Source organism: Theobroma cacao, chromosome 1 (assembly GCF_053813885.1).
Source record: "Theobroma cacao isolate CCN51 chromosome 1, ASM5381388v1, whole genome shotgun sequence".
NCBI classification, from domain to species: domain Eukaryota; kingdom Viridiplantae; phylum Streptophyta; class Magnoliopsida; order Malvales; family Malvaceae; genus Theobroma; species Theobroma cacao.
Window position 1 is genome coordinate 10,951,939 of NC_142639.1, and position 144,179 is coordinate 11,096,117.

Sequence of the window (144,179 nt, forward strand, 5' to 3'; positions counted from 1 at the left end):
AATCTAGGGGTTCGAAGCCTGAAAAAGTGTACTAGTGTTAAGGCAGAATGTGAAATTATTGATCATTGACTAAAGAGGGAGTGAGTCCCACTTTGCAGGTTCTAAGGGGAAGTTGGTCTTTTCCCTGGAAAAACGGACAACGTACAAAACACATGTTTGCTAGTAATAAAGATCTGGCTGTGGGGGCTTCTTGGTCTGTCTTGGGGGGTGCCGGACGCCCGCACCTATTGCCATCCGCCTGTTTTACGTGTTAGTTGATTGATTAAATCAAACACAACCCTCTCAATTTGCTGACGTGTTTGCTTAGCTGCAGCTGAGTGTAACAAAACGAGAAAATAATGAGTGCTATCGTTATTGTAATTCTTCGATTTTTTTTCCACATTTAAATCATATAATTTTTTAAAAAATTAAAATTAAAATTAATAATAATGACTGATTTAAATTTTTATATAAGTTTCAATATACATCCCTAAGATTAAAATTATTTTGATATCAATTGTAATCACTCGAATCCAAATACTACTAACTCAATAAATTTTCAATTCTAAATTGGAATAGAATTTTCGAATCTTAAACTCAAGTTATTAATGATGATCGATTTAGATTTTTAATAAATGTTAACAATTACATTTACATTTGATATAAATTGAGATACTGTATAAATGATGTTTAGTGTTTTACTAGAAATGTAATTGTTGAAAATATAATATTATAATATTTGATATAAATAAGAATATGTGAATTAAAATCTTGAGAAAATCGCATTACACTGTTTGGTTTGGAAGCATTTTATTGAAAATATAATATTAATTTACAAAATTATCTTTGTATATTAAAATATAAAGTTACATTCTTTTTAATGTAAGATTTTAGGTTTTCAAACTTTATCCCTTAAATTAGTAAATAATAACATAACAAAAGAAATAATATTTAAATATTAAAATATATGAAGTTATTATTTTTTTAATTTTTTAATTTTTTTATACTAATGTCGATAAATATTAAATATAATGATTTTTTTTGTAATAATGCCTAAAAATATTAAAAATAAAAAAAATTATCCAAAGAGTTTTCATTTCTTTTTGTCATTGAACTTCTTTGACTAATGAGTTTTTGTTTTTATTTTTCTAAAATAAATAGAAAATAATAATAATAATAATAATATTAGTAGTAGTAGCTGTAGTATTTTATTTTTTTTACAATCAATTTTCTAGTAGTCAATAAAAAAGAAAATATTTATAAGTATATATGAATGGTGGGAGCATCTCGTGTATTTTTAATACTTCCTTTTGTATACTTCACATTTCATGGTGTGTTTTTAGTGTATGCTAGTATTTAGCTCTCTATCTATCTGTTTGACATATTACAAAAAAGAATTTGTTATCCTATGATCTAAGACATAAATGCCCTAATTTGACCAATAAGGTCAGTAAATTAAGATAGCACTAGGAATAAAATCTAGACATATTGTTTCAAAAAATCTTTGAATTATTTTTAAAAAATCTAAATATATTTTTATTTTTCTATTATATTCAATCAAGCTTGTATAGTTTTATTTTCAATCAAATTACTTCTTGTAATTTATAGTTTATCATTAATTAAAATGTCATTATCATTTTATATTCATGAAATACAAACATGATATTTATGTGAAGGATGAAAATGTCCAACAATGATGTCTTTATATCATATCAATGTATCGTGATATCAACATGTTGTGTAATATAGAATAATAAGAAATATTTTGATTAATAATAATTAATTATAAAAATTTATTTAATTTAAAATAAAAATATAAAAATTTAATTAAACATAATAAAAAATTTTAAAAATAATTTAAATTTTTTATTTAATAAAACCTCTTGCCTTGGGAAAAAAAAAAAAAAAACTCTCTGCCTTGGGCATGACCAGACCAAATTACCCGGTCTAACCAATCGTCATTCACCTCTCAGCCAGTGGCCTAGGTTCCCAATTAACCCAAAAAAACCTTTAACGCTTTCGTTGGTTCAAAATCTCCCTCGAACCAACAAAGAGACTAATTTATCGTTGAAACCTCAAAAACCCAACAGGTAGCAGTAAAAACGGAAACCAATTGGGCTCAAGGCAACCGGTCCTCCTCTCCCAAACCGGTTCACTCGGTTCATTTGCTCAGATGAACCACCGAAACCAGAAAAACGAAGTAAGTTTGTGTAATTCTACCTAAATTTCATTGCTTTTTAAAGTAAAAAACAGGAGTTTGTTTTAATGGAGTTGAATTTGACGCCTATATCAATTACTAAGCAAAAGCAAGATCCTGCCTGGAACCATTGTGAAGCGTTTAAAAATGGGGAAAGATTACAAATTAAGTGTATGTATTGTGGCAAAATGTTTAAAGGGGGTGGGATTCATAGGTTTAAGGAACATCTTGCCGGTCGAAAAGGTCAGGGTCCAATTTGTGAACAAGTTCCACCTGGGGTTCGGGCTCTTATGCAAGAAAGCTTAAACGGGGTTTTACTGAAACAAGACAAGAAGCAAAATGCAATTCCCGAATTATTAGCCTGCGGTGGTAGTAGTCCACACGCCGGTGAGATAGACAAATCTGCCTACTCTGATGATGTGAACAATGGGGTCAAACCCATTCAAGTTTTGAACTCTTTGGAACCTGATTCTAGTTTAGTGTTGAATGGGAAAGGAGAAGTTAGTCAGGGAATTAGAGATAGTAGAAAAAGAGGAAGAGATAGAAGTTTGTTAGCAAATAGTCATTCTTGTGCCAAAAGTGATCTTGCATTGGTTTCAATAGGGGCAGAGAATCCGGTTCATATGGCCATAGGGCGATTTTTGTATGATATTGGAGTGAACTTGGATGCGGTTAACTCGGTTTATTTTCAACCAATGATTGATGCTATTGCTTCCACGGGATCAGGGATTGTACCACCCTCCTCTCAAGACCTTCGAGGGTGGATATTGAAGAATGTGATGGAAGAAGTGAAGGATGATATTGATCGATACAAAACAATGTGGGGGAAGACAGGGTGTTCTATTCTAGTTGAGCAATGGAGCCCAAAAAGTGGCCGAACTTTGTTAAGTTTTTTGGTTTATTGTCCTCAAGCAACTGTGTTTTTGAAATCAGTGGATGCATCCCGTGTTATTTTTTCTGCAGATCATCTGAATGAATTGCTTAAGCAGGTAGTTGAAGAAGTAGGAGTCGAGAATGTTGTGCAAGTAATCACTAATTGTGAAGAACAATATTTTTTAGCTGGGAAAAGGTTGATGGAGTCATTTCCTTCCCTTTATTGGGCTCCTTGCTTGGTTCATTGTGTGGATATGATGCTTGAGGATTTTGCTAACCTTGAGTGGATAAGTGAAACAATTGAACAAGCTAAATCTGTCACAAGATTTGTCTACAATCATAGTGTCGTTCTGAATATGATGAGAAGATTTACTTTTCACAATGACATTGTGGAACCAGCAGTTACTCGTTTTGCTTCAAACTTTGCAACGTTGAAAAGAATGGCTGATCTTAAGCTAAAATTGCAGGCCATGGTTAATTCTCAAGATTGGTCGGAATGCCCATATGCAAAGAAGCCAGGGGGTCTAGTGATGTTAGATGTTGTTAAAAATAGGTCATTTTGGAATTCATGCATCTTAATTGTGCGATTAATATATCCCCTCTTGCAAGTTCTAGAAATAGTTGGTAGCAAGAAGAGATCTACAATGGGATACGTTTATGCTGGAATTTACCGAGCAAAAGAAACAATTAAGAAAGAACTTGTCAAGAAAGACGATTATATGGTCTACTGGAATATTATAGATCATAGATGGGAACAACAGCGACATATTCCTCTTTATGCTGCAGCTTTCTTCCTTAACCCCAAGTTTTTCTACAGTATTGAGGGAAATATACACAATGATATCCTGTCATCAATGTTTGATTGCATAGAGAGATTGGTTCCTGATACAAACGTCCAGGACCAAATTGTCAGAGAAATACATTTATATAAAAATGCTACTGGAGATTTGGGAAGGCCGATGGCAGTTAGAGCCAGAGACAATTTGCTTCCTGGTAGGGATCCATATATAGAGTGGAATTCTGAAGTTACTATTTCTAGCTCTAGTTTCATTGCAACTATTATGGTGATTACCACCATTTCTGGAACTCTAGTTTCATTAAGTTGAAGTCAAGAAAATAAACTCCTGCACACCCCTATCACAAAGATGCCTTAGAACTTCAGGACCTACCACCAAGTTTTCCTTCAGGATCTTTTCATCCTGAAAAAGTAACACTGTGATTTTGTATAGATTTATGATGTGTATTAGAAAAAAAAAAACTCGTCTTTCTTTTTCTGAATTGAGACCACTATGATTTTTAACTTCAGAATTAATGATTAAAAGATAGGAGAGAGATACATATTTAAGTGTTTTTGACCCATGCCCCTACCTTCAAAAGAATATCATGTATTTGCAACTGTGATCTAATTGCATTTTCTGTCATATTCGTTGATATTATTAGGTGAATGGTGGTCTATGTATGGTGGAGGTTGCCCAAATTTGCAACATTTGGCCATCCGCATTCTTAGTCAAACTTGCAGCTCAATTGGGTCCAAGCCAAATAAGATTTCTATTGAAGAAATACATGACACAAGGAATTTTCTTGAGCATCAAAGACTTAGTGATCTTGTCTATGTTCGATACAACTTGTACCTGAGACAAATGTAAGTTGAAACACTAAACCCCGACTTTCATCTATCAGAAGTATTCAATAACTGGATGGTAAGGAAAATGCTGACTTTCCACTAAATTCTTTTTGTAGGGTTCTTAGAAGCCAAGACAAGGATTCTGCGGACCCCCTCTCATTCAACAGCAAAGAAATTGGTGATGACTGGATTGCTTATAATGCAGTATGTGAAGAAGATTATGGGAGTTCAGATTGGATGTCACTTGATCCCCCGGTTGGTAGCAGAATGCTTTCAGGAACCTCAGGTGATGAAACTGAAGACTTCTTGGGTACAGGTAACTGCACTTCCATGTGTTCTATTTCCTAGTTTATAGAAGTCTTTGGAAAGATAATAAACAAGTACTTCTGGCACGCGTGCAGGGTTTGCGGATTTAGAGATTTTTAATGGATTGAAGGGGGTGGAGGACATTTGAAAATACGGTGGTCCAGCAGAAACTGGTTAAATTGGAGAATCCATTTTCACATGAGGTAGGCAGTTTAAAACGATTTCTCCATTTGAAGAATTTATGATTGTGGCTGGTAATGCCATAGCATTCTGGGTAAGAAACATGTTAGACAAAGGAGGAGAAAGTGAAAAAAGTTGACTCTGGTGATGGGGGAATGAATTCATGGTGTAGGTTTAGGAAATTTTGCTCCCTGTAAGGTTGAAATTCCTATTGAGGCTCTGCTCTCGCCAACATACTGAGGGAGCAAAGCTGTACTGTGTTCAATGTTCATACTTGAGAAAAGGGAATTTACCTCATTATAAAAGGATCTTGATTATAATCTAATTTGCTCCAATGTAACCTCCAAAACTGGATCAGTTTCATTCAGCTTTCTTCAAGAATAGCTTCCTAGGCTTCTTCACAGAGAAGACGAAAGGTTAGGATCAGGATTAAATGGTGGGTGTTAACCTCCCGAAAGGCTTAAGTTTGCAAGGAGATAAACCAGAAACATGTCCAACCCAATCAATTTACGGAATACAAACTTGAATGATGATAACATAAACCAACTGTGCTTTGACAAACAGGGCAAGGGAAGGAATGAAAACAAGTTCCCCAACCAACCTCAAAATCTGAGCAAGAAAGCATACACAAAATAAAGCTTTCCTTTCTGCTGTGCATGACTTATATGAAGAAGGAAAAATACAAAAAGAAAAATCAACCAAGAACCACGACACCTAACCTAATAACGCTTTCCCAAGATAACACCAATGATCACTGACACAAGGGCTACTCCCAAAATGAACTTCAAGCTTGTCAAAGGAGAAGCCTCCTCAGTGTGGGTAACTGAGGAGGAGGAGGCAGCTTGCACAGAAGCTGCTTCCAACTTTTTCTTACTCTTACGTTTTGATGGTGCTGAAAAAGTTAATCCATCAATATCCCTGGATTTGACCTCTAATCCATCCTTGGATTCAGCCGCACTCCCATCACCCTGCAACATGATTTCTTGTAAGCAACTTTTAAATTTTCAAGAAATAAACCCTAATAAAGTTGGAAGATAAGCACATTTTAATTCTTTTCACCTGTTGTACCTTTTGAGCTTCTGTGAGCAGGCAAACCTCTTTTGATAGATTTTTAGGATCTAGATTTCAATTGTTGTGGCTTTTCTTTCATGGCTTCATCTTTCTTTCCCATACTTTTAAGGGTGTGATGTGAAGTGAATGTGAAAGGACTGGAAGAGGAGGAGATTAATATATGAACTCACCTTCACTTTGGCTTCAGCCAGTTGCAACTTCTCTCCCAACTTTTTGACCTGCTCCTCGAGAAGTAATGCTTCTTTATTTTTGGCTTCAAGCTCATCAAGGGAACGCTTTAAAGCTGCTTCTCGTTCCAACTCTTTCTGAGAATCTGCTTCTTTCTGTTCGTTTCAAAGTTTTAACAGTGTACAACAAATGATTACGCTCAATTGTTTACTACTTATAATTCAAATATGACAATGATGAGAACTCTTGATTCAAATTTAGCAGTTTAACTTGATGTAAAAATAGTTGCCAAACTTGTATTGATTGTCAATTTATCATACAAAAAAGCATAACAAAGCTGCCAAATCTTAATAGATTTAGTGTCTAACCTGTTCAGTAATAGTTATCTGAGCAAGTTGTAGATCTCTTTGCAGTTGAAGCACTTGTTCATTGATAGCATCTCTATCACTGATTTTTTGTGCATGATCCTCTAATTTTGAAGTTAATTCTGCCTCTCTGACAGAGGCAGCCGTCTTAACACTTTCAACCTACATGCAGCAAACAAAATAATCAGAACTATATAAAATCACATTAATTTCAAAACGTTAATAGTCAGTTTCCTTCTTTATTAACAGAGTATAACTACCTCTTCTTTCAATTGAGTTTCAACAGTCACCAACTGTCCTTCAAGATCTCTGACACGAGTTTGCAGCACAGAACTCTCGGCAATCTTAGCCTTGAGATTTTTAATCTCCAATTGTAAAGATTCTTTGTTTTCTTTTTCTTCTTTCAATTGCTCTTCAAGCTGTAATATTACAGATTGAAGTTCCTTCTTTGTATTTTGATGTGTTTCATTGAGCAGGTTACTCTCCTCCATCAGCGAAGAAATCTGTAACATTAAAAATGAATTTTAAAGTAACTGATATTACGAAAAGGAAAATCATCATACTGTTTTTTATTAAGCTACTAGTAAAATTTTCAACAAACCTGAGATTCTAATCTCTTCCCTTCAGAAGTAAGCTGTTGTGTTAAATCTTCTATAGCCTTCCTTGAACTGTGAAGTTGTTCAGCTGTTTCATCCTTCTCTATCACGACTGCAGACAGTTTGCCCTCCAAATCACTAAGTTTTGACTCATGCATGGCGAGTTCCTGAGTCAGCTTCAAATTTGCCACAGCTAGTCCTCCACTCTCCTTTTCAAAGTGAGCAGACTTGGTTTCCAGTTCCTCAACAAACCTTTCCAGTTGCTTTAATTTAACAAGAGTCTCTTCCACCTCAACTTTTCGAGATACAGCTAATGTGGATGCTTCATGAGCTTGTTCTTCATATGTTTTAATTTGGCCTTCAAGCAAATTTAGTTTTTCAATCAATTCATTGGCTTCTGATTCTTTCTTAGCGTATTTCTCAATAGCTTCATGTAACTGTGCTTCTGCTTCCACGATTTGGGCTTCAGCTTCAGCTCGAAGTTCTGAGGCTCTTGTATGCTGATCTGATAATTCTCTAATTGTGTACATATGAGAAGCAACTTCTTGAGCAGTTGCTTCCTTCTCAGAAACAGCTGAATTAAGCAATTCCTGAAGTTCATCAACTCTGCTCTTGAGCTGAATGTTTGTCTGAACTAAAAGTTCATTCTCTGAGGAAGACTGAACAGCTTTATTTTCTGCTTCCAATATCTCTTTTCTGAGCTGTTCATTATTGCTTTCTAAAGAAGCCAGCTTTATTAAACTCTGATCCAATTCTTCTTTTAGAGATGTGGACTTTCCAGCTGCTTCAGCAACCTGTTCTTCATAAACCTTTACCTGATCTTCAAAAATTTTAAGTTTCTCAAACAGAGATTTGGCCTCTGACTCCTTGTTGGTGAAGTTTTCCATTGCTTGTTGGAGCTTAAGTTCTGAATCCCTTGTTAAGGATTCATGTGATGATTCAAGCTCCAAGTTTCTTGCACTAGCTTGCTCTATTACTCTTACATGTTGCTCTAGTTGCTCTTCAGCAGATTTGAGCTTTTCCATTACCTCGCTTTCTCTGAAACCGGCAGCCTTAAGATCATTTTCAATGCTTTCCAACTTCTGCTGTGTCATATTTAAATCACTCCGCAATATTTCCACTAGATTTTCTGCTTCGGCAAGCTTCCCGGTGGAGTCATGGGATGCCTCTTCTAACTTTTTCTTCTCGTCTGTTGCTAAATTCAAGCACTCTGTCAATTCCCTTTCCTTCTCATTGGCCATTTGCAATGCAATTTCAAGGCTTGATGCCCTAGTTTGGAATGCCTCAAGTTCGGATGCAAGTTCAGATATCTGTCCTGAGTATCTCGTGGACTCATCTTCAGCATCCTCACATTTTTTTTCTAATTTGCTTATCTGTTCCTCAAGTTCCTGAATCCTGTACTTCTCTGCTTCAAGTAACAACTCCAACTCGTTCACCTTCTTATCGGCACCCTCTAATTTGGAATGAGATGTCTGGAACAGATCCTCTAGCTCAAGGCTTCGCTGATGACTCATATTAGCTCGGTCCTCATGTTCAGCACTTCTCTCCACAGCGATCTTCAACTCCTCTGCAAGCTCTGAGTTCCGAGCTGTTGACTGGTTTAGAGCTGACTCTAGCTCTGCTACCTTCTCCTGGTACTCCTGCATTTGATTGTTCAGCAGTTTCTTTTCTTCCTCAACCTCTCCCAACTTTGTGGTGAGTTCAGATATTTTCCCAGAGAATTCTTTCAGTTCTTTCTCAGCTTCAAACCCTTTCAATTCTAATAAATTTAACTGTTGTTCAAGCTCCACATTCCTCTGCTCAGCTGCTATAAAGCGTGCCTCAAGCTCCCTCAGTTTCAATGTTGCATCTTCTGCTGCTTCATTTGAAGCTCGAAGTATATCCTCCAGCTCAAGATTCTTTTGAGTAGCAGTTGCTGCAGCAGCTCCAGATTCATTATGGAGCTCTTCTAGAGATTTCAGTTTCTGCTCAAGCTCCTCATTATTAGACAGAGCCTGAGACAAAAGAGAATCAGTTTTGCAGAAATTCTCATTTGAAACCTTCAGTTTTTCTTCAAGTTCACTGCACAGCTCCTTCATCTGTGCTGCATTAGTGTTGAGATCTACTGCAGCTGTTTCTAGAGCTTCTTTTTCTTTTAGCACTTTACTTAATTCTTCCTGTACAATCGACACCTGTACTTCTTTGTCCTTCAGCCCAGCTTCAACCAATTCCCTTGCTTTCGCTACCTCCTCCAGTTTCAACTTGTTGTCTTCCAACTCGGAAACCTTTGCTTGCAGATCTTCTTTACTTGCAGCAAAAATGTTCTCAAGAGTTGAGATATCTTCCTTCACCTTGGATTCTGAAGCCTTTGTCAGGTCCAACTCTTGAGTCAGTTCACTGACAAGAGCTTCCTTTGATGCTAGTCTTTGCTCCAAGTCCAACACTAGTGACTTAGAAAGTGCCAACTCCTCCTGAGCAGCAGAAAGTTCTGCTGTAGTGCTTTGAAGTGCTGCGTTGACCTTCTGGTTTTCTGCAACCTTCTCATTCACGGCCTTGAGTTCTTCCTTCAGGGAAGCCATCTGATCTTCCATTTCTTTTGCACTAAGTTTTGCAGTTTCAAGCAATCTCTCAAACTCCAATGCCCTCTGGGTCTCAGACTCAGCATGAAAGCCACTTTGTTTGTGCAGTTCTTCAAACTTCCTTGCCTCTTCTGCAGAACTCTGCAGATCCTGCTCCAACTCTTGCATCCTCTTTCTTGAGATATCAATCTCAATGTTGAGACCATCAAATGCTTCCTTCACTTCAGTGAGTTCCTTCTGTTTTGCCTCTTGAGCTTGCAAAGCCTCTTGCAAATTGGTTAGCTGTAAACTGTATCTCTGCTCAGCTTCAATGATCTGCTCTTGCAATTTCTTATGACTGAGATCAAGTTCATTGTATTTCTTTCCCCCTTCATCCAACTTATCCTTTGCAAGCAAAACCTCATCCTGCAGCCGGCTATTTTCTGATTCAGACTGCTTTAATGCTCCAGTCAATCTTTCAAATTCAAGCTCGAGTTCCTTCATCTTTTCTTGGGCTTCAAGAAGTTCTCTACTTGAATTGCTTAAGCTTCTTTCCTTGATGGTTAGCTCATTATCCTGCACGGATGCAGGCTTAGCCACATTAGAACCATCCTTCATATCCAGTGCTTCCTTCTCCACTTTAATGAACTCTCCATCAAAGGTGGTTTCTTCCTCTTCTTTCTTTCCTACTACTTGAGGCAAGTCTCCGTTTGAGGCCTGTAGTGTATCCATGCCATCATCATTAGAAACAACTGATCAACCTCAAATACTAAAGTGTGCATCACAGTCAAGAACAACAGAATTTGACATAAATTCAAGCATTCCTAATTTTGTGAAGTGGTGTGACAGTTCAGCTAAGAGACTAAATTGCTTTCAGTAAAATTGAAAATAAAAAAATGAAGCAAATTTATGGGCACCGCCAATTTGAATGGTGGATTTAACAGAGAATAAACTGAACTGTTGGCGAAACACCCAGGAAAGTGAAGAGAATTAAAGCAGTATAAATTCTAGATTCTTGCTTGTAGTTTGGAAAAACATTGTAAAGGTTGGAATAAATGAACCAGAAATGACCATTTCAAAGTTTAATATGCAAAAGAAATGAAAACGTCAGCCTGTTATACTTGCAAATTAAAAAACCAACTGACAAAAATTGCAGAAGATAGAGATATGCTACTACCTTCACACTTTCAGTGTCCTCAACAGCTTCCTTCACTGGGATTTCAGTACTGACTAAAGTCTCTCCTTCCATATTTAAATTAAATTGCTGCTCTTAACACTTGTTCACCTGTGATCATTGAAGTTCACCAGTTCAGAATTACATGAAACAAGAGAGAAAACATGTACTCATTAGAAATTAGTTTCAGTAACATTGTACTGAAACTAAAAATAATAATAATAAATGAAGTCCTAATCCCATTCCAAAGTTCTTACCCAAAAATATGAAAAACAAACAAAAAACTCCAGAATTTAGTCTTCAAAGCAATGATGTCCCCATTGATGGTTAAGGCAATAATATCATGTTCCTTACAGTAGACAACACCCTAGATCATAACACTAATATGCATTTTAATAATTAGTTCAGTAAATCTTTTGGGTACAAGGTGAGATAGTCCCAGTTTTGGAAAGTGCATTTGCTTTACTTCTTTTTAAACTTACTCTATGTACCACTATGAATATCCAATGTTTAAAAATTCAAAAGTTTGAAGTAATTATTAACTTTTAAAGCGAAAACAGCTTCACATTCATCTCTTGATTATGTATAGAATTGGGGAAAAGGTTTATTAATTTCATAAAATTAATTAAGTCTGACTTATGAGCAGTGGACACTTGCAATGAGCCAAGGCGGGTATTGCAATGGATTCTGAATTGATAAAAGAAATGGGCAGGGGCTAGATCAAGAATCAAGATGATAGTTCAAACCTAGGAACGTTATGATTCTTCAGAACAAAACAGAAAAAGGAGTAATGAAAGGAAAAAGCAGCAGTAAATTATTGTTAGATGATGATTGTCCTTTTCGACAAATGTTCCTTTGTAAATTGGAATGAATGATGCAAACTTTGAATGGTGTGCCGACAACGGACTTGGCATGAGCAAAGATGCCATCAGAAAACTCTAATCCTATGTGCCAATTAATTACCACTCAACACCACCCTGTTCGTTTTCCTTCTCTGTTTACCACTTAACGCCGCCCTGCTCGTTTTCCTTCTGTGTCTTTTTCTCACTAAACTAAAAAAATTTTGTCCTCTTTTACACTTTTTTTTTTTAAGCGTAACGTTTCCTTTTAGGTTGTGCTAATTGTTTTTAAGGTTAAATAAAAAGAAGAAAAAAGATTCTAGAACTAACAAATAAAAAATCGTTTTTCGAAAAATATTGTGATCGTGTGTTATAGTGCCCATTTGTACTTTTCCAACCCATAGCCACATGATTGTAGATCACCGAAAATTCGACCTCCCGATCAAACCATGTGAAGTCGTCATGTGAGATCAGTAACTTTGTAGGACCCTAACTAAATTTCCATTTCTCTTCCGAATAAAATCAAATTGATTATAATTGAACCATCCGTGCATCTCACGTATGAATCTACCGTAAGTGAAAACAAAACAATTGGAGCAAAACTTTGAACCGAAATGAAACTGCCCAAACAAAGAAAAAGAGAAAGAAAAAAACGAAAGCACTGAGAGAGGGGGTCCCATCAAAGTAGGCACACCATCACTTTAGCTTAATTTTTGTTCTATGGCATATCCATCTACCAAAGTTTATTTGATAAACGCGTGACAGCTCGATTTCTGTTTCAAGAATTAAGTCCCCCTCCTTTCTCCCTCACACTGCTGCTTTCATCTTTCCCAATTTTTTCGATAGTAATCCGTTACTTATCATCACTTCCTATAATTACGTAAAAAGACAAAAGGTTTAAAGAGAATTGCTTTATCAAACCAAGTTTTACTGAACATTAAAAGGAGTGATGATCACAAAGTAAACCTTATTCATTTTTTTACTTCTGCCAACCTAGTTAAGGGGCTAAAAGTCCATTCAGTAACTGTTGTAAGTGGAGTGCAAATAGCCAATTTGATGAATAATTTTAAAAATACGAAGGAATTCTATACGTTACGGATTCCTTTGAGATCTAAACCATTTCAAGGCTACCCCTACCTAACATCCCACACTAGTAAATGAGATGAAAAAAAAAAAAATTAAAACAGTATATAAGTTTAAACAAAGACGATGCTAATATTAATTTGCAGAGAAAATTAATTTAATTTCCTGCAGCAATCAAAAAAGAGTGATCAAAAGATGGAATTAGCGATGATAAATAGGAATCAACTTCTGATGATCAATCAAAATCAACAGTCCAAACAAGTGATGGAAAGAAAGAGTCGCTACTTTCTTCCACTTCCCAGAGCAAAACTGGAAAATCGTCCACTACATCACATGTAATCTAAGTTATATCTGATCGTGCTGATCATTCAGTTTCTGTACAAGTTTAGTTTGTCAAAAGCCTATAAAAACCATTGGCACAAACACAAATTCAAAAAAGCAGAACAAAAAAACTTAGTATTAACCGATCTCGAAGAAGAAAAAGCACAAAGAATAACGAGAAAACAGAACGGCTTTTGCAGAAATAGCAGAGGAATATATCTAAAATAATTCACGTGAACAACAAGTGATTGTATATAAAAGTATATACATCAATACATGCAAGACGGAAAGAAAAAGGAATCAAAAGAGATAAAAAGGAATACTTGCCTGATGAGCAAAAGTTGGATTAGATTTGATTTGCTTTGCTTTGGCTTGGCTTACTATTTGTTTAATGGTGTTGTATTTCGGGAAGCTACGAAAAAGAAGAAAATGGTGAAAATTGGAGGAACGAGAAAGGAGAAGGGGTGAAGAATGGTGGAGGTGATGAAAAATTTGTGTAAGACGAGAGAGAACCTTTGGTTTATAAAGTAGAGAGAGTAGGACTCCACTTCTGTGTAAGTGGGCCTCACTTCAACAGCCAATGCCACAACAACTGGGTCGGAACGCTGCCCATTTTGCTTTGCCCCAATATATTGCCCATAGATTTCTCCTAAACTACATTCCATGCCATTCCTCTTTTTTAATTTTAATTTTAATTCTTTTTTTTTTCGTTTTAGCATGTAAATTTTTGCTAAATTTTTCTAATTTTATCCTTTTTTTTCTCTATTTTCTTATTTTTGTCTGATAATGGGATAATCCGATTACTTATACATATTACATATGATAAATCAATACATTTGGAAAAAAGGATTAATTTAGAAAGAATATTTTATTTTTCTTGAGTAAATATAAGATTTTGAAGATTTGGCCAATCTAATTACATTTACAAATGGTATCAGATGCATTTAAGGCAAGAATCCACTAACATTAATTATTTCGCTTCAATGCTAAAACATTCATGCCATTGGCCAGTGCCTTTGGTCCTAGCGAATCCAATTTGAACATTTTAATCATCATTTTAATTTCATTGGAAAATCTAGTAATTTTCCAGATTGAGCACCATCTATTAAAGTATGAAAGTGAATACATATATATATATATTCTCAATGACACATCGATCCAAGCATGTTTACGTTATCAGGAGAAATTGGATTAGAAAAGTACTAAATTAATTAGTAAATTGTAATTGGTAAATTGATACAAAATTGTAATTGTAATTGTATTAAAAAGTACTAAATTACCAGCATTAATTAATTGGTAAATTGATACAAAAAGATGATAAATGTTAATTATATATATCTTATAATATTCTATATGTATATATAAAAGTTAATTTTTGGGACTTAAGTTTCTCTTAATATGATTATAAATCCATTTTTCTCCCTAGAATCCTTTCCACTTCTACCAATATTTGTCCTTTTTTCATATAAACGAAAATACAAAAGCAATCATCTTTTTTCTTTCTTGGAAACAATGTCAAGTTCCAAATGATTTCATTGTAATTTTAAGTTTCAATTGTTGATGCAGATGTTGAGGAGATAATGATCAGTAAGTGGGGTAAAGTTTAGCATTGTGTTTAGTGCTCAACATAAGAGTAAATTTGTTTTTTAAAACAGTAGAAATAATTTCACCCTATTGCGGGCTAGAAATTATTAATCACGAATTATTAAGAATTTATTTAGTTGATAATACTTTGCTTACTTGTTTGTTGTTATTTACTTTTTTATTTTTAGAAGAACTCTTATAGACTAAAAGCAAAAGAAAAAAAAAATACATGCAATATTATCATAACTAATTACCATTAATAATTTTTTAGTATTTTATACTTGTAGTTGGGATTTAACTATTTGTTTTCCTTGAATTCTTGAAAATATATATAATTTTAGCTCATGAAAAAAAGGAAAATATAATTTTATTTCTTTTATTAAGAAAGAACTAAACCATGGTTATAATAAGATCATAAGTCCTTTAGTAAGTTTATCCTTTATGATAGAAAGACAAAGCACTATATTTACGCGATAAATACTTAAGATCATTCTAATTTAATGCAAGTTATTATTTGACCGCTCATTCAAAAGTTGTTACACATTAAATGTCATTTTTATACAATTTACACGTTAAATATTATACTTTTGTTATGAATATATGTGTGAATGTCCATTATGTCACATACGAGTGTAATTTGATTTTAACTCTTATATTTGATTATGTATACTTAGATTTGGTTGTAGATTAGATTGGATTAAAATTTAGATTTAATATATCTAAATCAAATCTTAGCATTATCTTTATTTTGTAAATTTTATCTAGATATGGGTTATTAGCCTATAAATAGGCCTCATTCTTCATTTGTAAATATATATTCTTGAATAAGATCTTCTTACTTTATTAATACTTTTCTCTCATAGATGTTCTTTTAGATTATATTTCACAACACCTTGTTAGCAATACGTTATTAACATGATTCTCTAATCTCTCAAGTTTTAGTATCATTTAGTTGTCATCATCTCCAAGTCCAAGTTTTGATATTATTTAGTTTTGATCATCTCAAAGTTGAAGTTCCATTTCTTCAAGTTTCAAAAAGATTTCAATAGTTGGTCTTTGATTTTTGGTTTTAACAAATTAGGTAAGTGGATGAGTAATTTACCCACTAGAAGTGGATGGGTAATTTTACCCCGTTTGTTATGGATGGATAATTTTTCTCGCTAAAAAATCAAGTAAGTGGATGGATAATTTTACTCGTTAGAAGTGGATGGATAATTTTATCAGTTAGAAGTCGATGGATAGCTTTATCCGTTAGGAGTGGATAGATAAATTTACTTACAAGAAGTGGATGGATACCTTTATCCATGAGAAGTGGATGGATACATTTATCCAAGAAGTAGATGAAAACCTTACCCACTGGAAGTGGATAGATATCTTTACCCACTAGAGGTGGATGGAAGTGAGTAGATACATTTACCCAACAGTAGTGGATGGATACCTTTATCCACCAGAAATGGATGAGTAGTGAAGAGATATAAAAAAAAGACAAAAGTAGACAGAATAAAAAAAATATTTTAAATGTTTGTCATCAATGTAGCATGAAAGGTCATTGGTTACATATCTATCGTACATCAATACATCTTGTTGAACTTTATCAAGCATTAGTGAAAGCTAAAAGGAAACAAAATATCGAAACAAATTTTATTTAAGATAATTTTAACCATAGCCAAGTTGATATAATACATCTAGATGTTGTAGTTTTTCTTGTCTACCTTAAAATAGGAATTAATCATATGATTGATGATTAAAATATACAAGAATAAAATTTCTTAAATAATTTGTTGGTATGTTTTAGCATAATTTTATTATGAAGACATTTTTATATGTTCTCATTACATTTAAATGATATATTTTTATTATGCGTTTTAATAGTAAATTACATATCTAATGTTATCTTATGTTAACTTGCAAGTTTCTTATTATATATGTATATTATTTTATTAAAAAAAATATGGATGTTCATTTAGATTGTACTACACAAATATTAGAATGATTGAAATTCATACTAAAGTAAACTTGAAGTTTACTAATGATTTGAATATTTGGCATGATAGGTTGAGCCATCTTAAATCAATAATTATATGAAAAATTATTGAAAATTTATGTGCTTATCTACTCAAAAGTTAGAAGATTTTTCAATTTGATGAATTCTCATGTGTTGCTTGTTCTCAAGGCAAATTAATCATAAGGCCCTCATTAGCTAAACTTGGGACTGAATCCCCTACATGTTTGAAACGTATTTAGGGTAATATATGTGGATTTATATATCCACCATGTGGATCATTTAGATATTTTATGATTTTAATCGATGCATCAACTAGATGGTCATATATGTGCTTATTATTAGTTTACAATTTGATATTTACAAGATTACTCGCTCAAATTATTTGTTTGTGAACACATTTTCTTGATTATGCAATAAAGACTATTAGTCTTGACGATGTTGGTGAATTTATATCTCAAGCCTTTAATGAATATTGCATATTAATTAAAATAACTGTTGAACAATCGGTTGCTCATGGTCATACACAAAATGTCCAGCAAAATCATTTATTAAACACTTTAAACTAATTGTAAAGTCATTGCTTATGAAAACTAAACTCCACATTTCTACTTAGGGGCATACCATTTTGCATGTAGCAACACTTCTATGCATCATGCCAATGAGTTATCATAAATTATTCGTTATACAATTGGTTTATGGTTAGAAACCAAATATTTCCCTTCTAAGAATTTTTTAATATATGATATGTGTTCTAATTGCTCTACCACAACGACAAAAATGGGTACTTAAAAGAGGTTAGGAATATATATTAAATATAAATCTCTATCTATAATTAAATATCTAGAACCATTAACAGGAGATTTATTTACGATAAGGTTTATTGATTGTCATTTTGACAAAACAAATTTTTCAATATTAGGGAGAGAAAATAAGTAGCTGGAAAAAAAACTTCTTAAAATGCATTATTATTATTTAGTTTTGATCTTTATACAAATCAATGTGAATTTGAAGTTCAGATTATAATTTCTTTGTAAAATATAGGAAATCAGTTGTTAGACGTATTTACTAACCTAATAACAATAATTAAATTTTATATATCAACTGCAAATGCTCTTAATAGAATTGATCTCCTTGCAAGAAAAGGTACGCTAGAAGCGTAGGAAATCGATAAGTTTTAAAGATAAAATCCTCAAAAAGAAAAAGAGCAAATATACAAGATGATCAACAAGAGGACAAAGAAACCCTAAAAGAGACCCCTAACAATATTGATAAAATTCTAGAAGAAATTCATAGACTTGAAATCATAAAAAATGAAGATATCTCAATAAATTATATCATGATGGGAAAATTCCAAATGATTTCATTGTAATTTTAAGTTTCAATTGTGGATGCAAATGTTGAGGAGATAATGATCAGTAAGTGGGGTAAAGTTTAGCATTGTGTTTACTGCTCAACATAAGAGTAAATTTGCTTTTTAAACAGTAGAAATAATTTCACCCTGTTTCGGGGCTAGAAATTATTAATCATTAATTATTAAGAATTTATTTAGTTGATAATACTATGCTCACTTGTTTGTTGTTATTTACTTTTTTATTTTTAGAAGAACTCTTATAGAATAAAAGCGAAAGAAAAAAAATACATGCAATATTATCATAACTAATTACCATTTATAATTTTTTAGTATTTTATACTTGTAGTCAGGATTTAACTATTTGTTTTCTTTGAATTCCTGAAAATATATATAATTTTAGCTCATGAAAAAAGGAAAATATAACTTTATTTCTTGTATTAAGAAAGAACTAAACATGGCTATAATAAGATCATATGTCCTGTAGTAAGTTTATCCTTTATGATAGAGAGACAAAGCACTATACTTACACGATAAATACATAAAATCATTCTATTTAATGCAAGTTATTATTTGACCACTCATCCAAAAGTTGTTACACATTAAATATTATTTTATACAATTTACACGTTAAATATTATACTTTTGTTATGAATATTTTTGCAAATGTCTATTATGTCACATAAGAGAATTTGATTTGAACTCTTATATTTAATTATGTATATCTAGATTTGGTTGTAGATTAGATTAGATAAAAATTTAGATTTAATCTATTCAAATTAAATCTTAGCATTATCTTTATTTTGTAAATTCTATCTAGATAGAGATTATTGGACTGTAAATAGACCTCTTACTTCATTTGTAAATATATATTCTTGAATAAGGTCTTCTTACTTTATTAATACTTTTGTCTCATAAATGTTCTTTTAGGTTATATTTCACAACGCATTATTAGCAACACGTTATCAACATAATTATCTAATTTCTCAATTTTTTGTATCATTTAATTTTCATTATCTCCAAGTCCAAGTTTTGATAGCATTTAGTTTTCGTCATCTCAAAGTCGAAGTTCCATTTCTTCAAGTTTCAAAAAAGATTTCAATGGTTAGTCTTTGATTTTTAGTTTTAACTAATTAGATAAGTGGATGGGTAATTTTACTCACTAGATATGGATAGATATTTTTACTCGTTAAAAATCAAGTAAATGGATGGATAAATTACTTGTCACGACCCGGAACTCCCCATCGAGCCCATGACAACCGCTGCGAGGCCTCGACAAACATTCTTCACTCCGAATGTCAATCAAAACCTCGCAAAGCTCTCGTATCAGCTTTCGCACTTCCCCGGTGAGCAATAGTTATCAAATATCAAAATTCAAAAGATTACAAATCATTACCAAATCAGAATATAACATATTGTTTTCTGGCTCACAGGGGCATTTTTCTCATTTTTGTCAAAAATCTCAAAACTTGCTAAAAGTGTAGTAGGTAAGCAGAAAATATATATTCAATGATTTGAAAACAAATTAAGTATCTAAAACGTTCATTTGAAGTGAAAATTTGACCATTTGAATATAATAAAAATATTCAATAAAATAAACTATTTTCTTGTAAAATAATTTTCATAAAACTATCGGTACATAATTCTTATAGTGTAAGAGTTAATTATATTCATATATACTATAAAGCAAATAACCAAAGCATAAAATTTCTTTTACAGTAACACGTGGGCTCACATCTAACCAAAATGCATCGGAAGTTGAAAATCTACAGCTTTTACCGATTCGAGTCCAAATGAAGGTTCTTGTCAAAGTCAGCTAACTATGAAATTCCTCGAGCCTGAAATATGAGGAAATGAGGGTGGTGAGATTATAAAATCCAAGTGAGTAAACAGATATCATCTAAACTATCTAAAGTCGAGTAAATAGAGACAATTGAAATAAGTCATCATACTATAATTTCATTACCTTTCAACTCATTTCAACCAAATAAAATCAATCCATAAAAATCGAGTAATCAACTTGGCTTATGAATTTCTTAAAACTTTGACTCGTGCAAAAACTCATACTCGGTGATACCTTGCGCAGGGCATCCAACCGAGTCTGCCAAGGTTGTTAAAATTTTTGTATACACTTAAAATATATTTTTAGTTTGAGAAAAATACAGTCGTTCCTTGACGTTGGTTGAGTTCCCCTTCACGTGGTGATTTGACGTGAAGTGAACCCTAAGCTTTACCCTAGGAGATACCCTACGCGCCTCTCCGTTCAAGGTAAAAATATAATGGAGTTTACCGTGCTCCTCTAATAGGCTGGTCCACTGAACCCCCTCTGCAGTGAATAATTAATATATACTCCACTAATCAATAAAATTCATTCTAGTATGACATGACAATTTATCACAACCTAACCTCTCAAGGCTGAATATTCAGTACAAATAATTTTAACACCAAAATCAGTTTAGCCACTCATGCTCATATATTCTCATAAGCCATTCAATTTAAAATCATAAATTTACAACACAAGCAGGCAGTCTCCAATTACTCTATTTTCAAAACCAGTATTCGATTTTTTCAGAAAATTTATAAAATCATTTTATAAAATCGTAATTTCTCCTAAAACATAACAATTTACCATTTAAACCCATTTTTCATAAAATCACACAATTGTATAAAACTAATCTAGATAATTAAGATGATAATAAGTTCACTCACAGTTCTAGGAGTCGATGTACTCCTAATCCCAGTCTCCAAGCACAATCTCTGTACTTTTATTAGTGTACTTTACTCACCACCTATCCACAATGTACAATACAAAATTCACCACATCAATGCTTGACCATTATAAAATCAATTCAGGCTTGGTATATATACATGATATGATATACAACTTATCCGACTACCGCTTAAATGCGATGCTGACCTAATTTGGCCTATTATCTCCAATTTAACTCCAAATCAATTCTTCTCACTTTCTACACTCCAATTATACTTAAATTACCTTAGTGACTGTGAATGAGATTCAATTTAGTAGTCTCGATAGCAAATTACGAAAATACCCCTAGTGGGTAAAAATTCATATTTTTGCTATGAAAATTTCCATTATTTTTCTAGGCTCATAATTCATCATTATTCATCATAATTCCTCAAATAAACATCAAGATCAGCAGCCAATATTCCCCTAAAAAATTCAGCCAATAATGGTAATGGAGGAAAATAAATTCTTTTCTTGTTGTTTTGTTCCTAAATATGCTAAACTAACGAAAAACACTAACATAGTCTAAAATCAAATTATTCCAACAACAATTCCTCTTCCATACCCATTTTTCAAAATTGAATTCATCATGATAACTCAATATTCAACCATGGAAATCAAGAGCAAAAGTATGGGTAAGCTAGGTATCAAGGAGAATTAAAGAAATTCTAACTTACCTAGCTTGTTTCCTTTATTTTTTCACTTTTTCTTTAAATTTCCACTTGGGTTTTCTTGTTTTTCCCCTTTGTTCTTCCTTTGTTTTTGTTGCTGGTTGCCTAGGCCGAATATGGTGAGAGAATTGGGGATTTCATGGGCTGATTTCTATAGAAAATAATAAAATAATCAAGCATGCCACGTGTCACATACTTATTGGCTCAATTTTTTAACTTTTTGACTTTTTCTTCTTAATTTTCCACCACAAATATTCTGGTATTTCTTCAATCCTACCACAATTAAAATCCCTTGGTCTTGATAAGTGCTGGGGCAAAAAATTTACTGATTTGCCCTCGAAGCAAAAAAAATTACGATTTTGCCCCTATACTCCGAATTATATCGAAATTAAAATTTTTTTACTTCTAAACCTCAAATCATACTCCAATAAGTCAAATTATACTTCAATGAGTCAAATGGGGCCAAAAAAAATCTTTTCTAAAATTTTCATTTTGTCCTCAGGTGGCAAATGACCATTTTGCCACTGGATAGCGAAAATTTCAGTTTGACTCCAAATTGATTCTCGAACTCCGTATCACCATATTAAACCATTCTGGGACTTTAAAATTCTTAATTTCATCTTAAATTCTCTATTTGATCTAGTTCGAGGCTTAAATCAACTTTGTTGTACCTCTAGGTACAATATCGACTTTTTGTAAATTTTTTCGGGACTCTCCTAACATGCAAACATGTTATCCATCACATGTATGTCATGAGAAATATTTTTATAGAGTCGGGCTTGTCATCTTCTCCCCCACTTGGATCAACCATATGATCTTTCTTCATGACTGATTTCGACATCCGGTTAAATATTAATATTTTAATATTATTTTATTAATAAAATATTATTTTATTCTAAAAATTTTATCTTGTCTCCTTGGTATCCAAAATACCTTATTATGCCTCACTTGACTTCCGAATCGTCTTTTATCTCACAAATTCTCCTCCAATAAAATTATTATTATTTTCTCACTTGCGGAATATTTTATCCTAAAATACTCTTTTCGTCTTTTATCACTTTTAAACATTTTAATTGACCTCAATTTACATTCGATCAACTTTATTTATCACCATATCAAAGTATAGGGTATTTCATTACTAGTTAGAAGTAAATGAATAATTATACCAGCTAGAAGTGGATGGATAGCTTTCCCGTTAAAAGTGGATGGATAATTTTACCCATTAGAAGTAAATGGATAATTTTACCCATTCGAAGTGGACGGATACCTTTACTCACAAGAAGTGGATAGATACCTTTACTTGCGAAAAGTAGATGGATACCTTTATCCGCGAGAAGTGGATGTATATTTTTACTTAAGAAAAATAGATAAATACATTTACCCACTAACAGTGGATGGATACCTTTACCTGCTAAAAGTGGATAGAAGTGAATAGATGCATTTATCCAATAGTAGTGGATGGATACCTTTACCTAATAGAAGTTTATGGATACCTTTACCTATCAGAAGTGGATGGATAGCTTTACCCATCAGAAATGAATGAGTAGTGAAGAGATATAAGAAAAAGACAAAAGTAGACAAAATAAAAAGAATATTTTAAATGTTCGTCATCGATGTGGCATGAAAAGTCATTAGTCGCATATCTGTTATACATCAATACATCTTGTTGAACTTTATCAAGCATTAGTGCAAACTAAAAGAATAAAAAATATCGAAACAAAATTTGTTCAAGATGATTTTAACCATAGCCAAGTTAATATAATACATCTAGATGTTGTAGTTTCTCTTGTCCACCCTAAAAGAGGAATTAATCATGTGATTGATTATTAAAATATACAAGAATAAAATTTCTTAAATAATTTGTTGGTATATTTTAGTATAATTTTATCATGAAGATGTTTTTATATGTTCTCATTACATTAAATTGTATTTTTTTATTATGTGGTTTAATTGTAAATTATATATCTAATGTTATCTTATGTTGACTTGCAAATTTCTTACTATATATGTATATTATTTTATTAAAGGAAAATATAGATATTCATATAAATTGTACTACACAAATATTAAAATGATTGAAATTCACGCTAAAACAAACCTGAAGTTTACTAATGATTTTAATGTTTGGCATGACAAGATGAGCCATCTAATATCAATAATGATGTGAAAAATTATTGAAAATTTATGTGGTTATCTATTGAAAAGTTATAAGATTTTTCAATTTGATGAATTCTCATGTGTTGCTTGTTCACTAGGCAAATTAATCATAAGGCTCTCATTAGCTAAACTTAGGACTGAATCCCTTACATGTTTAAAATGTATTCAAGGTGATATATATGGATCTATACATCCACCATGTGGATCATTTAGATATTTTATTATTTTGATCGATGTATCAACTAGATGGTCACATGTGTGCTTATTATTAACTTGCAATTTGACATTTATAAGATTACTCGCTCAAATTATTCGTTTGTGAACACATTTTCTTGATTGCAATAAAGACTATTAGTCTTGACAATGCTAGTGAATTTACATCTCAAGCCATTAATGAATATTACATATTAATTGGAATAACTGTCGAACAATCAGTTGCTCATTTTCATACACAAAATGTCCAGCAAGATTATTTATTAAACACTTTCAACTAATTGTAAAGCCATTGCTTACGAAACCTAAACTCTACATCTCAACTTAAGGGCATGTCATTTTGCATGTAGCAACACTTCTATACATCATGCCAATGAGTTATCATAAATTCTACCTTATTAATTGGTTTATGGTTAGAAACCAAATATTTTCCATCTAAGAATTTTTCGATATGTGATATGGGTCCTAATTGCTCCACCACAACGACAAAAATGGGTACTCAAAGGAGGTTAGGAATATATGCTAAATATAAATCCCCATTTATAATTAAATATCTAAAACCATTAACAGAAGATTTATTTACGATAAGGTTTATCGATTGTCATTTTGATGAAACACATTTTTCAACTTTAGGGAGAGAAAATAAGTAGTCGGTATAAGAAATTTCTTTAAATGCATTATTATTATTATTTAGCTTTGATCTTTACACAAATCAATGTGAACTTGAAGTTTACATTATAATTTATTTGTAAAATATAGAAAATCAGTTGTTTGATGTATTTACTAACCTAATAAGAATAATTAGATCTTATATATCAACTGCAAATGCTCTTATTAGAACTGATCTCCTTGTACGATAAGGTATGCTATAAGCATGGGAAATCAGTAAGTTCCAAAGATAAAATTCTCAAAAAAAAAAAGAACAAATATACAAGATGGTCAAAAAAAGGAAAACGAAACCTTACAAGAGATCCCTAACAATATTGATAAAATTCTAGAAGAAATTCATGTATTTAAAATTATTAAAAATGAAGAGTTCTCAATAAATTATGTCATGACGAGAAAAGATGGAACTAGAATAAAATAAATATTGACGATATTTTTACATATAATGTAACTCTCAATATTATGAAAAAAAATAAAGATTTTGAACCTACATCTGTTGAAGAATGTAAATATAGAAATAATTAGTTAATATGGAAAGACACAATCAAGGCAGAACTGAATTCACTTGCAAAACATGAAATTTTTGGACCTGTATTCTATACAATAAATAGTGTAAAAACAGTGATATCTAAATGGATATTTGTGCGAAAATGAAATGAGATTATGAGATATGAAGCATAACTTTTGCACAAGGTTTTACCCAAAGACTTAGTATTGATTATGAAGAGACATATTCTCTTGTGGTGGATGCAATTATATTTCTATATTTAATTAGTCTCAAAATATATAAGAAAATTAAAATATATCTAATGAATGTAACTATATCCTATTTGCTCACTTGATATAGATGTTTATATAAAAATCTATAAAGAATTTAAGTTGCCTAAAGCATACAATTCTTCAAAAATATATTTAATCGAATTAAATAAATATTTATATGGATTAAAAGCAATTTGAACGTATGTGGTATCATTATCTTAATGAATATTTGTTGAATGAAGGCTATAAAATCATCCTATATACTCATGTGTTTTTATAAAAAAATTTAGATATAAATTTGTCATAATTGTTGTTTATGTTAATGAACTGAATATTATTGGAACTTCTAAAATGTTATCAAAGGTTGCAGATTACTTAAATAAAGAATTTGAGACGAAAGATCTAGGAAAAACAAAGTTTTGTTTGGATCTTCAAATTGAGCACTTGACAAATGAAATTTTGTTTCATCAATCAAATTATATAGTAAAAGTGTTAAAATGATTCTATATAAAGCACATTCATTGAATTCACCAATACACTGAATGTGAAAAAAGATCATTTCCTACCTCGTGAGGATGATGAAGAACTTCTTGATCTTGAAGTACCATATCTTAGTGCAATCAGAGTACTAATATATCTTGCTAGCACTATACAACTTGATATATCATTTGCTGTAAATTTATTAGTAAGATATAAGTTTTTTTCAACTTAAAAACATTGGAAAGGAATTAAATATATACTTCAATATCTTCGAGGAACAATGGGTAAGGGCTTATATTATTCGAATATATTCAAAATCAGATTTAATTGATTATGCGGATGCAATATATTTGTCTAATCCACATTAAGCTTGATCTTGGACATGTTACTTATTCACCTATGGGAGGGACAGCTACTTCATGGCGTTCTGTAAAACAAACTGATAATTCTATTTTATAGAATTAGTTTATTTCAATTTTGTTATTAAATATTAGCTAAGTCATCAATTTTTAATTATAATTTATTTATTTTTAGTTGTTTTATTATAATTAGTTTATTTTTAAGTGAGTTATTTTAATTTTATATTATTATTTTTAATTTGGTTGTTATTTATTAGTTTTTATATTTTTCGTAGGAATAAAAGAGATTGGGCTTAATTTTGAAAAGTAAGGTGTTGAAAGACCCAGAATCTATTTACATATGCTTTAGTGATTTGGCTATAACTCGAGCTACAAAACTCCAAATGATGTGATTCGTAGACCATTGGAAAGCTAGGAGACAGAGCTACAACTTTTATAAGATCACTTTACTCAGTTCTGCTTTGAAGATAGAGAAAATTGTGTCAGAAAATGGCTGAACATACTATGCCGAGAATGAAAATTTGTAAAGACTAACAATTGAGTTTTTGGGCCTCTCATCACACTTTTAAGCCCAAATTAAACCCTAGGTCAACTCAAGGAAGTATAGGTTAAGTTATTAGTATAAATAGGATAGTTTGAAGAACATTAGGAGAGATAACTTTTGGGAGATTCAAGAAGCAAGAGTTGAGGCTGAAACTTAGAGATCAAGATGGCAAATATTTGTTTTGTTTTCTTTCTTGGTTTTTATTTTTCTTGTTAATCTCAATGGTTGAATTTTATACAATGTTATTTGTTTTTACAATCATGAGTAGCTAATTTTCTTTTTCTAGGATTGCAATTGAACTTACATGTAATCTGAATTTTTAATCTCTTTCTTACTTATCTTCAATGGGAATTGAATTGTTTATTCCATTTGTTCTTAATACTTTTAATTGCTTGATCACCAATTAAATTGATTTAGGAATCTAAATAAACTCGGGAAAGGGAGTTTAATGTAGACTAAAATTGTGATAGCATATGATCATATTAATTGATTTGCGTATAGGATAGGGATATACCTATAGGCCATATGTAGCCAAATTAGAGCTTGAACTTAATGAGTCTGTGTTAATTTTAATTCACATAGGGATATAGTAGTTTGGTTAAAATAGATATTTTTATAAAATGAGTCGGGAGACCCTTATAAATAATTTAAAACTCTAGGTTAGCAATTCAACCTATTGAAATAAGTTAAGAAAAAGAGGTAAGATTTAGATGAAGTATGAGGGATATTGTAATCCTAAGCTTGTTTGATTTGATATTTTCTCAAGTTATTATTATTTTGATTTTTCTCGTTGGTTTAAATTTTAGTTAATTAGTTTTAGTTAATCAATTAATTTTGAGTGTTTGGATAAGATTAATTTGCTATAATTTTAGTACTTAGTAAAATTTTAGATCAATTCTCTATGAGATCGATACTCTGCTTGCTAATAAGTTGTCTATTCGATACGTAGACTTGCGTAGTAAGATTTTAACTGACACAAACTATAGTTGTTACTTCTTTTAATCGTGCAAAAATTTTAGCAATTCATGAGCGAAGCCGTCAATGTGTTTGGTTAAGATCTATAACTCAACATATTCGAAAAACATGTAGCTTGTCAACCAAAAAGAAAATTTTAACAATATTATATGAGGATAATACTGCTTACATAGCTCATTTAATGCAAATTAGTGTTTGACCCATCAACTAAAAGTTGTTACACATTAAATATTATTTTTATACAATTTACATGTTAAATGTTTTACTTTGATTAAATTATCAATAATTCTAATTCAAAGCAATTCTTGTTCACCACTTTTGTCTAGGAATAGTAGCTAGATGAGCATTGAACAAGATGTTACTAAAATTAAAGAAGGTAGTAGCACTTTTACATTTTTTGCATAACCTTTTGAACATTATATCCAGACTCGAAAGGGAAATACAACCAATTTTACATTTGTACTAAAAAATGAAGTTTTTACTAGATTGTTATCCTAGAATTTAAAAAATGCAAAAACTGAAATAATTGGTGGGTCCAACAGGAGTGTATGTGAATTGAGTCATGTCAAGCTTGAGTTGGGCTAGATTAAGAACTCGAGACTTGAGCTCGATCGAGCTACATTTGTTTGTGTTCAAGCTCGACTCGCAAAATGATCGAACTATTCAAGCTCGACTTGATTAGGCTCAATAATTATTAGTTGATGTGAAGAGTTTAAGTTTGAAATTAACACTTAAATAAATTTTAAAATATATAAATAAATATCAAATTTTATTTTTATAAAATATTAAAATATATTAAAATATTTAAAATTCAATAAAATTTGTGAACCATTCTAATTTGAGTATTGTAAAACTCAAATTTAGCTCGACTAATTACTCAAACAACTTGAGTTCACATTTGGTTGAATGATTTCAAGCATTTATAGTGTCGAACTCGAATACCTCATGAGTGACTCAACTCATTTATATTCCTAGCTAGGAAAGCAGAAAATGAGAATGGTGAGGAAGTAGACATAAGAACACCAAAAATAATATGTGATCTTGATAATGTGTTTTAGATGGATGGAAATGGTAATTCTAAAAGTACAAATCATTGTATTGTTTTTTTTTTATTTGGAGAAAAGAGATTCAAATTTTACTTTTTAAATAAAAAATTATGCATCAATCAACGAGTTAAATGCTCGCATGCACAAATCATTGTATAGTTAATATAATAGATTGAAAATTTTTAAAAATCACTGCAATATTATAACAGAAATTACTATACGATAAAAAAGAAGACTTGATCTTCGTTTGAATGAATGGGATACTTGCACTTATTCATATTCAATACAATTGAATCAAATACTCTAATCCATATTATTAAATAAATATTTTATAACATAATTAAAAAAGGAAATGGTGTTTAGGAGGTTTAAGAGATGAAGAAGGTTAGATTGGTCATTGAACAACAAAGAAAAATGTTGCCCTTTTTTTGGTCTCAAAGTGGCGGCCATAGTCGACCGACCAAACCGCCCTTCTATGATGTACGTTTGCAAAGCTGAGGGACGATTGTGTCTTTCTTTGGATGACAAAGACATTTGTGCTTTCCCTTTTTATTATCAACATATATAATCAAATAATTTTTTTGGATCCATAGATCGGCTCAAATGTTTCCTTAATTTATAGTATTTCCTAATTTTCACGTCTTCATCTTAGCCATTTATGCTTACATAAGATTTTTAAAAGATAAATAAATTAGAGGCTCCATCTTTAGTTGTCTATTCTCTTGGAACAATGTTACTTTTTTTGTTTTAAAATTCTAATACAATTTTACCATGTAACTGTTAAAAATTAAATATTTACGATTAAGAAAGAATTTTTTTTTTGATACTTTTTCTACAAAAATATATTTTCTTACAAATATACACTTTAATTTTCTTGTCCATTTATTGTAGAAAATAATATTCACCCCATATTATTTGAATTATGGTTGGCAACATTGTACCATAGCGGCAACTATAGTGTAGGCAATGGGTCATCTGAGTCAGCTTTGATTTATAAAATTGTCCTACTCCACTGGCTTTATGATGTTCCTCATTATTCACCCAGGGTGAGACCATAATCTAAACTTTTTTGAAAATTATTAATTCCAATACAAATGCAGTACTTAAATAATTGGTCTTATGAGAAGACTTTTTCCTTTTAATTTTGAAAAAATAAAAATAAAAAAGGGATCCTTTTAGTACCCAAAAAAGAAGAAAGAAATTTGTTGAAAACCAGGGAGTCAAGTCTAGACAGCTCCCATCCATATCCATTGAATCAGCTGGATTTTAGGCTAATTATTGTGGCATTTCAAATATTAAAAGCCAACTTGTTCACTTTACATCTTGTATGACCAGAAATATTGTTATTTATAGTATTTATTAAAACAAAGTTGTTAATAAACATTTTTGAAGAAAATTTGTGGTCTCTTTAAGAGGAATCTTATTCAAATCTCACATGTCTAGTTTACATGTTTTCACCATCTTCATGAATTAGGAATCTTATTTTTCATGGAAGATATCGATAGGAATTTCAACTGCTACAAAGTAGATTTAATTTAGGACATAAATCCTTCAAGTTAAAAAGTCATAAATACTCATAATAATCAACAATTTATTTACTATGTCTCTACCATTCATGAACCATACGTTTTGGATCGATGGATCTTGATCGAATTTAAGGTGATGGGTGGTCTATGATCTAAATTTTTAAGATCGACATTTTTAGTGTAGTTCGTGATCTTTAAGTGATCAACCATTCTATCAAATTAAAAGGACTAGATTATAGTACTGAGTTTTAAACTGATTTTATACATATTTTGAAATTATAAATTATCTTACTAACTTTTTTTTTATTTTTTATTATCGCAAGTTAATGAAATCATGCACTAAAATGTTTGAATTTTAAGATTTCAATTTCATATTATCATTGAATAAACTTGTTAGATGTTTGTATTTTATAATGCATATTGATATGCGAATTTATAGTAATCATGAATTTGATACACTATATGATTGTAATTTACATTTATGATATTAGATATTTTCTTAATTATATATATTTATTAATTCAAAATTATTATGCTTAATGCTTTGAGTGAGTGGAAAAAAATGTGAGTGAAGAAGAGGGTTAAATTGAGGCGACGTAAGGGTGTGCAAACGGTTAGTTCGGTTAGTTCAGTTTTGGATATCTAATAACCAAACAAATCGAATTTTTTTTAAAAATAATCGAAATCGGACCGAATTATATAACTAACAGAACTAATTTGGTTAGTTCGGTTCGATTTTCAAAAACCGAACTTAACAAATTTTTTATTTTTTTTGTTGGTATATATTCATTTATGCTGTATTTTTTAAAATAAATCAATATTACAAAAATATTAAAAATGACACTAAAAAATTATAATAAATAAAATAAATACTAATATAATTTATATGATATAAACAATAATAAATAATTTAAGTTTAGGATTTTTTTCATATAAAATCTCCATAATATCTTTATTTAGGTTCGATTAGATCGATTATAAATTTTTCTAACGAAAATAATTTTACTAACCAAACTAACCTAAAAATCAAATTAATTAAATTTAAAAAATTAAATTTATTTTAATTCAGTTCAATTATTCGATTCGATTTATATTTACTCATCCAAAAGCGACGTAAGCATTTAGGCAAATTATATTTGGAATTTGGGAGGCAAATGGTTTGACTCTTGACCAATTCAAGGCCGGCCCCGGCCCAACACCAACTGGCTGACCAGTAGGTTTGACCCTTGAAATTCCAAACTAGCTACTCCTAAAAATGGTCAACGAATGGGCTAATTCTTCAAATAGGACCATTCCAGGTCACCTCATAGTCAATATCCCCAAAACTTTTTTTCTTTATTTTTTAATTTTAATAAATTTGTTAATAAAGTAAAAGAAAAAAACAAAAAAAATATAATTGTAATTAATTAAATATAAACAAATAATTAAAATAATAACACAGCTTATAGTATAATTAATTTATATAAAAATAAAATCATGCATTTTGTTATTTTTTTAAAAAAATTATATATTTTATGTATAAGCTTTCAAAATATTATGTATTTTCATTCAAACATGCTTTTGTTTTCTTTTTCTGAAAACAAAAAGTAAATAAGAAAAGTGTTATTATTATTATTCAAATGAAAACTAAGTACTCATTTATTTCTATTAAAGATTATTTGATTGAATATGGTCAGCTATTATGAATTTGGGTGTAGTTATCAACTTCATGACGTGGGCGTGGAACCCATCAAGCAATGCAAGTCTAAGCAAACTTGTCGACAAGCTTGGCATGGCCCTGGAGTCCTCTCTCTATGTGTTTTCGTTTTGGCCATATCTCTCTATGTTTATTCATGGCTAATAAGTAGACATATTAATATTATGACCTAAAATCTAATATTCATGTAATAACCCATCTCCAATTTGGTTCAATATAGAAAAAAAAATTAGTAAAAAAAATTTAAAAATATTGTTATTTTCCATGACAAATTGCCATGTGGCAAAATTAATTTGAACAGGAACAATTGATTGTCTACGTGGTTAAAATTTTGCCATGTTGTTCTTTCTTTATTGCTTTTTTCACCATTCATTCCCTCTTTCTCAGTTGGTGGTGAAGATGAGGCAAGATTTGACATGAAGAGGTTAGTGCATGTCAATTCTTTGTCTATGCAGGCATTGGCATAATGGGTGTGGGAGTTTATTTTAATTTTATGTTGGATTATCTTTAAATGATATGTTAATTTACTGATTTGATTTGTCATTAATTTTTTTAATCATATACGTTGATGTAATTTCCATTTGTATATGTTTTTTTTTTAAATTAATTTCTATTTGTATATATAATGTTTGAATAAAATAACTCTTTGAGATTAGATAAAATATCTAATTTGATCAAGAATTATTTATTTCATACCGCATTTATATCAGGTCGAAATGACAAATTTGAATGTGAGAGTTGATTGGATTATCACAACTTTTCTACAGGATGATTTAGACCTCATAAACTACCAAATTTTATTTAAACATTTATGCTTTCGAATATCTCATTTTTTTAAAATTTAAAAAAAAATACATGAGGCATGCTTTGTACTTGAGACTATGACCCTAATTTAGACTTAATAATTTTGGATATGATACATTAGTATGACACGAGAAGATACAAAGTTAAACGAGTTTGGATTTAATTTTATCATATTTTGTATCTTAAATGTGTCAAACACTATTAACACATTTAAGACACGTTCAAACTTGTTTAATTAATTATATTTAACTTGCATAAGTGACTATGGTTAGCAACCTGTTTAAGTTTAGTAATAGAAGACTATTTTATTATGATAATGAATTTTATGAATGTTATTTATATTAAAATTTTATTTTATTTGATGATATTATTATCTTGTTATAATTGTTTATATAATTATCGAATTTAAATTTTAATAATAAAAAAAATTAAAATTGTAAATCATATAATTTAATTGTGTATTAATTGTTTAATCATGTTTTTAACTTTGTTCTGTCGTATAAAATTAAAAAATGTATTAATCATGTCACGTCTTATTAGATGATTATTCAACATATCTATATATATATAGTTTTTAAATATTAATACGATGAATTGATTATATTTTATCTACTTATATATAATTATTAATATTTTGTATTTAAAGTACAGGATTAAGATTCATGTTTCCAGATCTACCCTAAAGCCTTGCGTTTGAACAAAACCCGCGTATGGCATAAGTTGAGCCAGCCCAAATGCTATGTATCCTCTCGAGTCCAAAGGGAAAGGCAAATTAAAGAAACAAAACCTTATCTCCAGGCAGTGGTAACAAAGGGAAAGTACAGGGAGCACTGAGCAAAAGCAAAGAGAGAAATGGATGGAGTGACGCAAGTAGTTTTTCCAGTGCTGGGAATCGTTGCAGCAGCAGCTGTTACCTTTTATGCCGTTAGCTTTGCTGAGATGAGAGAGGTACCTTTCCTTTTTTGTTCTTTCTTCCTTAGCTGTTAGTTTCATCTGGCTTGATTCTTGTTTGGTATATACTGTTTTTAAGTGTCGCAAAACTTTAACTATTATCTGGTTTTTTTTTTTGTGAATGTGCAGAAATCGTTTAGAGAGTTAGAAGATTCAGAGAATGAAGATGGAGGATTTGATTCTTCTCGAAGCTCCAGGAAAAGGCGTGCAAGAAGAAAAGCAGAGAAAGATGCCAAAAGTTGACTCTATCGATCTCTATTTGCAATAACTTACGGAATAAAATGGCCTTTTTTGCATCAAAACAGATAACTGTACATAGCCTATATTATCCGCTGACAGCCGTAGTTTTATTTACTTCTACATTATCTGAAAAGAAGGCCAATCATTCAGCACACACACTAGATGAAATGCTTGGCTCTAGTGTAACCCCTGACAAATTTTGTCTTATTATCTCTACAATCTAGTAAGGCTCATCTGTGGGCATGCAGTTAATGTTCATGCAAATCTGTTGGCCACAGCCATGAATGACCAAATTGCTGATTTTGTTAATGATTAGTTCCCACGAAACGTGATCTTCTCTTTATAAACTAGCAAGGAAAGAAGAAAGGAGAAGGAGGAATACTCCGACTGACCCGTAACCACATTACCATGTTAAGTATACGGTGGCATTATTCATCATCTTGCTCTACAATCGCACGTATGTTGCTAGAATTTTCATCACTATATTTGCTAAAGTCGTGGTTCCAACTAAAACTTACGGACATTTATTTCCCTGTAGTTTTAGTCAAACATAGGTAAGTGCACACGTGGCAATATCTGTTTGGACCCGAAGATGCGCCTTAATCAACTCCAGCTCAAACCCGATCCAAATTGATTGAAAAACAAAAAATTCCCTACTTTAAGCAATCTAAACCTCATGTCACTTTATCTAAATTGACTCAACTCGAAGCAATATAGATATGGATTTATACCGATTTGAAACCTGTAAAATCCTAAATTTGTTATCTAAAAGACTAAAACTGTCATTGATTTTTTTTAAAAAAAAAAAAGAGTAAATTTTTTCTTAACCAAAAATTTTATTCATAATTATTATATAATTATATTACAAATATATTTTCAACCACTTCAATATTGAATATTTATATTTGAAACGTCATCAATGTTATGCAAATTGTTTGTTCAATTAAATTTATTATGTTATTCATTAAGTCAAAGACATCGTTAATGTTAAAATACGAAAATGGTCAAACATTAAAATTAGAAAAAAAAGTTATATCAATTGATTTTTAATATAATTATTTATTTATAATTTTTTAAATATTAATGATAGGTGGGCAGAAAGCAAGATTCAAAGTAAAATAGAGGATAGCGTACAAGGGTATAACAGAAAAAGAAAAGCTGCTGACCAGATATCTCACACAAGTAGCAGTCACAACTGTTTAATAGCTTTTGCTTTAGATGAAGCCTACACATTTTTCACCATCATCAAACAAAAACTCTTCACTGTTTCTTCTGCTGGGACTTGAGTTCCTTCACCCTCTCTTCAGTTGCCTTCAATGCTTTCCCATATTTGCTTATTAACTGTACAAAGTCAACATTTTCAGGCTTCTATTGTAACAACAGCTAGAAGAGGAACAAAGGACAGGAAACAAGTGCATGCAAGTCCAGAAATGGGTATACCAAGTCAAAATAACCATCCCCTTCATGGGGTTACCAACATTAAAATGGGAGAAGGAAAGTACAGAAATATCATTAATTTGAATATCAAAATTAAGGGAGGAGCGAAAAGAAGAGAAATTATATTATCCCTTACAAACTATGTTCCTTTCTCTCCTACCCGAACTTCAAATCCTTCCAACAGTGGAAGATTTGAGAGAGAAACATGACTACCTAAAGCAAATTTTTCCAAATATATGCCTTAAATTCATGACTACAAGGATAAAAAGTTCTATTTATATATATAGAATAACCTCATTTCTTGTCATACCACTTCTCATTTCCAAAAACTACCAAGAAATTCATTTTCACGTTAAATTGATTTTTGTAGCTTCTTTCCCATCATTTCTCTCGTCTCCTACAAATCCATATGTGTTGTCAATCCTATGACATAGTATTGGACCGCCACAGCAGGAAGTTAGTTTTTATTCATTAATTTCTAAACAAGTCAAAACCTTCCAATTGTCATGCGATGCTAAACTCATGTTCACATGAAGTAAATTCCACTCAAACACCCCCTAAAAATAACTGCTGGGAAATCACGACAAGGAAATTGCAAAAATATACTCATAGAATTTCTAGACAATTCAGCAGATACAAGTAAGATTGTCAAACTTACTTCATCAACCTCTTCAGGAGTAATTATAAAGGATGGAGACATCATTATGTTGTCACCTGCAACACGTACTAGCATTCCTTGCTTCTCACATTGTGCTCCAAAATATGCACCAATTCCTGTTGTGGAAATCATCAATAATTTGTCAACAGGGAACACCAAGATAAGAAACCATAAAGATACACCCCCAATTGCCTCTATATTAATTTGGCAACTCAAATCCCTAAGCATGCAGATAAGACAAATAAGTAGCTTTATCACATAATAGAGTAAACAATAAGAGAAAGCAGAACTTGCCCCATTCAGGAGGGAATGGATCGTTAGGTGACTTGTTGTCCGTAAACTCTGTACCAAGAATTAAGCCAGTACCTCGGATCTGCAGAATAAAAGAGGATTACAATTTAATATCTCATGGTTACTAAACATTCTACTATATATACTGGATACTTCAATGGCAGAATGTACCTCTCCAACAATAGGACTATCAGAAAAGGATTTGAGACCATCTTGAAACCTTGGAGAAATACGCTTCACTTTCTCAACAATATTTCTCTCCCTGCAAGGATGTGAAGTAGACTTCAGGCAGTATTATATGCAACATGAGAACAAGGGTCAGAACATGTCTTAACATTTTTTGCAGGTTATGAATGTACTGCTGAAAGATGAGCGATGAAACAAATTTATCTAGAATGACTTCTTAATCAGTACACAACCCGAAGAAATAATCCTTGCGACCTTTTCGTTATGGTTTTCTTTGGTTATTATTAGGGTTATGTGCCTTCAAGATAACATGAACAATTCACCCATCTTTATTGTTCTTAGGGAGAACCAAGTGCCTTCTAAGATAACTTGAGGATTCAACGCAAAACTTACTCTAAGATACTTGATACAAAATTTAACTACTCCACAAAATAACAAATGTAAAGAATTTAATGCTTGCAATCCAAACATTTTGAAATTATTTTATATTTTATATTTAGAGACAGTAAGGAACACACTTGTAGAGCTTCAGTGCTTCAATTGCGACAGCACAGGATACAGGGTGCCCAGAGTAGGTGAATCCATGAGAGAAAGAACCTGAAATGAGTGAAATTAGACAAGGCACTAAAAAAAAATGAATATAAATACATGCTTTTTAATGAGTATTATTAACATACCAAGTTTGTTGCTTTGAGAATAAATGACTGCTGAAACTTCAGGGCTCACCATGACTGCACCAATGGGCATATATGCTGAAGAAAGGGCCTGTGTAACAAATACCAGCATATGCAGAAAGATGAGAATTATCTCAGGGCCCAAGCCTATGTTACACCTGAATATTTTGTTACAACTTCACCTTTGCTAATGAAACAAGATCTGGTTTAATATTGTACTTGTCACATCCAAACATTGTCCCAAGCCTTCCAAAAGCACAAATAACCTAAAGCAAGCACAAAAAGCAAGCTTAAGAACCAACAATTAAAAGGTTTCTAAAAACACGTTGGTAATATGGGCAAAGAAATAGTCAAATACCTCATCTGCAATAAAAAGTATGTCGTATTTTTTTACAACAGCTTGTATCTGCATGATATTTGAAATGCTACATTAGTAAAAACTGCAGAGAAATTTTATAAGACATTGCATGCTAAAATAATACAGAGCTAAAATAAACATGTATTACATTGCTCAAATGCAACATCACCATAACTTTGCCTATTTTCCACATTGAAGCATCATAATCAAGAAGCTAACTGACTTTAGAGCATATAACAACTTCAACACCATTTCAAAAATGCTCAGTGAAGCAGGGTTTTGTTATTGTTCCAGAGAAAGGGCTATAGACACCTTGAACTACCATAAAAGAACTTTGAGTTTTGCTTCCTAAGGGTAGGTCTAGACAATTTCTATGCCATGAAGGGTATTTTGTAATTAAAGTTGAACTGCAGCAAACAAAATTACATTTAAAAGCTACGACAAGTCCAATCAATTTGACCTGTTCTATTGTAGAATCTTAGACCTGAAACTAGTAGAATTTCACTTGGAACAGGTTGGTCCAGGGAGGACAAACATGGGTGGAAGGTTGCAGGTCAGAATCCTATCAGACATGATGACAGAAACCATGGTAGAGAAAATGAAAATTTGCAGTAAATTATGAATGCACTTGGATGCCTCAAACAAAGTTGTGCCAGCATACAATTTCCGATGTATTCTAGTAAATCAGGAAAAACATGTTTAATTGCTCATGAGATCAGAAAGCAAACATAATAGTTATTCCAAGTGTATAATGATGATTGGCTATTAAAACTCACCTTTTCAAAATAAGTAGCAGGAGGAGGTATAACACCTCCTGCCCCCATCACTGGCTCAGCAATAAATGCAGCAATCTGAGATGAACAAACCTTCTAGGTCAGCGACACAAACAACCCCTTCTAGTTGCAAAAGCATTCCATTTCAAGTCAAAAAAATGTTAGATAGCATTACCGTCTCTGGGCCCTCTTTCAGAATAAGATTCTCTAAATTATTGGCTAATCTGGTTGAGAACTCCTCCTCCGTCTCACCTAAGAGATGAATAAAAGATGGCTATCACTTAAAACGTTTAAAAGAATATCTCAGAAAAGATTGGTAAAAATGAAAACCTGGTAGATGATAGCGCCAATAATGAGGGCAGTCAGTGTGCAACACAAATGGTGCTGGCAGGTCAAACTTTTGATGTAGAGCAGGAAGTCTGTAACGGTGATCTAATTTTTAAGAACTCAAGGATTTCAAACACTAAGTAGCAACATTTTTACCAATAAAGCAACTTTTACCCAGAAAGACTAGCCGATATCAAAGTTGAACCGTGGTATCTGGCAAATTTAACAAAAGAGAAAGGATGATCAAAACATAACACAAAGACAAGTACTAAAAACAGTATTGATTGAGTAGTTGTAATTTACGATTTTGCCCGAGCAATAAATTTCTTCTTATTTGGTCTTCCAAGTGCATTATTATAATACCAAACGAGCTTCACCTACACAACAATTGAAGAAAATCAAACATCAGCAAGCACCACTTCACCACTTTTTCAGTTTATATCGATCACCAAATTATACTCATTACTGATATGAATGCCTGCTTGTAAAAATACCTGAGTATCATTTGCTTCAGATCCACTGTTTGTAAAGAAGACTTTTGCCATTTTCCTTGCAGTAAAAGTTCCAAGAAGTTCCTTTGCAAGATCCTGTAGATCAATATTTTCAGAAGATACCCCTTGTTTATTTTGTAATAACAAACACAGAAGCAATGGCTATTCTAGAAAGGTAGAAGCCGAACAATAAAATGTATTATGCAGAACTTAACATAACTTAATGAGTGAGTGATTCAAAAAAAAAAAAAATTGCATTGGGTGGATGAAATCATGGGAATTAAGAACATCAAGAATACCAGTGATGGTTTTGTGGTACGATTCCAAAAGGAATGATAAAATGGCAATTTATTCAATTGATCAGTTGCTGCAGCCACAAGTCGAGGTTCATTTCCCCCTGCAAAAATTTAGCATTTGCATAAGGAACTGAATGAAATTCTTCTGCTCACAAATACAGCAATAGGTTCATTTCCTTCTGAATCTAAAAAAAACACATAACGTACACATGAAGGTGGACTGGACGTGTAGAATAGGCATAGAACTGATTTAACAGTCATACTCCTGGAATGCAAATACAACTGAGAAGTTGCAAGGTCTAACTCTACTACTGGTACATTTGCACTGTTTGTGCATGAACAACAAATAAAGAATGCCTAATCAGGATACGTCACCTTCTAAATAGCACAAGTAAACTCAAATGCAGACATACATTATGTGGGATGCAAACAACATGATATGTGTATATCCACATATGGTCTTTATTAATTAAAGTATAGACCCAACTGCAACAGCATTAGGGAGAAAAAATTTTGATAGCAATAATTTAATAAACCAAAAAAGTGAGATGCTAATAAAGCTATTACTAGCGCTCTATTTGAAGCTACTCCCACCCATTAAAGTGGGCTTAGATTTCATTAATAAATAAATTTTTTTTAAATGTATGAATATCATTGATTCACAGCAAGGATACAAATGTTAGATAAAGTTTCATGAACGAGACCTACAAAAGACTCACATTAACATACAATCCTGCATCTATGATCTCAAAAACTCTATACACAAAAACCACCCAACTGGGAGCCAAACAAATAACAATCACCAGAAAAGAAACTCTCAGCCTGTAACCCAGCTATAAACAGCACCAAAACCGTCACAAGAGACAATAAATATACCAATACATCTATACAATCAATAAACATTCCAGCACAGCAAACGATATTCACAATAAACCTTCACCAACCACTCAAAAGCAATAACCATGATTAAAAAAGGAGATGGCAGAGACATCAACCACAATGGGAGCAGCCAACATCCACAAGTCGAAGCATTCCAATGCAATGACCAGCAGCGCAAACAGAAGAAATCAGAGAGTAACTCAATTACCAAGATTCTGAACTCGATTAGTCAATCAAAATTTACAAATATTATAAGTCGAGATGAGCTAAAAGCAGTGATAGAGAATACTCAATGAGTGGGAGAGGGATAGAGCTGAGAGATTATCAATACCTAATGCTGTACACCATAGACCAGCCAGAGTATCCAGATACTTTCTCCCATTGACATCATAAACATAGCTACCCTGCCCATTGATCAAAATTGAATAAGTTATATGACAGAGGGAACAAGAGGAGCCTTAGAAAAAGAAGAATGAACATCTCTTGAGTTGAGTTCATTCACCTAAACAATTTTAGATAAGTAAAACAATAAAACCTTACATACCTCAGACTTTTCAATAACCAGAGGATGCAAGTCAGTGGTCTGCCACCCAGCTGTGAATGGGGCCAGCATATCATGCCCCTTAAACCTGAGGAAGGAGATAGATTAATACAAACCTACATATGTATCAATATAGCAAGCATTTCTTTTCTATATTCACAAACTAAGGTATCCACAATCTGACACAACAGCACAAACAAGGGACAAACATATATGGACTGAGACAAACATGGACAAAGGTTTAAATACTGACACCTAAAATGCACATACCCATTACCATCCTTCAAATCTGAATCTTCCTTCTGCAAAGATGGCTCTGTACTATATAATCTGGCCAGTAATGGACCCTTAGGTGATTGGTCCATGAAACTTCTGTATGCAGCAGCATTTTTTATATATGAACCAAGCTGTAAATAGGAAGGGAGAAAGCATATGATGGCTGAAAAATCAATAATAGCCTACAATACAAAAAACAAAAGGAAAAAGAAAAATCTAGTAGATATTGTTCCACTAAGTTTTGTATATGTTTATATTTTACATGACCAAAAGTAGACCTAAACCTCATTCTGTTACCGTTCCTGATTCTTTCAATAATGGTAGCCACACCTTACATCTAAATTTGATATCCCAATTTCAAATTCCAGTCTCCCCAAAGTTTAATAATGAATTTTTATCTTTTCCTAGTATAGATATCAGTAACCAAATGACAAATTTCAAAAACATCCAAATGATGGTAGCCACACCTTACATCTAAATTTGATATCCCAATTTCAAATTCCCGTCTCCCCAAAGTTTAATAATGAATTTTTATCTTTTCCCAGTATAGATATCAGTAACCAAATGAAAAATTTCAAAAACATCCAACTCATCAGAAATCCTATTACAAATTGTTTTCTATTCTTTGCTGAATTTTTGCATATGTGAGCATTCAGGGGAAGGGGAGGGGATTCACATTTTTACCAGGGAAACAATTTCCTTGTCAACAAATAGACACATAATAAGTTGGTAAATAACAAAATAGATTCTCAATGTATATATTCTATAATTGGTAATAGAATAAATTTATAGCAACTAGGGAGAGCAGAAAGGTAAAAATCTCAGTTTTTTTTTTTTTTTTGAACTATACTCATAAATTCATCCAATTTTCACTAAAATAGATTATTTTACAGTATAACTTCAAGGTTCAGTTATCCCTAATTTGGTTGCCAAGGAAATGCAAGATCTAAAGGAGAAATATGTCCTTCAGGCTTACATTCTTCATGGATACTGCTAAAACTAAAAAAAATCAATTTCAATGAGCAAAATATGTTAATTACAATTAATAAAGTGATTTATTAGTTTAATCTAGAAATACTAAAAAATGGAAAAATGCAATTTATACTTTGGTTTCCATCTTTCACTCACTAAAGCCCCAACACTGCAACATACTGAAGAAAATGAATGCAACGAAAGAATGTATTGATTAAACAAAGTCAGCATTCCAATGAATTCACAAGGACGAGACATGACGGTAATAACTGATCCAAAATCAAGGAACCAGAGTATGGAATGACTATGTTAACCAGAATAACACTGATGTACGTCAGTATTTTCTCAGAAGGCAAACAGAACCTAAAATTACAGGTGGAGTAAAAATCTTGGAAAAAAGAGATAGTGGGTTCAGTAGAGCAGCACACTACTCAACAAATAGGATTCTCTTTCTTGATTTCTTTATTATATCTGATCATATTCCCTTTAGCATTTTTGACTAACTGATGCTAAAAGCGAACAAACAAAACTGATCATAAAAGTGGATCCAAAAGAAAAAGGTTGTAATTTTTAATTCTAAAGAATTCAAAAGATGCTATCAATAAACACCACATTTGACTCATTGGTTGATGCATTATCCCTACCTAAAGAATAGGGTTCAAATTCCCCGCCCCCAATTATTAAAAAAAAAAAAATCAACTGATTCATAAAGGCGGAAACATTGAAAATTCTAAAGCTCCAAGAAAGCAGACAAACCATGACAGCGACATAAAATAAGACAGAAAAAAAGTAATCAAAACTTGTTCTTCTATCAATATTTCTCAGCAACAAAACCAAAGACTTTACATCTGGGAATCTAAAAAGAATGAAAAATTGGTTGAATCAGAAGAAGAGAAAAATGGGTTCCCTGATCATGATCCAAACATGTAAGAAAAAAACATCAAGACTGGTTTTTTAAGCAAAAAGGCTGATCAAACAGTAGACCACAATATAAAAGAGACAATTTTAAAGAAAGAGTGAAGTAAGGGTATTGAAGAATTTGGAACCTGGAGTTTGAGAGTTGATCGAAGGAAACTGTTGGGCACCATTTTTTCTTTTATCTAAGAAAAGAACATGCAAAGAAGAAAAGTACAAAGGAGACAGTGTTGTAAGAAGAAGACAATGAAAGCCTCCGATAGCCTCATTCGCTATTTATTTATGGTTGATTTGATTTTACATGGAGTAGCCTCCTGTGTAAACAACTAGGCCAACCTGTCAAATTAAGATAAGATTCCTACTGTTTTCTCTCCTTAATTATCTACCCAATTATTTATTTTTTAGATAATTCTTTGCCAAAAAGCACTTTTTTTCTATTTGGAAAAGAAAATTTAAACTCAATTCTTGGCCATCAATGATTTTTGTTAATAGAATCTCCTTATTGCGGTAAATCACAAAGACAATTAAACCTTCTTTGGAAATTGTAACTGTTCCCATTCTAGTAAGGAAGACAATAAATTCTATTAAATATTAATTGACTCACTGTTGGACGTAAGAATATTTTCTAATTAGAGATTCGAATTCAAACTCCAAATCTCTAGTATCACGTTTTGAATTCTATTAACATAATATTTAAATCTTGAAAGATTTTTCCTTTTATTAACATATGAATGAAATTAAAATGATCATGTCTTAATAATGTTAATAATAAAATTACTATATTAATAATAGAAAACAATAAATTAAAACTAGTAAAATGTGGCACTTATTCAGATCTTATCCATAAGAGAGAGTTTTCAAATTGGAATTGTTTTGTTATAGAAATTTAATCAAGAAATAGAAAGAAGAGAAGCAAAAGGCGAAAGTTTTGGAGCCGCCACAATTTTGTCTCCCGTGAGTGGCAAAGTCCACCATTGACGTGTTTCTCATCGTCACTACGGTATTCCTTGCAAAATGTAAACATAAAAATCTTTTCTATTTATTTCCTAAATCCAAAAACAGATCGAAAGCAGTATTAAAATGTGGATGGATGCAACAAGGAAAGACGGCAGAAAACGAAGTCGTACCAGACCAGCAGGCAAAGAAAATCTGGAGCCACAGGATGCAGAAGCAACGTGATGATTTAACAAGCAAAAAAAGTGGTAAATGCAATGTAAAATGGTGTCGCAATCATACAGAGTGAGTGGTTAGTGACTAGAGACTGACTGCCCACTGCCCCCAATAAATGAGAGACGTTGACATCATGTGCAAAGCCTAAGTCCATTTCCACCTTTGGTTGGATACCATCGTACCTTTTGGCTGGACCCCATCAAAATATCTTGTGTCCTCTGAGCTGAAGCTGATCAAGGCAATGGAATCTATGTCCACAAATTTTATTAGTAAATATGCAGAATAATGTAACATTTCTTTGAATCATCAACTCCATATAAAAGTTCTGGTGATTGCTTCTGGAAAAACTGTAAGACATCTAGTGAAAGAATTGTGATTCATATGTATGATGCCATAAGGATACTACCATGTTATTCAAATTCAAAAACTTTTTAATTTTAAATTATTCACCTATTTTCTACTTTTATTTTATTGTTTTTGTTATTTTACTTTATCTTACTTTTTATTTGAAATAAATAAAATCCTTTTAGTATTGAAATACAAATTCTTTCAAAGTTAACACTTATAACATTGTTGAGATTTCATTGTTGGAGAATTTTTTTTTTGTTTAAAATTAAATAAGTATGACATAAACATATGAAAGTAGTGACTCTATTCCTGATTTACCAATATTTTATATTATTATTGTTTCACGTTTATAATAATTAGTTAAAAACAAATCTTTTTATAAAATTATTTGCGGTCATAATTACTTTTACTGTGCAAAATGTACTACTCGTAACAATTTTTAAAAAATTTCATTTAAAAGATTTATTTTTTAATAATTATGGATTTTAATTAATTAAAATTTATGATTAAAACCTACTCTATTCTATTCTATCCTATTTCTATGGTTTTTAAAAAATTGTGATTTACTTTTTTAGAAAGAAAAATTTAACAAGTATATGAAAACAAAATAAACAAATAAAATAAAAAATTAGAAGAAAGAAAAATCAAAATAACTAAAAGAAACAAAACAATAAAGAAATAACTTACCTTATTAAACTTAATATGAAAACCCAAACACAGCCCAAGCTACAATTCGATCTTTACGGACCTTTCCTTGAAACTGAACCAAGATCTTCCAAAATCTAGAGAGCCGAAGAAACTCTTTTATTTGCACCCACACCGATTTCTCTCTGGACTTTCTTTGCTCCTGGATTGTGTGGGTTTTTTTGTTTTCCTGTGGTTGTGGATGTCTTGTGGTTACACCCAACGCGTTTGTCTTTATTTCAGATTCTTTTTCTTCGATTTTAGAGTTTGATTTAAATTGGTTTTCTGGAATTAGATTCAAACTGAAATTAAGATTTTTATTTTTCGTTCAATTTCCTCTTTTTTTATATATTTTTTTTTCTAATTTTTGGTCAATTTCGGACAAAATGCTTTAAAAAGAAAAAAAAAATCCTGTTATCAGTCTAGTTTGAGTGCCTTGATCTGCTTTTGAGGTTCAAGCATGTTGAGATTAAGCAAAGATTTCAAAAGATGATCTTATTGGGTAAAAGCTAACAACCCAAATTGGATAATCTACCTGGCATAATAATGGGGGGTTACAAACAGTTGTTCACTGTCATACTCTTTTGCAACTTTCCAACAAACAATGCCGATCAAGAATTACTATTTATTTACATCGAAATAGTGAGTTTCAGATCAAAGCCTAAACCCTCCAATTATGCAGCAACACATCTGAAACTAAAGCATTTGAGTTCAATGACTATCATCTCAATCTAATCTAGGTTTTGATTCTTTTAACCAATAACAAGAATCAATTATTGGGACTTCCTTTCCTTTCCTGCACATGTAAAGGGCTGTCCAGAGGAAGGAGTGGTTGGGACAAACCAGATTTCAGTAATTAATCATATTGGGCGTAGCATACTCAGAATCAACTTGTATTACCCTAAATCAAGGTGCTCAATTTAGTATACAAATTATCAAATCCCTGTAAGCAACATAAACAAAAGGTGAATTGAAGTTTGACAAATAAATTATTGATAAGCCACCAATGAAGCTTGGTTCTAAAATAGCTAAAAATGCAATTGCAATGTAGAACTAGCCCAGTTTAAACACACACACACACACAGAGACTCACCTCTTGACATCACCTCACTTTACAAATTTCACCACAAGCCGAAGTGTCAAGTCATATAATTCATTTGAGAAGATACCTCTTGAACCATGCAAAGTAATCTAGTTTGCAATAGCCCAAAATTGCAAGGTTCCGATGCACAAGTAGCTCATCTGAGAGGTTTCATCAATTTCCATTACTCTTTCACCATTAATCTTGATGATTTGAGGAAAAGTTGTACAGAAACTTTGTTAGGAGTCAAAGTGAAAGCTACTTTAAACCAGAATGCGATGCAGAGTTGTGCTCGAAACCCCCAGGGACAAACACAGGAAGTTGGTTTGAGACCGAATCCCTTTTGAATCTAGACTCTCGAGGCAAGTTTAGAGCTACTCTTTCTTGAGCCTCCCTTGAACCCAAACCCTTATCATTTCTCAAACTATCTCTAACTGGAACACTCAAAAGTGGGCCACCAAAGAAAATAGAGTCTCCTGTATATAATAGCTTCTCTGCCTGTTGCACTGGAGCCTTTGCTGCCAAAGAAGACTCCTGTGGTGGGAAAACCACCCTTCTGACCTGCATACTAGTTTCTCCACTAGAATTTGGCAAGCCTATTTGCATGGATGATCTATTCCGAGCTTCTGTTGCTGAGACAGGGACTGATATGTACCTACCAGCTTCTTGATCCCAGACAACAGATGTCCTTTTGACATCTCGAAGAAGAGAAGCAGCAGGGGCTGAAAGCAACAATGGATCACCAATTCCACCCTTATGCATTATCTTTTCATCAGATCCTGATGACGCATGTGTGATGGGATTGTTGATAGCAGGAAAAGCTGCCTTAGACGTTATGGTATGATCAGGAATGCCAGGAACTGAGGTAGCTGTATTAAGACGACCCAAAGCTTGAGTTTGTGGCAGAGGGCTAAGTGTGACTGACTCATGAATGTGGCTTGGACTGCTGAAGCTACTTACACTTTGGGTTCCTGTTTCATACTCATCACGGCTACCTTGACTTGGAGCAAAAGAGTTTCCAAATGGAGATAATCTATGGTCATTCTTTATCTCTTTATTTGCACCTGTATCTGTGCTAACGCTACTTCTAATGCTCATGTTGCCACTGGAACTAAGTTCAGGATCTGCTAAACGACGGTTGTCAACAGGCCGTAGAACAGAAGAAGATGCTCTTGCTCTGGCCGCTGCCCTCATGGCATCATTAGAATCCAACTTTGCAAGCTTCCACGCGCTAATACGAACGGCCCTTTTGGGTCCCTTGTTCCCTCTTTCTGCAAAACCAGCTGCATCCGGATCAACAGTAGATGGGACCATTCCAGGCTCCAAATGAGGCACAACTTCGTCCTGATGCAGCCATATCCAACAGAAGTTTTAAGTCATCAGTCATACAACAAATATACAAATTGACATAGATGCAAAAGTTGACCCACTCCTGGAGTCAAACCAGAGACTCTGGAATAATCCACTTCCAAGAAGGTATGGTCAAATTAATGATCATAAAAAGGGATAGAAAAACTTGTCAAATGAATGAACAAATTTATGCAACTATTTAAGTGCTAAAGACCCTTTTGTCGTATGGAAGAATGATTAGAAACTATGGTTGAGTTGATAGATATATTGAATGGCACAAAGTGAAATGAGCCTCATTTCAAAATTTGATTACATCTAAATACTATCGGAGATTAAATATGGAAGCGAACACTTGACACCCCTAAGGAGATTATAGTGGTTAAAAAAAAATGCAAAGGATGAAAAATCATCCTATACACCAATGATGGAGTTTTTAAATCCCCTAAGTGGGGATAGAGGGTTGACACATGTCTTATTATGGTATATCTATGATAATTCATTAATCAATTAATAATTAAATGGAGATATGGCAACCATCTAACCCCACTTGTCGTGTTTAAAAACTCTGCCACTGCCATGATGTGTAGAATAATAATCCGGATCAAGGTGTTTAAGGAACGAGGGAGGATATTCCAGCAAATGTTTCACTAGGGTTCCCAAACAATTTAAGGTTCACAAAAGCAAAAACTGTCGGATAAAATATTCATGAAAATAAATCCAGGGGAGTAGGAATGGGGGACAGGAGGAAGAAGTAAATCAATAAAAAAAAAGGAGTGAGGAAATATTAATTTTGAGCTTAACTAGGTCCAGTTAGTCCTAATTGTTCTACTCTACATTTTATACCATAAAAAAAAAAAAAAAAGAACCCAAAAGTAAAGCAAGAAAGGCAAGAGCGTTTAGAAGTGATAGATATGCTGACAAAGAAGACACTTCAAGCTGGCTGCTATTCTCCATATGAAGCCAAGTCACAATTTTCTTATGTGCTATGCTCCTTTCAGAAAGGGAGATCAAAACTTTATTGTGACAAGAAAAAAAAAGTAAACCTCTATATAAGGTTGAAACAAATACTTAAAGAGTAGGACAGAGTATCTTGTAATTGAAGCATAAAGGAGTTAATGTTTTATCTAAAAGAAAATCATAAACGAGCAGAGAGGAACTCTGGCATAGGAGATTTTTCTTTCTACTTCTAGGAAGCATCTTTAACAAAGTTCAACGTTAAAGGAATAGCCACCTCAGTAAATGAGAGACTTCTTCATTTGATAGTTCTTCCTTTCTACAATTTCATACACATTCTTATATGCTACTTGGCGAGGCCACACAACCTAGCCCTCAACTGATAAATACTCGAGGTCTAAAAACCTTCAAATTTCAGTAAAGGATCTATTTTTGATGCATATTATGTAATCTTAGATTGGATCACTTACGGTTTCATTCAAACAAAATGATAAAGCAAATATTAAATGACAGTACCTGATAATCTACAAAAACTCTAGGAGGGGTACACCATGCACCCTTGTACTGAAGGCCCAGAGAACTTCCACCACTCAAGCCAGTTGTAGCTGATCCAGTTGGAGAATACATCATATTTGGCAGTTCCTCATCCACTGATGCTCCAGCCGGTGCCTCACTCATTGCTCTCATTGCCACAACATACTCATAGGTTGTTATACCCTGATCCCACATAAAAGTTAAAAGGATTGCTACAGAAATTGCCTTATTATCTGCCCTATGAGTCTACTCTATTTACATTTTCCACTATATCCAGTTACCAAAATGTCGGAAATTTCAAAACTACTGGAACTCTAACTATAATTGCAAGTCTCTTCAAATTTTATTAAGTTGTAACCAGAAAGTAAAGCACCAGAAAAATGACAACAATGCTAAATCTCTTGGCAACTAACCTTTCTGATCAGTATCATGTGGAAAAAGAAAAGTTCACCCAGTGGTACACAAGCGAGGATAGAAACTGCAGTACATACAGCCTACAAAAATTTTAAAATCCAACTTAAGTACTTCTGATAAAACAACAATGACAGTGTCAGACATCAGCTTCACAGCATATGGTACGGTATATACCACAACTGTTGCAAATGGGGCACGAGAAAAACCATTTCCAAGCCTATCAATAATCTCAGTCTCCATGCCTTTCTTGTTAACAAAGCAACGAACAAGAACAGCAATACCAACCCCAGCTTCCATAACAAGCTGAACCACAGATATATATATAGAGAGAGAGAGAGAAGCATCATCAGAATTTGGCAAGTATGAATTTTAAATAACAAACACTTGACAAAGAACATACCCAAACAACACTGATGGCCATGAGAGAGATAAATGTCACATAATTTTTGTGTCCTACACAATTGTTTAGCCACTGCAGCCACGTATATGGAGATTAATTTCCATAAACAAATAACCAAATTATGTCAAAAGCCAAAAGAAGTTGAAAGATATTATTGGACAAATATGACTGAAAAGAAAACTCAAAGCAACATGAAAATATTTACCCGGCAGTGATGATCAAAACCATCTACACATTTATCACAACTTCTACAATGCTTACTAAACTTGCGCACCTGCACCACAAAAATCAGTCATAAGTGAGACAGAATGGCATGCTAAAATATTGCCAACCCATCAGATCCTGATCAGCAAAAATTTTTTGGATATAATATTCAAGCGATCCCTTTAACACTAGATCACATTAAAAACGTTTATCCCGGTTAAAAGAATTACTAGTATAACAGAAAACCAGTACGAGATTGTAATCAATGTAAAAGAACAAAAGTTGAGTCTCCAGAAAGACCAATATGTTCCCATATATTTTTTGGTTTCATTTGTTGGGATGTTATTAATTTGGTTCAAGCTTTTAAATTTTCTGCAATCTACTTTACTTGTTGGTTGCCTTACAATTCATCTGGCAGTAGCATTGTGAGAGGAGAGCATAAGCAATCGCCTTATAGCCTCTGAAGTCACAGTGAAATTGTTGTGGTAGATAAGATTGGCGACTAAGCATGTGATCTGAAAATTCTGGGAGTAGTGGAGAAAACACATAGAGCATAGTGGTGCTGCTGGCTAGACCAAATACACATTATCTATCACGAATGCAACTAATTCAGCATGAACTGATGGGAAAGGATATTTTAATAAGGTTTAACAAAACTAACAATTAACATGCTAATGAAACGTAGTTTTTTTTTTCACCTTATTTGAACATAACAACATAGATCCTGACTCAAGAATGTTACCAAGCTGAGAAATTTTGATGTGGGAGAAAATATTAGAATTTCAAAAATAAAGTTCTTAAGAGGTTTATTTCTTTTTAATTTAAGTTATAACTTGTACAGCTACAATTAAAGATATTTGAGAGCTAGAATTAAATGCTATCAAGGTTTTACAGCTTTATCTTGTAGTAAACAGGGATTGAGATACCCTCTATTACCTTTTAATACAGCCATCATCACCATTCATATGTGTAGGATCCAACCATAAATTATGGACCACAATGTGAATGGTGATTCAAGGTGTATTGCAAAGAATGGAGTGCTGCCAAACGTAGAAAATGGAGGATACAAAAAATGTTTTGAAAAAATCTTATCTTGTTAACTACCATAGGTTTAGAAATTAACCTTTCAAGTTCTTTCGAGAATAAGACTTTCACAATCTTGACAACAAAATGAATTTTTCTTTTTTCTTTGTTTCCCTTGAATTGACGTAGGCTTAGCACACATCCAATTGTGCCACCTAAGATGTCACAACTATTAATTTCATCTGTGCCAGCTTTCGAGCTTTCATTAGATTTAAAACTTACCCGACTCCACAATTGCATTAAGAACAAGAGAAAAGCAAGTTTCCAAATTTATTGGGAGGGAAAAGAATGTTAAGGACACCATGGAAAGTTAAAATTAGTAAAAATGATGGCAAATTAGCGCTGATCTAATATAATAAAAAGGGTAAGTCAAAATGGGATCTAAAGTACCTCAGCATTACACAAGGTGCAGAACAAAGCATCTTCACTGCCTTGCTCAGCAGCCCCATCCTGTTTGCGGCAATCTTCATGAACAAATAAGGCACAAAAAATTCCTCCAATACAACAAAATTTCCAGGTTGCAGACTGTGCTGGAACATCTATTGTTGCAGCATCCCCCACTGAACCTTTCTTACTTGAGTTTGGTGCTGCTATGGAACTTCTGGAAACTGTTGATGGGGATGAATGCATCCCACTACCAAATTCATCAAATTTTCTGGGTAAATCCTTCACTGATAACCCATGCTTTATATCAAGTTTGTTTGTTCCACCGCTGAATTTTGACATGATGCCAGGATCAGCAGGGTTAATTGCAGTACACCGGACATAGAGAATAAAAACAAGGAGTGCCTGCATTGCCATCACAAGAATAATGGAGATGACATCAGATTCAAAGATTATGTTTGTAAACTGCTTCATGCAGAATGAAAACTGAAATCAATTTCTTTTTCACCAAAAATATTTGCAGACAGGGCAAGCACCAGATAGTCTTCATTGCAGAGAATAACTTACATCTTAAAATAGATAAAAAAAAACATTGGTGCAATGCATCCTCCATTGTGATATAGTAGCAGGCCCTTAAAAATGTTCTAAATGTGCAATCCATTTAGATCTTTCATGCAAAAATGTGAGGCAATAAATGATTTCTTGTAGACCTAATGTAAAATAAACAAACAAATTCACGTACCACCAGTGAGTAAGTTGCAACCAGAGCATATTCCCAGATGCGCCCTCCAAGGAAAGGAGCAAAGAAAGCATAAAACGCAACCACTAACAAGCAGAACACAGTAATAGCAACAACCTATCAAAACAAGAAGTTAAGATCAACTTCCAAAAAATTTGATGATTCATAAGTACTCAAAAATAGAGATCACTAAATTCAACTAAAGGATAAGACATTGAACAGATAGCCCATTTGAAAAGCAAAAAATTGAGAATTAACATGTCAATATGATAGGTGCCATTAACATGGGACTGCAAAGCAATAATTATCTCACAACTAACATCGATAGCACTGAAGAAAAATTTTCAAATATTTTACTGTTTCCAGCTTCTATAGGTGGAAATTTTACTTGACCTATTCTCTTAAAAGGAGGGAAAAGGAAAGAAAATCTTTGAAATCTGGGCTTGAGCCTTCAGCTAGAGTTGTTAATCAGACACATATTTGACAACCCAAATGAATGAATTCTGCCTAGAAGCATGTTAGTCATCAAGTATCTCACTGGTCAGACCTGTGGATTAGGACCAGACACATAGTTGGCTACCCCAAGGATGTTATACACTCACGAAGGCCCCCTCCAACAGTCACCAACTTTAAAACTGAGAAACATGTCTACCTCTCAACCTCTTGAATAATGACCCTTGGTTTACCTTACATGTGCATGGTTCATCTTCTTCTTTCACTACCCTTTGGGTAGTTGGATAACGCTATTAAAGTGTGTCCAAATCAGAGCCTTCTTCAAGGAACATATGGAGACAGGGCTATTTACAAGTTCAAAAGAAGCTGGCAGAAAGCAGGACTAGTTGAAGAACCTCATATCATCGTTCTAGATTTGACTTAAAGAACATGTTCACAGTAAGCCAGTGTAGGAAGGCAAGGAAACGTTCTGAAAGAACCTCACAGAGATCAACTCTTTATAAAGGAGATAGCCCACCAATCATGCTCTGGGTGTTGGATAGAGCTTTCTCTCCTTCTCCCCCCTTTTCTTAAGCATGATTTTCAAATGCAAGACAATAAGCAATTCTAATGAACAAGTCAGAATTGTGGAATCCAGCATTTTTCCATGTGAATATTTAACGAGAGTAATTTTAGTTTTCCCTCATCCATACAGTTACGAAAGTGACCATTACTAAAATCCGGTGCTACCTTACCGATTTACCTGAAGCCAGAATTAATTCATAAAAATCAAACCCCCGAAGCATCAATCCTTGAGTTAAAAACTACACAGAGTTAAGACAGAAAAATACCAGAAAACACACAATGAGCCATGCCAACCCAACAAGTTGAAGAAGGGCAGTGCTATTTCAACAAACTAAAACACGAGGTACAAAATAAATAAATAAATATTTTTAGCAATAAATGTTGCCACTAAATTGGAGGAAAAATTTAAGTTGGGGGCAATTCACATAAAATCAAGCAGTAAACACCTAAGAACAAAAATAAAAACAGATAGAAAATTATGGATAAAATAAAACTTTGAAGCATTTGTGGGATAACTTGCATAAGCCAAAAAGGTTTCATTACCTGAAAGGTGTGAGCAGGTAGTTGCCATCCATGTTTCCTCACCATAGCTACCCCTCAAAAGATTCAGACCCCTCCCACCCTACACTGAGAACCCAAAACCCTAACCAAAAAGAAAGAGACCCTAGAGAGAGACTCTCATTAAAGTAAGGAAAAAAAACAGTTTTGGGAGAGACGGAAAGAGAAAAAGAGCGACCTCACCTCTTAGCAACGAAGTAAAAAATTAAGAACCCAAAAAAGAAAAGAATGGGAAAATTTAAAAGAAAAACAATGGGAGATAATGTTAGTAATTTGTTAGCAAGAAGCCATAGGTAGTATTTAGTATAAGAATAGGAAATGGGAAGCAATAAAGCTAAGGAAGGAAACAAAAATACAGAAAGAAGGAACAGCCCAGCTCGAAAGGGAAGGCAGAGTGAAGAAAAGGAAGAGAGAATGTGAAAACTGTTGGACAAAAACAAAGAATAAAAACAGAAATTGACAAAAGAGAAAATCGTTGACGGAGATGTGAATACTGCGCCTGTGCTGTGCGCGTGAGGTGAGTTGAGGCGCTGTGTTGCGTCCACCTATAATAATATCTTCCAACGAATATCCAAAAAGCTTATATACTATTTTCCTTTTTCAAATAGAAATGAAAAAGAAGAAACATTTTTTTCATTTTATTTCTTGATCCAAATATATTATTATTATTATTATTTAAATAAAAAATAATATAAAACTTAGGAGATACTAAAATTGAAAAGGTTGTACATTTAGGATGTGATGTAATGTAATCCTATAAGCTTTTACTATCAACACTTGCTGTATATAAATTTCAAATGGATATGATAGTGTTACAAAAGAAAAAGAAGGTGAGCACGTGGTGTATTAGGTGTGTTGGGGAAGAAATTATAAAGAAAAAGGAATAAATTTTGTTTAATTTAATGTTGGGTGTGGTTACGGTGGATCCCACCATTTATTCCTCCCTTTTTTTTTGGGAGTGGGGAGGGGGGTCTACTAACTTTAGTCGTTGCTCCTCTCATTGTATAATATAAGGTCCTTCATGGCACCTTCTCTAACAAAGTTTTAATCCCATTATTATTATTATTAATCATTGAATTAAATGTCTTTATCCATATTTGCTCGTAACTTTATTGATAAATATGTATTAGTTGGGTGAATGTTATTTTTTTTTTTATTATTTGAGTCATTATATTACTATGTAAAGACTGTATGATTTGTCTACAAGGAAGCTATTTTGTCTTTTAAAAGAGAAAGAAAGAACGAAAAGGTAGAAGGGTGAGGCCTATCCGCAAAGAAAATGGGGACACAAGGCAGCAAAGGGAGAGGGAGCATCTGCTTAGCTAGCTCTACTTAATACACATTTTGGATTGCTTAAAATTTAGCTCTCTTCCTTTGGTTATGTTTGCTTAATATTTTTACTTTTTTTAAAAAATGTAAAAAAAAAAAAATATATAACAACTAAGCAGTTGTCGTGTGTGCTATGTCACATATCAAAACTTAATTTCAAGTTCATGCAACTTTAAACTTTAAAAATAGAATTTATATAAACCAAAAAATCATAGACTTACGTTTTCAATTCAAAAGACATGCTTGATAGGTAAAAAAAAAACCCATATTTATATACTCAAGATTTACCTATTTCTTACCGATGTAAGATCCGTGACAAGTTGTATTTGAATATTTATTTTTTATTTATTTTAAAATAATAAATTTATATAAAAATATATATTTTTAAAGTACGACATTGATGGTCTATAAATAAAAATAATTATAATTGAAAAACAATTATGTAAAAGACAATTAATATTTTAATTACATATAATTGAAATTTATAATATTAAATTAATTCATCACTATTAGAATATACTATCCAATTACAAAATTAATTAGTTCTTCATTGGATTCACCACAAAAAGGGGGCCATTCTCAAGTATTTTGTTCTATAATAAGTACACATATCTTCTCATTTAAAGAGAAATTCAAATCTCTTCTCTCCAAATAAAAAATAAAGAGCATATAAGTTAATGGATACACCAATCCTTGGCAATATCACCAATGCTTCACTTTTACCAAACTCTTTATATTAGTTAAAAGCCAAGAATGAATCACTAAAATTCAAGGCATGATCCTTACTCTTTGTCCCAATTTTGTTATGATTTTGCCAGCTATGTGCCTTTGTCCCAACTCCTATCATTATACAAACATATAATAAGAGTCTAAATTCACATTATCACTTAACATATTCACATGCACATGCAGTATAAGTTAATAACCTTTTATTTAAAGAGGGAAGATTCATCAGTTAAACACGTAATCAACCAGGAGATGGATAATACACGCTACTATTATAAAGTGATAAAATTTCTTGCATGGAGAATTTTCTGGAAAAAGGCAGCTCCTGACCATAAATCTTTATGGTGCTTCATCCATCATTCTGTCATCCTTTCAATTTGCATATGCCGAGTTCTCATATTTTCCATCCCACCTATAATTTGGTTTGGATAATAGAACAGAAGATAAAAAGAAACAAAAGATCAGCCACTTTAGTTCTCCTGATACTATTATTAATATGACATTAGAGGACTGAAGGCCCCAAAGTCACACCTACCTGCACTGTTCCTGTTCTGGAATTTTGAGCTCCAAATCCTCTTGGAACGGCTGAAATACTAGGTCTACCTTCTCATCATCCACTTGATCAAGAACTGGTGGGTCCCACTGCAATTGTTTGACACAGAAGTGAAGAAAATGACTTAATCAATGCAAAAAACTCCCCAAAATTTTTACCTACCGTATCAGGTTTGAAAACTTCATGCAGTGATAAAAATTGATTTACAAAACTCTTCCCAACTTCAAAATTTTAACAAGCAACCAATAAAGCTCGCAAGCTATTACACCAAGCATCTTGCAGGCTGACATAAGTGGACAAACACATGCAAAGTTACATACAAGGATGTATTGGTCAAAAAAGAGTACCTTCGGAGCATTATCCTTGTCAATGGTGAGAGCTCTGATACCCTTTTCATCAATAAAGAAGAAAATCCAGTCAGAAGTTAGAAGGAACCTCAAAATTTGGGTTTTGTCTGTTAAAAGTTTTCATAAGTGGTTAAACTCAAAACAATTACCTCATAGACATCTGCAGATATTGAAGTCCGTAAAATATTCATTGTTAGTCGAAATTCTTTCTTCAGACATTCAGGGAGCGTTTGCTTCCTCCCTTCGCGAATCTGGAAATATTAACCCAACAATTAATTGTGAGATTGGCATAAAGATCCAGTAATTACCTAATTCTTGAGGCAAAAATAAGTAACTATTTTTTTTTTGTTAAGTTGATACCCATTCCATAGTTATACTAAGCAAGAGGCACAGGTTAAGCGATATGTCTTATCATGTGAGTTGCTATTTGCTAGTTGCTACTCGATGCATATGGGAAAAACTAAGGAAAGTTGAAAAAAAAGGGAAAGACTCTTCCTACAGCATTGTAACCTGTAGATTTAATAAAAGAGTTGTGTAAGGTACCTTCTTTCTAACATAAATATTGCAACATATTGGTTAAATGTCACCTAGTCAAGCTAAAAAACCAGGCTTCAAAAAATTCTAGAAGGATTGTATTTAGAGTTCTACCACTTGAAAAAGACAACATAAAATAGTCTTGTGTATAGACATCAGAACAATTTTGATGAAGTAAACCACTGATGTCATTTTCAAAATTAAGAAAATAGACAACGCATCAATTTAAATATAAAAGGTAGATGCTTTTATTTGAAGTCAAGATTAGACACCATATTGTTAGTAGAAAAAGTGAAAAACATAATGTCAGTCTCAAAGCATAGAATGAATTTATTTTGAGCTCCTGACACTAGAAGCACAAGCGTCAATCCTTTGCAAAAGTTTAATTTAAATCTCTATCACTGCTTATAAATATAGGCCCAAGTCCTGCAAACCTGTGAAAGATAAGAATGAATGGTGCAATGAAAACAACCATTACCGATCTCAATGTTATTTTCAATCCTGTTGGTGATGATCTTTTCAACCCTTTTAGTAAAGGACCAATCCATCCATTTCCCTCTTTGCTAGCCTCAGCTTCCTGTCAGAGTACATTTACACCAAGTTTTTTCTGTTAATTAAATAGGAGGGGCTATAGAATATTACAAGGTTTTTATACAATTTAAACTATAATATTTTTTTTTCTTAATGAGGGATTAAAGGAAGAAAGAAGAACTTACAAATGATTTTATAATGTCTGCAACAGTACCCTTTGAGAAACACTCATCAATTATTGGCTTCCTGAAAAGTAATTAAACTATCAGGTTTCACTGATACCGAGGTCTCTAGTCCTATCCTAATTCATATTCTAGATGACACATATTTATTACTTGTTTAAAACACTGTCTTCATCAAGCTGCATGTTCAAAGAAAATTCCTCAATGGTAGATTTTACGGCTTTCTCGTCACCAGAGTTCAAGCTAATCAGACGCTTCTCTAGCTCAGGTAGTTTCTGATTACAAGAGATAACAAGATGTTATTGTTCGACATTTACTCAAATGTAAGAAAAAATATATAAACAAATTGATGATTCAAAAGCATCAAATTGCATCATTACACTTAGAACTTAGAAAACCTCAGTAATTTCAGACCATAGACATACAATAGTAGAAGATGAAAAACTAAATTATAAGTCAAATCTTTCATGGACTGAAATAAATGAGGTGTTAAAGGTATAATAGAGAGAGAAAATGAAGTTCACCAAGGAAACATAGTGTTAGAAAATGAATTTGTTATTAGATTATTGTTCTTTTCATATATCCTCAATAGTCAAGCTATACAAATTTCAGCATGCTTGGCTGATTTCATATTCTGATTAAAATTACATCAGACCAAAGGTGGGATCAGCCTCCCTAGCCTCTTCCTATAAACTAAAATATGTATGATACTTCTGGCAATTGGAAGAAAATGGATGTTTTTTCTTTTGTTTGAAGTGAACCCTCCACATTCAATCGTCCTAATAGTAATACTACTTTACAAAACTTGTTCGAAAAGTGAATGTCATGCTAATAAAACAAATAAAACCGGATAGAAAGAGAAATGGTAGGTTAATCATCAAAGCAAAGCTAGTGCCAGCAGAAGGACCAAAAGAAAAAGGATCAAAATATGATGATAACGGATGGCATGTGATCCATCGGAGAAGATTCGATGGTGAAATCAAATTCCTTGAAACAAGCTTGAGTTCAGATTTGATTGGGTTGTTAATTTGACAGGAGTAGAAGCACTTCATACCTAATTGTTTCCATGCACAACCAATCTCATAGCTATTGCATAAACATAGTGATAAACAAAATAGTCCAGTATCTATTTCCCTGAAACAGTCTGAGCAAGAATAGTTTTACACATAGTGAATTGCATATTTTTCCTAATTCTGTCCTCCCTGAATCACTGAAGCAGTAAGAAACAATTGTTGACTCATAGAAAGCACCCCATTCCAGTGTACAATTAAGATCATCTATTTGATTAAGGTACTGGCATGTCTACATAGCTCTAGTAAACAATTTTTCTATTATACATCACATCTCAGCTAAATAGACATGGATTCAGTGAACAGAAAAATATGTTCACACTAATTAGAACATGAGGAACCTTACTGCTATTTTTATAATGGTAGAACCAACAACCATATTTAAAATACCACATGCTCACATTAATATCGAAAAAGTGAACGTCTTATACACTTGTTCCAAAACATGTTTACAGAGAAAAAGGCATTATAACCAAATGTTATTTACACTCACCTCAAGAGGGACAAAATGGGTTGCTAGTCCAGCTGCAACCAATTCCTTACCATTTAGCCTAGCACCTGTTAAGGCTAAGAATTCCCCTGCATGAAGGACAAAATAATCTTGATTGAATACCAAAAGAAACAACAACAAACTTCTTATTTTCCATAAACAATATATTCAAGATTCCTCCATGAGGAAATCAGGAACTGTAATTCTACAACATGTCAAACACTTCTCTTTTTCAGAAGAAGAAGAAACATCAAAGTTCAAACACATTATTCTTTCGCATCTATATATGTCCATATCTTTTTGCTAAGTGTGCTTACCCAAATGCCCAGGGAGATGGGAAAGCACGTATGAGAAACCACAGTCCACATGAAAACCAATACTTGCTTCTGGTGTTGCAAAGACCTTAAATACAAATTTTCGGAAAGCAAACCAGAAAAAAGATTCAGCATGTCAATGCAGTAACAGTTATCAAGGCCTTTATAAACTACTGCTATTAGAAGAATTAAAAAGAAAAGTCGAATGCATTGATTTATGCATGAAAATATCTGGACAGTGACTAGATACCCACAGTTTTTTCTGTTACAACTGAGAACTTCATTGGGACCATCAATGATGCACCTCCTCCCATCGAAATTCCTTGAACAAGAGCAACCTGTGAAAACACATAAACAGTAGACTGTTACATTTCACAGTGATACAGATCTCACATTCATTAAATTCCTTGCGCAATAGTGTGAGAATACAGTCTGAAAAAAGAAAACCTGGGTTTTTTTGTAGGTATGAATATGATAGCAAAGCCAATACATTCGATAGACCACTTCAAGGCAAGAATCCTCTGTCAGAAAAATAATTCATTCCAAGTCAAAGATCATATTGCTTTCCATGCATCTAATCATGGTGATATTTTGGTGTTGTGGCGGAAGTAATAGAATTTAAAACATAATAGAATATAAACAAAAGTCCAATATCAGGATAGAACATTTACTTGATTTCCTGCCATCATAAAACATTTTTAAATCTCCACCAGCAGAAAAAGCACGCCCAGCTCCCTGAATAAAAAGAAAAATAGTAAGTTGTAAAGAATCTAAGCAATCAAGAGACACATTGACTGACAAATCCAGAATTAGGAAAATCTTCAGGAACATCAGAAATAACCTTGATTAGTATAAGAGCTGCTTGCTCATCTTTCTCCCATTTTTCTAAGTATTCTGCTAGCAATGAAACCTGATTGCAGTAAAAGAAAAACGATTTTTCGAAGATATGACTTCAAGAACTGAACTTAAGTAATACGGCAATGTAGCTTGAAATTACACAACAAACCACTTTGTTTTCTTCTAATTTCATTTTGATAATACTACATCACATACCACTTTGGATGAGATGATATTCAAATGTCGAGGCCTGTTCAAAGTGATCAATCGTACATGGTCTAGTTCTTCTCCGATAACAAACTAAGTAACAAAAATTATTTCTCGGTTAGTAAATTAGAGGCATTCTCTTAAACAAGTATGGAAAACATAGGGATTCGTTTTAAAATCTTAAAAAAAAAAACAAGGAAATACTCGTAAAATTAAATCATGAAAGGGGTGATTACCGGTTCATCAGGGACAACAACTTCCTTTGCCATTGGAATTGTTGGAAAACTGATTATTCCACTTGAAACTGCAAACTTTGTATGGAGCAAGTTGATCAAGAAAAGGTGAGAAAAGAGCAAAACGGAGAGCGAAACTTACGGAAGAGCAAAGAAGAAGAGAAGTGAAGTGAAGGAGGTGGGAATGGAAGGGTGAAGGTGTTTGTGTATATGTATACGAGGATCGATCAGAGAAGCAAAAAGGCTAAAGAGTGGTTGGTAATGTGTAGCTAATTGATTGAAGGAACTACCTCTACTTCTTTCATGGTATCTGTTTCAGCTTTCCTTCATCTCACCTACCGCACTGGTTAGTTGAGGGCTGTGCCTGTGGGTCTGACCCTCGCGCGTACCCACCCGGCTTCCACCATTTTCTCAAAACTAAGTTCTGAATAGCTTTAAGAAAATGTTTAAATATTGTCTTTTATTTATAAAAAAAAATTGTAATTAATTTTTTTTTAACTTACTGAGAATAGTAGAGCTGTTCGGAGATCAGTCTAGTTTGGAATATTATTATATTAATTAAATATTTTTAATTTTAATTAAAAATATTGAAAATATTAATATTTTAATATTTATATTAAATATAATTTTAAAAAAGCGAATATAATGAAAGCCCATGAGTTCATTATTAATTATCAGTATGAAACATTTTTCTTATATTATTACTCTTTTTCTTCTTTTTTTTTATCTTTAATATTAATATAAATTACGAGAAATGTTAAAAGTTTCTATTATCTAATTAATCATATCATAAGAATAAATATTCCCAAATTTGTTAGTCCTATTTCTACACTTTTATACCATTCATAGTCCAACTATCTTTCTCTTTTCTTATCTAATCTAAAATATATTGACTCACACTTACCAAAGCCTTTTATGGATGACACTTGTCTGTTGAGTGGGTTGTGAGCTTAATTAATAATATATGGCATCGGGATCTTACGGTTAAGGACTTCATAATATTTTAAATAAATTAAAAGATATTTTAGTTCTTTTATCTTTTTGTATCCGTATTTTAGGTGATTGTAGACTTTAATGTCATTATTAAAATGTCTAAGGTATTACAATTATGTTATGTCTTTAAGCATGGTTTTTTTTTTTTACATTTACAATTTAAATTATTTTTATGACGACCATCATGGCTTGTATATATAAAACTGATAAATTTACATAAAAAGATAAATAATTTAATTAATAATAAATATAGGAAGTGATTTATATTTTTTAATTAATTTTTCTTTTACATGTAGTTTAAAAAAAACTATCTACTTTCCTTATCACATAAATTTTTGTAAAGAAATTTAAATATTTGAATTTTCTAAATTATTTAAATTTAAAATATATTGATTCTTACTTACAAAAGTCCTTTATGGATGACACTTGTCCACCTCTATTGAGTGGGTTGTGGACTTAATTAATATATTGAATCCAGATTTTATGGTTATAGACTTCACAAAATTTTAAATAAATTAAAAAATATTTTAATCTTTTTTTATTTTTTTCTATCAATATTTTAGGTGGTTATACGTTTAAATGTCATTATTAAAAAGTCCAAGGTAGGAATTAGAAGTGCTTCTATTAAGAATATATTAAGAGCTTGTTTGGTCAGACTTTTTTTTAGCTTAAAAGCTATTACGAAATTTTTATGAAAAATAATAAATTTTAAAATTAAGCTAGAATTTTTTGATAAAATTTTTTTATACGTTTTTTTATAAGTTATAATTTTTGTTAAAATTATCATAAAATGTATTTTTTTATAAGGTAATATTGTAATTATTTTTAACAAATAAGGATATTTTTAAAATAAAAATAAAAATTCTCTTATATTTTTAAAAGAAGATAAGAAAAAGCTCCTCATAAGAGCTTTTCTTGAAGCTATTTTTTAAAAAATTTTATTTAAAAAAACTATTTTTTTAAGAGTTTTTTAAAATTTATGTTTGGTCTGATTTTTATTTTTAAGAGATAGATAAGCTGAAAAAAAATCAGACCAAACAAACACTAAGTATGAAATCAACGTTAGAATTATGTAATTATCGTTTTTGTAATTTGAAATTTTAACTCATTTAATTTGGAGCGTGACAAGAAAAGGAATGTAGATTAGGGCTTATCTAAGGAGCAAGCAAAGTTTTTAAAACCTTCGCTAAAATGGTTTTTTAAAAGGATGAGAGAGGGATGAAGACAAAATAAAATTAGAAGAATTTGGAGTTAAAAGTTTGTTTGATAGTGAGAAAGTAGGAGAAATTTTGAGTTCTATTTCGGTTTCATATTATCAAATTTCAAAGATTGAGATTAAAAGAATAATCAAGGTGATTTTTTTTTGTGATTTGTCAAGAAAAAAAATAGTTAATTTTCTTTGTTAACTTTTTAATTTAAAAAATAATAAGAAAAAAATAAAAAGTCAAATAATATAAAAAAATAACAAAAGTAGTTAGCTAGAATTGTTTTGAATGAACTATTTTTTGAATTATTTTTAATAAAGATGATATTTTTATAAAACTTTCAAAAAATATATTTTTTTGCCTGTATAATGTTGTTCAAAAAATTGATCCAACTTATTCTAAATATTTTGTACAAATCAAAATCAACTCTATTTTTTTGGACAACATATTTTTTACTACTAGATATAGAATAACCTTTTTTATATTTTGTGACAAGTTATCTTTATATATATATATATATATATATATATATATATATATATATATATATAATGGTAATTAACACAATGAAACTTTCTTAAAAAAAATTAGTAAGATAAAGTAAAGATGCATATATGATATATTTAATTTGTTACTACGATATATAATAATAGTATTAAAAAATTTTAACATTAAATGTTAGTAAAATTTTATAAAATTCATATTGGTCAAATATTTAAGAAATAAATGATATTATCACAATTTTTAGCACGGGTATTTTCTAGTTTTATATTTTATTTTAAACCCGAATTTTCAAAGTTTCCAAATTCAAAATCCCTAAAAACTCCCCCAACTCTGCCCTGGCTCATTTCCCTCTGCGCTCTCTTCTGACTTCATTCATACCTCTGCCAACTGTCCTCCGTCAGCCATCAATTCTTTCTACGATTTATTTTATTTTGGTGTTCGCAAACTACAGTGTAATCTTAAACGGGTCATATAGCTTTGATCTTTCAGCACCTTGCCTCCCCGTCCTTCGACGTCCCTTCTGGTATACGGCTTTCTTTTTGTTTCTTTTCAATTTTTTTGTAAAATGTATTTACTTTTTTTTTTTTCTGAATTGTAAGCATTTTAAGTATGGGTATGCAATTCATCAGCATTTCATGTTGCCACGTCTGAATTTATGACAAATTTTCACTTCAATCAATTTATTGTTAGGGACATGGGTCATTTTGCATGACCATTGCTGAGTGTTTTGCGATTTTTTTTTTTTTATCTTTTGAATGCTTTTTTTTGGTTAGAAAGGTTTATATTTGACGACCTTGCTGACTTGCTTTTGATAAATTTGTTCTTTTTTTCTTTCCTTTTGCCAAGCACTAATAAAATTTAAGCTTGCTAATCGAACCAAATTAACCTAAATACGTCGTGATAGGGTCAAAATTGAGGGTAATTTAGTTACCGGCAAATAATTGAACTGAGCTACATGCTATACCATTTGTAAAAGTTATCCTTTTTTTGGGTGCTTACTAGGTACACCGTAGATGATCTGTTGGAAAGGTGGATTTTTCCCGCTCATGGAAATAGAGAGGAAGCTACGATTTGGTGATCATGATAAAGGTTCGGGAAAACCAAAATGCAATTAGTAATATGGTGGATTGTAGAGACGCTGTACCTTGTATTGATGGAGTGAATGAAAATATGGTTGATATTGTGGATGAAGCGGCACATGGTCGAGATGGTGCGATAGTTGATTCCTCTAAAAGGGCTGTTATTGGATTTGAAGGGGATACAGATTTTGAGCCACGTAATGGCATTGAATTTGAGTCACACGAGGCAGCATATGCGTTTTATCAGGAATATGCCAAGTCAATGGGATTTACTACATCCATTAAAAACAGTAGGCGTTCCAAGAAATCAAAAGAATTTATTGATGCTAAATTTGCATGTTCCAGATATGGAGTCACACCAGAATCAGATGTTGGTAGCAGTAGAAGGTCAAGTGTGAAAAAGACAGACTGCAAAGCCAGCATGCATGTGAAAAGAAGGCCGGATGGGAAGTGGATTATTCATGAATTTGTCAAAGAGCATAATCATGAGCTTTTACCAGCCCTTGCTTACCATTTTCGAATCTATAGGAATGTAAAATTGGCTGAAAAGAATAATATTGACATTCTGAATGCTGTTAGTGAACGGACAAGAAAGATGTATGTTGAGATGTCCAGACAGTCCGGTGGATATCAAAATGTAAGCTTGCTTCAGAATGACATAAAAGATCAGTTTGATAAAGGTAGGCACTTGGTTGTGGATGAGGGAGATGCCCAAATTATGCTTGAATATTTTAAGCGTATCAAGAAGGAGAACCCAGACTTCTTCTACGCAATCGATTTAAATGAGGAGCAACGATTGAGAAATTTGTTCTGGGTTGATGCTAAAAGTAGGAAGGACTATGCAAGTTTCAGTGATGTGGTCTCTTTTGATACCACTTATGTGAAATTCAATGAGAAATTACCATTTGCACCATTTGTTGGAGTTAACCATCACTTTCAATCTATGTTACTCGGCTGTGCATTGCTTGCAGATGAAACTAAGCCCACATTAGTTTGGCTAATGAAGACATGGCTTAGAGCAATGGGTGGACAAGCTCCCAAAGTTATAATTACTGACCAAGACAAAGCATTGAAGGCTGCAGTTCAAGAGGTCTTCCCAACTGCACGCCATTGCTTTGCTCTTTGGCATATATTAGAAAAGATCCCCAAATCTCTTGCACATGTGATTGGACAACATGAAAACTTTTTGCCTAAATTCAATAAGTGCATTTTCAAGTCTTGGACCGATGAAGGGTTTGATATGCGGTGGTGGAAAATGATAACTCGGTTTGAACTCCAAGATGATGAGTGGGTTCAATCATTGTATGAAGACCGCAAAAGATGGGTGCCTACTTTCATGGATGATGTGTTTCTTGCTGGAATGTCTACAAGTCAGCGTTCTGAAAGTATGAACTCCTTCTTTGATAAATACATCCATAAGAAAATTACCTTGAAAGAGTTTGTGAAACAGTATGGGGCAATTCTGCAAAATAGATATGAAGAGGAAGCTGTAGCTGATTTTGATACCTGGCAGAAACAGCCAGCACTAAAATCTCCTTCACCTTGGGAAAAACAAATGTCAATTGTTTATACTCATGCAATATTCAAAAAGTTCCAAGTTGAGGTCTTGGGTGTAGTTGGCTGCCATCCCAAAAGGGAAAATGAAGATGAAGGAACTATAACATTTAGAGTTCAAGACTGTGAAAAGGATGAAAATTTTTTAGTAATATGGAATGAAGAAAAGTCAGAGGTTTCTTGTAGCTGTCATATGTTTGAATACAGAGGTTTCCTTTGTCGACATGCAATGATTGTTCTCCAAATGTGTGGTCGCACAAGCATCCCTCCCTGTTATATATTGAAGAGGTGGACTAAGGATGCTAAGAGTGGGCAATCAACAGCTGAAGGAACAGACCGAGTGCAGACAAGGGTGCAACGTTATAATGAGTTGTGCAAACAAGCAATTGAATTGAGTGAGGAAGGATCATTGTCTGAGGAGAGTCATAACATTGCTTTTCGTGCACTAGTAGAAGCTTTGAAAAATTGTGTCAACGTTAACAACTCTTGTATCAGTGCTGTGGAATCTGTTGGCCATGCTCATGGTCTTCGTGAAACAGTGGAAGAAAATCAGGGGAGTCTTGCTTCAAAATCAAGTAAGAAAAAGAATACAAACAAGAAACGAAAGGTTAGTTCTGAAACTGGAAAGTTGATTGATGTGTCTATGTTCTAATGATGTTACTCTTCCTACTTACTTCAAGCTAAACATGCAATCATTCAAGAAAGAGACTTTTATGTTTCAGGGGCAATCAGAGCCAGCTCTCATGTTTGTTGATGCCCAAGACAGCTTGCAGCAAATGGTTTGTCCTAGCTTAATTATAGTTGTGATTTACTGTCAATATTCTATAACATGGTTAGACTCTGGGGATGATGATATTAACATTATTTTATTGCATGTTGTTGGCTGCATCAGGTACTTATCTTTTTTTTTTTTATCTTTTGTTGACAAAAAATAGTGCTATAACTTACCGACAGTGCTTTTAAGTGGTAGTTGTAATGGTTTAACTATTGAAAATTTTATTTAAAAGAAAATATTGAAAATGATTCTGCATCTACCTCTTCTTGCAGTTTGACGTGGGTTATCAAGTTAATTTGGCTTTTATTTGTGTAGGAGAACCTGAGCTCAGATGGAATAAGTCTTAATGGTTATTATGGTGCCCAACAGAACGTGCAAGGACTGGTATATTTACTAATTTGAATATATTTTTATAAGCTGAAGTATGGAGATTTATAAAACTATGTGATTTTTAGCACTGATATTTTAAACTGGGGTAATTGCAGGTACAGTTAAATTTGATGGAGCCACCTCATGATGGTTATTATGTTAATCAGCAGAGCATGCAGGGTCTGGTAAGTTATACAAAGAAAGGTGACAAAAGTTGACCCAACCAAATAACCTCCCGAACCCGAACAAAATCCAATAACTTAATTGATTTGAGAAGTTAAAACCCTGAACTCGGTCTATCTGAATCCCAACAACCTGTCTCAGCTGTCAAAATTCTGATCCAAGATGACTCAAATTGCTAGAGAAAAGCAATGATTTAACTTGATTGACCCAAAATGAAGCACTGAACCTGAACTGTCAATCATCATGTCTACTTATAAGCAGTTACAGTTGTTTTATTGTTTTGATTGCATTTTTGTACTTGCAGGGACAGTTGAATTCTATAGCACCCAGCCATGACAGTTTTTTTGGCACTCAACAAAGCATGCATGGGCTGGTATGAAATTTTGTAATGTCATTTTCTGGTTGATAACTTTAGTTATATGAAAATGATTATGATAACAAATTTTTCTTGTGCTTTCTTTCATGTAGGGACAATTGGATTATCGACCTCCAGCCAGTTTCAGTTATGCTTTGCAGGTTAGTTTGGAAAACATAAGTTAGATAATATTTTTGAATTGGCATTTCTTAATGCATGTGTGTTTGATTATTCGCCCACATTGCAGGATGAGCCCCAATTGAGATCAACACAATTGCATGGTGGTGTTTCAAGACATCCATGATGAACAGACACAACTATGGTACTTGGAACTGCCTCTTGGAGACATTTAAAAGTAGAGTTCGGGACTGTATATGTTAAAAGGAAAAATGAATTCAAGAAATGGAATATCGCTCTGTTATTCACTTCAACTGATTTCATTGATATCCAAATTCCAGCAAAGGAGAAGTCATCCCTCAGTTTTCTATGGCATGTTCTGAGCTGAAATTTACACAACTTTTGTCTTTGGTGATTATGATATGCCCCTGCCAAAATTTTTGGAAAACGAAGCACGACTTGCATTTTTATGCATTGCTTTTAACGCATTGAGAATATGACTTGAGGGCAGTTGGAGCAGGCTAGATACTTTTCCTTAACTTCTTCCATTGACACAGAAGGAGCTTCTAAGGTAGTTGCACAAATGGGAAAACCAGATTCGCATGCTACTTTTAGATTTTAACTTCTCACCTCATATATAGTGGAATTACTAACCTCTTACTGGGGCCTGATGCTTATAAAGACTGTTATGATGTTTGATGATGTAAATGTTGTATAGATTTGTTTGACCCTGCGCCTGTTCTGTTTTCTTTCTCTTTCTCTGAGGACCCCAGTAGCATGTTGTAATCTGAGATCCATATGTTTTGTGGAAGGGAACTCTGAATCTAGCATATTATGGAAATGTCAGCTCCTATTGTATGAGATGTTTCAGGGGTAAACTAAAAGCTCCTAGTGTTGTCGGAGTTGACAACAAGATGTTATCACGTTCATGGAGCTTCTGTAAGGAATAGAAGTTCTTGGGTGGGGGCTTGCATGAAAATTTTCTGCATGATGATTATCAGGGTAATCTGGGGTGCTTGTTTATTTTCTAGAAGAGATGTGTTGTTTTAGCTATGAAATCACAATCTTAATTACTAGTGGTTGAGTTTATTATCAAGTTGATATTTGTTTGGCTTAAATAGTAAAAAGAGCTTTTTAATCATTTTTACAACTAAGGTAGTGTTTGATACGAGAGAGGTGAGAGTATATTTCATGTAATGTGTTCAATTAAATTACATTGCAGCACTCGAATATTTGATTTATTGGTTGATGTATGATTTTTACCTAAAAAGTAGGATTCGAATCCTCTCTCTTTTAATTAAAAAAAAAATTATATTGTAATATTTGTTTTGTAATAAATTATTATAATGTAAAATTACAATGTAATCACATTATAATCAAGGGATGTAATGTAAGATTGCAATGTAATTATATTACAGTAAAGAGATGTAATGTAATTACAGTTTAAAATCAATGTAATCACATTGCATTGTTAAAGATATTTTTACTTTTCAATTTTATTATTTTGTTAAAAATATTTTATAATATTATAATTAAAATAAAAAATATAAAAATAAAATATATAATATAAAAATTAAAAAATAAAATAAAATATAAAAATTATAGTAAAGAAATAAAATAAAAATATATAAGATTATAACAAGGCATGAAAATAAAATATAAGTAAGAGATGATATTATATAAAAATTAATAATAAAAAATATAAATATATTAAATTTATATTTTAATAAATAAAAATAATTTAAAAATTTAACATCACATTTTAAACAAAATACTTACAAACTAAATCTTGTAATATTATTTTTATATTTTAATTATTATTTTATTTATATATCAAACACTGTAATATTATTTTTTTTATAACCATAATACTTACAATCATATTACGTTATAAAATACCAAATGTTACTTGAATTCTTTTATCTTTTACTCAAATGAGCCTTAAATGTTGATTTGTACTTAAACAAGTCTTTGATTATAAGGAAAAATTGACAAGTATCAGATTCAATGACACCAGATTTTTTATGTTTGTGTGAGATATGATTTAATTAATTGACGTGATCACGACAATTGATGTATCTAAAGAACTTCGGAATTCAAAATCTACAACACCTTTTCCTCCGACAATTTAGGTTCAGCCAGAGACTTTTGCCCCACAATTTTTCTTCTCATCTTTGAGGGGAAGATGGTCCAGCCCAAGTCGTCCACCCCTCCTTCTGCGGTTCAGATAAGATTCCTTACAAGTCGCTCAAGGAATATAATTTCCTCCCAACAGAAGCTTAACATCATATTATGTTCGTGAAGCAGAGGGAAACCTGAGTTAAGAGTAGTGCTTTACCTTGTTGGGATAACAATTTCCCACAGAAAGCTTGCTCCTAACTCTTATCCTCACTGAAGGAAAAAGCAGCTTTCTAACATAATCTAAATAATTTACCCAAACACCATCTAACATAAACAAGTAGCATGGGTCTCCTTCAAGTAGCACTGGCCTTTTCCTAGTTCTTTTTAAATCATTAAATTCGAAATTTAGTTGGCTCAAGCGGTCTCCACTCTCAATCACAGCGCAGAAATGTAAGCATTTCAACTCCTCCACACCTTGGCAATTCTTTCCTCTTCTTCTCAATTGCATTTGAAATTGGGTCTCTTCGGTTGCTAAGAAAACAACGGTCAAAACAGCAAAGCAACGAATGAATCATATATTCCCTCCCTTTTTTATTCTTTAGTTAGCTAGTAAGATCTTGTCTAATTTTAGGGTTCAACTTTTACCTGAAAGCTATGAAGGGGCCCATCTTACTGTGTAATAGAATGAAATTATAGGGTTTTCTTTTTTTTTGGGTTCAGAATTAAGGTTATGGGGTTTTTTTTTTTTATATGAATTAGGAACTATTGAAAGAATTTGATCTTTTGGATTTTATTTGTAAAGCCCTGGATAGCAGGTTCTGCTCAAATTGAAACTCTGCTGTGGTAGCTGGTGAGGCTGTGTGTGAATTTCAGTTAGGTATTAGTTCATTGGATGAGAGTGTTTCTAGCTTGTATTACGGCTGTTAGGATTAAACAGGATATTGTATTGAGTTGAATGAAATCGATCATGGCTTATAGAAGCTGTCACTAGTGTAAAAGACGCACTAGCTGAAATTTTGGGATCATATTTAATGTGATAGTAGAACACGAAATATGATTTCTGAAGCTGACAGCAGGCCTCAGATTGTCCATGCATTGGCTTTTTTGGTTGGGCTGCAGAGGAAGTAAGGTTTCACATATAGTTGGGGAGAAGAATTAGGGACTAGCATATCTTTGTCTTGATTTTATGGAAATTGAGCAATCAGTGTCAGCTTCAAAAAATGTTATCTCCTTTAATGCACATAAATTGAACTTTTCTTACAGACTTTGCATGTGTGCGCCCAAGAACTACTTTGAGTAATAGCTAGATCTAGGAAATAGATAAGTATACTAGGTTCTAAGTAAGTTAGCTTTCCCGGCTTTAAAGTTCTATAAAATGGGCATGAAGTCATTATGCATCTGGATTTAGAGCTTGTTCATTTCCATATATATGGAAACACAAATAATGGACTGTGCTTTATTTTGCTGCTATTGATTCTTGGTTTCTCTTAGTTTTCAGGTATCTTTAACAAGTTCAATCTTTTCCATGGAAATAGATCTTGAGGTGCCTTCAAAAGAACAGGAGAAGTTAATTCCTGGATCAAATGAAACTGATGATGTCAGGGATGCTGAAGATGAAATAGATGTTGAAGATAATGATGAAAATCCTCCCACAACCAGTGAGCATGCTGAGGAAGCCTGTGAACCAAATTTGATAGAAAGTTTTACTGGTTGTGAGGATCAGGTGGATGTGACTACTGTTGAAGCAGATGTTTGCGAAGGCACCATTTTAGAGCCTCAAAATGGTTTGGAATTTGAATCGAAGGAAGCAGCATATTCTTTCTACAGAGAATATGCTCGGTCTGTGGGATTTGGAATCACAATAATTTCTAGTCGTCGTTCAAAAAGATCTGGAAAATTTATTGATGTAAAAGTAGCATGTTCTAGATTTGGAAGCAAGCGTGAATCTAGCACAATTTTAAATCCACGATCATGTCCAAAGACTGGCTGCAAGGCACGCATGCATATGAAGAGGAGGCAAGATGAAAAATGGATAATACATAGTTTTGTAAAAGAGCATAATCATGAGATTTGTCCTGATGATTTTTACTATGCTATCAGGGGAAGGAACAAACAGTCTGGTGCAGTGGCATGCCAAAAGAAAGGCTTGCAGTTGGCTCTAGATGAGAAAGATGTAGAATTGATGCTCGACCATTTCATGTGTATGCAGGATGAGAATCCAGATTTCTTTTATGCAATAGATTTGGATAATGAAAAATCTGCAAGAAGTGTGTTCTGGGTTGATGCAAAAGGCAGGCACAGTTACAGTCACTTTGGTGATGTAGTTTTCTTCGATACCTTTTTCATTAGAAACAAATATAAGATTCCTTACATTCCTATTATTGGAGTAAATCATCACTTCCAGTACATGTTGCTTGGATGTGCCCTAATTGGGGACCATGCTATGTCAGCTTTTGTTTGGTTAATGCGTTCATGGCTTAAAGCAATGGGTGGGCAAGCTCCTAAAGTGATAATTACTGATCAAGAGAAAGTTTTGAATGAAGCTGTTGTTGATGTGTTTTCTGACTCTCGCCATTGTTTCTGTTTGTGGCATGTACTAAGTAAGTTTTCTGAAAATTTGGGTTGTATTATGAATCAGAATGAGAGTTTCATGACAAAGTTTAACAAATGCATTTATAGGTCTTGGACACATGAACAATTTGAAAAGAGATGGTGTAGGATGGTTGACAAGTTTGAGCTGAAGGAGCATGAATGGGTTCTTTCACTGTATAACGATCGGAAAAAGTGGGTCCCAACTTACATGCGGGATACATTTTTAGCTGGAATATCTACAACTGAGCGATCTAAAAGTTTTGCATCTTTCTTTGACAAGTTCATGCATAAAGAAGCTACATTCAATGAGTTCATTGAGCAGCTTAAATCATTCTCACTAGAATTGTATGAAGTGGAGGCCAAAGCTGATTTTGAAACACAAAATAAACAACCTGAATTGAGATCTCTCTCAGCTTTTGAGAAGCAAATGTCCATGATCTATACAGATACAATATTTAAGAAATTTCAGGTCGAGATTTTGGGAGTGGTGTCTTGCCACCTTCAAAAGGAAAGTGAAGATGAGGACACTGTAGTCTTTCGAGTTGATGATTTTGAAGAACGTCAGAATTTCTTTGTAGCCTGGAACAAAAGAGAATTTGATATATGTTGTTTATGCCGTTCATTTGAATACAGAGGTTTCCTCTGTAAGCATGCCATCCTTGTTCTTCAAATGTCTGGTGTTTCTGACATTCCATCCCGCTATATATTGAAGCGTTGGACAAAAGAGGCGAAAATTAGGGAAAACCTAGGTGAAATATCAAACAGACTTCATTTCCGAGTGCAACGATTCAATGATCTATGTAAGCGAGCCATCAAACTGGGTGTACAAGGGTGTTTATCTGAAGAAGCATATACTATTGCATTACAGGCATTGGAAGAAGCCTTGAAACATTGTGTGGGTGTGAACAACTCTGCCAAAAGTGTTTTTGAGCCCAACATATTATCTGTTCATGGTTTTCTTGAGATTGAAGCTGAGAATCGTTGGAATACTACAGCAAAGTCATCTAAGAAAAAGAAGATGTACAAAAGGAGAAAGGTTTGTTTAGGCTCAGTGTTCGACATGCAGATTTTTAAACTGTGTTCTTGCAATATTTAGTAAGCCTTTTGAAATACACAATTTTTCTATTCTAGGTTCATTCTGAGTTGGAAGAAGTAGCTACGGGGCAAGACAACTGCCAGCAGATGGTTTGTTTTACTTTACACCTTTGTCCATCTTGCATGTTTTGACTGAGTCTAAGCAATGGCTTGCAACATTTGTGTCTAAATATTTTCTCTCTCATTTTTGGTTTTGTGTAACAGATAAGCTCAAGAGCACACACCCTTGATGGCTGTTATGTTCCTCAACAGGACATGCAGGGGATGGTATGGAATAAAAATTTATGTTATATCAACACAAGGTTTGTCAAGATGAGGCTGATTAGCTATATGATCTTTTTTTGGTGTTTGACGCTGACTTTTGTAGGATGTAGGCTCTAGAGCCCCAACTCTTGATGGTTACTACAGTTCTCAACAAAATATTCAAAGAATGGTATGGAGTCTTTCAACAATCACATTATATAATGAAATCCATTTTTTACCCTTAGATGATTGAAAATACGCGTTCTTATCATACTTTCTGCAGGGACAGCTTAACTCAATGTCTCCATTTCGTGATGGTTATTATAGCAATCAACAGAGCATGCTAGGGCTGGTATGTCCAGATTGTTGCTAGGATTTGTTGCCATAATGTTTCGAAAGCAATATATAGCTTTCACTTAATGCTTTTCAATTTATTAACTATTTTTAGGGACAGCTACATTCACTACCAGCCCGTGTTAATCAGTATGGGAACCAACAGGGCATGCAGGGACTGGTACTGGATTTGCTGATGATTACTGCCTCTTTATTCTTGGTTGTTTTTGTAGGCAACAATTTCATTTATGATTTGGAAGTCATCTCCCTTGGAATATTGTTGCAGGGTCAGCTTGGCTTTAGAGCACCAGCCATGCAGGGTTTTGACATTGCGGACAGTTTGCAAGACGAGGTACCCACTTTATAAGGATGAAAATCATGATTTGTTTTCTGTAAATAATCATGCTAGTCTTTATCATGGGTTTCATACTCTGATTGCAGGACCGGTCCATGGACTCCACTCATTTTCACAGCATTGCATCAAAGCATCTCCATGATAAGCACCTATCCTAATAGCTGCAACCGTAGCATTTCTGTACATTTGTGTGATGAAGTAGATATAAACAATTGTCTACACATCATAATATTGGTAGGGTTAAATAACATATTTATCCCTTAGGTTTGCCTACATTTACAAGTCAGGAATACATTTTTCTGGAAATGACAACCCCTTCTGTAAGTTTTGGAACAATCTGGACAGTTAAGTCCAAATGTTAATGGTAGTTGAAGAATTTAGGGTATTGGTATTAGATAAGGGATACAGATTGTTAAAAATGTGCAAATAAGCTTTTGTTTAAGTTAGTAGACCCTTTTGTATTCCTATTAGCAAATCAGTGAGCCCAATTGTTAATAGAAAATATCTGTTGTCATGTTACCTTCTTCAGTTATGGTGATGTGTCAAAAGTTTATCCACCCAACTATGGAGCATAAATTTGGATGTGATGTTTTTGTTTGGATTATCAAATTTTTGAGCTGAACCTTGGATGGTGAATTATTCCTTAACTGACCAACATTCTGCCATCCATTTCCTCTCCTTTCCATACTTTCCCCTCAATCAAAATGTCTGCTCAATCTCACCTTAGAGATTGCCAAATGAATACAAGAATGGTTGATGGTTAGCGGGAAAATTGAGTCCTAAGAAGGTAAGGTGTTTTAGATTTGATACCTGATACCGTTTCAGCCAAAAGTACAGATTTTTTGACTTGACCCAAAATTTACATTTCTTCTTCCATCCGTCAAAAACAATATGTATTATGTACTTGTATAAACAACAGCAACAGGAGTTAGACACGGGGTGCTGAAGCTCAATTGCTGGTAAATGAAAAGAATCAATGGCCATTAGACCTCTTCCTTAGCTTGCACCACATACCATTCTTCGTGTGAATTGTTGCTCCTGTCACTAGCTCCACAGACTCGGGAGATCCTTTCAACTCAACATCAAACTTTTGCAACAGCATGGCCAATGCCACAGTTGACTCCATGAGTGCAAATTGATCTCCTATGCACTTTCTTGGTCCCCCGCCGAAGGGTAAGAAAGCAAAGTCTGATATAATCTGATAATCAAAATAATAAACTTGATATAAGAAACATAAATTGGAGCATGTCAGTCTGATTGACACATAGAACCAATGATACGAAACCTCATTAGGGTATAATGCTCCAGGGCTCCGAGATGGATCAAAACCGGCCCATCCTTCAATGCCTTCACTCTTCTTTTCTACCAGAAACCTTTCTGGAACAAAATCATGGGGCTGGTCCCAAAAATATGGAGATCTATGAAGATTATATACCTTAACAAAGAAAATTTTAGTAAAATTTTATCAATAAACACAGATAGAATGTGGAAAACCAAGCAAAGGAACCTACTAAGGGTTTATTAGAAGAAGCAAATACAGAGTTTAACTCACAGAAAGGAAGATATCAGTTCCAGCAGGAATTTTGTAACCATCCTTGTCACCTTTGTAACCTCCTGTAAATATAAACCCAACATTATAAGAATTTGGTGTTTAATTTGTTCTTATTTCAAAAGATCCATTTACAATCGTTTGAACCCACTGATTTATGTTGCACCAAATGGTGGATATGTTATTTTTTTTTCATAATTCCATCATTTAAAATTTTGTAGGCTTCTGTCTTACTTTCTCTAATACACCATATACTCTTCTTGATATGATCACATTAACATTAACTCTCAGTTATTTCCAGCTTCATTATTTATTTTCAGCTATTTGGATATGAAATGTTCACACTTGGAATCTGCTTTTCTCCTCTATAACTGACCTACATGCTGACAACTTAAGCTTTTCATTTGTTGACAGATATATTAGCCTAGTTGTAACATAATATGCATTAACTGAACATCTTAAACAAATCAGCTCTAAAACACCGTCAATCTTAAACATACAAGAGGATTGAATTTGTAATACGCAGGGAGAGAGAGAGAGAGAGAGAGAGAAGATAGTCTAAAATGAGATACCTGGTATTACATCTGCTTTAAGAGCACGTCTGATAAGCAATGGAGGCTGAGGATATAAGCGAAGGGCCTCTACAACAATAAGTCTTATGTACCTAAAGGATAGAGCAGAATGTAAATATCATTATAATTGAAAAAGATCCATTATACTTGTAATCAGAAAATCAGATGCATGTTCTAGTTCAAACAGAAATGTATGTCTCTGTGTTAATCAACACAATATAGAACTCTCATGCAACAAGTTTACGTATGCCATTGCTATAATAACCAGACGACAATAGGAGAAGTTATTTGTGAAACGTGAGTGCCATCTTCCTTTATGACTGGATTGTACTTCATAAATATCTATTGAAACACTACTCAACTTTTAACGTCAATGATGGAAAAATTGTAAGTTGGAACACCAAAACTGTGCATCATAATGGTCCATTTAAATTAGCATATTAAGGCCTAGTTTCACCATGCTATTATCATGTTGCAGACTGCATTAGTAACTTTATAGAAGCTAATTATAGCATAAGGAACAGAAAGTTTTCATCAGAGCAAAGCGTACTCCAATTTTTTAACTGATTCAAAAGTTGGTCTCCCCTGGCCAAGTACTGAATCAATCTCTGCTTGAGCTTTTCTAATTTTAGATGGGTTCTGCATTTTCACCAAAATAATGTACATCAGTATCATCTCAAGCTCATGATGAGGAATAAGTTAATTGATACACACACACACGTGAGACAAAAAAAAACCAGCACAACAAAAGGAATGCTGTGTCAAATTGGCAGAGAGGAATCATACTTGTGCAAGAAGGAAAACAGCCCAAGTAAGAACAGCTGCTGTTGTTTCATGGCCAGCAATAAGCATTGTCATTAGATCATCTCTCAGCTGTTAAACAAAGCCACAGGGTTGAATAAAGCCCAATGGTAAATACCAGTTTCGCCCATAATAAAAAGCCAAAAGAGATAGTTGGCTATGGGCAGGTTATGCCTGCATTGAATAAGAAGAGGTATTTATGCTGCCTAAAATAGCAGGAACCACTAAGAGATGCTACATTAACCCATGAAGATAGACATGAGAATACCAAGGGAGAAAGATGGGAGGAAGACCAGTTTTCCAATAAACTGCAAAACAGCAATAAATAGGAACATCCTATGATGTCATCTTAACCTATTCTTGGAAGCACAGAATCAGAATGGAAGATAATTTACCTGACGATCATCAACATCAGCTCCCCTCATATCCACCAAAAATCGCAAAAGACTTGCATCCTGCAGCCATTATAGTTATGATATCTATATTTCAAAAGGTTTAAAAAATAATGACCACTCATGTACAGAAGGAACAGGAAACATTTAGAAAGACACTTCGATGAGGATGCAATTGCACCTTAATATTCAAGTAGTCCCTTTGCTGTAGTTTTTCAACATCTGCTTCCTGTCATAAAAAATAAGCAATATCCAATATTTAGTTTCTATGGGGCATGCTACAAGAACTGTTATATATTGATGCCAATCAAATTAGCAAAAGCAAAGAGCTGCATATATTGTATAAATGTACACATATGTTGCAGTATCGGGCTTCAATTTTGATAAGATGACAACTTAACAGAATAGTTCACAATGCACTCCACTTCCAAATCCATAATCCTTTTTTTCTTTTTCTTTTTTTTCAGGTTAACAAGGATCACTTCTGAGATCCAAAAGTAACTTAGCTGATTGGTGTCACATTGATCTGTAAGAAGCCAAAACAATTGCAAGAACCTTAAAGCTTATTATCTTTCACTCCCACCACTCAAGCTGAGGGTGCACCCAAGCATTTCGCTCATTGGTTAGTGCATGATCCCCAGCTTAGAGAGCAGGATTCAAATCCCCCCTCCCCTAATTAAAAAAAAAAAAAAAAAAGCTGAGGGTGACCAATGGGTCACCCATCAACTTGAATTTATTGTACCTGGCTTTCAGGTGGGACTTGAGGTTACCCTATGCTATGCTTTCATTTTCTTTCTGGTAACAAAAAGGATCATATTCTTTGAGACTATTTTGTGTCACAGAAATTACATCAAACAAAGTTGCTTAAAGTTAATTTTCAACTTATTTAGGCTCCGTTTAATTGATGCTTTTGCTATTCACTTTTTTTACAAAAAATGAATAGAAAGCAAAAAGTAAAAGATGAAATATGAAATGAAAACAAAAGACAAATAACAAAAGTGTCAATAGAACCTTAATCTTCACTGTAGACAACACATGATTTTGCCTAGTATGATGAACATTCTATGTTTTCAATGTCAACCAACTTCACTTTAAAATTTCAGTCGTTATAAGTTCTAAAAGGCCCAATGCATGAGATCCCTATAAGAATTTTGTTTCATGAGCGTTACTTTCCTATTCTTGAGACATTAAGAAAAATAATCCACTTGTATTTGCACTAGAAAGGAAAACTGCAGTGCTGAGTGAAAACTCCTGCCATAATTTTGTGATCAATCCTACTTTTCTCATATGCATAGCACAAGAAAGATAAAGCAACACTCTCATAATATTCTCCAAACAATGGTTATTTGAAAACAATCAGAAAAGTCAAACTCATTAAGATATAAACATGGTTTTCCTTAAGTAAAATCAATAAAGAATAAGAAGCAGATAGAAAATGAAGTTGGGAAAAGAATTCTATAAAAATGAATAACTATTAGTGTGATGCTCATTTATGGATTAAATTTCGAACCTCTCTGCTCTCTTTTGCATTTCTGATGAGTCCATCAAGACAGTCATTAATTATTTTGAGGTCATACTGGAACTTCCGTTGCCTAGGGACAACCCACCTTGCCAGAGGGATTTTCCAGTACGGAATGTAGAAAGTGGATCTATGCTCAGCTTCAAAAAGAGTACCATATACTGCCTGCAATGTGTGTTTAAAGGGGTGAGTATGAAATTAGAACATAAATGTGGCTTAAAATGTAATGCTTCCTTAATGTAACCTAAATATTGGAGGATCGCAGACACTAAACTCTTTCATAGTAACAGTTGAGGCTGAATACTAACACACAGCATTATTTAAACAGAAAACTTAGCTGTTCTTGTTGCTGCAAACTTCTGTTTACTGCAGCAATAGTGAACAATTGGACATTGAAAGAAAGAAAAAAAACAAACTAATGTATAATTCAGCCAAAGGGCAAGTAGCAAGTGGGAAACAAGTTGCTTTTGATCTCCTAAGACAACATAATCAACAATTGCTAGAATTATTTTGCAATTGTTGGTCTATGCAATGAGATGTAATGAAACGTTTCCAGAGTCCCTATGGCAGAAAAAGACAGTGTACAGACCAATTGGAAACTTATACCCTCATGTCTCAAATACCCATTCATTTCCACACTTATGATAATGGTGTTGTAATCCTCTATCCTTGCAAGGTTAAGTATAGACCCTTTTGTTACAAGAGGGGTGGGTGGACTGAACAGCTTCACAATTTGGCCAGTTTTTGCCAAGAAGTGTGTAGTTATTGATCTTTCCTTCTTTCACTATATTGATTATAGCAGAGTAGAATAAAACTTCACCATTTTTTATGCATTATCTATAATACAAAGTTAAGTATTTAAGAGAACAGCTTAGTGGCCCAAATTACAGAAGAGCAGGATTCTACTCATTAAAGCCTCACTTCAAAGTAAACCAACATCAAGTAATATTTCCCTTTTTCTACAGAAACCACATTTTTATAAGCACATAATTAAGCCACTCTACCTCAAAACTTCAGCCCAAACTCTTATATAGTTTGTGCTAGTCCTAATTGCACCTAAGGCCACAAAGCCACCAACATTATGCCCAGCTATGCCACCAGCATCCTTTCTCAGGCCTGGAGTGGATAGGTTAAAAATGAACTATTAAGGGGGACAGAATGCACACACTATAAGCTCTAATGCACATGAGACAACTAATGACAAGACAATCTAAAATTTGCTCATCACACTATGATGAGAAGGTTGAAGACAGTATAAGAAAGTGTCCTCTATGCAGGGGGTTGAGCAAGCAACTAGATTTGAGCATCTCCAGATGGTAAAAATGGTCATATAGTTCTTCACATGACTAGTAGCAGGCACAGGTATGGCACAAACATTGCAAGAAATAGCTGATAAGAAGGCTACATGAACACAAAATATTATGAGACAAGCAGGAAACAAAATGTTTTAATTTCATACATCTTATTGTGTATTATTTTACTTGCTACCAGCAACCCAATTCATTAAAATAAATAGAGTACCATGCTTAGGTGCTCTGCAAGAGAAAAATTCAACAGAATTGCAGATTTCTAGAAAGTGTCAGACCTTAATCACAGGAGACTCTTTTGTAATAGAACCAAAGTCATAGTTGAAGACACCAAGTCCAATAATATCAAGAGCTAAGCTTGAAAATTCTGCTTCAAGGTCCAACTCAATTGCCTCTCCTCCACATGAATGCTCTCCGTCTAGAAGGTTTTCAAATTTCAGCGTTGATCGTTCTGAACAATCAGTGAATACTTTGACCATAGCTTCCAAGTATAATGCATGGAACCCAGGAGCAATAACTGCATATTTTTTAAACATATTAAATCTTACCAAAGATTTATATTGAGGAGATACAAATTATTTGTAATAATTTGTATCTCCTCAATATAAATGATAATCATAAATTCAAAAAGTCATAAACATCGCCAGAAACTACAACAGTTAAGAGTAAGCATAGAACTTTATATTTAGCCACAGGTCCACTAAGTCAAAATATTAGGTATTGAAAATAAAATCATGCTCTCAGACTAGTCTACTGAAATGTATGCCACATCTATGGAACTTATCCCTTTCTTTTTCTTTTATAATGATGTATATGCTAGAGGAGAATCTAAGACCGTTCTACTTAACTCTCTTGGTATCCTTAAGAAAATTTGCTTCCATCTCAAGAATCTTGATCTGTTCTATACATGATATTTTTAATGTCTTCATGTAGAAATCAAAGCTAAAATGGGCAGCGGAAGTCGGATCAATAATCAAACTAGCAATTCGAAAGTTACAGTTAACTTGTAAGCATCCAAAAGAAAGGATTTTGAGCAGATATGCATGTTGACCAAATATGATGGAACAAAACATGTGAAGCATTGAAAAAAAATTCTACAGACATTTGCAATCAGACCACTAGTTGACAATAACAAAAGAATAGCACATCTGAGGATTTATTAAAATGTTAAAGAAGGAACTTGGAGCTTGAAGTTCATGATTGAGTGGATGAAATTCCAAAATAAATATATATATATCTCTTAAAGGATAAATTTTGAACCAATCAAATTTATATACCAGAGTTTGTATGAAAAGAGCAAGCGTAGTCTTTTAATCAATTATGATGAGCAAGTGACCATTCTAGTTTCAAGATCACAAGTGATTGCTCAAAACCATAAATAATAATGCTGCAGATACCTATCAGTCAGAGAACAAAAGAAGTGCCTTCTGTCCTCACCATATGCAGATAAAATTCAAAAGCAAGTAACATAAATTTCATACCTCTTCTCCTTTGTTTCCATGTGTCAAGGTCGGCAGGTATAAGTCCTTTGCCCATTATTGGTTCTAGTATATCAGCAAGAACTCCCTAGTTAAAATATGAAAATTTGGGTAAATGGATTCAAAATTTTAATCAAGAAATATGACTGATTAAAATGAAGAACGCCAAATTCTAGAATGGATAACATTGCAAGCAAACTTAAGATTTTCTACCTAAGCAATTGCTAGGCTGATTCTGTTGGTTGATTAGAAATCTCATTGATGATATTTATTTTTAAAAAGTATTTATTTGTCCTTCAAAGTCAAAGAATTTGGAACACTACAAAATGAGAAAATGATAATTATGTCTCTAGATGCATGCATGTTTACATGAAAATGTGATGGGAATAAAAATTTTACATATCGAGTTGGCTTGTAAATAGTTACAGTAATGAGTAACTACATACATGAATAATTAGTTAGCATAGTACACTTAGGGTCATAGAAGAAGCAACAAGCAAATTTTTGAAGTGCAAGGAAATCAACTATCAAGACATAAAATCAGTACCTTGTCGAAGGAAAATGCATTTTCTCGAAGAATATGCCTTGCAACAATAGGATCTGATACAACAACAAAAGCTTTTGGCCCAAAAGCTAGTTTATATACAGAGCCATGCTGCCACATCAATTAAGACATCAAACAAAAGAAAAAAAAAACAGCAAGAATCAGGAGCTCCAAATTATCAACAATGATAAGCAACAAAATACCATAGGACATGATAAGGGGAAAAAACTGAAGCACAAGGTTACATAGCATAATAACTGTTATGATTCAAATATGTGTTAGTAATTCAAATTTCCCCAAGAGTACATCCCAACATTTAAGACTTGAACATTTCCTGTTGGAAAACAGTCACAGTCTCAAGTCGAAATCTGGGGACGGGGGGGGGGGGGGGGGGGGGGGGGGGGGGGGTTTATGGGATGGTAGAAGTCACCCCCCATTGTGTAGTCCAAGTCCAATACACTTTCACGCGTACTAAAAAATAATACTTGTAACCCAAAAGTTCAATTGAACCCTCTACCCATTTGCTATCATCTACAATAGTAGAAGTTGCTGGGGGCAGAACCAGAACAAGCAGAGATGGTCACGGTAGCATAAACTCAAGACAACATCAGTTATATGTCCACATTCAAAATTTGCAAGAAAGAAGAGAAGTAGTCAAGTACCTCTAAAAACCAATCATACAAAGAGAAGAAGAGAGGTTGACCAAACAAATCAGAAACAGCACCTTCAGCTACAGGCATAGAACCAAGACTTCCTCCACTTAGGAAATTAGTAAGAAGATTGCTTGCATTATCCAAGAGATTCCTTTTAGCTTTTGGTTCGTCGGTACTGGTGGACTGACATCTACAAAATTGACCACAAATACAATCAATTAAACAAATCCAAATCCAACCCATTTTTACTCCAAACGTCACTTGCAGCTTGCAAGACTATGTTAAAAGTTCCCACTTTCCAGTTACCTGATGGCAGCAGAGGTTTTTAGTTTTTGGTAGGGAAATGGAGGAGGCTTTGAGACACCCAAAAACGTGAAATCACTAGTTCGGAAACTGCCATAAACGGCAGTAGAGGATAGCTGCAGGGATGAAGCGTTGGCAGTTGCTGCCATTGCTAGTTGGGTTTTGGTTTGTGTAAAGGTTGAGGAGTTTAGAGATTAGATATGGGGTTATATTTTCGTGTCGGGATGTGCCCAAGCCTAACCTCTTCCACTAGTAACAGTAAGTGCCCACTCCACTTTACGGGGCCATCAGGTGTCTGTCTGACATCTGCATCTTGACATACTTAAATATTTTCTGCCTCGAAGTTAGTTTTACAACGGAGAAAAAAAAATGGGCGATATAGAGAAAAAGAAAATGGTCCTTATGAAATGATTATAATAAGACAGACCAGTCAATATATGCACGTTTGCCGCAATTTGAGCAAGAACAGATGGCTGAGAAGCAGACGGTAGTGTTTGGAAAATGCCCAGTCAAAACAACTTAGGCAACATGCCCTTTGAATTTTAATCAATTATCTTTAGTTAATAATAATTTTGTTTTACTGCTTATGTGATTACCATCCTCTCTCAACTCTGTTTTCATTTCAAACCAAAAACCCTTTTGTTTTGTTTTCTTTTCTTTTCTTAATAAAAGAAATGTTTGGGGTAATTCCGAAATAAGTTTTTGAAATAATTGATCATTTGATTATTTTCTTAAAATGATATTAGAGTTGAGATTTTTGCATTTCAATTTTTACATGTCTTGCTATTACAATGCTTACTTTCCTAGTTAGTTAACAAAAATTTATTGTTCATCGGCTAACTTGTGCATGCAATATAGGGTGCGTTAAAATCTAAATATAGAAGAAACTAGGACCATGCTTAGGGTCAGTGGTACCCATGTTGATAAATAATGTTAATTAATTTGGAGAACTCCCAAGTGCCAATATGCATGTTCACATTCTTAAATAAAAAAATTTTAATAAATGAATCTATAATTATTATAGTTATATACTTGTCAAAACTTGTATAGTACATGCTACCCCATAGCTGAAGGTGCTATAGAGTCATCTCCATCTCCGACGGTTTAATCTAATCTTTTAAAGCTAAAAGATCACTGGCAAATACGAAAGGAATTTGTTTTTGAAAAAACATCTTAAAGGTTAAAGAAAAAATGTTAATTCAAATCTATTTTTCAAAATTATATTATGAAATTTTTTTGATGACACACATATTTATATATATATATATAGTTGTTTTGTATGTTATAATAAAGTCTCTTTTTTTCTTTATTTGTTGAAAAGAAAATTCAAATCTAATTTTTTTGAATAGGGAATATATGTATTCATAATTGAGTCAAATCCTAAGATAGTATATATTACAATTTTTTTTTTAAAAAAAGTCATGAGGTGAAATTTGTTGTTTTTTAAGGAGAGTTTTGTAAGGAGAGTTTTGTAAGGAGAATCAATTTAAATGTATATCCCATTTTCACCTAATAAAAGGAGAGAATAAATCGATCAAGATTTGAGGAAAGGAAAAAAAATATAAAAACAAAAGACCAATAACAAAGTACTAGTTAATTAAAATATTGTTGTTCAACGAAAGCTAACTTATCTATCCATTTTTGCATGTAAACATTAAAAGAAATTTTTATTTTTATTCTTTTGACTTTCAAAAGCAAAAGTAATAATCAAATGATGAGTCTGTTTTAATGTATTTATATAAATAAATAAATAATTGTTTAATACTAAAAGAGAGGCAAAGTGAAAATCAAATTTTAATTGAGCATTTTGGAGTTTTGATCAACGGAATCTTGACATGGTTTCACTATAATTGTAAACTCTTAACTCATGATAATTAGATTTAAATTACTTAATTTTTCAAGATAAAATTTGAAATTACTTTAAAATTTTCAATTAAATAAATTTTTTATAATTATGATTAATTCATGTCATGATTCTGTAATAACTCCTAGAGAATGTCCGCAAGATCAAAATTCTAATTGGTTCAGATAAATATATGACCTTGTGTTTTAAGAGTTGAATTCAAATTCATTCTTCCTAAAATTTATAAAATAAAAATCAAATCATTCTTCGTTCTTATAATTTTAAGAAACAGAAAGTAAAAGATAAAGTTATTCGTAAAAAAATAATATATTTTTATGTAAAAAAAAAAATATTTAACGCTACATTCAAAATCATTATATTTGAATTGGTGTTCTATTTTAGTACTTTTTTTCATAAATGTTGTCTTTATTTGACTTTTTTTGTAATTTTTTATTTGAATTTACTATTGATTAAAATTTGAAAAAGAAAAGAATAATTAACAGCTTTGAACGAAGGTGTTTCCAAATATATACTTACATACTTAAAATATTTATGGTAAAAATCTTTTAAAAATTGATTACAAAAAACGAACTAAGACAAATATTTATGGGATGGGTGCTATAGTACTTTTTTTTTTTACAAGAAGCACAGGCTCAAGTTTAGGGTTTCGCATTTAGCTTAGCCTCAAGTATATACACTCAACTCTTTATTTAAAGAGTCAAATTAAGATCTCTTTTTTTAAAAAATAAAATAAAATAAAATAAAAAGGAATTAAGAAAACATGAAATCTCATATAGTACTTTTTGGTCCATTACTTTATTATGTTTTTAAAAATTTTTCAAAGTTATCATAATGTGAAAAATAAATAGTATAAAGAAAAATTACGTCTAATTAGAAATTAGCATCGGAAAAACAGAGAGTTGAATGATTTAACTCACAATTAGAAGGATAAACAATAAGTAGATGAATCTTAAATTGTTTATTAAACTTGGTTTTACAATTAGGACAAGAGCCCGTGGGATCAAATTGAATAATTTATACCTAACATGATTAAAAAATGGGAAAAGGATAAATTAAAGCCCACAATCATCGCAATTGGGAGTAAAAGAAAAGTGTAAACGTGATAAAGAATGATAACGCTTTTGTTTCAAAGATCGTTTTTGCATGAAATGAGACCAAACAATTTAGTAAGACATTGAACACTTTTTTTTTCTTGTTTAATATTTGACTCGTGAAACATGAGAATCTATAATTTAATTGAAACCGCCGCAAAATGTTATATAGACTATTAACAATTAATAAAATAAATCTTTAGAACAAAAAGAAAATTCTCAACATTTTCTTTTTGTTTAGTTGCTTCATTGCTGGATTTTTCTTCTTTCATTTTATTTCCTTTTTAAAGGTATATATAAACATGAGATTATTACCTTGGCCATGCATGTTTATTTTTTGGGTTTGAAATGCACTTTAAGTGGTTCCTATTCCTTAATATAAATTTTTCCTTAAACTACTCTTCTATGGGATAAATACTACGAGAAAAGAAAAGAAGGAAGAAGGAAGAGAGGAAATAAATGAAAAGGAACTTTATGAGATTTATAAATTTAACTTTTTTGTTTTACCATGTTAATAGGTTAATCACAAGCCAAACCAATTAAGATACAACATACCAGCACACATGGATGGATCCACACATTTTGCTAGTTTAACAAAGTGATTGTTGCAAACGTATCACGGAAAGAAAGATTTTAATGAAATGGCTTTTCTTAAATTATTTACTTAAAAATAAAATAGGGAATTGCAGGAAATTATTGGAGGTATATACGTTACATATTTTGAGTGGTTAATCAGAAGAGGAAAGAGAAGGAGAGAACAACTTTCTAATGTTTTGTTTTTGCATGTATGTAGTCAATTAAGTAGACTGACTAATAGGGAGTAACCTTTCATTTTCTCACAGTAAACCTCATTATGCAGGATCGGACTTCAAACCCCTTAAGATGCTTGTATTTTTCTACATTTTACTGAGAGGTTACTCAAAATACAATATTGAATAGACTACACCAACTTGATCATACATAATAGGAGAAAAAAGTTTTCAATTCGTCACGTGCTTTTTTTGTATTATATCATTCAATTTTCCTTACAACCTTCCTCTCCAAATTGGGGAGAACTCCATATAAAATAATAAATTAATGTACCTACCTTATCTCTCAATATGAAAAGATTGTTGTTGAAGATATACTCTTCCCAATTTTCTTTGGTCTCTTTTCTCCTTCACAAGGAAGTGACAGAATGTGGTTTACTTTTCCACTTTTTGGCATTCCTCTAGGCTTCCGCCTTCATCATCGGGGTCCAAGGAATTATCCGACTTTGAAGGGAAAACGAGACATACACATAAAGGGCATACTAATTTATTTTCATATATATAATTAGGCCAACCAGAGTTTAAAAAGTGAAGAATGAATCATACAATACTTTTTTTGAATAGTGATTTTATTGAATCTTAACACTCGAATATCATTTCAAGTCTCTTGTTTAATTGATCAAAGACTCCCATAACATTAGAACTTGATTTGGATACAAAGACTTATACAATTACAACATAAATATCACTAAAAAAGATATTGATCAATCGTGTAGTTTTAAAGTTATAACTTTAAACTTTTAGATTTTAGATTCAAATTGTACTATATAGGACTTTCATTCAAATTTTATGTTGGCCTTTTAGTTTATTTAATTTATTGATTGATTTTTTTTAGTTGTAATAATAATGTCATATATGTTAAATAATACTTCAAAATAGATTGCAATTTTCAATTACACATGTAACTATTTTATAAAAAAAACTTTAAAATGTAAACACGAGCTATTTTAAATAAAAGCACTATAGTGCCTTTGACAAATATTACTACTATTTATAGATTGTGTTAAATTATTCAACATTCGAGAGGAGAAATATAGTAATACTAATAATGTGTAAATAACAAAAATAATTTATAACATTTAAAAAAAGGGGAAGGGACTAGGGTGTTTCCATAGACTAGACGGATGATCCATGTTCGGAGACTGTAAAGTCATGGCGTCCACCTACCACAGAGCAAGTCATATGCTGACGTGGATATGGGATAGATGACGGCATCCTGAGAAGCAATCGCTGCTTCGAGGAAACAGTCCTTTTTGCTCAAATGATCAATCCCCCCGACTTCCAGAACCCACACAAATCTGCCAAACATTTTTTTTCACCATCTCCGCTCTTTCATTTTCGCCATACCCCACGTGCCATGTCACGTGCCGTTCCTTTGAGGAATCCAACTTCAACAAAGAAATCAACGGCCAGGATTTTCCCAATATTCTTCCTTTGACCACGTTGAAGCCACCATATATACCACAAACTTAGGCACTCTTCTTCCCTTCTCACGAAAGCAAATACCAACTCATCTTTTCTTTTCCCAATTCTGGTTGCCCCCCCTGGACATGAGTGAAACCATGTCTGGTCCTACCGATTGGGCACAATTTTATCAGCAAAATCTTTCTGTCCAGGAAGCACCGAATCGTGGTCGCGTCGTGTCATCGGAATCAGCGTTTGGTGATCAAGGCTCTGATGCCACTGTTGTTACCACTACAATCACCTCGAGCAGCGCGCCAAGCCCATTAGCCTCCGGTCCAGCTGGTTCCAGTGCTGGCCATTTGAGTCCCGAAGGCCGCGTTTCGAAGCCACTACGAAGACGATCTAGGGCTTCGAGGCGAACCCCTACTACCTTGCTTAATACGGATACTACAAATTTCCGAGCCATGGTTCAACAATTCACGGGTGGTCCTAGTGCCCCTTTTCCAGGCCACTCTGGTGGACCAAATTTCGGGTTCGGTTTTGGAGGACGTCAACCCCATGTTAACCCTGGTTCTCTGATGATTCCTCCAGGAGGATTTCATTTGCAATATCAACAGCAACAACAGCCCCAGCAACAACATCAATTCCAGCAGCAAAACCAGCCGTACATGTTTTCACTGAGCAGCAATAATCCAGGGGCAGGGGACCTCTTCCTTCAGAGACTAGGGGGGAACCCGAGGCCCAACATGGAAGGGTCGGATGGGTTTGTTGTGGAGGGTGCTTCCTCACAGGTTCCACCTTCTAGAACACCTTCCTCCAATGAGAATAGGAGTAACGCTACGTTCATGTTTTGAGAGGGACATAAAGGAGAAAGTTAGGTACTGACTTGTCTTAGGGAGAAACAATTGACCAATGTAAATATTGTTTTACTTAACACCTTTTTTTTTTTCTTCTTTTATGCCAATGTTTATTGCTAGATAGACTCCACCGTTTGAAGTTGGGAGTTTCTTTATAGTAATCAAGGGGGTGAAGGATTCTTGTTTTCAAAAACCATGGGCCAACAGTGGGAATTGTTGAATCGAATTTGTTGAAATAGGGATCATCTATATGATATTGCTATAGTTTCATTTCTTTTCTTCTTCCGTTGGAAAATTCAGTGCTTTGTATATGTAAGCTTTGGGATGAGAATACACTTATTGGTAAACAAATAAAATTCAAAATGGATGTGAATAAAATGAAAACGTGGCCAACTAGAGAAAACCCCATCTAGAATCCACATATGGGTTTTGAAAAGTCAATAGTTTCTCTGTGACACTTCATTAAAAAAAAATCCAGTATTTGATCAGAGGAACTCACTTTTTAAGCCGTACTGTGTCGATTAAATAAAAACATTTGATTCCAAAATGCTGGAATTTATGACAAACACATGCCGGTGAATAGGAGAAATTCTTTCAGCACATTTATAGGTGCGAACGAGAAAAAAAGGAAACAGGGAAAAGGTGCAAGGAATTGAAAATTTGATAGGAACTGAGTGTGAAAGGGTTTGGGCAGAGGGGGTGAATCTGAGCCTGGAATGGGACCCATTTGACATCAAAAGCAGCAAATGGAATTGACAAAGTCAAATTTAGGCTACTCTTTACAAATTTGAAATAAAATAGGAGTGCCATCTGATTCACTAAGATTACATCAATCTTTGTAATTGGTAAAACAACACTATTAAGCGCACCTTAATTTCAACATAATCACAGTAATTATATCATGTCAACCACGTGTATTTATGTATACAAAATTTGAGTATGCTCCATCCGCCCCCTGGTCATAGCCCGCTTGATCTTAGACCGCTTGATGTTAATTTTTATGTGACCATGATGTCTGGCCAAACCCCAACAATTATAATAAAAGAATACTGCTTTCCTATTAATTCACAAAATTTTAGTAGTCAATTTTTTTTAACATTATGTAATCCTTCAACTATTCTTTGAAACCCGTCCTACCCGTTCACGAAATAATAATATCAATAGATTTAAAGTCAAGTGTATTCAATTTAAATAATGTAATAAAAATATTTTTTTATATTAAAAACATAAATTCATGATAAGTAGTATCATAATTTATTTTTTATTGATATAAATTTCTTCAAGTTAGATATTAATACTGTGATAAGTTCATAATCAAGTGATTCTTTCTCCTAAATGTCAAGCGTAAGTAAAATATAAGATAATTTGACGTTTATAAAATAAAAATTTTCATCCACTGACAAATATACTCTTTTGGATTGAAAATATTTTCTACCGCAGTTATTTTATATACCATTTACGATTGCGATGCGTGTGAAAATCAAAGATTCCATTTGGGAGAGCGGGAGAGCCCAAAGCTATTTAAAGAAAAAGAAAGTGATTCCATTATTGGAATATTGTCTCAGTGAGACACCACAATTCTCGGGAATGTTACGGGGATCCTGCTTCAGTTGTCTACTTTTGCTTAAATTATATTGATATTTATATTTTAAAATTATAAATTTCTTTTATTTTTTTAAGAAATGTTCTTCCTTTTCCTGAACCATCAACCAGCTTTTTACATTTTCACACTAATCTCTTTTTTTTTTATATATATTTTGGTTAAAAAATATTGTAAAACACTTGATAAAGTTAATATTATCGTTAAGGTAAGTGTCAAATCGCTGCTTTCAACGTTAAATGCTTTTGATAAATAGAATCATAGAAAATTTTATAAGACGCTTGTTTAACAAAATCTTCACATGAAACCTGCAATACTTTGAAGAGACATGTGATTCAGCTTCGAAAATTTGTAAAAATTCTGTTTGCAATGGTCCGAGTCCAAACATTACTCTCTAATTACATGAGGTAAGATATCTGATCTAGGTTATTTAGTCTTTGAGGAATGCATTCTTTGGTTTAATATAATTTTTTGATTTTGATAAATATTATTTAATATTTAATAATTTTAATTTCTATTAAATAACGACAATCATCTCAACTCAAATCTTTGATATCTACTCAAGAATTATATATTACAATTGCATTAATCTTATAACCACATCGGCCAAATTAGACCAACAAAATTTCAACCCATGTGAATGGCCAAAAAAAAAAAAAAATCAACCCACACTAATCCAGGATATGATATTACATCTTTTTCTATTGAGTCAAGTCCAAGCTTTACCGGACCATCAAGCAATTTATTCAGACATACCTTCATGTAGGTTTTCAAAAGGGATAGATGACCGTACTACAAAGTCATTAAATATCAATCATTAGATTTATTAAATTAAACGAGAACCATTCAAAGAACCCGTTAGAATTCCGTCTGGTTGCTAACAACTTGGAAGTGCAGCGGTTGATCATTAAGGCAACGACGGCGAAGAATCTGAATGGCCCCTAACTGAGGTTGACCTCCAAGGCTTATTTTCGTGGAAAAGATGTCCACTAAGGAGTAAAAAGTACACCCAATGCCAGATACAAACCAGAGCATACTGAACTTTCCTAGAAATTAATTTAGAAATTCCCTCTTCTTCTTGGCCAAAATAAAATATTTCGTGGAATATTGGAATATATATAGCAATGAGGAAATAAAAAAAATACCTGTTTTTTCCTATGCTATTGAGTATTGAGCGTATCTCATCAAATGCTTGAAATGAATCATGTTGTCGTATTTCATCCTTCTCCATATAGCCTAGCTGGCAGTCTGTCGTACAATTATTCCAAGTGTGTTTCTATTATCTTCTCTGAATTTTCTTTTTAAAGATTTTAAAATAATTTGTGTTCTCTCAAATTAGTTAGAAAGAATTAAAATTGTTAATGTTAAAAGAGTATATATATATATATTTAAATTTTAATATAAATGTAAAAGAAGAAAAATAAAAATAAATAAAATTAAATTAAAATTTTAAAAAATTTGACGTAAATGTATAAAAATAAAAATAAAAAATCATATCAAACAAACTAAAATGTTTAGTATGTAGAGATGAAACTAGTTATATGGATATTAATTAAGTAATTACCTTTTAAAAAATAGACGTAGCTAGGTTCAAGAGTTAATATCTTTTATTTTCCTTACAAGCTTAACTTTGATGGTTGAGAGTTCAGATGAAAATTTTGATTTTTTTTTGGTGATATACTTGTATAAATTACAATTATAATTACAATTAAATTATTTTCAACATAGATAAACTATTGTACAAAGTATTAAAAGACAAACTAAATAAATAAACTAATGAATCAACATATAAGTAAGAGTTTAGATGAAAATTCTAATTTTTTGTGATATATGTTTGTATAAATAGAAATTACAATGGCAATTAAATAATTTTCAACATAGATGATGAGAGTATTATATGGAGTAGAATAAACCAAAAGAAAATTCAAATAATTAAACTAACAAATCAACGTTGGGTAAGAGTTTAAATGAAAGTTCTGATATTTTTTTTTTGTGATATACTTGTATAAATAGAAATTAAAATTTCCATTAAAAAATGAAATTTAATTAAATAATTTTCAACCTAGATGACTTAAAAATATTATATAAACTACAACAAGCAAAAAACAAACCAAATAAACTAACAAATCAACTAGTAATAGTACCTATAATTACTAGTGTTTACTTCCAAAAAAAAAAGTGTTACATTTAAACTCTAAATTCTGTGAAGAAAAAAAAAAGTAACCTATAGATAAGAGAAACTTTTAATTAAAATCTCTAATAACGGATTGTCAATGGATCGGGCAATGCATATCCAAACTTGCAAACCTACTCTTTTCAAGCTGGGCTTGGACAGTGTTTTTCAAGTTCAAGTTTAGTGCAGCTCAACCCAACTCCAAACCTCCTTTTCTTACATAAATGTTGCATTTTTGTTAATTTGAACTAAATTTTATTATTTTCAAACTAAATTCTTTGTCTTTTAATGTGCCTAAGCTTACTCTTCAAGACCCGACCTTGGTGAGCTATAATATGGTTCCATATTTGACAAGTTTTTTTTTTTTGGAATTTCTGTTTAACTAATAATTCCTTTGTATTTATCTACTTAATGGTTGTTTTGGGCATCATGATTTGGTATTAATGTTTTAAAACTTTGTTGTGACTAAAAAAGTTCATGCAAATGGAATGCTTTTCAAAATTGTACCATGCTATTGACTTCAACTCTCATGACATGTTTGAATCACAAAATGAAATAGGCCAAAGTACTCAAATAATTTTTATATTCATGCATTTTTGTCAATTTAATCCTTATACTCAAAATCTGATTAATTTAATCCATTGATTTTGAAAATTAAAACAATTTAGTCACCTAACGTTGTCTAATTTTATTGTTAAAGGTCATGACATTAGCATTGATGTGACATATTTACTGATGTGGTAGTACCGTGTGGCATTAACATAATGACGTGTTAGTACTATGTAGTATATTGAGAAAAAAATTTTATCAAAAAAAATTTGTGCCACGTTATAGGGATTAAATCGAATAAAAATGTATGATACAGTGACTAAATTTAAAAAAATTGAGATGTTTAAGGACTAAATTGAAAAAAATATTTAAAAAATATAAATCTTTTAGTAGATAATATATATACACTTATTAATAAGCTAAATGTTTAAGTGTAAAAGATTTATAGTATTAAAAAAATATATAAATATTTTTTTGATTATTTGATTCCATAATAAGTATATTAACTTATCTTCTTTGTAAAGATTAAGTCAGCATTGACGTGGCATATTTTCTAATGTGGCAATGCCATGTAGCATTGACATGATGATGTGTCAGTGCTAGTGGTAATGCTAATGTGGTAAATTGAAAAAAAAATTTACCAAAAAAAATTTGTGCCAAGTCATAGAGATGAATTGTACAAAAATGTATAGTATAGTAACTAAATTGAACAAAATTAAAGTGTTTAAGGATTAAATAAAAAAATTGAAAATACAAATATTTGAGTAAATAATACACATACTTATTAATAAGAAAAATGTTTAAGTGTAAAAGATTTATGGTGTTAAGAAATAGATATAAATATTTTATTACTTGATTAATTGATTCCATAATAGGTACATTAATTTATTTTCTTTACAAAATTAAGTTTGAATTCCCCTTCTATAAAAAAAATTTCAATATTTTATAGAGTTATTTTTATAAATATTATGATTAAAATCATTATCATTTAAATTTTCTTTTTATTATTAAACTTGATATTATTTTTAATGAGATTATTCCATAATCCATTTATAAAAAGAAACAAAAAATTTAAATTCCTTTTTTAATATACGTATGAAAACCAAAATGAGCCCATTAAATACTTTAATGACAAAATAATTTGCCCAAAAATAATCTCATTTAACGTTGTGATTTTAAGTACTTGACAAAATATTTCTTTCCTTCTAAATATTTTGTTCAGCTTATAATAAAATTTAAAAAATATATAAAAATATTTTCTTATTTGATTATTTGATTTCGTAATAGGTACATTAATTTATATTCTTTTCAAAATTATATTTGAATTCCCCTTATAAAAATTGCATTTCACTAAAATCATGAAGTTTGAAATGATGGAGTAATTGGTGTTTCAATGAAAGATTGAGAAAATACCAAAAGTGAATGTGCAGACGGTTATTGGTATTTTCTCAATCTTTCATTAAAACACCAAAGAAGTTAAAGTCAATGTTAGGGAAACATTTTAATTAAAGGCCACACCCTTGTGTAATAGTCACTTATTCCGGTTGTTGATGAAGATCGCCGTGCATCATCAATCGTCTCTTATTAACAATTACATATTTTTAATCAAAAAATAATTATAAATTTAATTGGTGGAGTTTACTCATTGTGGATCACAAAGTTATTTGATTATTCTGAACTATTGCCTGCTTTTGGAATGCAAACTAAGCTCATCTTTATGACTTTGGATCCAAACATATATAAAAATGTTACAATGATAATGTTAATTTAGACAAAAATAATAAATATTTTTTTGTTTTGTACGGTTTGATGATTGAAAAAAATATTTATAAGGTTAATTTGTGGGTTTAATAAATTTTGTGGTATAATGACAAACTGAAATCATATTTTTTTAATTAAATTTGATGATTGAAAAAAATATCTCTTTGGCCTCCAATCTCAATTAAATTTTTGTCATTTTTTTTTTAAATTGTCAAACTGAAATCATAGCTAGAATCAAGCTCTTGGCTTTTGGCACTAACAACTTAAATTTAATTATAAGGTAAACAAAATACTTAGAAGGAAAGAAATATTTTGTCAAGTAATCAAAATCACAACATTAAATGAGATGATTTCTTGGTGAATTATTTTGTCATTAAAACATTTAATGGGCTTATTTTGGTTTTCATACCTATGTTAAAAAAGACAATTAAATCTTTTTGTTTCTTTTTATAAATGGATTATTAAATAATCTCATTAAAATAAAAATCCAGTTTAATAAAAAAAGAAAATTAAGTGATAAAGATTTTAATAATGATATTTATAAAAATAACTTTATTAAATCTTAGAATATTTTTTATAGAAGGAGAATTTAAATTTAATTTTTGCAAAGAAGATAAATTAATGTATCTATTATAGAATCAAATAATCAAGTAAGAAATATATATATATATATTTCTTTAACATCATAAATCTTTTACATTTAAACATTTGACTTATTAATAAGTATAAGTATCATTTACTCAAAGATTTATATTTTTTAATTTTTTTAATTTAGTCTTTAAATACTTCAATTTTAGTTCAATTCAATTATTACACTATATATTTTTGTTCAATTTAACCCCTATGATATGATATAGATTTTTGTTTTGAAAATTTTATTTTTAATCTATCACATTAGTATTGCCACGTCATCATATCAATATCACGTCAGCATTGCCACATAATAATATCAATGCCACATGGCACTACTATGTTATCATGTCGTTGCCACATGGCATTGCCACGTTAATGCTGACGTCATAACATCTAATGACAAAATTAGAAAACGTTAAGGGGAGGAACTAAATTGTTCTAACTCTCAAAATCGAAGGACTAAATTGATCAGATTTTGAGTATAAGGACTAAATTGACGAAAATACATGAGTACAAAACTATTTGGATACTTTGCCCAATAGAATAAATGGGGAATGAAAATAGAATAAGAAAAAAAATAATGAATATGTAGTTTGATTCATGAAATATAATTGTCATGCTGAAATTATTTCAATATTTGATTAGTAAAAATAGTTTTGGAATTACAAAAATGATATATTTTTAAAGACTAAAATACCTTTATTAAAATTTATGATTTATAAAATATTTAATTTTTTGATAATTTATTAAAAATATTAAAAAATTGTAATTAAACCTTTAATATGATTATTTATTTTATTTTTTCTCTATTTTAATTTTTTTAAATATTGAAAATATTAATAATTTATAATGAAAATTTTAATGATTCTTTATTTTATTTCCTTATCTTCATTTTAAAATATTAAAAATTTATAATTTATAATTAAAAATATCTTTTAAATTTTTAATTAGAAATATCATTTTTTGTAATTTATAATTAAAACTTAATTTTTATTTTATTTTAATTTTATTTTTTTACCTCTATTGCTATTGGTTACTAGAGATGTGAGTGGCGTAACTGAGTACCAAATTTGATGCTTCCTTGTAATCAAATCTAGCTAAGAGCAACAGATTCGACACTTTTCACAATCAGATTTGGTCGTGAAGTGTTAGATCGATTAGTGCTTCCCGTGGCTAAATCTAGCCATAGAGCACCAGATTGATGTTTCCCATGATTGAATTTGGCTATGTAATGTCAGAATGGTGCTTTCCACGACTAGATCTCGACATGAAGGTGTTGATCGGTCACCATCACCCTCCACCGTCCTCCAATTGTGGAGGAAATTTAGGAAGAGAAGAAGAAAGGCAGATGAGGAAGAGATGGAAAGAAAAAGAGTAAAATGAAGGCTTTATATGTTAATGTTAGGTTTTGTTATGTATAGCATTGTAATTTGACAAAATAATTAAGGAACATTTTATCTACAAATTTTTTAGCCTATTTTGTGAGTCACGAAATAGCTATTATCAATGGAGGGTCGATAATAGTTATTCTAACTTCTCTCGAAATGATTATTTCATGAAATGACTTTTTAGTGAATCAAATAAAAAATGTAATAAAAAAATAGAGGGAATGGAATAACCATTTCCCCACACCAAACATACTATTACATTAGTAAAACCCATGACATGTCAACAAAGGACAAGGACATTTTACATTTTTATCGAGCGAGGTTGCATCCTGTTGCTTTATTCTCGTTAGCTATACATTATTTATATTGTTTTTCTCTGAAGGAAGGTAAGAGTTCAGTCCCAGGGAAAGGGCTATGAATAGGGAGATAAGCTTTCTCAATATGCTCTCGGTATTTGTCTCATTTCTTGGGTTGATTAAGAAGGTGCCATTTATTTAAATCAAGTGTTCAACACCACTCCAAGGAGTGAGATTCGACCGTACGGTTCCTTAACAAGGAAAGTCACATTGCAATCCTACATGCATTTTTCAATGGCCTCAAATCATTTTGTAGGAAGTGAGGCGAACAGCATTGACAACATGAAGATTTAATTTCCGAGGGAGAGTACGAAGATGATATTTCATGTGAGTGTTGTGCGGTTCCACTTGAACTATACAAACTTACAAAGCATATAATTATATGATATTGTCAGTGAAAAATGATGCATTTCTTAAATATAGTTTCTTTGTGATCTTGCATATTGGGAAAGGCAATGTTTAGGGAATTTAACTAAGCGAATTTATTGACCTTTTTAGCTTCAATTATCATTTTATTGACTTTTTTTATTATTATTTTTAAGTATGAGGCTCTTTCTTTTTTAAAATTAGGAATTATATTTAAGACTACAAAAATTTTAAATTGGATGTGCAAAAGACATGACATGTTATGATTATAGTGTATCTTTTGCCCCTTCAAATGATATCCTCTTCTTATTGCAATCATTGCCAAATGGTAATGGCGACGAATAAAGTATTATATCTTAAAAAATTTATGTATATATTTAGACATTAAAACGTAAAATTTAATTGAAGGCTAGTCATGTGAGAAACTAACTGCATCTTGAATAAGTTTTAATTGAAATTTTTAGTGATGATTTTATTATCATTTATTGAGTCTTAATTTATAATAGAAATTGGATTTTGCTTTAGCACCAATCAATGAATTTTGCTTTAGCAGAGAGATTCAAGCAGATTTAGTCAACTTGGATAAATAGTCATGTGTTTAATATTTAGGAATATTCTTAAAAAAGGATGTGGATGTGAGAATTCTTTTTAAAACAAACTAGAGTATGCTTGTGCGATACATTCGTATAATATAGGTAAAATAATATTTACTTAAATATATTTACATTCTAATAATCATATGACCCTTATTGTATTTGTAAACAATTTACGTAATTAAAAATAAACATTATGTTGAAAAAATTTATAAAAACCAACCTAAGCTATAAAGTAGCGGAAAAAATGATAAAGTTGAGATAAATTAACTACTAAAAAGTATTGAACAACATTATAATACTTTTTAAAAACTCATTAAATCCAAACAGGAGAAAAGGAAGAGCAAAAAATTTAGAAGCATAAAAACTTTACACGCAATCATCCTTTCACTCCTGCAATACTCTTTTGAGAATCAAACAAACAGATAAATAAAAAAAAAAATCATAATAAAATAAATAATAGATACAATCAATTAATAATTAAAAAATAAAACAATAATGTAAAATATTACTCAACAGTAAATAAATGAAAAACATTAACAATGTAGTCTATAGGTTGATATAAAGGATAAGTCAAGTGGTGAAACTGTCACGAATGAATTTTCAATCAAGTTAAAATATTCATATCTCTCTAATCACTCAAAAATGAGGTCTTAAAAAACCATTAGAAAAGATAACTCAAAAACAAGGTCTTAAAAAATTATTAAAAAAATCTTTTCAAGACCTTCTAATTGATAATTATTGTAATATCGAAAAATAATCAAAATAATACTGATTTTAGACGAAAATTGAAAAAACTTAAACTAAACTTAAATTTTTTTTGCAAAACTAGGCAAAACATAAGAGTCTCATAATGTTAAAACATAATCTTCCCTTACTCCTTGAATGGAAGGTAGTTTGTTTCAATTTCTAGTCTGAATTTGCTCCCTAAGGTTTTCTCTTCAAAAGAAACTGACTTCAAGACGGTTTTCTGCTTAAAAAAATTAACGTCAAGAGCATGTTGTGCGGCTGGGAGCCTGGGAGCAAATTTTATACTTTATGTACTGCTTTCAAATACATAATCATACTACAATTAATGCAAGATATGGAAAGAAGAGAACACAATGTAAAGAGTTACCTAATCCTATCTTGTGCTGTCTTGTTTGTTGTTAACAAAGTTGAGGTGAACAGTTAAAGACTTTTTAATATTACTTTTGGCTGATACCTACCAGCAATGAGAATGGAGTAGCCTAGGGTGAATGGTTGATGTGGTTTGAATTTGTTCTCACTTCTCATTTATGTTTGAAAATTGGCCCATATTTAAACAAGTTTCTAATTGAAATTCAATTCAAATTACTTTGCTTATTTCAATAAAAAAATATAAATAAATTAAATTGAACTAATTCACTATCTCTTTAGAATTAATTTGTTTACACCTTCATTATGCTCATTAATTATATTAGAACATGGCACACCCACTATCTAGGTGGATGAAAGAAAAGTTATGCTTGAGGGAAAGAAAAAAGAAGAAGCCTTTTGTAAGAGAAGATAGTTGCTTTAAAAGAAAAAATGACTAGGTATTTCTTAGGGAGAAGTAGGTAAATGCATTTTATGAAAAAAATGAAAAGATTTTAAATTCTTAATTTTATATTTGTTATTATTGATATGAAGTGATTTTTAAGTAATTTCAACAATTGACTTAGTGTCGCCTAATTCATGATACCGGGATCAGTAATTGACTATATCTAATATGAAACATAATAACAAATAAAATCTCACATCTATACTTGAGAAAGATTTATGCTTTCTCTATCTTGGTTGTGCATTATTAATTGTTCAAAATTAATGTGTCATTCAAATTTTTTTTTTATTTTTTAAAGATAAGGGTAATTTCGAAAAAAATTATAATCAATAAAAATCAAAATTTAACTTAAATTTTTTTTAAACTATATACAAAATCAAAATAGGATACAATATACGAGAGGAATTAATATAAAATAACTATCCAAAATTTAAATTGATGCCATGTACTTGAGTTTGAGTTGTTTTGAATATTTAAATTTAGTTAGTATATTTTAGTCAATGTAAAGTTTGCTAGTGTCTTTTTTTTCCCCCTTATATCCTCCTATTAATTTTTACCTATAATTTTATTTTTATGATTATTTAAATTAATCTCCCTGGAGGATAGTAATTTTTTGTGGAAGAAGGGGGCGGGTAGGCATTTTTTGAAGCGTGTGAGATAAGAAACATAACAACATAATGGTAAAAGGAAAAGGGGAAAAAAGAAAGGTCGTACAAAAATAGGGGCGGAAGAAGCGCATATTCGAAGGCATAGACGCCCCTGACGGCTTTTGAAGGCCCTTCCTTTGCCTCGAGGGAAACTAGTAATCCAAATTCCAAATTATAATGAGACTGAAGAAATTATAAAACTGTAAAAATTTTCTCTAAATTCCGAAACCTCCAACATGAACAACGACTCCTCTGCTACTAGCAACGCCAACGACAATCTCGATCCCGATCGCCCTGTCCGTGTCTACGCTGATGGGATCTACGATCTCTTCCACTTCGGCCACGCTCGCTCCCTCGAACAAGCCAAGAAATCGTTCGTTTTTCCTCTCCTCCTCCCTCCCTCTCTGTTTAATCTTTGTTTTGATCTGCATACTTTTCTGGGTATTCGTGGTCATTAATGGGTTTCTTTCAAAATTCTAGTGTGTGGGTTAATTTTTTTGATCTGTTTAATTTTTTTTTTAAATATGTGAATTTGATTTCATGTGTGGGATATATGTTTATTTGTATTAGAAAGAAGTTTTAGTGATGTTGCTTACACAAAACTGCTTGCTTGTTTGTTTTTTGAACTTTTTTTGATTATGTATATGATTGAATTTTGTGAAATTTTAGGTTTCCCAATACGTATTTACTGGTTGGATGTTGCAATGATGAAATCACACACAAGTTCAAGGGCAAAACTGTTATGAACGAAGCAGAGCGTTATGAATCCCTTCGCCACTGCAAGTATTACTTCTTTCTATTACTCTCAACCTATTCAAGTTATTGCATTGAAAATCATTAAATGAAAGAAATTTGCCCTGGATGCTCATTTGAGGTACAGTTTGGTTGTTGCTTTTGCTTTCTAAAAGGGAAAAGCAAAAATATGTGTTTGGATGCAAAAGAAAATAGTGAATTTGAGGATTTAAGAATTAAAATTTTATATGTGCTTTTTTACAGAATAATTATGTCAGAATTGATGTTATGTATTTTGTTCATTTTAAATAAATTGTGATTTTCCTTTAGCTACTTTTTAGGAAGTAAAATGCATATAGTAAACAGCAAGTAACAAAAGCTGTAACCAGTGGAACCTTAATTACAAATTTACTTGAATTTTTTTTTCTTTGGAGGAAAGCGGTGGTCACATCTTTATATGAGATCTTTCATTTTTAATTTATAAATTTGAGTGAATTAAATATATTTCAAGAGCTTCATTCAAGGCCTTTGTTGATCATTTCTTACAGGTGGGTTGATGAAGTTATTCCTGATGCACCGTGGGTGATTAATCAAGAATTTCTTGATAAACACAAAATTGACTATGTGGCTCATGATTCGCTTCCGTAAGGATAGACACTTCTTGCTTTGAGACTCATTTATTCATGGTGAATGCTGCATTGTTAAGAAAGATAAATATATAAATAGAACACTAGTACTATATATTGTTTTGCTTCCCCTATTTCTTTCTACTTCTTGCTCCTGGAAAACTTATACTTCTGATGAATATATAAATATCTGGCATTCAGCTATTTATTTAATCTTCATACTTTGCCATAAACATTTTGCAGCTATGCCGATGCCAGCGGAGCTGGGAAAGACGTATATGAGTTTGTAAGTTTATGGAGACTGTTCTTTGCGCTTATTACATTTGTTGTGTTTTTTAACTTTGTATTATATTAAGCAAGCTTTTGTTCCCAGGTTAAAGCTGCTGGGAAGTTCAAGGAAACAAAACGAACTGAAGGGATCTCTACATCAGATATTATAATGAGAATTGTTAAAGATTATAATCTGTATGTGATGCGTAACTTGGACCGTGGTTATTCAAGGAAGGAGCTTGGAGTTAGCTATGTGAAGGCATGATCTCTGTCTTGAATGTCATGTTTTGATTTAATACAGCTTCTTTGTTGATATTCCTGTTAATGTCATCAGGAGAAGAGATTGAGAGTAAACATGAGACTGAAGAAACTACAAGAAAAAGTAAAGGAACACCAAGAAAAAGTGGGAGAAAAGGTATATTCTCTCTCTTGCCATGACTATCTAGTTTAATGACCTTTCCCTGCCATGCTTTCATCTCTGAATACTTTATGATTGAAATCTAGTACCTTATTGGAAGATAAGGTGCATACCTTTTAGCTTCATAAGGTGATGAACGTATTCAATGTTCTTTTTGTCTCAGTGTTTCTGGATATTGTTTCTTGTCATGATACTTTTAGCGTATATTAACATGAATTTTCTCTAAATTTTGCCTTATTTATGTGGAGCATGTGCATAATTAGTATGGTGACTCGAAGTTATAAATTTTTCTTAGAGAAATAACCTAAGGAGTAGCATTATTGGCTTGGCCAAGTGTTTTCAACTTGTTATTGATGTTATGGATTCGTGGTATATGCTTGTGTGATGAAAGTCTGAATGAATTTATTCAAGTGGAACTTTTGCGGAGCTGTATCTAGGAAAGTTTCCTTCAACTCAAATTGACAATAATTAATTGAAGGGTTATGAGTTTTATTCAGCTTAAATCGGAGCTGTAGATTAAGATCATATTGTCCTTAGTTTCTTGTTCTCCTTGTCATTTAGTATGTAGATTGACTTTATCCATGGCTAATTACTCTAATCTTGACTTCCTTTACACTTTTTTCTTCCTTTCTGCAATTTTATTAATGTTGTATTGTGCAGACTCCTTGCATGTTTATGTTTACTTGAAGAGCCTTGTGACCCTTTACTAAAATCTATATGTCATATACCCATCCCCTTCCGCCTTGTTGTCACCATACCCCAGTCCCTCCCCAACTCGTCTACCCATAATTTTCCCTCAACCTTACCCTGCTTCCAAAATTTAATAAATAAATAAATAACCCCTTGGGTAGGTTAGTGCAATGCTTGGCAGTGTTGAAAATTTAAAAGCTGGACTGTCTCATGATTCATTTTTGGGCAATTCTACATGATATTTGTGCTTCTGTTGCATATGGCTGCAACTTCATGCTGGCTACAAAAATTAAATTTAGGTGACTAGAACATAGCTATAAGATCCAAAATATAAGGAGATCAAGTGCCTTTCGACGTTGTATGACAAATGAATTACAGAGGGTTAGAGTCTGTAGTTTAAATCTGATTTTTTCACTTTCATTTCTTCATCAGATTTGGTCTAAATTTAAATCCTTGTAGTTTATCTGCCAATATGCCTTTGGTTTATGGATAGGAGAGGATTACCTTGTATTCAAGCCAATGGGCTTTTATATGTACCTAAAATAATTAAGTAAAAACATACCATCTGAACAAAGAATTTGGATTTTGATGTCCAACTCCAAATTCTTCCTCCATCCTCTAGATCTTTTTCCCTAGAAAGGATTATTAAAATTTTGGAATATGATAAACATTTCTATAACAAAATTGTATTGCAGTAGTATGGGTTTTTATGAGTAATCAGAAGCAGATGGGCTCCATCCAATCGGATTCATCTTTTAGGTTTTGTATCTCCTTGTGCTTCAGTTTGTTATATATATATATATATATATATATATATATATTTGTGTGTGTGTGTGTGCATGTACACGTATACTACCTACACATGAAGGTAGCTTGGTACTATTTGCCCTGGATCTGGAACGATTTTTTGGATTACTTTGTTGTTAATCTACATCCCCTTTTTCTGTTATTCCTAACCTTATCACAAACTTAATGTAATCCACTCATCTTACCTAACAATTCTTACAGATTCAAACTGTTGCCATGCATCGCAATGAGTGGGTGGAAAATGCTGACCGCTGGGTTGCTGGATTTCTTGAGATGTTCGAGGAAGGTTGCCACAAAATGGTGAGCAAATCTAATAATCTTTGCATGTAGTAAGTACAATTACATGCGTAGAATAGCCATGAATTTAATTGATGATTATTTCATCCTGACTTTGAGAATTTTGGGTGATTGTCAGGGCACTGCAATCAGAGATCGAATCCAGGAGCGGTTGAGGGGGCAGCAATCAGGGAATTTCAAGTATCTGATGCAAAATGGCAAGGGTGATGAAGATGATGAAGATGAAGAATATTATTATGACGATGATGATTACGATGATGATGAGGAGGAATATTATGATGATGAAGATTATTATGATGAGAAACATGAGAAAAATGAGAAAGAAAAGAAAGCTGAGAAAGAAAAGAAATAAACTTGTGTCTCCAAGCTTGCAGGTTCTGGTTTACTAGTTATGGGGTTCCGTAAAGTGCTACATTTTAGCTGTGGAATGTGTGATATGTTGATGCTATAGCTAAATCGAGCCAGGCTTTGAGTAGAAAGCTTTTTCTTTTGTAATTTGATCATCCATGTCTCTGTGTTAGCTAGAATACTTGTCCTCCATTTATACCTGAAAATGCTGTCCTGTTGGTGGTTTTGTTACTAAAATTTTCTCCATGGAGCTTCACTGTTATCTTATAAGTTGGTAAGATTCAAGGGCTTGTGCAACTTTTCAACTCACGTGTAGGATATGTAAGTTTTTCTATACATCTAGAACTGAGTTATATACAGAGATGTTTTACTTTATCGAGAGGCTAGCATCATTATATCTTTCTTTTCTGTTATTGTCTAATTTTCGTAGTTTGTATGTGTACTGGCTGAAGGTTCTTTAATGTATTTAGATGATGCTTTAAAATTCAGTTTCCGGATATTGGCTGAAGAATCAACCATGGCATTTGCTGCTCTAAGAAATATGTGGTCTTTGTTAACATTTGACCTTATAAGACCTGGGATTTGGTGTGTAACTTGAAGGTCTGAGTTGTTATGTTTTGTCCAAGTGGTTGGTACGCACTAATTGGTGGTGTTTGGTTCCTACTTTTAAGTATGAACTTTTGAAACAGTCCAATGAGATTTTACTGTCTAGCTGCTCTGTGTTTAGCAAGCTTGATGACATTGGTGTGGGGTTGGGTTAATACAGGTTTGATAACGACTCCTGCTAAGGACAGTGTTTCTTTTGGGGCATAAACCCATAATTTTACTAAGGTTGGGCCAATCTAGGTTTGAACGATAACTAGATCTATATTTGAGAATGTTAACTGTGCCATAAAAGTTTGATAGAAAAATCTAAGAAGCAGATGATAAATTACAGATTGAAAGATACTATCAAAGCTTACATGTCTCAAATATTGAAGCCTATAACAACTCTCAAGCAGTACTGACTTTTTCAAAGATTTCTCGAAGGAAATTATAAGAAAATTAAACTAATGAAGATAGTAATTCAATAGAAGATTTGTGAGCATGGTCCGAATGGACGGTTTTAAAGTTAAGATTGTAAAGTACAGATAGAAAATTAGTCATGTTTTAATAGGATTGTCTCTAAGAATAAGAATAATTCTACACTCGAGGTTGACCCTATTGTCGTATAATTTTTTTTCAAAAGATAATAATTAAAATAAATAAAATTTGTATTATTGCAAATGCAAATTACAACTAAATAATACACCAAATTCATAAATACTATAAACAAATTTGCACATCCACGTTATAATAATTTATTCATTTATTTATTGTTAATTACTTTTCTTACTTTGAAAGTCTTAATGATTTATTTAGTATTGTTGGTAGCTATTTTATTTATTTTTTATTGGATATAAATGTTTTAAATAATTTTTTAGTTTTATTATCAAGATCTGTATAAAAACCACCATTAATGGTTCAAATTTTACGATTTGCAAATATTTAATTTATATCTATAGAGTGTTAGTTTATAATCGATTCAAAACTCTGTTCTACATTTCTGGTCCTTAAGTCTAAGTTAGGTAAGTCTTTAGAATTATAAATTATCCTAAAAAATATTGGTCTTAAAATATTTAGAATATCAATCATCTGTTAAGTTACATAATCATATTAACTTTGATTCAAATCTATAGGTTTACAAGTGACCTTGGATTGTTGCTCACGCATAAGACCGATATTGATTAAAGTTTCATTTAATTGATATTTTGAAATTTGTAATTTGGCTTTTTTTTTCTAACAAAATATGAATAAAAAAAAACAAAAACTAAAAAATAAATAAAAACCAAAAAACAACTTTAAAAAACAAAATTTAATATCTTATGTTACGTTTCGCTTCATATTTCAATCCACAGTTCCACAACATTTATATTCATGTATAGGATTTATCGTGGTCCTAGACAGAGCCACCAATGGAAAGGGCAGGAATATCATTAAAAGTCCTTGGGACTTTATCTAAACTTGCCATGTTTCCCACTCTATATGGATGTCTGCTTCTAGTACTAGGTTTTATCCGCTAGCTATTATGCACTGCACGAAAGGAAAGGAAAAAAAACGAAAGGTCATGGAGCAAAGTCAAGTCGACCCCAGGGAATTATTCGAGTGATGACAATTGAAGCCACCATAACATAAGGTTATACATGACTGAAGTAGCTGTGAAAGTGGAAGTAGACGACGAGAACAAAAAGTGTAGTGCGTGGGCACTTGGTCAATGTGATCTACTTTCAATCTTATCTCCACATTGATCCCACTGATCTTGCATTCATCCATGGCCTCAAAAGTTCGTCGTTGGGTTAATGAAAAGTGCAAAACAAAAAGGTTCCAATGACCATGGCACCATCCTAACTCGTGCGCTTTATTAGTTTGTGTCGAGGTTAGTTTTGGAACCTCGTAAGTCACACTTAGAAGGTGGAAGTATTGGAAGATGGGCAAGAAAGCTTGACCAGGAATAGGTGGGAGAGAAACTATATTTATCCTTTTTGATGTTGCGTTAGAGGTTGCAAAATGTGATTTCTTCTTATATAATAGTATTTTAAGTTACTCTACTTTATATATATATATATATATATAAAGAACCATACAATAAGTAAAGAATTTCAGTTACTTAGATTTGGCTTCCTACTGTCAAGTTCAAATATTTGAATAGGTGACTTAAGCAGTTATGAGCTTAATGGAGTTTTTGTTCAATATATTTATATATGCTATATTTTAATCAATTTCAGCCTAAATTTATTTAGTTAATCAAGTTGACATAGTTGAATTCTCGAGTTTATGGATTTGCCTTTGACTTTGAATATGACTCCCAAGTCGTACGCATATAAAGCTATATAACATCTATCTACATTGTCTTTGTCACAATTTCTCTTTGCAATATAAATTAAAATTGAACATAATAAACATTTCGTCAATTAAAAATTGTCTTTACTGATTTATTTAAGGTATAATTAAATATTTTTCTATGAGTTGACTAACACACTTTAAAACAAAACTCAGGGGGCCATCTGCATGCTGAGCTTGCGCCCACGTGTTTGGATGCCATAATTATTAGTATTTATTCTTTATTTATCTTTCTAAAAGAGATTGATAAGCTTCTAAAATGAAAAGTTTGTGCTCCAAAGCTTTTCAGACCTTTACTACATATGAATAATTTTGTTCCAATAAATTTTTCTCTCAATAAAATTGATTGAATATATTAAGATTTTTAACACTTTTTATAGAAAATCTTCAATTAAGTGGTTTTGTATAGTGAATTATCAAACGTATTGAAAAATTAAATCATTGAAAATCTTATAAGAACATACCTTTAATTTTTTTCTTTTAATAATAATTAAATCAATGTTGTTTTTCATATATATACTGTAACATCTCCCACTTTGATAATTGTTGTCTATGATTTGTATTATGATACTTGATGAGCTGAGAATTTGTATGTGAATATATGTGTTTAAGGATTCTTGAATGATGAAATGATATATTTTCGATGTGATTAAGACTTTGAACTATATGTTGATATGTTTCGGGTTTGAGTATTGGTTGATTTGGTACATGCTTGCTGCATTTTGATGTTTGGTAAAGTGGATATGAGTTGGGAGGTTTAGAGATAAAGTTGGAAGGCTGAAAATGTTAGAATTTGAGGTTCTGGATGTTATCTATCGGTTGATTTATCAAATTTATTGATAAATAGCAACTTGAGAGTAATTAGAGGCATTTGATGTCAAATATATCGATAAATATCAACTCAAGAGAAATTTCAAGCATTCTGGATGCTATTTATAGATGATTTACAAAATCTATCAATAAATATAAAGTAGAAGGCATTTTGGGCGTAATCTGTGTGCTATCTATCGATAAATGAGCCTATCTATCGATAGATGGAAAGAAAAAATTGTTAGAAATCAAGGCAATCTATCAATTGATGCACCTATCTTTCGATGGGTGCATGTAATAGTGCAAAAATAAAAGCACTTTGAGCATTTCGCCCATTTAAAAAGTTTGGAGAATGGAAGGAGGCTCGTGGTTTGCCATTGAAATCCCAAATTCCCCATTGATTTCGTATCACATTTGGAGTATTTTGAAGCTTGAAAATTCATACTTGAGCTAAGATTTAGCTTCCTAACACTTGAACTATACTTTAATCGATTCAAAAATAAAATTTGGTTATGGTTTTAGCTCAAATGATTTTCCATTGGAGTTGCTGGAATATTGGTGTTTTCAAAGGTTTGAATTAACTACAAAGGTAAGATTCTAACTACCTTAGATCTTGGAACCTAGAGGAAAATGTGATTTAAGAGTTGGTAGTTAGACTTAGAATTTAGTTAAGTTGTGAAATGTTGGAAATACATTGAAGCTAAGAGTTTAGCCTTTGTATTCTCTTTAGGGGAAGTTTAAAGCTCCAAGAATTGTTGTTGAGCTGGAATCCAACTAGAATTGAAGGTTATAAGCTATTGGTGAGTTGTAGTGTGGATAATTTTCAAGGGAGTTGGACATTTATTTAAAGACTAAGGTTTGATGTATGAATATACACACGTACATTACTATGGCCTATGTTATAGCTATATGTTGCCAAGATGAACCTTACCTAAGCCAATGGTTAATTGCGAGTTGTGTTTACAGCTAGATGAGTAATGAAAGTTGATTTCATTAGAAGGGTTCTTGAATGTCTATTTGTTTCGAATGAGCCACCTAGAGGTGATTGCGCTTGAATATAGTTGTATGTCGAGACTATGTTTGCTGCCTCGTTTATTGGTTTGCACAAGCTAATTGTTTGATGCTCTTGTATCGCGAATATATGTGAATGTTATTGCCTATGTGTATTTAATGCTACTTGTGAAGTATGTACCTTGAACCGTGAAAGTTTATCAAATTATGTTCAATAGTTATGCATAGAAGATGCCAAATGATCATGAAAATGATTATGCACATGTGATGGCAACACAAATGCTAACATTGACTAGTTCTGTCCGATGAATGTTTTTTGGACTATGATATGGTCTAGTTAGAAGGTATCACAGTCCTATGGTCTAGTTTACCATCGGTGGCCCCAGCCACGGACTTGTCTTGTTTTCTCAAGAAGACCTTTTTCTTGTGACCATATAGTTACAGCTCTTGACTTTCGAAAGCTACGGATAAGCATGCACTACATTGGTACACTTAGATAAGTCTTAATGAATGTGGTGAGTATGTGATATATTTGAATTACACCTGATGGAGGGTAAGTCGTTAAATTAGTATTTACGCACTTTAATGAGCCTTGATGGAATACTTTGCATATGCGTCTTATAATTGCATATCTTATATTATTTTGATTTAAATGATTTACCTCTATTATGCTTGTTTGATTTCTGCCCACTCACTAAGTTATTAGAGATTCACCTTGATGTTTGTTGCCATGTGCAGATAAGTAGCTTGTGGGGGTTCTATGTGGGAAGTGAGTGGTTAGTGTTTATTAGATAGATCGACACTTTTGGCATCTGGTAAGAAATCTTGATCTGCAAGTCCACTTTGCTAGTTTTCGTATAAATGTTAGTTTTTTTTTTGTAATTGGGGGAAAGAGGATTTGAACCTTACTCTATAGGTAGGGGAATCATGTACCAACCAATGAGCTAAATGCTCGGGTGTAGTATAGATGTTAGTTGTTCTAGTTAATGGCATTGTGTTGCCACTATGATGTATAAACTATGGTTTATTTTGTATGGGCTTGGACTCTCTATGTTTACCAGCATATGGCTTTTGTAGATAGTACATGGATGTACTCTTGATGGATTAAAGGGCAGCTTGTGAATGTTATGTTGAACTTATGATATAAAATGTATTTTTTGGTTTGCGAGCTATGGAAATGTCTATTGGTTTGCCCGACCTATGTGAGGCTTACTCAGGACTCGCAAGCCTTGTTTGTGGGACTCATGTTCCAGTCATGACCCTTGGATTGGGTCATGACATATACTGTTGAAAGTATAAGGAAAAGACTCAATTAATTAAAACATTGACTTTTGATAATGTAAGTTAAATATGCTATTTAAATATAAAAATAAAGTAATAGTGTTGAATACATCAATTGATTTCTTCACTTGAATAATTTGCGAGTGAAGATAACAAGTTTATTTTTTGGATAAAATACTCCCACCCCCTAGCTTTTAGGCATAATTTCGTACAGGTCCATTAGTATTAGAAATGGATAGTTCACCTTAAAAAATTATCTTTCTTTAGACAAAGAAATCCTACCATCAGTCCTGCCGTTGGCCTTCGTTTATTCGATAAAATCTATAACAATTTTGCCCCTTTTTCAGTGTTTTTGCTAAAACTAAGAAGTCTTTCAAATCAAAAGCTCAAACAGTAAACTTTTTGTTGAAATGTTATAGATTTCTTACTGATTTTTGGCACACCATAAAAGAAGTACTGATGAAACTAATAAAGGAAAAAGATTATTTCAAGAACCATAGAGGATAAGCTAAAAATCCAGATTTTTTAGTGAAATGCTCAAGATTTTTTGCTAATTTTTGGCACTTCACAAAAGAAGAAATGAGGAAAGTAATGGAGGAAAATGAGTAAGAATTAGAGATGGATTCTACCCTTCAAGCTTTTGTTGTTTGCAATCTTGTTGGAGAATTTTCATTTCAAAAACCATGGATGGATGTTATGGAGGAGTTAGTGGGTATGGTAGCTTAAAAAAATAGAAACTCCAAAATCATCTTTTACTCTTCTGTAACATCCATCTGTGGTTCTTGAATTGGTTCTCTTGAATTGATTCAAAGTAATTCAAAGTAGGGGTGAAACTTGGGAAGAGATGAAAAGAAAATGAAGGTTGAAGGGAAAAGAAAATGAAAGTTAAAGGGCTTTTCAAATGGTGTTTGATAAGATGCCCCAAAGAGATGAGATGGGAAGAAAAAATAAAAAAGTCTAAGGCTTTTAAATGTCATTTTGTTTGATAAAAGTTGTTGGAAGTTATTGAAATATTGAATGCAAAAGTTGTGTTAAGTTGTTGAAATATTAAATGCAAATTGTTGAAATATTGAATGGATATAAAGATAGCCAAGCATATCAATAGCTTGAGTTTTTTGTCTTGCCAATTCACTTGAATTAATCATAATAGACTTGAACATAACAAATGTTATAAGAGTTAATGAAAAAGGCTTTTTTTTTGCGAACAAGTAGTCTAATCTTTGCATTGATTTACAATATATGTCTTGTACAATAATTGCATTAGGTCCCTTGTGCATATGAGGAGCATTATTTCCCCTAAACCTTTGTGCACATGAGGACCACAAGCTTTACAAAATAAAGCTTACAAAAAAATCTGGACCATTGCTAATGGGTCCAATATCAAAGTCAAGAATCTTTTCTTAATTTCCAAGTAATGGTAAACAAAAAAAGATAAAAAGTTACAAAGCATCTATTCTTAACTTACCTTCCCTCTATCCATCCAAACACCACAAAAAAAACCTTAGAACCTTATACATATTAACATTCACATATCAACAACTTGAGAGACAATTGTTTGTGTCCTTCAAGCACCATCAAAATCCATTACCGAGCCAAAGGCAGCAGGGGTTACAAGGGCATTAGATATAGGAAATTGAGACCTCCTTGCACCACCATGAGCAGGGACAGATTTAGCACCACCACAAGCACCACGACCGAGACCTGAAGTAGCAACATCAGGTTTTCTTTGCACATCAATAGGTTCTCTTGAGGTTTTTAATGCAGTAACTTTTAATGAAGACCTAGTAGCTGCTCTTGATGAAAACCCAACAACTATTGATGAAGACCTAGGCAAGTTATTTTTCTATAATTTAAAACATAAGGAATGTATTAGATGCATTAAATTACACATGTAATGTAAAATACTAATTGCAAAATTAATGTAGATTACTTTTCTATTAAGTTGCATGGGAACCCTAAGATAGGTCTTTCTATTATGACCTAGTGAAGAGCATAAGGTGCACTTAACAATGCTACTCCTAGCATTGCAATGTCCAGTTGGCCCTTCCTTAGGTTCTCTTCTTTTGTTTTTTTTGGGCCTATTAGGCATACGGTGCAGTAATGGAAGCTCCATTGGATCTACTTGCCCTTTGAACTTAGCCATGGCACTGTCAGGTATGGGGTAAATGTACTCATTATATGCTAGCATGAACTTTTCCTTAGAATAGCAGTTGTCACAATATTGCTTTAAATCACCCCTGATGTGACCTATGTGAGCTATTGCATGGTTGCAAAGAATTCCTAAAATGTAGCCAAACACAACTTAGTAAACCTTGAAATATGCAACCAATCAATGTATACATGAAAGACACCTTTACCTGAAATATTCCAAACACCACATGGATATTTTACCTTACTCACCCCCTAGCTGACAACATATGTCTTGCCACCTTGAAACACATTAAACTCAGAATTAGAGGCAAGCACAACCATATAAAACTTGCCACAGTACTTGGTAGAAACTAACTTTTTATTAATTTTTGGTGTTACTTGCCCTTCCCATGTGCAAACCTTCTCATATAGATCAAAAAACCTCTTCATTATTTTGACTCTAAGTTCTTTAAACAAAACCAAAATTGGTTTACTCCTCACAAGCCAAATCTAGTGGTTGAAACTCTAGGTCATGTTATTGGTCACATGGTCACTCTTCACACTTAGGTCAAAGGTATGCCTTGCCTATAGTGTGAGTGGTTTTTCCATCGACCAGTTGTATGCCTCTACATTTTCAACTTTAAGTTCATCATGGCTTAATTCCAATCCCACTAGTTGTATGCTTTTACAACTTTCTAGAAGTTCACCTTCATGTCCAACCCCAAAAACCTTTGCCTAAAATTACTATAAAGGTGCCAACATAACTTCTTTGAGTGGCATGGGACATTATCTCTATAATTATATCATCTAGGCCTTGCCAGATAAAAATAAGTAACAGTGAATCGGTAATTGAAATTAACTAATTACATGTAAAATAGTAGGTGTTTAAGGTTTACCTTTTTCCCATTACTCATCACTACCGATGGTTTGTTAAAGTCCTCAATGGCAGTATTAACCAAGTTCAAAAACCAAGACCATGGGTCACATTCTTCAGTTCGACCACAACAACAATAATAAGAAATAGACCACAATTCCCATCAATGGCAATAACAGATAGCTAGGCCCTTCCATATGGCCCTTTAAAGTGGCAGCCATCAACTCTAATGAAAGGCCTACAACTTTTGTTAAAGCCTTTCCTTAAAGGGTAAAGGACAGGAAAAACCTTTTGAAAGTTGGGTACATGCTCAATTCAAACCTCTTTAATTGCATGATGGCTATTCTCCCAAGATTTGTATCCCTTACCATCTAGGCATACAAGTGCATGTAAGAATAGGACCTACCATGAGTCTTTTTAAACTTTTCTCGGGGCCCTTTTCTTTGCCTTATACAGTTTCTTAGAATGAGCACTCACTCCATACCTCTCTTGTAATTCATGCTGCATCAGATTGTATGACATAATTGGGTCAAACTGCAATTGAGCAGTAAGCTTGTTAGCAATCCAATCACTCGTAACTGCAAGATTATTGTTACTGATCCTAATGCAAGAGTGTTCATTTCCTACGTTCTTGATTTTAAAGATTTTCCTATCCAAACATACATTTGCTTGAACCATCAACTCACAACCATTTCCTTTGCAAAAAGCCTTGAACCTAGTTTTCTCTTTTTTTTTTTTTGGCTCTATACAACTCTATTCCTTCCTGGATCATATAATCAGCCATCACCTTCATAAAGTGCTGTACACTTGTAAACAACATATTTTCTGCTAATATAATCTTCCCATTCTCATTAAGAGCATAAGGTATGCTCTTAAAGGATCTATCTATTGCTTGACCCTGATTGTTAGATTCATCATTATCTTGATTCCCTTCCTCTACATCAATGCCAATATAAAAAAAAAAACATCATTCTCTGCATCTTTTTCAACCTTAACATTCTTTACATCACTATCTTGGTTGCTTTGAGATTCTTCACTTTCTGTCCCATGCATCTAGTTTACATCTTCACTGGTTACATCATCTCTATCAACTGAATCACTACTTTCCTTAACAATACTTTCTTCATCAGTAATACCAATAGTAACATAAGGTACTTCACCACCCTTGCCCTTACCAATTATATCTTTATCTCTAACCTTAAATCCTCTACCTCTACTTGAACCTAAACCACCTCTACTTGAAATTCTCTCTACTTCAACTCTGCCTTCACTATCTCTAGCTGAAGTATAGTCATCAAGCATAGTACAACTAGACTCACCAATCCTACTTCTACTAGCACCTAAACCAACATTCACATGTCTAGCAGAAGCACATGCATTAGCATTTTTTGAAGCAAAAAACTTACCAGATCCCATTGTCTGTAATGAAATAGTAGGAATCAGGTCCAAGTATATATGAATTTCGTTGGTCTCTTTATAGACTTTAAACAGTTTCAACACATCATTATCACTTTTCAAATCCATGACCTTATTTGATTTAGGGTGTGTTGTAGTAATGGAGACACCAATTCCAACTCAAGCATTGGAATCGTTCACCAACGCTTCAAAAACATCATTTGTCAACTCTATGCAGGAACATTTGTTTGGATCGACATCTCCAATGGTCATCACCTCTTTCTCATGGTGCACCACCAAGTCATATAGCATTTTTGCCATGTATAGACTTGGAAAACCCAATTAGAATAGGTTAGTCTCTAAAATATTGAACAATAACCTTGAACCTAAACGAAAACCCCAAACCCCAACCAAATTAAAACATATTTTGAAAACCCTAAATTCAAATTTGAAAATCAAAATTTTTCAGAAACCTAAACCCTATTCCCTAATTTATTAATATAAGATAGGGTTATAAAATTAGGGATTTAAGGATAGTGTTTGGATTTGGGCCAATTTAGGGCTTTAAGATTCTGGGTTTGGGTTACAGCCCAACCCTTAACCCAAACCCATTTCCAAACCCTTACCACATCAGCAACAAACAAAAAACCTTAAACGACAAAACCCATTCTTGCACATGAATACCATATCAGCAAAAAAACAACCTTAAACAACAAAATCGATTCTTGCACATGAAGATCTAATCTTTCATTCTCTCGATTTGGGTTAAGGCTTAAAAGGTTCTAAACAAAGGTTTGACTTTGGGTTATTTTGTTGTAAGATGGAAGTTGTTAATTAGAGTATAAGGCTAAAAGAAATTCTAATTGATCAGTGATGTAGTGATTGATGAGAGAACCAAAGGAGAGAAATGGAGAATGAGGAGAGAAAAAAGAGTATAATGATTAGAAAACATTAACATGTGATTAGGATTTATTTTTATGTGGGTAATTTCGACATTTCACACTTCCCTTTAATGGTTTAGACTTTTGGGGTAAACTGCCTATTTCAAATATTAATGGATTCGCATGGAAATATGCCTAAAAGTTAAGGGGTGGGGGTATTTTATCTTTATTATTATTTTTTGGGTTCATGTGCATGTAAGGGAAAGGGAAAAGGTATGCTTAGTCCCTAGCAGAATGATGCCATATTAGTAGGCAGAAGATTCTTTAGAGGAATGCAAAGCTCCTTTCTGCATAGTTTGAAATAATATGGACAGCTTCCGACAAACATGAAACAAGCATAGATTTGATTAGTTTGAGTTCTAAATAAACTTGACAAATGATTCTTTTTCTGGGAGATTATTGATTAACCCATGTATAGTGTTTTGTTTGAACAAACCCAAAGTTGGAAAAAAAATTTCTTTATCATTGGGAAAGTAAATATTGTAATCATTAATTATAATAATAAAGGTAAAAAAAGAAATGAAAATTGATTGGCTATTTTCTTGGTATATATTGTATAGTATGAATGTTGAAGAGAAATAATAATTAAGAAGGCACAAATTTCCTTTGTTCTGTAAGGAAACAAAGAGATAGATGGCTTAGAGAAATATCAAATTTGGTATTTAATTTGCATATTAGGGTCTAACCTTTTTTTGGCTTAAAAACTATTACGAAACTTTGATGAAAAATAATAACTTTTAAAATTAAGTTACAATTATTTGGTAAATTTATTATTGTAAACTCTTTTTCATAGATAAACTGTTTGGTAAAATAACCTATATAAGCTATAATTTTGGTTAAAATTACCATAAAGGGTATTTAATAAATAACTTTCTATCAATCATGAATTCCTTTGTTCACAATGGAAAAAAGTTAATTTTATTTTTTATCTATTTAAAATAAATTTTGGGTTTGCTTTCTCTTAATCTTTGTAAAAATAAAAAAATCTTAGATTTCGCTATTTTGTTGCTAGTCTTCTGCATTTTTTTCTTCTGTAGCTTGACTATCAGTTGTTAATCTAGTGTTTTTCTTCTTTTCTTCTTTTTTAAGTTCTCCGAAAGGTTGTTTTTATAGGCTTTGAAGTTAGACCAAGTTGGGTGAAGAAAGAAGTCTATTTCAGTTGGAATTTCCTCATCAAACTATGTAAGTCGCAGTTTTGCCAAATTAATTAACAGAAATCGCAATTGCTCTAGGACTACTATAGTATGTCAAATTTGACAAGATTTTTGACCATTATACAAGCTAAATTGGATGAAGTGGTAAACATAAAAGTTGTATATCTTTCTCTTAGATTTCCAATGGTTTAAGAATCGCTTCATTTGAAGCTCTGTAGAGAAAGTTATGGCCAAAATACCGAAAGATATACATTAGAAGTCTGCACCTCGAAATTACTCTCCTTTTTCCATTAAAATTATTCTTTCAAACACCTACAAAAGCACAAATAAATCAATAACAACCTATCTTAATCATATTAATACCAAATTAACCATAAAATTAACAAAAATTAGATTGACTCACCTAAAATAACTAATTTAAAATAATTAAATAAAACTTACTAATTTCTATACATTACTACAAAAATCTAGCAAAATTATTATCAAAATTAAGCTCAAATAACTCTATATCATAGAGTTATCACACCCCCAAACTTAAGTTTTGCTAGTCCTTGAGCAAAATGTAGAAAAGAACCTAACTTACGAAAATCAAATTCAGTTAATGAAAAATAAATATAATTACTACTACTACTACTATTACTACTACTACTACTACTACTACTACTACTACTATTACTACTACTACTACTACTAGAGATAAAGTGCACCAACTCAATGATTCTTTATAATTTCCTCAAAAGTATGTCTATCAATCATTAACCTCAGGAAAAATAAAAGTCTCATTCAGATTCATGTTTCAATTTTAATGCAAGCACATTCTCGAATGGATTTCCGTGTGTGTGTGAAATCTTTTACCAAGAATATCATGATATCCGGATGAGTTTATATCAATACAAATTTCAAATTAGTACTAGATTTTCATAAGTTTACTTTTCATCTCTCTCTCCACTAACGTAGACCAATACAAAGCTAGGGATCAATAGGATTTTATAAAGCTTGTAATGTATGGCTATGGTCAAGGTATGATAAAGGATATCAATGTGGCTCAAATCATCTTAAGCACATAATTATTTCAGGACCTATATATAAAGCTCTATTTTCCTTCTCCTAGTACACCTTTTCTTCCATATTTGAACTTTTCTTTCATCCAACACTTTTTTTTTTCACAATTTCACACCCCCAAATTTATTTTCTTTGTATTGTAGTTAGTGGGGTTATTTTTCATATTTTGAACTTTTTTTCTTCTTTTTTTTTTTTCACATCAACGTCACATTTCCACCATTTTCAACATTTAACTCAATTTATATTTCCTAAAACAATATACATGCTTAGGAGTGAGGGTTGCAAAATTAAAAATTTAATTTTAAGGCTAAGCTTAATTATTATGTAGTTAAACAAAGAAAAGGGAAATTGGGCTTAAAAGGGGTATACTAGGGATAAACATTTAACAAGGTTGGCTCTTTAGGCTCAAATGATCCAAAGATTGCCTAGATCATCTCCCTAACTAAGTATTGCCTAGGATTTCACCTTGAGAGAAAATCAAGTAAATTCTAGAACTCATGACATAATATAAAATTCTCATCAATATAAACCTTCTCTAAATATTCATAATAATTGAAAGTAAAAGATATAGTGCTCAAAATTGTGGACATCACATCCTAACAATAATAGTTAACCAAAAATTTAGCATGAATCTAAACAAAAACCTTATTCACCACAAGTTAAGAATTTAAGACAACTAGTTATCATCATTGGATAAAAAAAATCATAGAAAAAATTAGCACAACTTTACTCTCGATTCCTAAAATTTAACAAAAATAAAATTTTTTTACCAACTTTTCCTAAATTATTTATAAATCTAGATAAACATGCACATAAAATTAAATTTAAAACTTCACAAAATATTCACCATCAGAAAAATAAATTCATCTCCCCAAACTTAAACTAAACATTGTCCTCAATGTTAAAAAAAATAAAAGAAAGGTAAAGAATACTCCCCGATGATTGAATGAATTTTTGAGAAGCTCTAATCCTCCTCTTTATTGTTATCATCTTCATTGCCACTTGGAGGAATTTTTTTATTGCAAAAAAAAAATAATTAATTATTGTAGAGAAATAAATAATAAAATAACTAAAAAGAAAATAAATAAAGAGTTTTTGTTGGGTAATGGGTAAATGGGTATATGGGTTAGTGGGTAAGTAGGTAAATGGGTAGTCCAAATAAATAAAAAAAAGGATTTGGGTTAGGTTAGTGGGTTGCCCAATGTTGGCAACTTAATTAAGGGTAATGGGTAGTGGGCTAGTACAAATGTGGGGGGAATTGGGTTGCCCAATTGAGGGTGGTGGTAATTGGCAGCCCACTTCAGGGGGGGATGGCCTACCCCATAAAAGGCCTCTTTTTTTTTAAAGAGTGAGCCGCGGCTCCAAGCCTGGTGAGCCGTGGCTCATGTTCTTGGAAGCTCGCCAAGCCGCAGCTTGCCACTTTGTTTTTTGAAATTTGGTTTTTTGAAATTTTTTTTGAATTTTTTTGAATTTAAATTTTTTTAGGAATTTGCACAAAATAAAAAAAATGTTAATAATTTAATAATTAAATAAATAAAGATACCAAATAAAAGAAAGTAAGTTAGAGTGCTTGGGTTGCCTCTCAATAAATGCTTCTTTATAGTCACTAGCTTGACTTTGGTTGAGATTTAAGTTTACATGAAAAAAGCTTGAGGTATGAAAGTAGTCTTTTCCTAAGATGAGGTTATAGTGCCTTTAACTCAAGATTTGGTGCTTGCTCAACCCAAGATGGTGGAATAGGCTGATTTTTACCCGACTTCTCAAATTGAGTTCTTTTTGAATAATGCGCTATTACCATAACCTACTTATGTAAATTATCAACTGTATCTAGAAAAAGTATGGAAGGCACATATGGCTTGACTTGTGGTGATGTAGATATTTCCTCTACTTACTTAATTTCTTCATCCTGAACTTGATTGTTGGAAGTACTTCCTTGATCTACTTTATCTCCATAATCTTGAAGTCTATCATTGATGGCATTAGCTAGTTGACCCATTTGTATCTCAAGATTTCGGATTGATTCTGCCTAACTTTGAATGATGGCATTAGTCTTTGTCATGAAGGCATCTGTATTTGTCATGAATTGTATGAACATATCCTCCGTTGAAGGATTTTTCTCTAGCATAGGAGCTCTAACTTGTGACTGAAAACTATTATGGAAAATAGGCTGTGATGAATATATAGGACCATGATCATTACTCCATGAAAAATTTTCGTGATTCCATCTTGAATTGTAATTGTTAGAGTATGACTTATTTTGTTGCCCATCGAAGCTTCCATCAAATTGCATTGATTCGTAATAAGCTAGACAACAATCACCTGAATGCCTATCTCCACAAAACTCGCATGTAACAAAAGGATTTTGAAAAGCATTATCACCCTGAGTGTTAATTTTCTGAGACAAAACATCTACTTGGGTGGCTAAAACACTAATTGCATCCAATGCATAATCACTAGCAACCCTCTTAGGCACAAATTCTTCAGATGGCCACAGATAGTTCATCACCTCAATCAAAAGTATCTGAAAATAAAAAGAAAAGTTTGAAGTAAGATTAGGAATGCTTGGTATTAATATTAACAAGAAAGTATTAAAAATCAATTCCCCAGCAATAGCGCCAAAAACTTGTTGTTGAATTTTCTACTCATGCAAGTGTACATATCGCAAAGTTAATATAGATCTGAGTAGAGTGTCGATCCCATAGAAAATTGAATTAATCCTTACAGTTAACTACTAAAATTAACACACCTTAATTTTATCTAAACAATTAAAATTAAAAAGGAAAATTTAAATTAATAAACTAAAAACTAAAACTAATATATCAGCAAATTTTACTTTATTAAATGTAAATGACTACCAGACCTAAGATTATGATATCCCTAAATACTTTATCTGATTAATGTCTCTCTCTCTTAACTTAATTTAATAGATCAAGTTGCTAACCTAGAGTCCTAAATTATTTATAAGTCTCTGTCGAGTTTCTTATAAAAATATATCTCTCAATTAATTTACTATATGTCTATACAAATTAAATTAAAGAAAGATTAATTAAGTTTGTGCTCTAATCCTGACTACGTATGGCTTATAAGCGTATGTCTACCCTATGTGCAAATCAAACCACCTAATCAACTAAGTATATTCGATTATACGCTATTTTTTTCAAGGTCTACCTAAATCTCTTTTGTAAAGGTTTAACTTAAGTTTCCGCTATTTTATTCAAGGTCTACCTAAATCTCCTTTGTAAAGGTTTAACTTAAGTTTCCAATTCAATCTAATTGATGATCAAGCAATTAGAAGCATTAAGAAAAGAATAAAATAAACAACTTAAATCCATAAAACATAAGTAAAAGAGAGATAAATAATTCAGACTATATATTGAGTTCAATCATAATCTTAAATTAAAAATTTAGTTCCTCATTAAGTTATTCATCATCATTGAATAAAATATAAACATTAAAACAAAACCAAGAAAATAAGAGAATAAAAGAAATATAGAAAAACTCAAGAATTGTATTCTTGATCTTCAAATCTCCCTGAATTCTGCAAATTCTTCTTAGCTTCAATGACTTTGTAGCTTGACTCTCACTGTTAATCTAGTGTTTTTCTTATTCTTTTCTCTTTTAAGTCCTCCGGAAGGTTGTTTTTATAGGCTTTGAAGTTAGGCCAAGTTGGGTGAAGAAAGAAGTCAATTTCAGATGGGATTTACTCATCAAACTATGTAAGTCGTAGTTTTGCCAAATTAATTAACAGAAATTGTAATTGCTCTAGGACTACAGTAGTGTGTCAACTTTGACAAGATTTTTGACTATCCTACAGGCCAAACGGGGTAAATTGATAAACATAAAAGTTGTATATCTTACTCTTAGCTTTCTAATGGTTGAAGAATTGCTTCACTTGAAGCTCTGTAGAGAAAGTTATGGCCAAAATATCGAAACATATACATTGAAAGTCTGCACCTCGAAATTGCTCTCCTTTTTCCATTAAAATTCTTCTTTCAAACACATAAAAAAGCACAAATAAATCAATAACAACCTATCTTAATCATATTAACATCAAATTAACCATCAAATTAACCAAAATTAAATTGACTCACATAAAATAACTAATTTAAAATAATTAAATAAAATGTACTAATTTCTATGCATTTCTACCAAAACCTAGCCAAATTATTATCAAAATTAAGCTAAAATAACTCTATATCATAGAGTTATTAGTACCTTATCATGAACATACAGTAGCTGACACTATCATTCTGTCGATGCACTTTAGCTTTTGGTAAATGAATTTTCAATGGCATTGGCGTCAAATCCCGTGTCTTCCGGCGTGTTCTATTGAAATAACTGGCTTGGTGGCAGATGATTGGCATCATTGTCATAAGGGGTGTCATCTGAGCCGTACGAATTCCGTTATTCTTGGCATCCGAAATTCTTGCGGAGTCCACCACCTTGATCGTCCACCTCACCAAGTCGATCTTCACAATGACCCAATGCTTACCCACATTGCAAGGCGCAACGATGAAATCGACATCTTCCCATTTTTTGCCGTATGTCGGCCTCTCACCCTTCATGTACCCTTGTAACTCATCTGAAATTTCCATAGTGGCCTACGCATCTTCAGTTGGAAATGCCGTGTGCAACATATGGATGGTGTCCTGTGAACATGTATACATTAACTTACACTTAATGCAATCAAAAACTTAGTATTTACAGAATTGAAAAATTTTCAAATCAACTTACGAAGAATATCGTGTTAACTACGCATGCACAGGTATTGTATAGCTTCGACTTCGGCCTTGTCATCCGCTTACAAAGTACGTTAAGGCATACGTCTATCTGTTCACTTGTCATTTCCTTTTTGGGATCCTCTAATTTTGTGAAAAAATCAACCCTTTGATCCCCTAAGATCTTGACATTATGCCTGCGTATGTAACAAAATGAATTTCATAAGCCTTGGTGGATTAATGTTTCACTAAAAAATAATATTTGCAATGTTATTTATGAGCTTACCTCACACACTCGTCTTTCTTAAAAGCTTCGTACGCTTCAACCGTTGTGCTCTTTACATCTTGATGGCTCAATGAGGGGTCGACGTACGGGCTTATCCTGTATTTGCTCGCCATTTTCAACAATGCCCGCTTAGTTGGGTTTGAAATTTGTGCTGCACGATGATGCACATCAGATGACTTTAGTGACGACAACCGTGACCCACTAGCTTCAGGAGTGCTCTGAGGAAGATGGTCCCTTATTGCTACTACCTTGACTAATGCATCGGCCTGAGGAAGATGCTTTCCTTTAGCCATGACTGAGTGAAAGTTCCCTTCCCCTTTCACAGATGCATCGATAATTGAATCGGCCTCAAGAACAGGGTCTCCTTTAGCATCATCTGATTAAAGGGTCACATCTCCTGCCATAGCATCATCCGGATCGACTTCAAGAATAGGGTCTTTGTCAACACCAACAACATCATCGTGAATGTAAGCACTAGGTTCATTATGCTGTGCATCGTCAGCATCATTGTGGTCCTCACTAACATAGTGAAGGATCGCCCTACAGAACAACACAAATAGGAAAATCCGTTAACTCATAAAATACCACAAACCATAAACCGATAAAAAAAAATAGAACTACATCTACTAAATGTAAACGACCAATATATGAGTGAAGATAGAATAATGTACCTGTGATTTCAGGCCGTCTAGAATTTGAGCAACGACACGGTCCTCAAACGTCTACATCACCAAAGTCAATGACTGAATTGAAGCCTTCAGCTTCGACATGTCTTTTTTATACCGGTGCATGATCCGTCGCAGCTGACGCTTCGTGACAACTCCGTCATTGACTCTTGTTGAATGGGCCAATTGTAATAACATATATTACTATGTTATTCAATAATCATATATTGGATTGTTGAACATTACCTGTTAGAACTTTAATATCCTTATCGACGGCTCGTTACCACTGTGCGGTTGAGTAGGACTGATCGGTGGTTGAAGAGCTGTTGTTGCCTCCCTCAATTGCAATAATAGAAATTACTGTGTTACTTGATAAATATATGTGGATATGTTGAACATAAATCGTTAGAACCGATCTTACCGACTGGTCGTTAGCACCGTGTGTTTGAGGAGGACCTCTCAGTGGTCGAGGAGCTGTCGTTGCATGGTCCAATTGCAAACACAGATATGTTATTCGATAATCACATATGGAATTGTTGAACATAAACCATTATAACCGTCTTATCGGCTTGTCGTTAGCACTGTGAGTCTGAGGAGGACTTCTCGATGGTTATGAAGCTGTCGTCGCATGATCCAACTGCAAACACAGATATGTTATTCGATAATCACATATGAAATTGTTGAACACAAAATGTTAGAATAGTTTTTTCTGGATCTTCACTGCCATTGCCATGGTCGTCACCTTCCTTCATCAACTTGGGGCCTGACAGCTCATCGACTCTAGCAGCAGTGATGCGCCTTCGCTTTATGGCACCAGTGGCTCTTTTCTGCTTCAAGTTTCTCCTATTTTCCCTCACATTTAAGCCCCGATTCGCTTGATCCTCCATGTGCCCTATTGGCACGTATTGGCGGCCCTCAGATAACGAGACATTGATGTCCACAAAATACTCTTGGCTGGCCTCATCTAGGGTGGGCTCCAAGGTCTTGACTGCCCACAACTACAAAATAGGGATTGTGATTAAATTTTTGAAAATATTATTATACAAATTCACAGCAAAAATTAGTAGCTGTTCACTCACCTGCTGAGATGACTCCAACATCTCAACTACCTTGTAGAAGTTTTTTGGCTTCTGGTTGCATTACCATTTGCACATGCGTGGGTAGACGTTGTCCTTCAGAGTAGAGGGGGCAACTATCTTTTGTAAGGCTAGAATTACCTCCATTGCCCAGAACTACAAGTCAAATGTAACCATATTAGACCGTGAATGATAAACGAGTGTAACCATAAATTATTATGTCAAAAAGAAAATGAAAAATGTTACGTTATAATACTTGTATCACCCACATGAATTCGTAAATGTTGTACCATAAATGATCCTTCTGCACGTTAGAGGTACGCACTTTGAACCCTTTCAAAAGGTAATCCAAGGTCAGCCTTCAAACATAGTGACCCCATGGGAAGACATTCCAAGCATCGATGTCCTCCACCAATGACAAGAACCAAGGCGTCACCTGTTTACGGTAGTCTTGACCAAATAAAATGTAATTCACGATCAAGATGAGTGCCATCTTGGTCGCCTCTCCCGATTGCTGAAAGTTGCCTCCATGGAACATATCAAGCAACGTCTACAGCTTAACGCTTTGCTGCACGTTCCAATATCATGCATGAATTTCGTTCGTAACAACCTCGTACGGTCATGTGAACACATCTGGCATTCGACCAAACTTCAGTCCAGTGATAAGGTAGAACTCCTACTTTGATATGTGCGCCTTGCTTTTGCTAATGGCAAACCATAGCTCATGCTCCATTGAATCTGTCACAGATATTTGACGAATCATGATGTTATGTAAGAGACCAACGGAGAAGTAGCCTTGTGGATATACGTCCAGCAACATTCCGAAGCACGTATGCTTCATTGCATCGTACTCTTTTTTCTCTTGGAGAGTTTTGTTGATGTAATGTAGTTGCGACCACTTATAGTGGGTGTTAATAGAGACATTGAACGACCAATTCTCCCTCAGCACAATAAGCAAACTGTCAAGATCCTCATACTGTCTACACTGTATCTGCAAAACATGGCACACATGCGCAAGTGAGTTAACCCATAATGTTGTAACACGCCATGCATATAACGTAAAATGTTGTAACACGCCATGCATATAATGTAAAATGTTGTAACACGCCATGCATGTAACATAAAATGTTGTAACATGCCATGTATATAATGTAAAATGTTGTAACACACCATGCGTATCAAGTCAAATGTTGTAACACGCCAAAGCTGACACGCCAATCACTATAATTATTGTGTCCTTAAATGAATTGGCCTAAAATACCCATGGCGTGTGACACGCCAATCAGTGTAATTACTGACTCGTTACATAAACTGCCTTGAAATAACCAATATCGTGATATGTTAAAAACCCCAAAAAGCAGTTAACCCACTACACACCATATCTATTGTAGTTCAAAACTTTGGTACGACCATAAAACCGCGAAGAAAACAGTTTAAGCATAACAATTGAAAAAGATTGAAAAAACACGAACATATCACAAAAACCCAGCAAAAAATTAACGAACAAAAAAACGTTTTAAAATTTTTATTTTCAAACGGACTGACCTCTTCACTGATAACTGACATTGTTGTTGTGGTGTCGTCAAGCTTGCAAAGAACAAAGTCGAACACTTTGGTGCCTTAGGGAATGAGGAATGAATCAAATCAATCTTTCTGAGTTCCTTCACATAGATGTTTGCAATTTCTGAAAAATATTTAATTAAATGAAATGGCCTCATAATTTCCTCTATAAATATTCATCTATTCATTGAATTCATTCAGTGGGAGTCCAATCGGTTTCCTCATTATTTGCTTTTTTTTTTCCTTTTTCAAATCATGTCGTGTCACATGTTCAAGCCATGCCGTGTCACACACTCTAAACACTGCCGTGTCATAGATCTCTATGGAGTTTGACAAACTCTGAACGCTGGCGTGTCACAGATTCGCTCCATGGCGTGTCATAAACTCTGAACGTTGGCGTGTCACAGATTCCTTCCATGGCGTGTTACAAACTCTGAACGCTAGCGTGTCATAGATTCCCTCTATGGCGTGTCACAAACTTTGAACCTTGCTGTGTCACAGATTCCCTTCATGGCGTGTCACAAACTCTGAACCCTATCGTGTCACAGATTTCCTCTATGGTGTGTCCCAAACTCTAAACGCTGGCATGTCACAGATTCCCTCCATCGTGTGTTACAAACTCTGAACCCTGTCGTGTCACAGATTCCCTCCATGGCGTGTCTCAAACTCTGAACGCTGGCGTGTCACAGATTCCTTCCATATCGTGTCCCAAACTCTGAACGCTGACCTATCACAGATTCCCTACATGACGTATCACAGACTCTGAATCTTGCCGTGTCACATATTCCTTTCATGGCGTGTCACAAACTCTAAACCCTACCGTGTCATAGTTGTGTAACACATTCCCACCACGTCGTGTCACACATTCTCAACATGCCGTTTCACAAACTCTAAACCCTGCCCTGCCACAGCAGTGTCACATATGGCCTGCTGTAGATGACCATTTTGTGCTTTAGATTCACATCTTTCTCCTTTTGATTCACCACCGTATCAAGGATTTATGGTTTCACATCATTCTCCAAGCTTTCGATTCATCATGACCGGTTCTTCATTCGGTTTAATATCACTCTTCTTCTATTATCTGAATGCCATATCCGAAATCTTGAAAAATCATCTCATGCAACATTATTTTGTTTTGCACCAGCTTCGCGAAAAAAAAAATGTATGTTTTGCACAAAATTAGATGTTCTCAAATTTTTTACATATTTATTTTCCCATTTTCCACCTATTTGAGAGTAAGCGTCAACGAAGATGGCTCATTAAGGGCATTTTTGTCACAAAATCTATTCTCGTGGCTAAAAATAGTTAAAATTATTTAGAGACTTATTTTCAAAAACAAGTTATTTTTAAGGGCTAAAAAAAAAATTTCCCTTAAAAAAAATCACCCAATGAGTATCAACATTTTGTTTGTATTTTACCAATTTAAACTCGGCGTTGACAATGGGAAAACTTTAAAATTTCGTCTTAATGGTTGTAATGTCGACATTCTTTCAACACCTCTAGCTGTTGTCAAGATCTCAAAGTCTTCGGGCATGGTTGTCTCATAAATTTGCAAATACTCGTATTTTTCATTTAGGAAATCCTTTCAAGTTGCAGCTAATACATTGAAAGATGGGCTCATTATTTTCCGTCATTTACAAATTAAAAGCCACAGAGGGTTCATTCTTCACTATGAGTTGACCATACCTTTCCTGCCTCTGTCATCAATTCATCAGACTTTTGCCTAGTTCTTCTATATAAACATCTCTAAACATCGCTCTTTCTTTTACTTAGAATTCTGTTTTCTGTTCCAACCATGAACAACTTTAAGCAAACCCAGCTCTTGACATTGCTTTGCTTTCTTTTCATCCTACTCCCTTCCATAGCACGAGGGGAGTGTACGTGTGAACCTGAAGATGAAGATCGCAATAAGCCTCTAGCGCTCAAATACAAAATGGCTGCTATAGCTTTGATTCTTGTTGCTGGAGCCATAGGAGTTTGCTTTCCCCTGCTTGGAAAAACTATCAAGGCTTTACGTCCAGAAAATAATTTATTCTTCATAATCAAAGCCTTTGCAGCCGGTGTGATATTGTCGACAGGGTTTATCCACGTTCTTCCTGATGCTACTGAGAGCTTGACATCTCCCTGCCTCAATGAAAATCCTTGGGGGAAGTTTCCGTTCGCCGGATTGGTGGCTATGGCTTCTGCGATTGCTACATTGATGGTTGATGCATTTGCTACTTCTCACTATACCAAGTCTCACTCTAATGAGACCCAACAGATTGACGGCGATGAGGAGAAAACAGGGGAACATGAAAGTCACGTGCATGCTCATACTCATGCAACTCACGGCCATGCTCATGGCTCAGTTTCTTTGGTTGATCGCTCCGGTTCATCTGAGCTTCTTCGACATCGAGTAGTATCTCAGGTAATTTTGTATAACTAACAATGTCTAAGCTTTTTCTGCTTAAAAAAATCATATGGGAGGAAATTGGTGGAAGTAATTTTACATTCTTTTCTTTGGCTTAAGTCTTAAGATATGAATAGCCATCAGACTGATATTTGATCAAATTTCAATATATGGAAATTAATCTGGGATTATTAGTATTAATTTTGACAATATATATATATATATATATATGTTTTGTAGGTTTTGGAGTTGGGGATTGTGGTGCACTCTGTGATAATAGGGATATCTTTGGGTGCTTCTGAAAGTCCAAAGACCATAAAGCCTTTGGTGGCTGCACTGACCTTTCACCAGTTCTTTGAGGGTATGGGACTTGGTGGATGTATTTCACAGGTAATATATCTTAATCCTACGTTTTAAAATTTTAAGGAACCTTAGTAAATTTCTACCAAACTTTGTTGTACATGATTGATGATGTTTTGCTAAAACAATAGTATTTTGTAGTGGTCAAGACCGTTAAATTCATATTTGGTTTTTCTATCTCTTCTTTCTTTGAAGGTCTCTTTCTGAATAAAGTGAATTGAAGCTTCCATTATCTAATTTTTGGGACAGTATTTATTATTATAATCAATTAGTTTGCTGGGAACAATTTCTTTCATACTCCTTGTTCGGGTAATTCCTTCGCTGATTCTCTTGCCAAAGAAGGTGAAGGTGTGAGACTTGATCAACCTCTCATTCTGCTCTCTTAATTGTTTGGGTTCTGTCCTTTGTTTGTTTCTCTTTTCTGCCTCGGCTGATTTTGAAGTTCTTTGATGCTCTGTCTCCTGCTTTCGCTAAGTTCTCTATGCTTTTTTAATCCAGTTCTTTGTGTCTCTGCTGCTTTGCTGGTCTGTGATTGCTCCTTTGCTGCCCCTAGGACTTCCTTCTCTACTGAATGACGTCGATGGTTGCTGGCTTTTGTTTGCTGCCTTCTGGCTCCTTGGTTTTCGTTTGCTCTATTGTTCTTCTGCCTCCTGCTCTCTTTGTTCCTCTTGCAGAGAATTTTTTGTTTTTTATTTCTAGTGATGCTTATTCCCTTTGCTGGCGAGATGCGCTTTCATCTCCTTGTTTCTCCTTCTCTTCTCAGTGTTATTTTGTTTTCTGATATTTTCTTTGATCAGATCTTATATCTTCTGATACTTAATAAATTCTTCTGATCTTTACCTTAAAAAAAAAAAAAAACACTTTCAATCAAATTGTTCTGTTGCTTCTTTTGTAAATGAATGACCTGTCACATGTTGGAGAGTGTATAGGGTTTTGTATAGATGATAGAATCACCGGGACACACGGTTGCTATGAGATGTGGATAGGAATGGGCCAGGGTTATCCTGATCTCACAGGCAACCTGATGTGAGAAGTTTTTTCTGTTTTGTAAGTACTTCTGTCATGGCACTGCAGGTCCAGTGTCTGTTACAATTACCATGAAATGGTAGATTTTTTGTAAAGCTGCTATTTATGAAATGAAATTGCCTTTCAAAAAGAAAATAGTAGCTTATTTTGAATGGAGCACAAGGCATTGAATCAACCCTGAAGTGTTTTTTTTTTCTTTCTTGTGTGTCTATGATGCATATTTTAAGTTACCGAATTAATTCTCATAGTATTAATTTTGTAAGCAGACAAAATTATAGGTGTATGAGTTTGTTTTAATTACTCTGTAATATTTTTGTAGGCAAAATTCAAGTCTCGGGCTGTTGCAGTCATGGCACTCTTTTTCTCTCTTACAACCCCAGTTGGCATTGCCATAGGAATAGGGATATCAAATATGTATCATGAGAGCCGCCCCACTGCTCTTATTGTTGAAGGAATCTTCAACGCCGCATCAGCTGGGATCTTAATATATATGGCGCTGGTCGATCTTCTTGCTGCTGATTTCATGAATCCAAAATTGCAAAACAATGGAATGCTTCAAGTAGGAGCCAGTGGTGCTCTTCTCCTTGGGTCTGGTCTTATGTCTCTCCTGGCTATATGGGCTTAAAGCTGTGATACGCAAATTCTCTACTTTTGTTTCTTTTAATTTCAATTTTTCCTTTATAAAGTTCAAATCACAAAGTCAAATGGTATATACATCATGACATGAATTTATTATATAATTTTGTATACACTTCAAAATGTATGATTTTGCTCAAAACAAATAGTTGCACCTCATCTTTTTGCATATAAAGTTGTACTTAAATTACAAAGCCGGCAGATTTATTTAAGGAGTGACAACACAAGGTACTGTTGGCTTGGAATACATGCACTGGAAGTAGCTTAACTATCATTATTATCATGGGAAAGGGTTTGTATCACTCTGCAGAATTGCATAAAAGAATTTTTGTTTGAATCTGGTGAATCGTAACTCTGAAATCTCCAAACCCAAAAATTCAAAAATTTTAAAAAACTCTCTGCTAATTTTATCGTCTCCACTTCCTTGTGTTAATTCTTGACTAATGAACAAGTATTTATACTCGTTTTAATGTTGATCTTGGATTAGGATTTTCTTTCTATTTTAAAATTTGAATTTCAAAAATTACTCCATTTGGTTGTTCATTCAAATCTTTGCTTATCATTATCTTTCTTTTTTTTTTCAACTTTTTCTTTATTATTATTTATATTTTCTGTTTTTGTTATTTTTTATTCTTTTCAGTTTTTATTTTTTTAAATTTTATCATTGAGACAAAACTGAACAAATGAGGTGTTGACAACTACGTCATCATTTAGTACCATGTGGAATTGTCATGTAAGCAAATCTATCACGTCATCACCTCTAATGGTAAAATTGATCGACGTTAAGAGAAAGATTAAATTGTTTTAATTCTTAAAATTAAAGATTAGATTTTGAATAAAAAGACTAAATTTACGAAAATTCATGAATACAGGAACTATTTGGGTACTTTGACCATATATCATAATATGAATTTATTATATAATTTTGCCTAAATTTCAAAATGTATGATTTTGCTCGAACCACATAGTTGCATCTCATCTTTTTGCATTTAAAGTTGTACTCAAGTTATAAAACCGACATATTTATTAAAGGAGTAACAAACACAAGGCATTGTTGGCTTAGATTTACATGCAATGGAAGTACCTTGGCTCATAGTTTTTAATATTATTCAATATGTATCACACGATACAGTATGATATTAATAAAAAGTGATATGCATTAATAATTATGTCGTATTTGATCAACTATCGAAAGCGTATTGTGTGACACACAATACATATTTTACTATATGATATTTTACTATATGGGGCACATCGTACAATACAGTTGATACATTTTGATAAGCTTAATTTTAACTAATTGTTAAAAATAATTTTATTTATTTTTTTGTGTTAAAAAATGAAAAACAAATTTTTATGAGTTTTAAAGTTTAAAATTTCGATTTCAAACAAAAAATAGTAAGAAAATCAAATATTCCCTTTTAGGTAAAATACCCCCATTCCTTAAGTTTTCATTAAAATTACACGAAGATCCATTAGTTTTCAAAATGGACATTCCGACCTAAACGTCTAAACAGTATTAATATTAAATATGAAATGTCTAAAATGCCTTTTCTCTTTTTTCTTTGTTTTCTTTTTCTCTTAGGTCGACCGATAACGTCCTTTGCACCTACTGACCACCAACATTCCCTTGGAGAGCACCAGTGCTCCCTTAGGGAGCCATAAATTGGGTTCCCCAAGGGAAGCATTGGAGCTCCTAAAGGAGCACTAGATTTGGAGTTTTTTTTTTTAAATTAATAAAATTATATAATAGTAATTTTTAAAAACAATAAAAGATAAATTTATCTTTTTAATATTATCATGTCATCATATTGACGAAAATGCCAACGATTGACTAACGGTTTGGTCTATGTGTCTAGTGAAAGATTTTTTTTTGAGACGAAGTGCCAATTTCGAAAATTAATGGATCTCTGTGTAATTTCAGTTACAACTTAGGGGTAGGGGTATTTTACCCTTTTCCTTTTGATTTCAATTGGTTTTTAATTTTTAATTAATAAATTAATATGAAAAATGTATATTTTATTTAAAAATTAATATTATAAAGAATATATTGAGAGTTTAAATTAACAAATAATTATCTTTTCAATTTATATCTTATAATCTTCAATTATATCAAAAAAATATAATACTTTTAAATTTTATTTATTTTACATGTATAATGCAATTTATAATTAATTTTATAATTTTTTACCATATTTTACGATACAATACTCGATACTAAAAAATAAAATTTCAATACATGATAACTATCTTGATTTAACAATTATACTTTAGTTATGATTATAGTCATGAGAAAGGGAAAATGACAATGACGGGCTTTTTTTATAACAATTAAAATGTTGACTTATCACACATGAATATAAATATATATATATATATATATATATATATTTATAATTATATTCATGTGTGATAAGTCAACATTTTAATTGTTATAAAATAAAAAACCAATTATATATGTTAACATCATGTATGAAAATTTCCCACTTAAGTTTGGCTTTGACTTTGAGCTCTCTAATTCTTAATGAAGGTTATGTCGACATTCTTTCAAAACATTGCATATATATATTGACAGATTAAGTCATTGCCTCATAAACAACTTTGGTATTACAACTTGCAAAAATGCATTATTCACGAGCTACCAAAAAATGGATGAAAGTCCAAAGACCATAAAGCCTTTGGTTGCTGCACTGACCTTTCATTAGTTTTTTGAGGGCATGTGACTTGGTGGATGCATTTCGCAGGTGATACGCTAATCCCATGAAGTGCAAAATTTTCTGTTATGTGGTAGACCTTCGATACACATGAATGCCACTTGCAAAAAAATATTATCAACATGTAAAAAGTTCAATTCCAAACAACTTTGTTGCACCTAAGCAATTAAAATGCCATTGACCTTTTCCTAAAGCTGCACCACTACAAGCTTGTTTATAGTTCTCAAGCTGTGAAGGTTAAATTCATCATAGCATTCAATAGCTTATGACTTTCCTCTTAATCTTAAATGCGCTTCGTCATCTGCGGGTCTGTGAGTAGTTTGCAGCAGAAAAAATGGCTAACAACTAGCTACTTTCCATTAATTCTAATTCGGAGCTAAGAAGGAAATCTCATAGGATGCATAAGCTAATTTTTGGGATAGTTTTATATACTTTTCCATCTGAGTTTATGGTCCTGTTAAACGGTAATGAAAGGGGTTGGTGGGAGCACTTTTTATAAGAGCTTATTATAAATAGGGGAATTTATAAGGGAAAATTTTTTTTTAGCTCTTAAAAATAACGTGTTCTTATAAATAAGCCTCCAGATGATTTTAATTGTTTTTAGTCAAAAGAATAGATTTTGGGACAAAAATGCCCTTAATGAGCCATCTTTTGAATTATGGTCCAACTGCAAACACAGATAATTATTTTCCTTAAAAACATACATTTTTTTTTTCACGAAGCTTTTGCAAAACAAAATAATGTTGTATGAGATGGTTTTTTAGAGATTTTGGACATGACATTCAGATAATAAGAGAAGAGTGATATTAAACCGAACGAGAAACCGGTCGTGATGAATCGAAAGCTTAGAGAATGATGTGAAACCAGAAATCCGTGATACGGTGGTGAATCGAAAGGAGAAAGATGTGAATCCAAAGCACAAAATGGTCGTGCTACAGCAGGCCATATGTGAGACGGTTGTGGTAGGGCAGGGTTTAGAGTTTATGAAACGACATGTTGGGAATGTGTGACACGACATGGTGGGAATGTGTGGTAGGGCTGTGACACGATAGGGTTTAGAGTTTGTGACACGACATGGTTGGAATGTGTGACACGGCTGTGACACCCATGGTGGGAGTGTGTGACACGGCTATGACACATGTTGGGAATGTGTGACACGACATGGTGGGAATGTGTGGCAGGGCTGTGACATGATAGCGTTCAGAGTTGGTGATACGCCATGGAGGGAATCTGTGACACGCCAGCGTTCAGAGTTGGTGACACGCCATGGAAGGAATCTGTGACATGCCAGCGTTCAGAGTTGGTGACACGCCATGAAGGGAATCTGTGAGACGCCAGAGTTCAGAGTCGTGACACGCCATGGAGGGAATCTATGACATGTTAGCGTTCAGAGTTTGTCAGACTCCATGGAGATCCGTGACACGGCATGGCAATTGATGGGTGACACAACATGGTTTGAAAAAGGAAAAAAAATTGGGCAAATAATGAGGAAACCGATTGGACTTCAACTGAATGAATTCACTAAATGAATATTTATAGAGGAAATTGTGAGGCCATTTCATTTTAATTAAATATTTTCCAAAAATCACAAACATTTGTGTTCTTCCTCATTCCTCATTCCCAAATATAGCAGGGTGCTTGACTTTCTTCTTTGCAAGCTTGACGACACCACAACAATAATGTCGATTATCAGTGAAGAGGTTAGTCAGTCTGAAAATAAAACTCATTTTAAAACTTTCTTCTGTTCGTTAATTTTTTGCTGGGTTTGTGTGATATGTTTGTGTTTTTTCAATCTTTTTCAATTGTTATGTTTAAACTGTTTTCTTCTCGATTTTATGGTCGTACCAAAGTTTTGAACTACAATAGATATGGCGTATAGTGGGTAAATTGCTTTTTGGGGTTTTTAGCCTGTCACAACATTGGTTATTTTAAGGCAGTTCGTGTAACAGGTCAGTAATTACACTGATTAATGTGTCACATGTCATGGGTATTTTAGGTCAGTTCGTGTAAGGACACAATAATTATGGTGATTGGCGTGTCAGCGTTGGCGTGTTACCACAGTTTACGTTATATGCATGGCGTGTTACCTCAGTTTACGTTATATGCATGGTGTGTTACCATATTTTACCTTATATGCATGCCGTGTTACCACAGTTTACGTTATATGCATGGCGTGTTACCACAGTTTACGTTATATGCATGGCGTGTTATCGCAGTTTACGTTATATGCATGGCGTGTTATCGCAGTTTACGTTATATGCATGGTGTGTTACCATATATTACGTTATATACATGGCGTGTTACCACATTCTACGTTATATGCATGACGTGTTACCACAGTTTACGTTATATGCATGGCGTGTTATCATATTATGGGTTAACTCACTCGTGCATGTGTGTCATGTTTTGCAGATGCAGTCTAGACAGTATGAGGATCTTGACAATTTGCTTATTGTGCCGAGGGAGAAGTGGGCATTCAATGTCGCTATTAACACCCACTGTAAGTGGTCCTAACTTCGTTACATCAACAAAACCTTCCAAGAGAAAGGGGAGTATGATGCAGTGACGTGTACTTGCTTCGGGTTGTTGCTGGAGGTATGTCCGCAAGGCTACTTCTCTACTGGTCTCCTGCATAACATCATGATCCCTCAAATCACTGTGACAGATTCAATAGAGCATGAGCTATGGTTTGCGATTGGGAAAAGCAAGGCACACATATCAAAGTAGGAGTTTTGCCTTATCACCGGACTGAAGTTTGGTCGAATGCCGGATGTGTTCACACGATTGTATGAGGTTGTTGTGGACAAAATTCATGTGCGATACTGGAACGGCAGTAGAGCGTTAAGCTGTAGGCCTTGCTTAATACGTTCCACGGAGGTAACTTTTAGTGACCAGGAGACGCGACCAAGATGGCACTCATCTTAATCACGAATAACATTTTGTTTGGTCAAGACTACCGTAGACGGGTGATGCCTTGGCTCTTCTCGTTGGTGGAAGACATCGACGCTTGGAATGTCTTCCCATGGGGTCACTACGTTTGAAGGCTGACCTTGGACTACCTTTTGAAGGGGTTCGAAGTGCCTTCCTCGAAGGTGTAGAAGGCTTATTGACGGTACAACATTTACGAATTCGCGTGGGTTATACAAGTACTGTCACGTAACATTTTTCATTTTCCTTTTGACATAATAATTTATGGTTACAATTGTTTATCATTTACGGTCTGATAATGGTTACATTTGACTTGCAGTTCTGGGCAATCGAGGTAATTTCGACCTTGCGAAAGATAGTTGCCCCTTTTGCTCTGAAGGATGTCTACCCACGCATGTGCACATGGCAATGCAACCAGAAGCCAAAAGACTTCTATAAGGCAGTTGAGATGTTGGAGTCATCTTAGCAGGTGAGTGAACAACTACTAATTTCTACTGTGAATTTGTATAATAATTTTTCCTAAAATTTAATCACAATCCCTATTTTGCAGTTGTGGGCAGTGGAGACCTTGGAGCGCACCCCGGATGAGGCTAGTCGGGATTATTTTGTGGACATTGATGTTTTAGTTATTTGAGGGCCACCAATACGTGCCAATAGAGCACATGGAGGATCAGGCTGATTGGGGCTTAGGTGTGAGGGAAAAGAAGAGAAACTTGAAGTATAAAAGAGCCACCGGTTCCATGAAGCGGAGGCGCATCGCCTCTACTGTCGTTGATGAGTTTTTGATCCTCGAGTTGATGGGGGAAGGTGACCACCATGGCAATGACAGTGAAGAGCCGGTAAGAACGGTTCTAAAGGTTTGTGTTCAATAATTTCGTATGTGATTATCGAATAACATATTTGTGTTTGCAATTGGATCATGCAACGACAGCTCCACAACCACCGATAGATCCTCCTTAGACTCACAGTGCTAATGAGAAGCCGGTAAGGATGGTTATAACGGTTTGTGTTCACCAATTTCATATGTGATTATCAAATAACATATTTGTGTTTACAGTTGGATGATGCGGCGACAGCTTCTCAACCACCAATCGGTTCTACTCAACCACAAAATGGTAATGTCACGACTCGGAACCTCCTTCTGGCCCATAACAACCATCGCGATGTTTGGATTGATACTTATTGCCCGAAATACCAATCGAAACCCCACAAGGCTTACATATCAGTTTTAAACAATTGTCAGTCGTTTCCGACTCAAGTAAATCAAAAGACAAAAATATAACATTTTTATATAAAACAATATTTATAGAAACACGTGTAAGTAATCTTTTATAACTTAGAAGTAAAATAAATTCATACATACAATAATTTACAAAGTTATAATGTACAATAATAATTACAATGACAAATGACCCATAAATACACCAAGTGTTGGTGATAGTAACGTACTGTCTGTGTGATAGAGGGGTCAACTGGAATCCTTAACAAAATTGAGTATCTACAAGCTACCACGAGCCTGAAATATTTGGAAAGGAGGTGGGTGAGATTTTGCAATCCCAATGAGTAAACAGACATTATCATAAATATCTAAAGGCAAGTAACATGGAGGCAAGTTTAAACAACAAATTACAAACCATTTCATAAAGTTTTCAATTTATTTCTTAAACCATAAAATATTTGTAATTTACCAAAACAGTTGTTAAGGCTTATAACTTTTATTAAAAACAGGACTTAAGCCAAAACTAGTCCTCGGGGATACCTTGACAGAGGTATCTAACTGAGTCCGCCAAGGTTGTTAAGATATTTACATGTTAAACACGTGTTTATTTTTAAAACAAGCCGTTCCTTGGCGTTGGGCGAGTTACACATTCATGTGGGGGTTCGACGTGAAGTGAGCTCTAACACTACCCCGGGAGTTACCCTCCTCGCTTCTACAATCGGAGTAACTATATAACTGGGTTTACCGTGCCCCTTTAATAGGCAGTCCACGGAAACCCGTCACTGCAGTGACTAAACCCACCAATTTTAATAAAATTTCGACAGTATAACGTGACTTTTATTTATTTACCCAGCCTGCATAGTAAAAGACAGCTTACATAAATTCCCAATGCAATTATAAAATATAGCCACATATACTCATATATCATAAGCCATTCATAGAAAAATATATTTTTCAAAACAATTGGCAGCCTCCAATTACTCAATTTCATGATTAAAAGTTTTTTATTTCAGATAATCAACACAATGTATTTATTTGGCACATTTATTTCTAAAACATCAAAAGTCCCATTTTAATCTCATTTTCATTTCATAAAATCCATGAAGAGCATTTTTAAATAAACTCTAGATAATTTACAATAATAATAGGTTTAGTCACCGTTTGTACAAATTAAATGCTTCCTAGGTGCCCCGATCACTGTTCGTCGGGTACGACTTCCTTGCCTTTACCGGAAGGCTCTCCTCCTAGACACATTGCAAAAGTTACACAATTCACCACATTGATGCTAAATCACTATATAATTGACTTAAATCCTATACTAATGCATGGTATGAAATGCAATAGCCTAAAACGGCTTAAACGCAATATTAACCTATTTTTGGTACTTTACCCGATAAATTGCTAACGCGCTCCATTTTAGCTCTAAATTGTCCCATTTTCTCTCCAACATTTCTAACCATTAAATATCAGCCAATAACTCACTAAAATCACCAAAATCAGCTCACTTTCCTCCTTGAAAAATTCGGCAAAAAATGGGACATTAATTCGGTAAATCTTCCACTTTGTTTTTCTATCACATTTAACCATTTTTCATCATTTTCTCTTCATTTCTCTTAGAATAAAAATCAGTTCATCATCATTGTACATCATTGAACATTCAGCCAAGAGTGGGTATTGTGAAAATTTCATACTTTCTTGCCCAATTTGATTTCTATACACATTTAACTAACTAAAACTATCAATTTAACTAAAAATCAAAACATAAAAATTTCAAATTCCTCCCCCTTGAATTTCGTCCAGCCCTTGATATCACTTTTTGATCTCTCTCCTCAAGCATGCTAAATGGGAACAAAGGCATAAGAAAGGTAGAAATCAAGCTAAAGTCAAAAAATCTTACCGTTAGACACGTAAACGGTCGAAAAACGCGATTTTCCCTTTGAATTTTCTAGTTTTCCTTTGGTTTTTCTCTTTTCTTCCTTTCCTCTCTATTTTCTCTCTTGTTCTCTCCTTATGGCCGGCCATCACTTAATATGGGTTTAAATGGGTTGACTTTTCATTAAAATAATATTAAATCATTAAAAAGTGCCATGTGTCACTTTCTCATTGGCCCGTTTTTAAAATTTCATCCATTAAACTTTTATTTTTCACCACTTGAAATACCATAGTTATTCATACAAAAAATAAATAAATCCTATAATTTTGACAAGTTTTGGGTGGTGAAAATTACGGTTTTTACCCCGAGATGATAAAATTACCGTTTTGCCCCTATGTTCTGAAAATTGTCGAAATTGAAAATTTTCACTCCCTATCATTAAATTATACTCCAAATAGTTAATCGTGATCAAAAATTTCACTCCATGATCAAATTATTATCTTAGGTGGCAAAATGACGATTTTGCGCCTAAACATCAAAATTTCTAATTTTTCCCCAAATGAACCCTCGAACTCCGAACAATCATTTTTAGTCATTCCTGGACTGTGAAATATTAAATTTCATCCTACGATTCTTATTTGAACTAGTTCGAGGTTAAATCAACTAAAGTGTACCGTTAGGTACAATATCAGGTTTCGTCTATTCTTAGGACTTTCCTAGCATAATAACATGCTACTCAGTGCATGTATGTCATGACATGTATTTATAGGGTTAGGTTTTACAGGTAATGAGCCACCGGTAAGAATATTAAAGTTCTAACAGGTAATGTTCAACAATTCCATATTTGATTATTGAATAATACAGTAATCTATGTTATTGCAGGTCACCCAGTCAACAAGAGTTAATGACGGAGTAGTCATGAAGTGTCAGTTGCGACAAATCATACACCGGTATGAAAAAGACATGTCGGAGCTGAAGGCTTCAATTCAGTCATTGACTCTGGTGATGCAATTGTTTGAGGACCCTGTTGTTGCTCAGATTCTAGACGGCCTGAAATCACAGGTATGTTATTTTATCTTCGCTCATATATTGGTCATTTACGTTTAGTAGGTGTAGTTCTATTTTTTGTTCTCGGTTTATGGTTTTTGGTATTATATGAGCTAACAGATATTCCCATTTGTCTCGTTATGTAAGGCGGTCCTTCATCTGAGGGTGCTGGTGAAGACCACGATGATGTTAATGATGGGCACGATGATGAACCTGGTGTGCACATTCATGATGACGTTGCTGGTACTGAGGGTGACCCTGTTTTTGAGGACGATTCGGTTATCGATGCATTTGCGAGAGGGGAGGGGGACCTTCACTCAGTCTTGGTGGAAGGAGAGGATCTTTCTTAGGTTGATGCATTAGTGGAGCCAGCAGCAGGAGGGGACCATCTTCCTTAGAGCACTCCTGAAGCTAGCAGCTCATTGTTGTCATCACTAGAGTCATCTGATGTCCATCATCATGCAGTAGAAATTTCAGACCCAACTGAGTAGGCTCAGGTGAAAATGGCGAGCAAATACAAGGCAAGCCCGTACGTTGACCCCTCAGAGAGCCGTTGGGATGTAAAGAGCACAACCGTTGAAGCGTACGAAGCTTTCAAGAAAAATGAGTGCGCGAGGTAAGCTCATAAATAACATTACAAATATTTTTTTTTAATGAAACATTAATCCACCAAGGCTTTTCAAACTCATTCTGTTACATATGCAGGTGTAACGTTGGGATCTTAGGGGATTAAGTGGTTGACTGTTTCACAATATTAGAGGATCCCAAAGAAGAAATGACTAGTGAACATATAGACGCATGTCTCAACGTACTTTGTAAGCGGATGATAGGGCCTAAGTCGAAGCTGTACACTACTCGTGCATGCATGGTTGACACAATATTCTTCGTAAGTTTATTTGAAAATTTTTCAATTATGAAAATACTAAGTTTTTAATTGCATTAAGTGTAAGCTAATGTATACATGCTTCACAAGACACCATCCATATGCTACACACCTCATTTCCAATTGAAGATGCCTGGTCGACTATGGTAATTCCCGATGAGTTGAGGGCGTACGTGGAGGGTGAGAAGTCGACATACGGGAAAAAATGGGAAGATGTCGATTTCATCCTTGCACCTTGCAATGTTGGTGGGCATTAGGTGGTAGCGAAGATTGACTTAGTGACATGGACGATCAAGGTGGTGGACTCCTCAAGAACTTCGGATGCTAAGGATAACTGAGTGCGAGCGGCTCAGATGACACCTCTTACGACATTTATGCCAATCATCTACCACCAAGCCTGTTATTTCAACAAAACACGTCGAAAGACACGAGATTTGACCCTGATGCCATTGGACATTCATTTGCCAAAAGCTAAAGTGCATCAGCAAGATGATAGTTTCAGCTACGGTATGTTCATGATAGGGTACATTGATGATATCTTGCAATCAGAATCGATCAGAGTTAAGCAGAATATGATTGCAAATATGAATCGCTAATATGCTTTAGAAATTTTTTCTAGCAGTTGTGAGAGCGAACCCTGAACATATCGGCCCTTGTATGTACATTTTTTGTATATACAATTAATTTTATTAATTTTAATATTTGTTTATTTTATATATTACTTTTTCTTTCTTAATTCAAACGCAGTGCCTTTAAATTTTAATACTGCAACCACATGGCGTGTCACACAATTCGGGCATGGCATGTCACCCCTAAAAACTGGAACAAGTCAGCGTGTCACGTCAAGTATTTTGCTCCATTCAGTGTGTCACCACAATTGGGGCATGCCGTGCACCCCACAATACAGCAAGAAGTTAGTGGGTCACCATAGAAATCTGCATGCACTCAATGTGTCATG

General features: G+C 33.0%; 12 protein-coding genes across 30 annotated transcripts; 7 read left to right on the plus strand and 5 right to left on the minus strand.

Moving 5' to 3' along the window:
* Positions 1–1,944: 1,944 nt before the first annotated feature.
* LOC18612259 (hAT transposon superfamily) lies at positions 1,945–5,310 on the plus strand. Its single transcript, XM_007048965.3, has 4 exons — positions 1,945–4,042; positions 4,490–4,691; positions 4,790–4,989; positions 5,075–5,310. The coding sequence occupies exons 1-4, from the start codon at positions 2,245–2,247 to the stop codon at positions 5,125–5,127; spliced, it is 2,253 nt and encodes a 750-aa protein (XP_007049027.3). The 5' UTR covers positions 1,945–2,244; the 3' UTR covers positions 5,128–5,310.
* Positions 5,311–5,665: 355 nt separating this feature from the next.
* On the minus strand, positions 5,666–13,813 carry LOC18612258 (early endosome antigen). The gene is made up of 7 exons (XM_007048957.3): positions 13,641–13,813; positions 11,074–11,181; positions 7,365–10,613; positions 7,024–7,266; positions 6,767–6,925; positions 6,401–6,553; positions 5,666–6,127 (listed from the first exon to the last, which is right to left on the minus strand). Exons 2-7 carry the CDS (start codon positions 11,143–11,145, stop codon positions 5,879–5,881), a joined length of 4,125 nt encoding a protein of 1,374 aa, XP_007049019.3. The 5' UTR covers positions 11,146–11,181; positions 13,641–13,813; the 3' UTR covers positions 5,666–5,878.
* A 19,759-nt stretch (positions 13,814–33,572) lies between these two features.
* LOC18612260 (uncharacterized) lies at positions 33,573–34,395 on the plus strand. The gene is made up of 2 exons (XM_007048966.3): positions 33,573–33,843; positions 33,976–34,395. Exons 1-2 carry the CDS (start codon positions 33,748–33,750, stop codon positions 34,087–34,089), a joined length of 210 nt encoding a protein of 69 aa, XP_007049028.2. The 5' UTR covers positions 33,573–33,747; the 3' UTR covers positions 34,090–34,395.
* Positions 34,396–35,227: 832 nt separating this feature from the next.
* POP2 (Pyridoxal phosphate (PLP)-dependent transferases superfamily protein) lies at positions 35,228–43,450 on the minus strand. Of its 2 annotated transcripts, XM_018125004.2 has the most exons (19): positions 43,292–43,450; positions 41,268–41,404; positions 41,001–41,085; positions 40,788–40,860; positions 39,581–39,678; positions 39,285–39,377; positions 39,094–39,167; positions 38,965–39,003; positions 38,794–38,882; positions 38,639–38,715; positions 38,467–38,541; positions 37,691–37,738; positions 37,515–37,598; positions 37,336–37,423; positions 37,177–37,255; positions 36,644–36,734; positions 36,476–36,554; positions 36,182–36,297; positions 35,228–35,427 (listed from the first exon to the last, which is right to left on the minus strand). In XM_018125004.2, exons 1-19 carry the CDS (start codon positions 43,331–43,333, stop codon positions 35,347–35,349), a joined length of 1,548 nt encoding a protein of 515 aa, XP_017980493.2. In that variant the 5' UTR covers positions 43,334–43,450; the 3' UTR covers positions 35,228–35,346. The 2 variants fall into 2 exon arrangements, with proteins under 2 accessions (XP_017980493.2, XP_017980506.2); XM_018125017.2 differs by lacking the exons at positions 40,788–40,860; positions 41,001–41,085; positions 41,268–41,404; positions 43,292–43,450 and adding an exon at positions 39,785–39,883.
* A 2,789-nt stretch (positions 43,451–46,239) lies between these two features.
* On the minus strand, positions 46,240–54,595 carry LOC18612262 (putative protein S-acyltransferase 19). Its single transcript, XM_007048968.3, has 9 exons — positions 54,066–54,595; positions 52,509–52,622; positions 51,773–52,171; positions 50,301–50,369; positions 50,096–50,167; positions 49,870–49,998; positions 49,695–49,775; positions 49,264–49,464; positions 46,240–47,787 (listed from the first exon to the last, which is right to left on the minus strand). The coding sequence occupies exons 1-9, from the start codon at positions 54,108–54,110 to the stop codon at positions 46,702–46,704; spliced, it is 2,196 nt and encodes a 731-aa protein (XP_007049030.3). The 5' UTR covers positions 54,111–54,595; the 3' UTR covers positions 46,240–46,701.
* A 1,728-nt stretch (positions 54,596–56,323) lies between these two features.
* On the minus strand, positions 56,324–61,869 carry LOC18612263 (ATP-dependent caseinolytic (Clp) protease/crotonase family protein). Of its 2 annotated transcripts, none has more exons than XM_018114305.2 (16): positions 61,724–61,869; positions 61,437–61,511; positions 61,210–61,293; positions 60,998–61,066; positions 60,828–60,891; positions 60,604–60,677; positions 60,411–60,494; positions 60,160–60,244; positions 59,846–59,931; positions 58,436–58,557; positions 58,286–58,346; positions 58,048–58,146; positions 57,185–57,286; positions 57,036–57,077; positions 56,671–56,777; positions 56,324–56,547 (listed from the first exon to the last, which is right to left on the minus strand). In XM_018114305.2, exons 1-16 carry the CDS (start codon positions 61,736–61,738, stop codon positions 56,508–56,510), a joined length of 1,209 nt encoding a protein of 402 aa, XP_017969794.2. In that variant the 5' UTR covers positions 61,739–61,869; the 3' UTR covers positions 56,324–56,507. The 2 variants fall into 2 exon arrangements, with proteins under 2 accessions (XP_017969794.2, XP_088659245.1); XM_088803119.1 differs by having other exon boundaries at positions 61,437–61,504; positions 61,724–61,854.
* A 2,562-nt stretch (positions 61,870–64,431) lies between these two features.
* On the plus strand, positions 64,432–69,663 carry FAR1 (FRS (FAR1 Related Sequences) transcription factor family). The gene is made up of 8 exons (XM_007048972.3): positions 64,432–64,658; positions 65,138–67,375; positions 67,491–67,547; positions 67,859–67,927; positions 68,029–68,097; positions 68,400–68,468; positions 68,564–68,611; positions 68,698–69,663. Exons 2-8 carry the CDS (start codon positions 65,216–65,218, stop codon positions 68,752–68,754), a joined length of 2,529 nt encoding a protein of 842 aa, XP_007049034.3. The 5' UTR covers positions 64,432–64,658; positions 65,138–65,215; the 3' UTR covers positions 68,755–69,663.
* A 1,023-nt stretch (positions 69,664–70,686) lies between these two features.
* Positions 70,687–79,505, plus strand: FRS2 (FAR1-related sequence 2). 17 transcript variants are annotated; one of them, XM_088805881.1, is made up of 9 exons: positions 70,689–71,138; positions 72,187–74,316; positions 74,412–74,465; positions 74,580–74,642; positions 74,743–74,808; positions 74,902–74,970; positions 75,067–75,132; positions 75,238–75,303; positions 79,088–79,505. In XM_088805881.1, exons 2-9 carry the CDS (start codon positions 72,214–72,216, stop codon positions 79,106–79,108), a joined length of 2,508 nt encoding a protein of 835 aa, XP_088662007.1. In that variant the 5' UTR covers positions 70,689–71,138; positions 72,187–72,213; the 3' UTR covers positions 79,109–79,505. The 17 variants fall into 17 exon arrangements, 10 of the variants coding, with proteins under 10 accessions (XP_088662011.1, XP_088662013.1, XP_088662003.1 ...); XM_088805879.1 differs by lacking the exon at positions 79,088–79,505 and adding an exon at positions 75,393–75,868 and having other exon boundaries at positions 74,908–74,970; XM_007048974.3 differs by lacking the exon at positions 79,088–79,505 and adding an exon at positions 75,393–75,868 and having other exon boundaries at positions 70,691–71,138.
* On the minus strand, positions 76,079–84,823 carry CYP97B3 (cytochrome P450, family 97, subfamily B, polypeptide 3). Its single transcript, XM_018126926.2, has 14 exons — positions 84,428–84,823; positions 84,131–84,311; positions 83,472–83,579; positions 82,928–83,012; positions 81,725–81,963; positions 80,131–80,304; positions 78,802–78,849; positions 78,624–78,683; positions 78,214–78,300; positions 77,978–78,066; positions 77,428–77,519; positions 76,859–76,920; positions 76,592–76,741; positions 76,079–76,504 (listed from the first exon to the last, which is right to left on the minus strand). The coding sequence occupies exons 1-14, from the start codon at positions 84,571–84,573 to the stop codon at positions 76,280–76,282; spliced, it is 1,746 nt and encodes a 581-aa protein (XP_017982415.2). The 5' UTR covers positions 84,574–84,823; the 3' UTR covers positions 76,079–76,279.
* Positions 84,824–89,654: 4,831 nt separating this feature from the next.
* LOC18612267 (VQ motif-containing protein 22-like) lies at positions 89,655–90,723 on the plus strand. The gene has a single exon (XM_007048983.3). The coding sequence runs from the start codon at positions 89,739–89,741 to the stop codon at positions 90,444–90,446; it is 708 nt and encodes a 235-aa protein (XP_007049045.1). The 5' UTR covers positions 89,655–89,738; the 3' UTR covers positions 90,447–90,723.
* An 11,374-nt stretch (positions 90,724–102,097) lies between these two features.
* CCT2 (phosphorylcholine cytidylyltransferase2) lies at positions 102,098–106,569 on the plus strand. Its single transcript, XM_007048984.3, has 8 exons — positions 102,098–102,449; positions 102,746–102,859; positions 103,357–103,452; positions 103,678–103,720; positions 103,808–103,963; positions 104,039–104,119; positions 105,821–105,919; positions 106,035–106,569. The coding sequence occupies exons 1-8, from the start codon at positions 102,313–102,315 to the stop codon at positions 106,266–106,268; spliced, it is 960 nt and encodes a 319-aa protein (XP_007049046.1). The 5' UTR covers positions 102,098–102,312; the 3' UTR covers positions 106,269–106,569.
* A 23,242-nt stretch (positions 106,570–129,811) lies between these two features.
* On the plus strand, positions 129,812–132,899 carry LOC18612269 (zinc transporter 1-like). Its single transcript, XM_018116331.2, has 3 exons — positions 129,812–130,553; positions 130,776–130,925; positions 132,241–132,899. The coding sequence occupies exons 1-3, from the start codon at positions 129,942–129,944 to the stop codon at positions 132,544–132,546; spliced, it is 1,068 nt and encodes a 355-aa protein (XP_017971820.2). The 5' UTR covers positions 129,812–129,941; the 3' UTR covers positions 132,547–132,899.
* Positions 132,900–144,179: the final 11,280 nt, after the last annotated feature.

Bases quoted from the DNA above. Each gene is read 5' to 3' on its own strand.
- FRS2 (XM_018126908.2), top strand. From the start codon at position 72,214: ATGGAAATAGATCTTGAGGTGCCTTCAAAAGAACAGGAGAAGTTAATT. The intron at 74,317-74,411 runs GTTTGTTTAGGC...TTTCTATTCTAG, and splicing joins AGATGTACAAAAGGAGAAAG to GTTCATTCTGAGTTGGAAGA. The intron at 74,809-74,901 runs GTATGGAGTCTT...TACTTTCTGCAG, and splicing joins AACAAAATATTCAAAGAATG to GGACAGCTTAACTCAATGTC.
- CYP97B3 (XM_018126926.2), bottom strand. From the start codon at position 84,573: ATGGCAGCAACTGCCAACGCTTCATCCCTGCAGCTATCCTCTACTGCC. The intron at 83,580-84,130 runs GTACTTGACTAC...TTGATGTGGCAG, and splicing joins TGTATGATTGGTTTTTAGAG to CATGGCTCTGTATATAAACT. The intron at 81,964-82,927 runs GTATGAAATTTA...AAAAATATGCAG, and splicing joins ATGGAAACAAAGGAGAAGAG to TTATTGCTCCTGGGTTCCAT.
- LOC18612258 (XM_007048957.3), bottom strand. From the start codon at position 11,145: ATGGAAGGAGAGACTTTAGTCAGTACTGAAATCCCAGTGAAGGAAGCT. The intron at 7,267-7,364 runs GTTTGTTGAAAA...TTAATGTTACAG, and splicing joins GGAAGAGATTAGAATCTCAG to ATTTCTTCGCTGATGGAGGA. The intron at 6,926-7,023 runs GTAGTTATACTC...TGCTGCATGTAG, and splicing joins AAACTCAATTGAAAGAAGAG to GTTGAAAGTGTTAAGACGGC.
- FAR1 (XM_007048972.3), top strand. From the start codon at position 65,216: ATGATAAAGGTTCGGGAAAACCAAAATGCAATTAGTAATATGGTGGAT. The intron at 67,928-68,028 runs GTATATTTACTA...GGGTAATTGCAG, and splicing joins AACAGAACGTGCAAGGACTG to GTACAGTTAAATTTGATGGA. The intron at 68,098-68,399 runs GTAAGTTATACA...TTGTACTTGCAG, and splicing joins AGCAGAGCATGCAGGGTCTG to GGACAGTTGAATTCTATAGC.
- LOC18612262 (XM_007048968.3), bottom strand. From the start codon at position 54,110: ATGGTGAGGAAACATGGATGGCAACTACCTGCTCACACCTTTCAG. The intron at 52,172-52,508 runs GTACGTGAATTT...ATGGCAATGCAG, and splicing joins TTGCAACTTACTCACTGGTG to GCACTCCTTGTTTTTATTCT. The intron at 47,788-49,263 runs GTACTGTCATTT...TGGCTGCATCAG, and splicing joins GAGTTTTTGTAGATTATCAG to GACGAAGTTGTGCCTCATTT.
- LOC18612267 (XM_007048983.3), top strand. From the start codon at position 89,739: ATGAGTGAAACCATGTCTGGTCCTACCGATTGGGCACAATTTTATCAG.
- CCT2 (XM_007048984.3), top strand. From the start codon at position 102,313: ATGAACAACGACTCCTCTGCTACTAGCAACGCCAACGACAATCTCGAT. The intron at 103,453-103,677 runs GTAAGGATAGAC...AACATTTTGCAG, and splicing joins GTGGCTCATGATTCGCTTCC to CTATGCCGATGCCAGCGGAG. The intron at 103,721-103,807 runs GTAAGTTTATGG...TTTTGTTCCCAG, and splicing joins GGAAAGACGTATATGAGTTT to GTTAAAGCTGCTGGGAAGTT.
- LOC18612269 (XM_018116331.2), top strand. From the start codon at position 129,942: ATGAACAACTTTAAGCAAACCCAGCTCTTGACATTGCTTTGCTTTCTT. The intron at 130,554-130,775 runs GTAATTTTGTAT...TATGTTTTGTAG, and splicing joins GACATCGAGTAGTATCTCAG to GTTTTGGAGTTGGGGATTGT. The intron at 130,926-132,240 runs GTAATATATCTT...ATATTTTTGTAG, and splicing joins TTGGTGGATGTATTTCACAG to GCAAAATTCAAGTCTCGGGC.
- LOC18612259 (XM_007048965.3), top strand. From the start codon at position 2,245: ATGGAGTTGAATTTGACGCCTATATCAATTACTAAGCAAAAGCAAGAT. The intron at 4,043-4,489 runs GTAGGGATCCAT...TGATATTATTAG, and splicing joins CAGAGACAATTTGCTTCCTG to GTGAATGGTGGTCTATGTAT. The intron at 4,692-4,789 runs GTAAGTTGAAAC...TTCTTTTTGTAG, and splicing joins AACTTGTACCTGAGACAAAT to GGTTCTTAGAAGCCAAGACA.
- LOC18612260 (XM_007048966.3), top strand. From the start codon at position 33,748: ATGGATGGAGTGACGCAAGTAGTTTTTCCAGTGCTGGGAATCGTTGCA. The intron at 33,844-33,975 runs GTACCTTTCCTT...GTGAATGTGCAG, and splicing joins GCTTTGCTGAGATGAGAGAG to AAATCGTTTAGAGAGTTAGA.
- LOC18612263 (XM_018114305.2), bottom strand. The intron at 60,495-60,603 runs GTTTTCTTTTTT...GTGTTTTCACAG, and splicing joins ATACCTACAAAAAAACCCAG to GTTGCTCTTGTTCAAGGAAT. The intron at 56,548-56,670 runs GTAGGTGTGACT...ACCAAATTATAG, and splicing joins CCAGAACAGGAACAGTGCAG to GTGGGATGGAAAATATGAGA.
- POP2 (XM_018125004.2), bottom strand. From the start codon at position 43,333: ATGGTGCCCAACAGTTTCCTTCGATCAACTCTCAAACTCCAG. The intron at 39,378-39,580 runs GTATTCTTGATG...ATTGATCTACAG, and splicing joins GTACCACAAAACCATCACTG to GATCTTGCAAAGGAACTTCT. The intron at 38,716-38,793 runs GTTTTCATTTTT...TTCATCTCTTAG, and splicing joins TTGGCGCTATCATCTACCAG to GTGAGACGGAGGAGGAGTTC.